This window comes from Mytilus edulis, chromosome 6 (genome assembly GCF_963676685.1).
Source record: "Mytilus edulis chromosome 6, xbMytEdul2.2, whole genome shotgun sequence".
In the NCBI taxonomy this organism is placed as follows: domain Eukaryota; kingdom Metazoa; phylum Mollusca; class Bivalvia; order Mytilida; family Mytilidae; genus Mytilus; species Mytilus edulis.
Window position 1 is genome coordinate 78277807 of NC_092349.1, and position 126367 is coordinate 78404173.

At 31.9% G+C, this 126367-nt stretch overlaps 4 protein-coding genes across 5 annotated transcripts; 2 read left to right on the forward strand and 2 right to left on the reverse strand.

Annotated features, from left to right (window-relative positions):
• Nucleotides 1-26197: 26197 nt before the first annotated feature.
• On the reverse strand, nt 26198-45746 carry LOC139528510 (ribosomal protein S6 kinase-related protein-like). Of its 2 annotated transcripts, XM_071324529.1 has the most exons (16): nt 45585-45739; nt 39972-40172; nt 39399-39482; nt 38569-38637; nt 36444-36516; nt 35676-35783; nt 34737-34777; nt 34207-34234; nt 33557-33646; nt 32866-32954; nt 32396-32506; nt 31908-32009; nt 30874-30996; nt 29977-30285; nt 28888-29930; nt 26198-28621 (listed from the first exon to the last, which is right to left on the reverse strand). In XM_071324529.1, exons 1-14 carry the CDS (start codon nt 45642-45644, stop codon nt 30232-30234), a joined length of 1233 nt encoding a protein of 410 aa, XP_071180630.1. In that variant the 5' UTR covers nt 45645-45739; the 3' UTR covers nt 26198-28621; nt 28888-29930; nt 29977-30231. The 2 variants fall into 2 exon arrangements, with proteins under 2 accessions (XP_071180630.1, XP_071180629.1); XM_071324528.1 differs by having other exon boundaries at nt 26603-28621; nt 28888-30285; nt 45585-45746.
• Nucleotides 45747-54034: 8288 nt separating this feature from the next.
• On the forward strand, nt 54035-59391 carry LOC139528511 (cytochrome c oxidase subunit 6A2, mitochondrial-like). Its single transcript, XM_071324530.1, has 3 exons — nt 54035-54261; nt 57986-58131; nt 59172-59391. The coding sequence occupies exons 1-3, from the start codon at nt 54063-54065 to the stop codon at nt 59274-59276; spliced, it is 450 nt and encodes a 149-aa protein (XP_071180631.1). The 5' UTR covers nt 54035-54062; the 3' UTR covers nt 59277-59391.
• A 12386-nt stretch (nt 59392-71777) lies between these two features.
• Nucleotides 71778-81300, reverse strand: LOC139528512 (uncharacterized). The gene is made up of 2 exons (XM_071324532.1): nt 81174-81300; nt 71778-73946 (listed from the first exon to the last, which is right to left on the reverse strand). The coding sequence occupies exons 1-2, from the start codon at nt 81178-81180 to the stop codon at nt 72094-72096; spliced, it is 1860 nt and encodes a 619-aa protein (XP_071180633.1). The 5' UTR covers nt 81181-81300; the 3' UTR covers nt 71778-72093.
• Nucleotides 81301-111105: 29805 nt separating this feature from the next.
• Nucleotides 111106-120625, forward strand: LOC139528514 (uncharacterized). The gene is made up of 5 exons (XM_071324534.1): nt 111106-111235; nt 112876-112993; nt 115042-115121; nt 118519-118663; nt 119466-120625. Exons 1-5 carry the CDS (start codon nt 111212-111214, stop codon nt 119864-119866), a joined length of 768 nt encoding a protein of 255 aa, XP_071180635.1. The 5' UTR covers nt 111106-111211; the 3' UTR covers nt 119867-120625.
• The last annotated feature ends 5742 nt before the right edge of the window (nt 120626-126367 follow it).

A 126367-nucleotide genomic window follows, 5' to 3' on the forward strand; every position in this document is an offset into this window, starting at 1 on the left:
CTTTGACTTAAAAATAAACTCACTAGCTTTGACTTAAAAATAAACTCACTAGCTTTGACTTAAAAATAAACTCACTGCATATCCCTATGATTAATGTGAGTGATATATGTATATCAGTTTATTGTTTCGTTTACAATTGTAAGCAAGCGCTATAATATAACTATAACCAGCTCTGGTATCATTTTTCAAATATTTACCATACGTAGGTGCATTTGTATCTTTTAATGTGCTCAGTTTTTTATGTTAAGAAGTTTTATTTTTTCCATTGAGTAATAGATTATATGATTTATAGTTCATTTATAACATTATTTCCAAATGAAACATAATTTTTATGTACCACACAATGTATAAAGTGTGACATATAGTTGTTAATTTCTGTGTCAGTTGGTCTCTTGTTGAGAGTTATCTCAATGGCAATCTTACACCATATTTGTACATCTATATATGAAAGGTTAATAGATGATAGAACTCCAACCACCACTAAATTCCTTTCAATGATATATGCTTGTACTAAAATATCGACTCCATGCATATCCCTATTATTAATGTGAGTCATATGTATCATTTTATTGTTTCGTTTACAATTGTAAGCAATCGACAGTAGTAGAAGTCAAATAGAATATAACAAGCTCTGTCGTCAGCTTTCAAATATTTGCCATGCGTAGGTTCTTTTGTATATTTTAATGTGCTCAGGTTTTTTTTTACGTTAACAAATATTCTTTCCATTATTTTTCTCTATTGAACAATGATCTACAGTTCTTTTATTTCATCATTACCAAATGAAACATTATTTCTATATACCACACACATTTTTTGGATAACTGTACTAAAATTATGATTAAAACTAAGCTCTTCAGTTTGGTCGGGAAAATGTTTTTAATTTCTATAATATTGAAATATACGAGTGAAGTTGTTTGAATAGAATGCTTTTTTTATAAGTATATTTTTTTTGTAATCTAAATAACATTTTTGTTGTATTGCTGTTTGCTACTCCTGGAGTTTTTATTGACTCTTGTAGTTAACTATCAGTTTTTATATTATCAACTACTTAGGCAATTCCAATTTTCTTTTGTAAAACACAAATATATATTTCAGTCATATCCACCTAATTCTAATTTTTAATTACATAAATTATACTTATAACGAAGAATATCCATTCTTTTTTTCTTTTTTCATCATTCATTCTCAGATAATTTAACATTATTTTAGCTCTTCAACTGATTCGGTTCTGATACATCGTTTGCTATCAAATATTTGACGTTTCTGATGACGGTAAATGCAGAAAGGCACTTAAGATGTTTGAAATTTATAACATTTTGTTTTCATGTTTTTTTATTAACCACATCGTAAATATGAACCAACCTTAACCCATTTTGTGCTTGTTGGTTTTAAAAAGGATGATTTACGGTGCGGCGATTGGCCACTATAGCTTCAGATATTGTATATCTAAACAACTCAATTATAAGTTATTATCGAGTTGTTCAGATATTGTAAGCATTTGATATTAGTTGTATACCTAAAATGTAGTTGTAAAATTTGGGCGTAGATCTGTATGACAGGAAGAAGGCATTGTCTTCTTTTAAGTCTTCTTTGTAATTTTTAAATTAAATAGGGCAGTAAGTACAAGCAGGTCTTATTTAAGTTATGGAATATTACATAATGACTTATGTACGAGTTCGTTTTATATAACATGCGTATTTAAAGTTCTGGCCTAAAATTTGTTTACCTTGTTTCTCATCATTGTATTCAATCAAATGAACAATCATTTGTCTGATAGAAAATATTGACTATGAAATGTATCATGGTATCAAATGTCACCTCTGTTTAAGTAAGACCATTCTCCTAAGAATCGCAAGTGACCTCTTTAGAAAAAAATTTAATTTATTTATGTTTGCAACGGTTTGTTAATAAATGTAACATTTTGACAGTAATGTTACGTATTTGCTATCCCTTGGAAGTAAAAGTTCAATTCCTGATATATATAACGACTGTGCAAGTTCTCTTATCGTTTCTGAATTGGATTTTAAACCAAGATTTACTGCTGCATTAGATGGTAGGTAGTTTTATAGACCAAACAGCCTATTGTGTATGCTCATAAGATAATGCAACTTGATTGTGACATGAAAGCTCTATGATGTGTCAAGCTCGGCAAAATGCGGTCGATTCGAAAGTTTCACGGATCCAATATGATGTGCGAGTCAACATACGTTTAGATAATACAACAACCATAAATATTTAGAAGAAATCAAACAAAAATTAATGCATAAGACCAACGCTTAGCATTTCGAATTGTCTTGATATGCACAGTTGAGCTAAAAGTAGCTCTAGTAGATTCGATTAACGGGCAGCAGTTTTGACTATTAAACTAGCTGATTCCCGTAAAACATTGTTCGATCACAGATCTATGCATACTGCCAGATTGTCAAAATCTTTAAAAGCAATAAAAGACGCATTGAATTTTGCCATTGCTTAGATAAGGGACAAAATTATAAAGAAAACCTTAAAATTCTTATGTATAAGTTTTGGCGAGAATGTAATAAATCATACTTTTTAAAATCAAAGCACAAAGAATCTTTAACTCTACAATCTTCAATTGATAAATACAAATGTACTGTTTAATGAGAAAAAAAAGAGTTATGCTTGTAGGTTCGTTTTTATTGGATTATTTGAAATTATAAATAACAACCAAATAATGTTCATATTGCGGAAATGCACGAAACTGGGGTTGCTATAGTGACGACACGAAGTCGGTGACCACCAATTTTTTTCAAAATATTCTATTACTAAAATGCTGAAATACCTTCAATCAAAATTTTAAGAAACAATCAATAGTAGAAATTATTAGGCTTTTATTCTTTTTACTGTATACAAAGGATACTATATATCCGAACAAAAAACAAAACAAATTAATATGTTTGAAATTTTCAAAAAAGAATTTCTTCAATATCACGAAATATTGATAAATAAAGAAGGCAAATATGAAAAATTCCATAATCTGGTTGCAGCAAAGATTAAATTAATTTCATAAATTAGAATTTATAATACATCATGTTATCATATTTCTATTCCGTTACATACATGTCATTATTACTATATATATATATTTTCTGCACTAACAAGTACTAACTTATTAATGAAATGCTATATACTAACGTGAACGAGACCGGGATAAGGTACCGGTACTTCATGTATCTCTAACAAATACCCCTTACAAATATAGATTTATTTCGTCTTCAAGCCATTGTTCAACTACTAAATTGTCTATTCTTCTTACCAGCACACTTGGTACAATTAAAAACCTGATAATAAATTGTTCAAATAAGGCCTTCGAAAATAGTGGAATAAATTACTTTTGGAGTGTCAAGAACTCGTTGGAAGTACTTGATAAATTGCATGCTTATATTGGTGATTTTGAATCTGTTCAAAGTTTTGATTTTTCTACCCTGTATACCACATTGCCTCACATTCTCATTAAGAAAAAATTCACACACCTAATTAAATGGGCATTCAAAAAATCAGAATGTGAATATATATGTTAAAACTCTTTTAGATCATCTTTTAGTAGCAATAAACAAAAAAACTATGTTAATTGGACATGCTTTGATACTATATATGCCCTTGAATTTTTACTAGATAACATTTTTGTACGCTTTGGGGATTCCGCATATCGTCAGATTATCGGAATTCCAATGGGGACTAACTGTGCACCACTTATTGCGGACCTGTTTTTGTATTGTTATGAGTTACAATTTATGACAAAAATAAGCAAAGACCCATCGAAACAACATCTGATAAACCAATTTAATAATACTTTTAGATATTTGGATGATATTTTGGCTCTCAATAATGACTACTTCAGTATGTATATTAATGAAATTTATCCTGTTGAACTTACTTTAAATAAAGCTAATACTAACAATGACCACTGCCCTTTTCTCGATCTTGATATCTATATCACTAATGGAAAGCTGAATACTAAAATTTATGATAAAAGGGATGATTTTTCATTTCCTATCGTTAATTATCCGTTTTTAGATGGTGACGTTCCCTTGTCACTATCTTACGGTGTTTATATATCTCAACTTGTACGATTCGCTCGTGTATGTAACAATGTTTTAGATTTTAACGAGAGAAATTTATGTACTACTGAAAAATTATTACACCAGGGTTTTCGATATCACAAACTAGTCAAAACATTTACTAAATTTTATCATCGGTATAAAGACATCATTCGTAAATATAGCTCAACATGCAGACTTCTAATACGTTCAGGTATTTCACATCCAATTTTTTATGGTAATATTCTTTATAAAGCACAAAGGTGTCAGTATTCACCTCAGAAACTTACAAAACCTTTGAATAGACTTATTAAGAAGGGATATAATTACGATACTGTTGTCAAGTCATTAAAGATTGCATATTTTGGCGTTAATATTGAGTCACTGATAAGGTCTTTGCATCGGAACTAAACACATTTATTCTAAAAACAGCTGTTGACATGACACGGGTTATGTTCTTCTCATATATGTTATGATGGTATGATACTAAACCCCTAACGGGAAGGATTGTGCCTGATGTTCATATGATGAAATCATAATCTTTCAGTCAGTTTAGTTGAAGTCTGGAGCTGGCATGTCAGTTAACTGCTAGTAGTCTGTTGTTATTTATGTATTATTGTCATTTTGTTTATTTTCTTTGGTTACATCTTCTGACATCAGACTCGGATTTCTCTTGAACTGAATTTTAATGTGCGTATTGTTATGCGTTTACTTTACTACATTGGTTAGAGGTATAGGGGGAGGGTTGAGATCTCACAAACATGTTTAACCCCGCCGCATTTTTGAGCCTGTCCCAAGTCAGGAGCCTCTGGCCTTTGTTAGTCTTGTATTATTTTAATTGTAGTTTCTTGTGTACAATTTGGAAATTAGTATGGCGTTCATTATCACTGGACTAGTATATAATTGTTTAGGGGCCAGCTGAAGGACGCCTCCGGGTGCGGGAATTTCTCGCTACATTGAAGACCTGTTGGTGACCCTCTGCTGTTGTTTTTTATTTGGACGGGTTGTTGTCTCTTTGACACATTCCCCATTTCCATTCTCAATTTTAAATGTAAAATTCAAATAAAACATTATAATTTAAAAAAAAAAAAAAAAAATTATTAGGCTGTTTGGTCTTTAGAAGGCGTTTACGTATATAAAGTGCCGTTTAATCTGCTCGATCATCATGACTTGGAAATAAAAACATTTGTGGTCATATTTCACGACAGATGACCGATTTATACTCATGCATTTGACTTTTGATGAATTAATAAAAAAAAATGAATCAATATGCATCTTCTTGTACTTCTACTAGTGGAGATATTAGATAAGTAGAATTATGGTTGTGTTTCTAATAATAAACCTTTAAAAGAAAATCGTTATAAGAGTAGCCTTATCTAAATACTGTAACCATATCAGATTTTATTCAAGATTTAGGCGCACTTGATGTTAAACTCCTTTGTTTACTTTTAACCAGTAAAATGTATATGCGTCTATCAATGACATAGTAGGAGTTCTACAAGAGTACAAATGTCTGATATTGTCAATAAAGCATTCGATTTTTAAAACAAACAAAGGTTGGAAAGGAATGTGCTTATCAATACTCTGTAAGGTGTGTTTCATTCGCAAAAATTTACAGCTCTGCAAACAGCAAACAAGAAATTGCTGATAAGGAGTAAATATAATAATGATGATTCCAAATTTAAAAATATAAGCTAAAGATGCATGTATGAAGGTATACATTTTGTACCGCTTTCGTCTTATTTTTTCAACAGTTCCTGCGTTTTTCAATACTTGAATTAATTTTAAAAACTTATTATAAAGTTTCATATTATCCAGAAATTCCTTAACATATATAAAAAGATGCGGTATTAGTGTCAATGAGACAACTCTCCATTCAAGTCACAATTTGTAAAAGTTTACCATTAAAGGTCAAGGTATGGTCTTCAACAACGCAAAGTATAGTATCAAGAAAATTCCATAACATGCTAATCACCTCTAATAATTGTATATTCTGCATCCTATCAAACTGTCACCAAAAATAGAGGATTTTAGCAAATTAAATTTTCCTAAAAATAAGTATGTATTTGGAAAGACTATTACCATGTCGACCTAGTCTCATCTACAAGTGACATGTGGGTGTTGGATTAGAGCTTTAAAGACAACTTAAACTTGTTTCTAAACATAATGACAATATTGAAATGCCAAATGTACAACGGGAGTATAGTTCTATCCTATTCACGTCGATTTGCAAACGATCAATTCGATTTTAATTGACACACTAGCTATATCACGTCCTATCATATTGGAAATACATTATCTTAAAATAATATTTAATTGACATATTAAGATTTCCTCATTAATTGTGGGGGTTTGAAAGGAAATTAATATATATGTAATTGATCTGTAAAGTTGAATAAAGGACGACTATAGAGTGAAATATATCAATATTGGTCAGAAGTTTCAATTTAAGCATTGTTAGAATATGAATGAAGATGAAATAGAAATGATAATACTTAAGATATATAGTTTTTAATATGTTCTTACATAACATGGCTTGATTTTATTTCCAATATCAATCAGAGACAATATGATGTAAAGTTACCCAACTATAGATTACTACACGATCCCTAACAATGATCAAAACCCGTCCATAAAGGAAGCTATAAAAGACCCAGCAAAAAATATTCAACAATTAAAAAAAAAAAACAATAATAAATAAGTACAAAATAAAAAGCGAATATCAAATATGATATATAAGATAAGTTTTTTTTTCTGATAAACAGCGACCAGCGAAAGTCACGGAATTAAATGCTTTTTTGGCTTTTGGACATGCATAAATATAATGATGCGGGGTCTAAACATGAAGCATTATAATCACTGCCATGTTTAAAATAATATAGGCCTCATTTCCAAATACAAATATACATATAGCTGGATATACTTAACTTTCCAGAGTTTAGAGAAATAAATTAGTTTATGTTTTTTCATCAAACTACTTAATTGTTTAATGTGTTTTTAACCTTACATGTTATTGCCAAGTCTTCAGGGACATAGTTCTAATATGCCCTTACACTCGTTTTTATTTTGTCTAAGTTACAATTGCACTGTGTCTTCAATGTATATAGATAAATATATACCACATCCAAAAGCTTTTGTTTCCTCGAGAAAAAACCTTAATATTGTTAAGGTTACGTTATCTTTTCGAAAGATATTCAGACGCCAGTATAATTTGATTGACCGTCGGAAATGATAACAGAAATGTTTTATTTGTTGCTGTCATAATCCTCGATCATCACCTAACTATATTTAAATTGCAATTAGAAGTACGACAGTTCTATGTGATCTGTCCAGATTTCTGAAGTTCCCCACACATTTATCAGGAGAAACGTGTAAGTTTGGTCTAGGTTTTACAAGTTGGGAATTTTTCAAAGCCTTCACTTTCAAACGGCACAGGTCTTGTCAATCCATTTATATAAAAAACTGTTTTATTACAAACTTTCCCATGTATTTTTCTATGTCTCAGAGTTCGACAAATACATCCATCAATTCGATTTTAAATGATGCTCTATTAACGATTGCACTTGTAAAGTGCCAACAGATTAAAATAGTAGTTACACGATATGTACCACTAGACAGGAATTTATTATCTTCCGGAGATCCACAGAGTCAACCACCTTTTGTTTCTGTTGTTTAATTTACAGTTTTCTATATTGGATTAAGTAAAATCACTTATTAGCAAGATGGATGATTACATAAATATTTACCGTGCTGTCACCAAGTATTGATACATACAGATCTTTATTATGGTTCGAGGATGATAAAATTCGTTTTTTCAGATTTAAATATCGATTGCTTGCAAATAACATATCGCCTTGATAAATGCAGATAATTGTTGAAAATCTGTTCTCTGTGTGTCATGTGTCATAAAAATCAACAATAAAAAGGACACATTTATTGACTCCTTAATTACACTAGGCGATTTATAAAATGTAAACGGATATAAGTATTATAGAAGTATTTTTGTCATTTTTTTTATATATAAAACACTAATGGATTTTCTTATGGAATAAGTTTTTTCAAAAACATGCTATCAATAAGAATGTAGTCTTTATATCGTAAAATTTTGTTGCTGTTGCATAAACTCGTAAGAGGTGTGGGTAAAAGTCAATGGAACAATCTATGTATTCTTTTGTCAAAATGCTCATGTTTCAAATACGTAACTCCTTATAAATATATAATAGTTAGTATTCCAGTATTTTTAGATCACCTCCGTGAATTCTAGATATCATTTTTGGTCAGAAATCAATGCTACTATCGAAATGTTATATTTGACTATGTTTTTTCTACGTTTTCTATGTAATAGAGAGGATAATGCTTATGATAGTTCAAAATGTCTACAAACAGACCCTTCAAACCCTTGGGTAATAAAACTAAACTGCATGAATACATAATTATTATATAATATGTTATCAATATGACATTTAATTCTCCCGTTGAAGTTTACATGCCATTCGACTGCCTTCTGGAAAATTGCATCTGTTATAGTCAATGATCAAAGCCAATATTTCTGTGGTAAATGAGCTAATAATGCTTAGACAATATTGTATCAATTTACTGTATAGATAATTCCAACATTTATTAGGTAAGATTTGTTATCTGCAGACTTTAGGGACTGTAGAACAAAAGTTTATAGAGATAGCAAGTATTTATTTGTCCCCTTAGGATGACTTCCTCATTTTTCATTCCATATTTGGTATCATTCTTAAATTTCAATCCAGTTAAAAGGTCAAATCACAATAATGTGGAATTTGGTATCTATTCATAAATCGCATGTCTCGCATGTACCCGCATTTATCACTTGACCTATTTTAAATTCAAACGAGGCGAAAAGGCGTACGCCCAGTGCAATAGGAAAAAATACAATCTGTGGACAATATTTGCCTTGTTACGAAGTATCTATTTTCAACATGGTGGACAACTATGTTCCCCTTTTCTCGAAACAGGAATCATCCCCTGAATTTTGTATGTACCAATTAAATTTTATAATGCTTGCATTCCTGTGCGTTGTTTTACCATTTGTATGGCTATGATTCTATTGGTTTTGAATTCGGAACACGTCATGGAAAAGTGTAAAAATTATATATGGATAGACTTACGGTAAGGGTATTCGAAATCACATCCATGAATGTTTGCTATAGAACCACATATTTTGTATACATTTATAATTACGCATTTTCAATGCTTTACTATTATCATATCCTCAGCTATTACATATAGTATGCGAATATGATTACTATTTTCACTAAGATGTTTACTAGATGTTTGACCAATATGTAATTATAAGATATTAATTGTCAAAAGTAATTTATTAAATTATCAACAATATATCATTTGTGGTACAAGTCAAAAACAGGCAATCACAACAACCATCATACAAGTATTTAACGACAACTTGTAACTTCACTAATATATAAAGATAATACATAGGTTTGACTCCTTTATCTTGCATTAAATCATAAAATTATATAGCTAATCATTGGTATATCTACATTTTATCAATATGCCCAGCTTTTTTTTCCACGTAACGAGGACTTATTTCATCGAACGTCAAGGCAAACACTTTACTTTTTATACTATTAACGTGATAACGTAGACGATATTAAAAACACCAACCCGCATATATAGCATTCAACACCGAAACTACATACAAGCATTCTAGGAAATGTGTAAAAATTGTTTACCAAATTAATCAAAAACTCTGTGATGGTTTAACATCTTCTTAAAGTATACAAACAATGATACTGTACATAGTTTTTAAAATTAAAAAAGGCAACTTCATCTTATCGATACGAAAATAACACTTGGAAAGGAAAATGCAATTGGAAAAGTTAGGCGTTGTTCTAGTGTTGATAAAAAATAAATTACATAATGAGTTACCTACCTAGGTGTTATTCGTGTAGGTATTTAGAATCCACTAAAACACGACAGTACATGGCCATTAAGAAAGGCATTACAATTAACAACTGCTTACAAAGAGAGCTATTTGATTAATGATGCAGAAAGTAGTTATATAATATGGCAACATAGTTGGGTATTAATAAGTGCAAGTCGTCCTGCATTTCAATCTTACAAAGCCATACAGCTTAATATATTTTAACTTCAAAAAAGGAACCCAAACGTGACAATTTTTAACATTCTTATTTTACATCATTATCGAGTGAATTAGTTTAAACATATTTTATTGTTCAAAACAAATGGATTAGACACAAGTTTTTCAACTTAGTTCCGTCTTCTCCATAATATACATGAATATACATTATATTTATATAGCAAATTACATAAATTTGTATTTTTCTAATAATCGAGTGAATTGAATAGTGTATACTAGTATGCACTTTTACGATTTCCATTGAGTTATTTATTTCCATATCACAGTGTAACCCACATTAATTGACAATGAAGGTCGGTTGAAAACAAACTGTTACGACAAAAGAGATGATTTAAGATTCCTAATTGTGAACTTTCCATTTCTATGTGGCAACATTCCAGTAGCGCCTGCATATGAGGTATATATCTCTCAATTGATTCGATATTCCCGGGCTTGTATTTCCTATCATGATTTCCTTGATAGTGGGTTGCTGCTTAAAAGGAAGCTATTAAACCAAGAGTTCCAAAGTCTAAATCATACCTTCGTAAATTTTACGGACGCCATCACCAGTTGGTTGACCGTTATGTAATAACCGTTTCTCATATGATATCGAATATGTTCCTTACGTCGAAATTCCCTTCCCTTTTCATATATTTGACCTACCGAATTATACTATTTACCGGGTTTGTAATCACATGAGCAACACGACGGGTGCCACATGTGGAGCAGGATCTTCTTACTCTTAAGGAGCACCTGAGATCACCCCAACTTTTGGTGGGGTTTGTTTTGATAAGTCTTTAGTTTGCTATGTTGTGTCATGTGTACTAATATTTGTCTGTTCGTCTTTTTTATGTTTAACCGTGGCGTTATCAGTTTATGTTCGATCTATGAGTTTGACTGTCCCTCTGGTATCTTTCGCCACACTTCTAATACAATAACGATTTGAGTTTGATAATTAACATTGTTTCATTGTATTATTTCTCATTCGTCGTTATATGTGTGATCTTAGTCATCAAAACATTCAAAGAACAGATTTGAATTTTATATATAAATGTTAATAAACTCGATTTTTAATCTGACAATTTTTTATTGCACATTTGCTTGAACAATTTACTATGGGTTTATTTTTCAAATTGTAAAAGAGATTAACCCTCATAATTGTATACGAATACACATACAAATCGTTTTAGATTTTTATTTTTTTCAGAATTAACTCGGTATTAAAAATAATTTTTAAAAGGTAAAAGGTGCGTATATAGAAGTGACAACCGTTTGATTTAGATCATACAAGGGAAAGTTCTTGGTGTGAGGCTTGAGTCAAATAAAACCTAATTTATGTTTAACTTTTAATATTCATCAGTTTTGTAATTTTGTCATGACGTTTGCTCATCCACAAAGTCCGTACAGTTACATATAGCTGTAGTCAGCTACGTTTGAAACCTTTCATTTGATAGTTGTCTCATTGACGATCATGCTACAAGCGTCAAATGAACTTTCCTCGTCACTTGACGTCAAGCATCGGTCGCTGTCGACGTCTGTTATTTTGCACAACAATCTTCTTATCTGTAACTACTAGAACGATTTAACAAACTTGTATGCAATCATCATTCGAGTATCTAGTTTGAATGATATATCCGATGACTCCACAATGGATAAAAATACAACATAGAAGTAAAATGCAAGTTTTGTCTTTTTTTATTGAAAAATGCTTTATATAGAGATAATGTTACTCCTTTTTTTGGATTATTGCCCTGACATGACGACTTTTAGCAATTATTTCCTATTATCTTCAAAACAATGTAGTTTACAGAAACTTTTGAGGCAATATTTGTTAAGCAAAACAAGATCTACAAATATGTCAAAACGCCAGAAAATCGTCTGTTGACCGTAGATCACTTTGGCTATATTCTAGGTCCATTTGTTTAGTTATATAGCCTTTCAACTGTTTAGGTTATACATTCTTCGCTTTCAGATATACAGTTTTGTGGTTCGATCCAAACATGAACTTCGGACGCATGAAATTTATATTGTGTTGTTTAAATATTTTATAAATAGAAACTTTAAAAAAATTATCAGCAATACAAGATTAACGAAAAAGATAGTTTTGCCATGAATAACATTCTGATCCACAATGTTTGAAAGTGTCCATTGTTGAACTTGCACATGGTCCTAGGTGAAGGACATTGGATTTTCAGATCCTCTAGTTATCTCGTACGTGTTACATGTTTTAGTCACCCACTGATATTTTTTACATCTTCTGTAGATTGCAGGTAATTGACACACTACACATTGGTGAAATTCGTTACTATTAAAAATTTGCCACTGGTTATAAATTGTAGATGTCGTTGTGTTAATAAACAATGGACCTTAACAAATCTGCTATTATATGATGCAAAGTCATCTGATAAGACTCATAAGAGTCATCTTACAAGATTAATACCGCTGTTGTTTTACTAAAGGTATGATAAACCCGTAATCATCATCGGTTTTGTAGTGGGGTTCGTCTTGACAAATGCTTTCTTTTCTGTGTATTGTTTTTACGTCGTTTTGTTTGGTCAAGGTGTTATGGGTTTTGCTTTCGATATTTGGTTTTGTTTTTGCCCTTAGGTATCGTATCCCTCTATTTGTCAAGTTTGGACAGATTGTGTAATAGTTGTATCTATAGTTGTCTTCAAATGATATAAGTAATTGATTCAAATATGAAGTAATACAAAAACTAGTTTACCGACTGTCTTTTCCATTCATTTTATGTGTTTGAGTTTTAGATTTTGCATTTAATTATGAAATTTCCGTTATGAATTTTCCTCGGTCCGTTCAGTATTTTTGTGATTTTACTTTTCATTTATATTCGTTTGATACTTATTTTTGTGAGTACAGGTAAACGAAAAACAAATGTTTTTAAGGAAAGTATGCAAGCTTTGTGAAAGAACAAAAATAAATATCCATGAATATATTCTTTAATCCACGAAAGTTAGTACCCACAAAAATAAATACATCCACAGTGTTCTTAAATCTCAAAAATCCAAACAAATACTGAAGGAATCGTAAAAACTCCAAAAGAGCGAGACCAGCGTCGTCTCCTGTTATACATGCATAATCAGCCATGCGATACCACAAATAAGAATTTAAAAAAAATTACAGATATGACGTATAGAGATAATGGACTGCGAAAACAAAGTCACAAGTGATTTGGTTCACATACCTATATCGGATCATTTAACTCATTTTTGTAACCGTTCAAATCTGTACTGTTGATGTCTTTCGTTATTCCTCATATTCAAGTCGATTCAGTTAATATATAAAGTAAAAAAACCTGCGAATTAGTTGTGACGATCAAGTATTTTTAATTCGGCCATTGTTGCTATATCTACACATATCATAGAATGAGCATAAAACTCAAACGTCATCAGAAATATTTCGCACTATTTGACAAAGAAATCAGTTAACTACCTGGGTGTTTCTAGTGCAGGTACTTATATTCTTCTAATTATACGTCAGTAAAGGGGCCATTAAGGAAAGCATTAGGAATTGTAACCTCTTACAAAGAAAATAACTGATTAATTATGCAGAGAAGAGTTATATAATAACGTTACAACATAGACGGTATCAATTAGTGCAAGTTGTACTGTAAAAACAGACGAATAGTTTTCAAAGAACAAATTCCGTTTTAAATCATTTGTTTTGTACAATGTATCTTGAATTTTATTGTGTAAATATTGCTCAATCTAATGTTGTCTTTGACTCGTATTTTGTGTAATTGGTTTTTTTTTATGTTTTCACTGAGAAACTTTATCGACACAAAAGTATGCTTATAATACATTGTAATACTCCTTGACAAAAATACAAGTAACCTACCCCAGTGTTTCTTGAGTAAATAATCTATTCTGTTTAGTTCCCGACGTTTACGGTACAATTGAGCAAAACATAAGAAGTATTAACCACTAACAATGAAAGCTATCTAATTAATGATATAACAAGTAGTTATATAATAACGCTGCAAAATAGACATTATCAATTACTGCAAAGTGTATACAGTATAAACAAATGCATTTTTACTTTTAAAAGAGGGACGAAAGATACCAAAGGAACAGTCAAACTCATAAATCTAAAACAAACTGACAACGCCTTGGCTAAAAATGAAAAAAAAACCAGAAAAACTATAGTACACATGACACAACATAGAAACTAAAGAATAAACAACACGAACCCCACCAAAAACTAGGGGTGATCTCAGGTGCTCCGGAAGGGTAAGCAGATTCTGCTCCACAAGGGTAAGCAGATCCTGCTCCACATGTGCCACCCGTCGTGTTGCTTATGTGATTACAAATCCGGTAAATAGTCTAATTCGGTAGGTCACATTCATGAAAGGGAAGGGGATTGTAGTTACGACATAAGGAACATATCCGATATCATTTGTGAAACAGATATTCCATAACGGTCAACCAACTCGTGATGGCGTCCGTAAAATTTACGAAGGGATGATTTCAACTTCACCATTTGGAACTCTTGGTTTAATAGCTTCCTTTTGAGCAGTACTTAACCCTCTATCAAGAAAATCATGATAGGAAATGCAAGCACGGGAATATCGTATGAATTGGGAGATATATACCCCGTATGCAGGTGCTGCTGGAATGTTGCTACTTAGAAATGGAAAGTTCACAATTAGAAAGCTGAAATCATCTTTAAATGATTTAATTCATACTTATAATTTTATTATGAATAAGTTTTTCAGTCTCTTGATTTCTATGAAAGTTGTGTGTTATTGGTTTTATTTTCATTTTTCATTTGGCAAAGTATTGTTGTCCTTGTCTATTGTAGAAAACACATATATAAGACAACCTAATATTTGTTGTTTTAAATGTTATTTGGATGCTGTTTCATTGACACATATCAAAAATGTCCTTATTCATTCAACTCATAACCACTTTAGCCAGACAACAATTATTGTATTTTCGGTTTTGTACATGTTTCAAATAACAGTCAATCAAACTAAAACCAGACACATCATCTGTCCATAACAAATTATAACAACTCATTTTATTTCACCTACATTATAAGTTCAGCATACAGATGACAATATGCCCATCACATCATTATAGCCATTGGAATTCGAGACTATATGAAGTAATAAATGTAATTTTAGATTTCTTTCTTTAAGTCAATATAACATGATCTGTATTGCTGTTTTGCACTTTACTTTGATACTTGTTTAACACAATTCAAAGAATGAAGATATATCTCACTTTTCCTGACATTTCTGTCAAAACTTTGTCCTGTTGAAGAACAAACCAATTAAAGTCTCAGTAATCAAACCTTTACTTTGGCTGATTTACGACTTTATTCCTAAGTCGGTTGTACTATTAGAATATTGGTGCATCCTGTTAACTTTTTACTTTATGTCTGACCGGTATATATGTATCTTATCCGTTAGAATTTTTCTGACAACCTTACACCTACGTACCAGAATATAATGGCTTGTGACCCTCCAGGGCTTTCGGAATTGCCATGGCTTAGTTAAGTTAATGTTAATGTGTAATAAATTTTGCCTTTTCGGTTGAATGTCTTATTCATTATATTTAATCATTCACTATAAACAAATATATTACGCTATTGAAATATAACAGATGTAAATATAGGGTGATATACTACGCAACCAGGAACTATAAATATGTTAGAAGAGTGTTGAGAATCCCATTTCTGCAATAAATAAACATATTGAGTTAATCATTATTACACTTTTTTCAATATGCAAGTCTGTTTTCTTGAAATGTCTCATTCATCTTTTTAACAGAAATAGTAAAATCTATCAAGTCAGGAATATGACAATTGTATGTGTTTGATCTTTTGAGTTTGCCATTTGATTAGCGAGTTTTCGTTAAAAAGTACTCCAAATAACATCTATATTTTCGTTGCCAGTTATCAGTTATATTCACTTTTTTCATTTGCCAATTTCAACAACAAATGATAAGTTGTGAAAAGACAAATTAAAGTATATAAGATATTTTAAAGAGAAAACGCATTAAACTTGATACTTTTCATTCACTACAGAGTAAAAGAACACTTTATTGGCGATATTAACGTGTCATGTTCAAACATCTTCTAGGAATTTTGGGTCCTCAATGCTCTTCAACGTTTTACTTGTTTGGCTTTATAACTAATTTTATCTTAGCGTCACTGGTGAGTCTTATGTAGACGAAACGCGCGTCTGGCGTATTAGATTATAATTCTGGTACTTTTGATAACTAATTCTACAAGTCTCATGAATTATTGCGACAATCTGTGGTCTTACACAATTAGTTTTACAGCAAACTGTAATTGAAAGTAAAATAAATTCTAACCAGTCAGACCTATGCCTGAAAATTGTCTCAGTGAAGAAGTTATTAAAATTCGTGTCTTTAATTTGATTGATTGAGTATTCTAAGTTTTTCCCTATTACACGTAAGTCTTTTTGAATACTGATATTTGAGAATCGATTAAATAGATTCTCTTAATGCTGCCTGTAATATTGAATAAAAGCACCATCATTACCACCATAAGTTTAGCTTTAATTATGTAAAGTGTCGAAATTTCATGAATAAAATTTCATTATTAATCGCTGTTATATAATTTATCCCGTAACTTGAAGCTCTTTACGTGATTCTGTACATACACATCCTTGGCTTTTGATTATTTTGGTTTGTGTTCTCTTGGTGTTAGTAAATTCAGCAAAACGCTTGTGGTGCATTAAATGTATAGATTGTTGTTGTAAGGTGTTGTTCTTGTTGTTGTAATGACTTGGTAGTGCTAAAGGTTTTACAAATACGTAAATGTAATGCATTGCAATCGTATACTATAAAATCATTTTAGAAATTACTTGTTTTTATTCTAGATGGTTATAATTGCCCTTCATCAGTGTTTATAGAATGAGAATCCAGCTAGTTCATTTTCACTATCATATGCGAGTATGTCTATTGTAGAATAAAGGATCATGGGAAAACTGTATTTGAATTTTATATATGAACATGATGAATGTCAATAAACTCGATTTTTAATCTGACAATTTTGTATTGCACATTTACTTGAACAATTTACTATGGGTTTATTTGCCAAATTGTTAAGAGATGAACCCTCATAATTGTATACGAATACACAAACAAATCGTTTTAGATTTTTATTTTTTTCAGAATTAACTCAGTATTAAAAATAATATTTAAAAGGTGCGCATATAAAGTGACAACCATTTGATTTAGATCAGATAAGGGAATGTTCTTGGTGTGAGGCTTCAGTCAAATTAAACCTAATTTATGTTTAACTTTTAATATTCATCAGTTTTGTAATTTTGTCATGACGTTTGCTTATCCACCAAGTCCGTACAGTGACATATAGCTGTAGTCAGCTACGTTTGAAACCTTTCATTTAATAGTTGTCTAATTGACGATCATGTCACAATCGTCAAATGAGCTTTCCTCGTCACTTGACGTCAAGCATCCGTCGCTGTCGACGTCTGTTATTTTGCACAACAATCTTCTTATCTGAAACTACTAGAACGATTTAACAAACTTGATTGCAATCATCATTCGAGTATCTAGTTTGAATGATGTATCCGATGACTCCACAATGGACAAAAATATAACATCGAGGCAAAATGCAAGTTTTGTCTTTTATTATTGAAAAATGATTTATATAGAGACAATGTTACTCCTTCTTTGGATTATTGCCCTGACATGACGCCTTTTAGCAATTTTTTAGGCAATATTTGATAAGCAAAGCAAGATCTACAAATATGTCAAAAAGCCAGAAAATCGTCTGATGACCGTAGATCACTTTGGCAAATTTTCTAGGTCCATTTTGTTTAGCCTTTCAACTGTTTAGGTTATTATACATTCTTCGCTTTCAAATATACAGTTTTGTGGTTAGATCCAAACATGAACCTTGGACGCATGAAATTTTTATTGAGTTCTTTAAATATTTTATAAATTGAAACTTTCAAAAAATTATCAGCAATACAAGATTAACAAAAAAGATAGTTTTGCCATGAATAACATTCTGATCCACAATGTTTGAAAGTGTCCATTGTTGAACTTGCACATGGTCCTAGATGAAGGACATTGGATGTTTAGATCCTTTAGTTATCTCGTACGTGTTACATGTTTTAGTCACCCACTGATATTTTTTACATCTTCTGTAGATTAGAGGTAATTGACACACTACACATTGGTGAAATTCTTCACTTTTAAAATTTTGCCACTGGTTATAAATTGTAGATTTCTTTGTGTTAATAAACTATGGACCTTGAGAAATCTGCTATTATATGATGCAAAGTCATCTGATAAGAGTCATCTTACAAGATTAATACGGCTGTTGTTTTACTAAAGGTATGATAAACCTGTAATCATCATCGGTTTTATAATGGGGTTCGTCTTGCCAGATGCTTTCTTTTCTGTGTATTGGTTTTACGTCGGTTTGTTTGGTCAAGGTGTTATGGGTTTTGGTTTCGATATTTGGTTTTGTTTTTGCCCTTAGGTATCGTATCCCTCTATTTGTCAAGTTTGGACAGATTATGTTATAGTTGTAGCTATAGTTGTCTTCAAATGATAGAATTGATTCAAATATGAAGTAATGCAAAAACTAGTTTACCGACTGTCTTATCCATTCATTTTATGTGTTTGAGCTTTAGATTTTGCATTTAATTATGGGATTTCCGTTATGAATTTTCCTCGGTCCGTTCAGTATTTTTGTGATTTTACTTTTCATTTATATTCGTTTGATACTTATTTTTGTGAGTACAGGTAAACGCAAAACAAAGGTTTTTAAGGAAGGTATGCAGGCTTTGTGAAAGAACAAAAATAAATATCCATGAATATAAAGGTTTTCTTCATCCACAAAAGTTAGTACCCACAAAAATTAATATATCCACAGTATTCTTATATCTCAAAAATCAAAACAAATACTGAAGGAATCGCAAAAACTCCAAAAGAGCAAGACCGGCGTCGTCTCCTGTAATGCATGCATAATTATAATCTGCCATGCGATACCACAAATAAGAATTAGAAAAAAATACAGATATGACGTAATAGAGATAATGGACTGCGAAAACAAAGTCACAAGTGATTTGGTTCACATACCTATATCGGATCATTTAACTCATTTTTGTAACCGTTAAAATCTGTACTGTTGATGTCTTTCGTTATTCCTCATATTCAAGTCAGTGCAGTTTATATAAAAAGTAAAACACCTGCAAATTAGTGACGATCAAGTATTTTTAATTCGGCCATTGTTGCTATATCTACACGTATCGTAGAATGAGCATAAAACTCAAACGTCATCAGAAATATTTCGCACTATTTTACAAAGAAATCAGTTAACTACCTGGGTGTTTCTAGTGCAGGTACTTATATTCTTCTAATTATACGTCAGTAAAGGGGCCATTAAGGAAAGCATTAGGAATTGTAACCTCTTACAAAGAAAATAACTGATTAATTATGCAGAGAAGAGTTATATAATAACGTTACAACATAGACGGTATCAATTAGTGCAAGTTGTACTGTAAAAACAGACGAATAGTTTTCAAAGAACAAATTCCGTTTTAAATCATTTGTTTTGTACAATGTATCTTGAATTTTATTGTGTAAATATTGCTCAATCTAATGTTGTCTTTGACTCGTATTTTGTGTAATTGTTTTTTTTATGTTTTCACTGAGAAACTTTCTCGACACAAAAGTATGCTTATAATACATTGTAATACTCCTTGACAAAAATACAAGTAACCTACCCTAGTGTTTCTTGTGTAAATAATCTATTCTGTTTAGTTCCCGACGTTTACGGTACAAGTGAGCAAAGCATAAGAAGTATTAACCACTAACAATGAAAGCTATCTAATTAATGATATAACAAGTAGTTATATAATAACGCTATCAATTACTGCAAAGTGTATACAGTATAAACAAATTAATTTTTACTTTTAAATGATTTAATTCATACTTATAAGTTTTTCAGTCTCTTGATGTCTATGAAAGTTGTGTGTTATTGGTTTTATTTTCATTTTTCATTTGGCAAAGTATTGTTTGTCCTTGTCTATTGTAGAAAACACATATATAAGACAACCTAATATTTGCTTTTTAAAATGTTATTTGGATGCTGTTTCATTGACACATACCGAAAATGTCCTTATTCATTCAACTCATAACCACTTTAGCCAGACAACAATTATTGTATTTTCGGTTTTGTACATGTTTCAAATAACAGTCAATCAAACTAAAACCAGACACATCATCTGTCCATAACAAATTATAAAAACTTATTTTATTTCACCTACATTATAAGTTCAGCATACAGATGACAATATGCCCATCACATCATTATAGCCATTGGAATTCGAGACTATATGAAGTAATAAATGTAATTTTAGCTTTCTTTCTTTAAGTCAATATAACATGATCTGTATTGCTGTTTTGCACTTTACTTTGATACTTGTTTAACACAATTCAAAGAATGAAGATATATCTCACTTTTCCTGACATTTCTGTCAAAACTTTGTCCTGTTGAAGAACAAACCAATTAAAGTCTCAGTAATCAAACCTTTACTTTTGCTGATTTACGACTTTATTCCTAAGTCGGTTGTACTATTAGAATATTGGTGCATCCTGTTAACTTTTTACTTTATGTCTGACCGGTATATATGTATCTTATCCGTTAGAATTTTTCTGACAACCTTACACCTACGTACCAGAATATAATGGCTTGTGACCCTCCAGGGCTTTCGGAATTGCCATGGCTTAGTTAAGTTAATATTAATGTGTAATAAATTTTGCCTTTTCGGTTGAATGTCTTATTCATTATATTTAATCATTCACTATAAACAAATATATTACGCTATTGAAATATAACAGATGTAAATATAAGGTAATATATTACGCAACCAGGAACTATAAATATGTTAGAAGAGTGTTGAGAATCCCATTTCTGCAATAAATAAACATATTGAGTTAATCATTATTACACTTTTTTCAATATGCAAGTCTGTTTTCTTGAAATGTCTCATTCATCTTTTTAACAGAAATAGTAAAATCTACCAAGTCAGGAATATGACAATTGTATGTGTTTGATCTTTTGAGTTTGCCATTTGATTAGCGACTTTTCGTTAAAAAGTACTCCAAATAACATCTATATTTTCCTTTCCAGTTATCAGTTATATTCACTTTTTTCATTTGCAAATTTCAACAACAAATGATAAGTTGTGAAAAGACAAATTAAAGTATATAAGATATTTTAAAGAGAAAACGCATTAAACTTGATACTTTTCATTCACTACAGAGTAAAAGAACACTTTATTGGCGATATCAATGTGTCATGTTCAAACATCTTCTAGGAATTTTGGGTCCTCAATGCTCTTCAACGTTTTACTTGTTTTGCTTTATAACTAATTTTATCTGAGCGTCACTGATGAGTCTTATGTAGACGAAACGCACGTCTGGCGTATTAAATTATAATTCTGGTACTTTTGATAACTAATTCTACCAGTCTCATGAATTATTGCGACAATCTGTGGTCTTACACAATTTGTTTTACAGCAAACTGTAATTGAAAGTAAAATAAATACTAACCAGTCAGACTTATGCCTGAAAATTGTCTCAGTGAAGAATTTATTACAATTCGTGTCTTTAATTTGATTGATTGAGTATTTTAAGTTTTTCCCCATTACACGTAAGTCTGTTTGAATACTGATATTTGAGAATCGATTAAATAGATTCTTTAATTAGTTAATGCTGCCTGTAATATTGAATAAAAGCACCATCATTACCACCATTAGTTTAGCTTTAATTATGTAAAGTGTCGAAATTTCATGAATAATCGCTGCTATATAATTTATCCAGTAACTTGAAGCTCTTTACGTGATTCTGTACCTACACATCCTTGGCTTTTGATTATTTTGGTTTGTGTTTTCCTTGTGTTAGTAAATTCAGCAAAGCGCTTTGTAAGGTGTTGTTCTTGCTGTTGTAATGACTTGGTTTTAAACGTTTTACAAATACGTAAAATGTAATGCATTGCAATCGTATTCTATATAATCATTTTAGAAATTACTTGTTTTTATTCTAGATGGTGATAATTGACCTTCATACTATTAAAGATCTTTATATCTCACATAATAAACAAGAAATGATAGATATGCTATGATTTGTCAACATATTTTTCTTAATATTTAAACTAGACGACCTACAGAATCTGTATGGGCAACCAGAATGTTACCATGAATTTTTCAGTGCATTTCAAAATCGATGAGAAAGAACCGCTTATGTGGATGGGAGTGTTCTGTTTGTATTGGTTATTATCTTTAAAATTATATTAAACTTTTCTTATTTAAACAAACAATAACATTAAATATTTAAGGTCCCTATTCAATTTGTTTACTTAAAAAACAATGGTTTTAGCTATTGGTTGATTAAAACTTGAATGCTATGGGTCTTTTTAGTACTTGTCGATCTGATTGGTATGCACTATCCAACTGATTTTTACATTTTGAATTCATGTAGTGATGTATCACAATTATATCTAAAAGAATTGAGTGGCGCTCGTAAATATTAGGTTTTTTTTCAATCATCTATCTTATAAAATTGATCGTATTTGAATTTCGTTTTTTCAAAATGATAAGCATTTAATTTATCTTTAAAAATTAATCGCGTTAAAGATTTCTTTTTTTGTAAAACGATAAGATTGTCATTTAACTTCTAAAATTTATCGTATTAAATATATCTTTCTTTAAATAAAAATACCATATGCCTGCTAGAGAAAATGAATTTGCTTGAATCTCAATTACTTAATTTTTTTGTTTTATTATTAAGTCAATATAAAAGCCCAGATATATAATGTACGATAGCCGCATGTTTCTTCAAATTGAGAATTAACAACACCAAGTAGTTACTACAAAAAGAAAACGTGTATGGCAATGGTAGGTTCCTTCGAAACAGAAAAATGAACAAGGGCTTGTTTCTAAACGTTGGAAAGTATGCGCCAAGGGCTTGTTTTCTAAAATGGAAAATACTCGTCAATAGTTGCATAATTACAAATTGAAAAAATAAACAAAGCTGCATTAAACAATTTTAAATCGTAGACAACACATATAGATTGTCGGAGTTCTCCTGTTATACGCTAATTTAAGTTGCTTTAGGGATGACCTGAAATAAACCATGCTTAAATATATAGTTTATCTTACCCGAGGTACTACTGCATGAATTTGACAAAGATAATTTAACCAGGAGTCTAACGTCGATCATGAAAATAAAAAAAAAAACACCTGTTGTAAAAATTGGCAACCTGGTACTTCTGATTCTTTGGATTGAAAAAGGTAATTATGTTCCCCTCTAGTTTGAAAACCTGTCTGACACATTGTGTTCCCCTAAAACAATCTTGGATAATTCAGTCTGAGCAATGAACAGTGTGTCCTTCTAGCAGGTAAAGTAAAATATCTTTCTTATGGGAATGTTCCAAATAAAAATGTATGAAAATTGACTTGCCGTTTAAATACAATATTTCCGTCTGGAATTGGCTGGTAAATAACTTCCTTTTCAATAAAAGAAAAGCAAAAGCCCACTTCCAGGTAGTGTACCTTGTCACATATCTGAAATTGGGTAATAAAAGACGATTCTAAGGCATTGACTTGACCAAATAGTCCTTGCTCTCATTCAAATAAGGTACTTATTGATAAAAAAAAAGTAGTATTGCTGGGCTACGTGAATATGAAAAGTTGGAATGACACCTAGATCTATGAAATGCAATGTTCCTCATACAAAAAGGACTGTACAACCACCACCACACTAATAATTCTAGTAACTTTAAAATTGACAAAACTTTATTAGGGCTGACGAAAATCTATCATTTTCATTAACCTATAAAGGACTGTAATTATCAGAGCCTGCAGGTAGTATACGAGCCATAAGTCTCCTGGTTAAATGGCCTCGGTGGCCGAGTGGTCCAAGTAGTAACTACTGTAATCACTAGCCAGTCAACACTGAGGTTGGGAGTTCGAACCCTGCTCATGCAGGTGCACTCGACTCCAATCTTAGTAAACTATGATTGACAGTTTTCCTAAAGAAGGTCAAAGATTTCTCCTGGCACTTCGGCTTCCTCCACCAATAAAAAATAACCGCCACGAAAAATTGTAGTACTAGTATCATGTTCATAAAAGAAACAAACGAAGGAATATGATTTGAGTTTCGTTATTTGGAAAGATACAAGTCTGATAAAATTTAGATATGACAGGTCAAAGCTAGAGATATACAAGCTTTCTATCACAGTATTTCGTAAGATTTTAGCCATGTATATTATATGTAAAATGTGTTTTCCCTGCAGCTGTTTTCTTCAATTTTCAAACTTATCCACTAATATCATTGCTAAGGACCGTCCTAAACTGAGATGTGATATTTAGCTCATAATAAAAGTGTTCCTTGTTTTTTTTCTTTTATCAAGGGTGTGTTATCAATAAATACACCATTATTATTCATCTTCCTTTGAACAAACAGGTTTTTTTTCTCAAGAAAACAGATTTAGCAAAATTGTTAACTAGCCATGTTAGCTGGTAAGTCACCAATAGGATAAATGTATTGGTTGACATAGAGACATTAGAAGTATGTTGAAATATACACCAGTTTCTTTTACTAACAATATCTATAACAAACTTTACGCTTCATATGTTTCATTTGAAATCAAGAAAAACAACATTATCTGTCTGGTTGGTTTTTGATATTTTTACTATTGCATATTTTATTTTCAACATTTCACAAATAACAACATTCATTATTAAAAGAAAACAACCCACTAGTTAAACACCCTTCCCATACTGGGAAATGGTGAAACATTTGTATGCCTATGGTATAGATACACTAAATGGCTCATATTTCTTCATCAGAACTATGTATTTATAAATAACAACAACAAAATGGAAAGTGAGCATTTCTTCCATTTGAGGTATAACAATGTAACTTGTAAAATGTTCTACTAAATATGAACCTGTTTTACATCTATACAGTCTTAAAGTTCCTGACATGCTTATAAAAAATCAATAAAGGCAACAGTAGTATACCGCTGTTTGAATATTATTTCAAGATAAGCAATTTTTATCATTAAATGGAAAACTAATGGTATAAGCATTATCTATTAGATCATGTACTCCTGTTTTTCTTTTAAAAACACAAGTTAAAACTACTTTTTTACATAAAACTTAGAAAATACATTTCATAATTGATTTAAAAAAAGAGTTATTATACCCGTCGAATTAACATGAACACTTCAACGGTTTCTATATATCCTTTATATAATGGATACCACATTTTCAGAAAGTTTTATGTTATACAAAATGTTATGCATAACAAGTGAGCCAAAACTGCCTTATATTATCTGTGTCTGAAGGAGTTGAAAACACTAGTTTGAATCATCTAAGCACTAAAGCACTTGTACCTATGCAGATGGTTTATATACCTTTAAGATTCAAATTAAGACAACCAAGTTGGTAAGTGAATAAAATAAACATTAAAAAAAAGAAGAAGCCTCTTCTAAGGTCTACATTACCTAATTAGTTTACAACCTATGAAATCATATATGAACTGGTAGCTAGCAGTTAAAATGTATAAGTCAAATAATGCCAGTATGAAAAGTGATACTAACCCAGTAGAAATATTTGCATTAATAAAAGACCTTAACGTATGGTTACAACATAAATTAACCCTTTCCTCCATGGAAAATTTTTTTTTACATACTTGATTCCCATAGGATTTTTTCAATATTTTTTTTATCAGATTTAAAGTATAAATGCATTACGAAAAACAAATATTTCATCAATGAAATTCCAGTCATATATTCTCATGAATATCCTTTGCATATTAAATACATATTTGATCAAGTCTGATGTCAAAAGGCGTCATTATGGAGGAAAGGGTTAATTAAAAAAAAAGCAATTTCAAAACTATGCTTTATACTGTTCATGGATGCATCCTCTTTGAATAGTGTATATTTATTAGAGTTTAACTCCTTAAACTAATTTTTTTTTTTTTTATCTATCAATAACGAGTAAAATGATGAATGTAAAATGAAAAACAAAATCTAATTATCAACAGATCACTTATTCAAAACACATACATAGAGAATTTCAATTTTAAACAGAACATGTCATGACTATATTCTTGTCTTATTAAGTACCAACAAAATTACACATGTCTGTACTCCTTATGGCAACTCTTTTCTAAAGCAAATTATATATTTATAAATCTTGTTTATAAATGAAGTAACATCTTTTATCTGGAATTCATAATTCATAACATCTAATTGATACTCAATACTTTAATCATGATAATTACAGTTCTTTTTCTTTAAAAAACTTAACATTTAAAAACATCCATGGCCTGCATTTGCTTTGAAACTATCTAAAGAGCTACACAAAGCAATATTTTTATGGCAAAAGATGTATTTATACTTAAAACCATTCGATAATTAAAACCATCTCAGATCTGAATATACTGATAAAAATGTAAACATTACTATTTTCTCTGTACACATACACATATTTTTTAAAAGCTATGCAAATTCTATTCATCACATCATTGCAGTAAAACTTATTTATAATTTTGTACTTCCATTTAAAATCTGTATCAACCTTAAAGTTGGACAAAACTTAAAAACCTGAGGGATGAAGTTAGTGACCGGAGAATTGATAAATTTAAACAGAATTGTAATTAAAGAAGCACTATGTGTTAACCAAAAACGATCTATGTCATATCTTGTTAAGGTATAATCAAATAAAGTATGGTAATATCAGATATGTGGCTCAAAACATAATTTCTGGAAACAAAATATTTTGCTCAAATTTTATACTAATCAACGGCTGTTGTGCTCTTTGACATCTTTACTACAAATCTTCTCCATTCAATAGAGAATTTTATACAAACGACGTTTGGTAAAAATTGGACATGATTTTAACCAGAAACTTGTGACCTAGACCTTTAACCTCAAAATCTATTGGGATCTTCACATTCCCATGGGGGCATTATTAGACCAAGTTTCAGTTTTTCCATCTTCAAAAAGTTTTGGAAAAGCAAGGAAAATTCATTTTAATTTACATTTCAATTGTGTAAGTTGGCAATCCGGGTGAAAATTACAAAGTTATCTAAAATCAAAAATTTCAAATCTTTTGATATAAAAACAGTCAATTTAAACAGATACATTTACATTGTTATAAAATAGTAAAAAAGGATTATAAGATAGTATTGTAGATAAAGTTTAGAAAAATATCACATCTTTGAAGATAAATGCGTAGGTATAAATAAATAATATCTTACTGTATGCCACACAAAGTAAAGCGTAAAATGGAATCTATAAGCATTGGAATGTCGGTTTATTTCAGTTTTTCACCATTTAATTTCTTTTAAGTAAATTTCAGATAAGAATTGTTTCTTCTGTTCTGATATTTTTTTGAGATTTATAACAAACCTTTCCAAAATTGACAGACAAGAGTATACATTGTCTGTAGCATCATTCAATAGCTAAGACATTAAATATATGTCATTTCACAAATCAGTCTTTAGAAATTTTTTTGTATTAAAATTAACAACATTTCCAATTTTTTAAATCTAACTTTGCACATGCATTTAAAAATAGTTCAATATTAAGACTTGTATCTGTTTTTTCAATGATGAACCATTACAATGTTACTGTTGGAGCATTAAAGAACTGACAAGAGACAATTTTCAAATTTTCAGTCATGGTAAAAGCATCTAAAAAATACACTTAAGTTCGAATAATTGTTAAGTATAAAACAGATACCTGCTGTTAGTAACCAGCTTACAAAAATCAATAATGAATCAAAGCTTAAAAAGCACATTTATAACTCATACATTCTCAATCATGCTTAATAAATTAAAACCAATTACTACCTTCTTAAACTATCAATACTCAATGTAAGTTATCTGTGTCATTATAATTACTCATGAACATTGGAATCAGATTCATTCATGGTATGACAGAAAAAATTCAAAAAATTAGAATGTAATGCAATATTAAATTCAAAGATATAATATTGAAATTTATTGATCAGGATAAAGTTGTTTTTTTAAATAACATTTTGTGAAACTAGTCCAGAAAAAAGTATCTTGTCTCAAAATTTGTGTAATTAGTCTACTGAAAAACTTTTATAAATGAAGCATTATATGGAATGCATTGAACATGTTGAATGAATCCAAGAAGTGAATTCAAAGTCAGTCTACTTGAATGTATTTCTTGGTTTAATAATCATCTTGGAAATATATTTCTTTTTCATCTCATAAATCATTTTTCCCAAAATACAACACAAGCATCATTTGCTTTGAATACACGAGAAAATGAAAATAAAATAATATCATACAAAACTAATTATTTCAGATGATTTAAAATCATATCACACTTCTTCCCTTGTCCAAAGTCTAACTTTATCCTTATGCTGAGTTCACACATAAATTAGTTTAATTCGCATTCGAAAGTTTTACGTCCTAACGTCAATTCTAATTCGAATTACAATGCGTGTCAATTTCGCTTTACTGTCCAAACAACGCTAACTTTTAATTCGTATTCACATTTAGTGTATTTCTAATGCAAACTAGATAATTTAAATCAATTCCAATTAAAAAGGGAGAGTGTGTGAACGCTATAAGCGAATTTGATTCGCATTCGATTCGAATTAAATGTCCGTGTGAACAAGGCATAAAAACAGAAAACTAGCTCTAAAATAACTCTAAACCCAGCCATTTAGTTAGAATTCATTAAAACAACTTATTTTCACAAAAAGAGCTTTCTTTTTTTTAAGAATATCTTTAAAATAATAATGTTAGATATTCAAATTATGTTTCTACCTGTGACAGTGAATTGTGAAAATTAGTTGGTTTAAAGTATATGATTAATTCTTCATATCTATTGAAAAAAGTTAATTTCAATTTAAAATAAAGTAAGTTTCAATTGTATGAAAATGAAAATGTATATATTTACATTTACATGTGTTTTGTGTATCTGTACAAGTTTCCCTTTTCAAAATAAAATTATATTTCAAAATTGTTATTATATTTTGCCTTAGTTTAAAGCTAATGAATTACTTAAATATTTTGCATACAGGAAAATGATACATAGATAAAATTAATGAATTAGTTACTCCTTCTAACTACTGACTTAAGGAAATAACAAATTATTTCCACTGACCAGAGAGAACTCTCAATAATAAACACTTGTAATATTGCTTAGACTAACTTCATCAAGATCTTTGTTTTCTTTCCGTATGTATCTACTTGAACTAAAATCTTATAGAAATTTTAATTTGAATGTATTTTCAAAATATTTATTTTTCTTATGCATTATATTCAAAGAATTTTGTTTATTCTGTAAAACCACTGTGAAATAGCTGTCTTAATCCAAGAAAATATTGAATAGGTTTTTTAAAATTTCAGCCCTTCACAGAAGGGTTACATAATTGTACAAAATAGAGTAAAATATCGCAGCTCTCTGCACTAAAAGAAATTCATTACAAGATTTTTCAACGGCCTTCAATATCATAATTTTACAGAAATATTCTGAACTATACAATCTTTTTCTATATCTGGATTTCTGGTTTTATATAAGCTTAATGAATCACTGTTACTCTGTAGTCAGCTTACTCTACATAGTTTTAGCACCATCATAATAATAATTTCCACAGCAAAACAAATCAACATGCCCATCATAGAAAACATAAACAGATTTCCTATCAAACAGTAAACCTACCTGTAAAAACATGGTGCAGATTTAATTATGCAAATGATATACATCATGCATATTAAATTATGCAAATGATATACATCATGCATATTAAATTATGCAAATGATATACAAGCGATTGTCAAAAACTACTTCTCATTGTCTTAATACATGAAGCAATAGCACAATATGAGACTAGTATTAATCCTGCATACATAAATCTTTCTCGTGTACATAAATCTTTGATTATGATTAGTCTGTTTTCTGATTACTAAAGTGTAGATCAGCTGACTTGTGAAGAGATGGTCACATGACTGTCATGTGTCATACATATACAGCTTCTTCTGCATCTGGAGGTAGATTCCATACAGTATCAAACTAAAAAAATATAAATATGTTCATATTTCTTTGTAATGTCAATATGATATGAAAAAACTCATGCATAATCTGTTGCCCATGTGAAAAATGAATAAAAACTTTGATTTCAGGTACTTCTATTATTTTTTTTTAATGTAGAAGCTACTATGATCAAGACAGTATAGTTAAAATTTAAAAGGGATAGGAGGGCTTCACCCTTCCAGCCTACCTCAACTCTCTCCATATTCTCCAACAATAAAATGCAAGCAAGATATAGACAAAAGTGTTGAAAGTGGCTTACTGTTGTTTTTTCTATAGTCGGGTTGTTGTCTCTTTGACACATTCCCCATTTCCATTCTCAATTTTATTAAATATCAACAATGAATCAATGAATAAGATACTTGATATTTAGTTTTTTTCTGAATCTTTTGTTTTTGTGTTTTATATGTAGATTAAGATAAGCATTACCCAAATATTTTTCTTTCAATTTGAATTGTATATTTTACATGCAGAATTTTTTTTTTTAAATACGGAAAAAAAAAGTCTTATTAAAACACAACCTCACAAAGATCAGTCAGTCAGTATAATGAAAGATAAAAAAATCCTTACCCCTGCAAACGGATCTTTACCATTCACTAGATAAGCAGAGCTAGGATCAGGATTTGGAGCATAGCTAAAGCTAACACCTGACATAGGGAAAAAGTCAACCGGGACTGAATGCTTTGGTGAGATCTGGAAATAAAAATAACAATATTATATGTTTTAAATACCTTAACACACCACATGCAGATAGCCTTAGAGTCTATATCAAACAAACACATCAAATCAAATTTTAACATTTTATGGTTAAATCATAATAATGATCTCATTAAATATTGTCAAGTCTGGTAGTTTTGTTTGCGGGGTTTGACAGTGCATTCCTCTGATGTAACTATAGATGAATATTTTCTTAATTTGCTATATACTGCTAACATCAAACTAAAGGAAAAGTTTATCTTTACCACCAGTTTTTCAAGTTTACAGTGAAAACAGCTCTTCACGAAAAGTCTAATCATGTATGAAATCTTTATCACTGATTATTAAACAACAAAATACCAATCCCTCTTACATGATAAACTTCTCTTATAAAATCTTTAGTCAGTGTATCAAAATTTGTCATTTTTGAAGAAAGGGATATCATGTGAACACTTTTTTCTATGGTTTTATGGGGATTTAAGAAAATAAATACTAAACTAATCTGTTGAGCAACTATCAATGAACCTGCCTGGTGACCAAATTTAATATCTAGAGTCTTTCTCAGTAACGCAACTCCATCAAACTATTTAACTATAGTTTAATAACAAATTGAAAAAAAGAAAAGTAAATATGTCGTTGATTTTCTCTGCACTTTTCAAATCATGCAGAAATAATTATATATAAAACCATTTTTCTGACCCTGAAAATCATGTCATATCTGCCATTGGATAATAGAAAATCACACAACAATTTTATCCAAAAAAGAAATGTGTATTGTTTTTATGACAAAAATAAGGTTGATGGTGACCTATAATTGTTAATTTATGTGTCATTTTGATCTCTTGTGGAGAGTTGTCTCATTGGCAATCATACCACATTCATACCACATCTTTTTTATATAGTCATACCTTTTTCTCAATGACAGCAGTAAAATTAATGTCTCTATAAAATACAAGGTTTTGTAAAGTAGATATATCTGTCATCCTCTTTTCTGGACTTTTTATTAACAACTGAAAAGATAAAAAAATATATGAGATTACTACTCACATCTATGGTGCATTACATTCTTTGTGAAAATTACTAATTTACTAGAAGCTGATAGAAAGTAAAGATGGTTGGTTCATCTATCTTTCCATTTCAATTCATATCCTAATCTTTTATTAATCAAAACACCCTATTCTTCATTTCAGGCAAATGAAAATTAAAGTTGTAACAAGATATCATTATTAATTCAGATACATTATGTTTGTCATATATTTCAAAGATATTTTGAATTTTTAAAACAAAATGTAAAATGACCAAGTAAATAAGAGAGGACTCTAGAAAATTGTGACAAATGAGAGACAACTAGAAAAATACAACTGAAATACATGGAATTATTTATACATAAGCTTACTTTGCTGACAACTTCCTGAGCTGCATCACTGCAGTGGTTAGGGAGTAAATAATCACATTCCCAAACTAACTTAGTCATCTCCATGTGGTCGAGAGCCCCCTCTGCTGGATACTGGAATAGATAAAGAGAAGTGTTAAACCAGATATTTGAATGCTTAATTATGAATTAATAAAACTACCTACAGTGATGGGAAAATAAATTAAATTAATACAGGATGTAACAAAAGCATATTGTTCATACTGAGAACATATAAAAACATAATAAATCGTATATAGTGATCTCAGAAAAGTGTTATTGTGTCAAAATCTTATGGAAATAGAATACATTTGTGTACATCTGGTGTACATGTTATTTTTTATGAACAAACTGTCTTTAACTGAAATAAACTAAAATTCCCATTTTCAAACACATTTTTTATTACATACACCGAATTTAAATTGATTTCTTCATTATTTTCAATAAATCCTTACCTTGCCAGCTAACATGACAAACATAAGTATACCAAGTGACCACCAGTCAGCTGTGTGACCGTATGGGTGGGAGACTAGTACTTCAGGAGCTGAAATAAATACAATCTCAATTATAGATATGTACCCATGTAGAGCTAAGATATATAAAATAAGTTCATACAATTTAGAAAACATTTGTTAAAACATTCATGTTAAATTCAAAAAATATTAGGAAATAAACAGCTGAAAGGTTAACTTGCTTCATAACAGTTAAAGGGGGCATAATCTTTATAAAATGGTCTATAAAATAAGAAAATGGTGCTAATTCTAAACAGTGATGCCTTTAAAACATGTATAAATACACAATTAAAAGGAGTGATAGGAACATGTTTGTTTTTGATTAAAATCTGTGTTAAAAGTTGTCCTTCTACATCATGCACATGTTGGTTAATTTTTTATTAGATTTATGATGTGTACTCCACACATGCTTTCATTTGAATCCCTAATAATGTGTGTTGTAACAGTCTTTTAAGTCATTCTCTGTCCAAACATTCTATTGATTAAATCTTTTGATATTTTTAAAATTAATTTTTGTAGACTAATCCATTAGTAAACTTTTTAACAATGTGTTCTGAGCAAATATTTATAAAAAAACACTTTCTGAAATAAAGTAAGCTTTGCAAGATTTAAGATATATATTATATACACTTACCCATATATTGAAGAGTACCACATATTGTTCGTGTTTTCTCTCCTTTTGTTAACCATTTAGATAATCCAAAATCTGTCAGCTGTATATGGCCTGAACAAATGAAATAGAACAATCTTGTTAAATTGAAAGACTTAATTCTATACTATTCTCCTAGCTTCTAATATCATAAATTTGAAAAGGTTGTGGATTCTGCTATTATATTAATATATGGGTAGAATCAGAAACATCTAACCTTACAGTAAATCACATTTTAGGAGAAAGTGCTTAATATATGATTTCATATGAATATATTGACCCTCTGATATTCTTTGAAGCTTGGGTTTATACCCTATGCATTTCAGTACATAAAGACACAGTCAACAAATTTGATACAGAAATAACCTGTTTGACTCGTGAAAATATCTTGGAGTATTTTATCATATCTTTTTATCAGGTCGTAAAACAGAAATGCCCTCAAGGTGGTACCAAACATCTTGATTAAAATTAATTTGGCTCTTTTAATTTTCATAAAATTTTGACAAAATATCTACTTTGAGTTATCTCCCTGTAGTGATAGGTACCACCTTAAATAAGTACATGTAATTGTTTACAGAATGAAATTCTCTATCATGAACGACCTTAACTAAAATAATGAAAACAGCAACACCTACCTTCTTGATCAAACAGAATATTCTCCATCTAAAAATCACAAAAAGAACACGATAAAGTAGAATGGATATAATAAAAATATATTGTCTTTTTTGTGTTTTTCTTGTTTTATTCTACAATATTGTTTTGTTTACAATATTTATTCAAATGATTAGTTTGAACACATTTAATTATAGTGGATTGGGAAACAAGTTATTGCAACTTATATTAATTCCTTTTCACTTTGCTGGTGCGAGTGCTGGCTTGTAGCCACATTAGCTTGCTCTTTTTCTAAATCTACAAGGGTGTTTTTTACGTGCAAGAGATATTGTGTAAACACAAAATATAATTGACCTACTGCCTATATAATCTGAGAAATGAACCTAATCACAAAATATGAAGCTTTGACATATAGATTTTATACAAATAATTTATGCTGTAGCCAATGGATGAGCATGGATTTGCAAAATAATCTGCTTCCTACATTGCAGGGGAGACAACTATAAATAAGACAATAAATATATCATTACAAGGCAAAAATAAAGTTATTTACCTTCAGATCTCTATAAATTACCCCTGCATTATGTAAATAATCTGAAAAAGAAAATGACTTTTAAACAAGTTATCAAATTTATTCGTTCACTTCTGTTAATATGTCTTTTGATTGAGTTAAGCCATTTCAATTGATATGTTATAGTGTGTCTTTTTATGTTGTGATGTTACACTTTGAGCCATATAACATGTATAAGGGTGAAGATTTGGTACCATTAAAACATTTAAACCTGCTGCAAATGTTTCCACCTGTCCTTAGTCAGGAATCTGATGTTCAGTAGTTGTCGTTTGTTGAAGTGGTTCATAAGTGTTTCTTGTTTTTTAAATAGATAAGACAATTTGTTTTCCAGTTTGAATGGTTTTACACTAGTAATTATTGGGGCCCATTATAACTTGCTGTTTGGTGTAATCCAAGTCTCCATGTTGAAGACCGTACTTTGACCTATAATGATTTACTTTCATAAATTGTGACTTGAATGGAGAGTTGTCTCATTGGCATTCATACCACATCTTCTTACAATTATACACATTAAAGTTTCACTATATCCTCTGTTACTGTTTCATGATATATAGTTATCAAAGTATCTGTTCACTCATTTTAATATTTTTATTTCTTTATCCAAATGATTTGTGGTTTCCAATTTAGCAAAAAATAGATGTGGTTTCCAATAGCAAAAAATAGATTTCTCTATATATCTACAAAAGTTGCAATCTGTTTCACTAAATAATTCTAAATCACTGTCAGTATTTTGATGACATTTTCATATATACTAACAACTGTTTTGGTCCTTTTTGGTTGTAATTTTTTATTTGTTGATTTCAAAAACATTTAGTCTTGAAGTAAACATGAAAAGTTATTGCAGAAATGTGTGTTGCGTGAAATGAAATCAAAATCTATTAAACAAGGTTTTCATTAAGATAAAAGAAATGATTTACATACCCATTACTAAAGCTAGTTGACAAACATAAATCTTGACTAAAGGTTGAGGGAAATATCCATGGAATGTCCACAATGTAAACATATCTCCAAATGGCACATAATCTAATACTGAAACATAATATATCATCTTATTATTTATAAACAAAAGTCATTATTATGCATTGCAATACAGGAGCACAGGTATCCTCATTTTGAATACTGTAGATTCAGAAACTATTGTGATGTGTTTTATTATTGCAAATAATGTGACAGGGTTATAATCACAATAATTTAAACTCGCATTTTGAAATTTTTTATATGAATGAAAAAGGATTTTCTCAATATCGCAAAAAAATCAGATAAAATTTTTAATCCAAAATGACAAAATCGAAATAAAAAATACATGCAATTGTTTCTGAATTTACAGTAGTCAGGTAGTATTATAGATGTTAAAATCTTAATTTATGATTATTTCGAGTTTAATCAAGAGGGATTGTAAATTATTATTAAAAGAAGAGTAAGTGCTGCCGTCAGAAAAGCTTGCACATGTAATTGAAAGCAGAATGAGTTGCGTCCATAACTCCATATGATGAATTCCTATTGTATCATAGAAAAGCATATTAAAGATTTCAAAACACATGAAATGCAAATAGATTAAATCACTGCTCTTTGAGAATTATTCATCATGAATTATATATATTAACATATTAAACTTTCTGAAAATATCAAATACAAAACTTAACCAGCAATTTAACAACAGATTAACTACAATGTAAACCAAATTCTTACCTATATATAAAAATTTACGAGACTGCCAGTATTCATGAAGCTTTACAATGAATGGATGATCGCCAAGCATTGCCTGAAAATCAAATATATAACAATTTCAATAACAAGAATTTTACTGCAAAAACATTATACTAACTGAGAAGAAAAACAATTCCAAAAAAAAGTGAAAAAGGAACCAGTATGAAACTGTTCAAAATGGGAATGACCTTCTGTGCGTTAAAAACAATTACTTGTGTCAAGACTTCAGTTGAAATTTTGAATACAGTATTTTACTAGCAGCATGATATATTTGTCATGTGTGTGTATGGTAATTGTATACAAAATTATTAGACTTTCTACAACTTCTAAAAATATACAATTGTTTTTTTGACAAGGGTACAGTATATATTAGACTCCAACATCTTTGGTATGATCTGTCTATCAACATTTATCAGATATGCTTTTGGACAAAAGTGTGTTCTTCTACTGTTCATGATATAGTTGTATGCCATGGTATCTACATAGACATGATATAGTTGTATGCCATGGTATCTACATAGACATGATATAGTTGTATGCCATGGTATCTACATAGACATGATATAGTTGTATGCCATGGTATCTACATAGACATGATATAGTTGTATGCCATGGTATCTACATAGACATGATAGAGGCATAGCAGCAGATATCAGTGTGTGGCAAATGCCGTGATATGTGTGGACAGGGGCGTAGCTAGAAAAGAAACGATGTGGAAGCAAGTACCGCTGAGCAGAGCGAGGCGAAAAAATTTTGGGACCCTATTATGCAGATTTATTTTTTTTTTCTGTTTTCGGTCATAGGACGGTCAAAAGATGAGCTATATGTAGATAAAAATTTATGAATGTAAAACTATTAATAAATCTTCTGAATATAGTACATTTGTGTAATACATAAACATATTTGTGATACAAAATTTACTCAAAATTGTCCAAAATCTGCTCTTCGGGTCTGGGCAGAAACAAACTTCTCTATTGTCAACATTCGCACTGAAATCCCGATGAATATGCAGTAATGCTATGTAAATGTCGTTGTTCATTGTTGATCGTACATTTGTTTTCAATTGCATACGTAGTACTGCGACTGATAGATCTCAGGGCCATCATGGCATGGTAGCACTCGCGAGATGTTATAAACCAGCGTACTTGTTCGGCATCGAGCGAACTCCAAATTGAATTCGTCAAAATTACATGCCAGAGGTCAGTTTCGTATGTCTCAGACAATATTGAGATTTGTTCGTTTGTGATATTTCCTACAACACGATGAAGCAGATACAGCGCAAAGAAGCGATTTTCTGATAACTTGACGCGACTCCACTCTCCAGTTCCCTTATCATATGGTCTATGAACGCAAAAAATAATTAGACTTTCCAATACTATTTTGGCGTGGTTGCAGCACGGTTGCAGGGTGATTGGCTCCGGTAGTCTGTCAACCACATCGCCTCGGCATATTTTCAACGATATCGAAGGGATCTGATAATTCTAATGTCGATTGGTACATCTCATTCCAAACTGCAAACTGATGAACTGTACACTGTAAAATGTGCCCCAAAACTACATATCTTAGACTGAGTATTACAAATTCAAATCTTGTAAAAGATACAAGTTACCTTCCGATATTGTCATAATCTCAAAAAAAAAAAATTTTGAAAGCAAATGTCGTTATTTAATGATATTTCATCAATTAAAAAAATGACAAGATAGGTGTTTCCTTTAGCATTCAATATTATAAAAAAAAAATATTTTGCCATTTCTTTTTTGCATGCCGAATCAATGTGCACGCAACTGCGGAGCTACGATTTTTTTCTGCATGAACAGCTTCATCAACACTTGTATCTAGGTTGTCAAACTAATATCCAGGATAGACGGAAAAGACACCAACACTAACAGTCTCCAAACGTTAAACAAATATCATAATCATGCATCACGCTGTCTGATTCAGATTGACCAAATCTCTCTCTTCTGTTTTTTTTTTTTGTTGTTGTTGTGAAAACGACGTGGATGCACGTGCTGTCGTGCCTCCGGGTAGCTACGCCCCTGGTGGATAGAGTTAATAACATTACTGGGGACGTAGAAAAAAGTTATTGTCAACTTTGGCATGTATTTACCTGGATTGCTGCCTCATCTTTACACTGCTGTATGGCATTCTCTACAATAATCTGAGTTTTTCCCATAACCTACAATACATATATTACTATCCTTAAGTAAAATAACTCAAACTTAAACAGTTATTTATATGCTATGTGGTACAAAGTATTCAACACTTTTTTTTTTAAATTGACAAAAATTTCTTTTCTTAGTGGTTTTAATGTAACCTTTGCGATGCTACTAATATATCTTAATCATGTTAACGTATTTTGTTATTTTTGATGACAAAGGCAAATCCTAGATAGCTTCTCGATCACCTTAATTTTAATATTTACATATTTTTTTTGATTTTTTTTTTGCACAATTCATAATGATTTATGTCAATGTATGTATAGTTCCAAACAATATAATATTATTGAATTGTAACAGTTATTATCTATCAATAAGAGCTTGACATTTCGTATGGACACCTATCTATTGGAAGATCATTTATAGCTTGATGTATTGTAGTGATCTGTCTATTGTTGACGACTATATATTGACTGTTTTTTGACTGTATGATGACTTCAAGATGTCTTTTAGTCATTTGATTCATATAGTTGATGTCTCATTGACGTATAAACTGGACATCTTATTTCAATAATCAGGGAAAAAAATCAGTCTTCAAACAGGAAGTAAGAAGTGGGTGATCGACAGTTTTAAAAATTGTTTTCACAAATGAAACATTGAAACTATCTAGAATTTTGTTTTTATTGCTAAAAAATAATGATGAAAATGAGACTAGAACACCTGATAAAGTTTTTGCATCCCTGCAGTCTGCAAATAACAACAAATGGTCTAAACCACTTACTTTAACTGCATAGTTCTGTTTTTCATCTTCCCTTCGAACCAAATACACATTACCATAGGCTCCCTTAGCTATAACATCAATAACCTGAAGTACAAAACAAGTATTCACAAAGAGACATATTTAAAAGTTTACTAATACAAAACCTGATCACATACACACAAGGTGACACATATAACAATCCTCTGTGCTGGTAGTTTGCACTGAAAATGCTGGAGTCGTGGGTGATGCACTCATAAATACTGCACCATTTATTTGGTAATTATAAGACAGGTTTTTAAGTGATGAACTGGTATGTATATGTCTTCATAACTGAGATTTTTTATGTGTATGCTTTTTTTTATTTAGAACATTTTACAATGTTTTATTCCAGCAGTTTTATGTGAGAGAAGAAATGTGGGAAGGGAATTACAAGAGAATAGATATCCATATCGTACTAATCAAATCACAAATGTTAAATGAACATGTATACCTTACTCCAATTTTAGAAATTAGAACCATTACTCATGTTTTTGGTGCAATGCTGCATTGGCAATGGTTGACTAAAGGTAACTAATTTTTAAACTTTAAGTGTACCTCAAACTCTTGCTGTTTAAAATCTCCTCGTACTGGAAAATCTGGCAAGAACAAGGCTTCCACCAATGGAACATTATTCCACTTGGGTTTGTCTGGAGTGGAGGAATCATTCTCTAATTGTTCATGTGACTTTCCACGACTCAATCGAGCAGATGCTCTTGTTTTACTTCTTACAAAATCAGGATTTGTTTCTTGTAAAAACTGCAAAAATAAAATTTTATATCACATATTTTAGCATATTTAAAATACAGTTTGATTCATTCCCTTTCAAAACAACATGAACAAGAATAAGGTACATTCGCCAAAAAACATGCTCGCCCCTTCACACCCAAAGTCTGTTCTCACCCTACACTTTGCAAACTTTTTACTGGTTTTGTGTTTAGTAATTTTGTAATAGAGTTTAAGTAAGTGTATAGCTATAAAAAATCAGAGCAGATTGCTCTGAGGGATACGATTGGCATTGTTTTCATTGACACATGTATACATGTAGCTGGATAATATAATTTTCAAAACCAATTCACATGTAAAATGTAAAATATAGGTTATCTGAATAGTTACAAAATAGCCAATCCCGGATAAAAGTATATGAACAATATACTTAGGCCTATTGTGTTTTAGTTTTGTACTATCAATTTTAAGTTCACTTTCCTCAGCAGTCACTGCGACTCAGAGTGAGAGAAGGTATTTCACTTCGTATCTTACATGAATCACCTATTTTCCTACGTTAATTCTAGGAGGAACCCCATTCCTAACTCTTTAAATATTTAATTTCCTTTAATATGAGTCAGTGATCATGACTTCTTTCCGTACACATTCCTAGGTTTAAATTGCGATCGTTTTTAATATAATACAATGTTTATCGATGGAACGAGTTAATTTTTGTCAACGTGTTGTTTTGATTCAGAATTCACGGAAGTTACTTCACGAAGGGAGACAACTCGAAATGATAATAATATGGAAGACTCCATTTTGCCTGAAGGGGTGATGTGGACTTCATTTTGATTTAAATTATGCATATGATTTAAAATTATGTAACAACAATAACTCTCAATAGCAGACATACATAGAAAGGATCCCATGAGTTATGAATTAATCAATTGAGTGGGGAATTCAGAGCAACCATTCAATCCAATACCCCTTGAAGTCAAGAAAACTATACGCATGCGTATAATTACCTAAACATACCCTGGAGCAAGAATGTACATTAATTAAACGACCTAGATTGTTCTCTATTTCTTTATGGAAGTACATTATCAAATATCAGTTTCATCATGTTCATAACAGTGACATATATGAAAAACTCCACTTCACTTCTTATATGAAAGAAAAAGATTTATCAGAATTCAGAGAACTCCCGCTTTTTTATCACAACTGGGAAATTCCCTCTGACGTGTTTCAAAATTTATAAAATCACTAAATATAAATACTGCTCAATTCTGATTTTCCGTGTTGTTAAAAACACGCATATATATAAGTCAAGGGAAATATCAAACATGAAGATTATGAAAAGAACATTATATGAAAGTTGTTTAAGTTCAATCCATTTGTTTGTTTTTACCTTTTAAATCAAGACAATCATAAGAATCTGAGATGTTCCTTAATATTTAGAATAAAACGGTTGACGTGAGGGCATGGCCCCTAAGCCAATCGTATAAATCTACAGATTGCTTGAAAGCAATCATATCCAAAAATTATTGGGTGCAAATGGACCTAATACCCAGCCACCTTTTTAGCAATAGGAAATCAGGATTTTCATACATGTTGAAATATAGCGGGATTGACAAAAAACTGTACCTTGGACATATAAAAATGCCATTTTCATTATACTTCAATCAGAATCAGACTATCATGATTTTTTTAATTTTTAAAACATACTTTCTACATGTAAAAAATAAGATAAAGTAAGCTTAACTTTTTACTTTTCTAAATTTTCCCAAGGTCGGTCGATCAGCTTCTTGTTGGTGATCAGTTGTGTAGTTACATACATGTACAGCCCTAAGCATACTAATTTATCCTAACTAGTGTCTTAAAATCTGCTATTTATTCAAATTATATAATGTAATACCACAGTCCCACTAGGCCACGATCGCACTACGATTTTTGCAAAAAAAGCACAGTAAGGTCGTATCAAGGTCCTGATGAGGTCTTCAATATCATGAAGAGGGTGGTCAACTCTGAACATGTTCAAAACAATCGTGGTGCGGTCGTGGCGAAATCAGGTCATATAAGAATCGTAGTGAGAGCGTGATTCTATTCGACAGACTGTGCTACGATCTCACAGCGACGTTTCCATTACGACTATACCACACTGTTCACGACCATAGTACGATTCTAGCACGCCCTTGCCGTCCTCGTCACGAACTTCTTACGACTTGACTACTTGCTACCATTGTCTCTAGATTTTGTTTGTCTGTATGTAGTTATCCATCTGCTCTAACGGCTTAACCATGCTTCTTGTTTTTAGATAGATAAGACCGTTGGTTTTCCCGTTTAAATGGTTTTACACTAGTAATTTTTTAGGCCCTTTATAGCTTGCTGTTCGGTGTGAGCCAAGGCTCCATGTTAGAGGCCATGTCGTAGCCTAGTATAATGTTTACTTTTATAAATTATTTCTTGGATTGACAGTTGTCTCATTGGCACTCATACCACATCTTTCTATATCTGTTGACACATCTGTGTCATCTCTGCTATCGTTCCCTTAAATATCGTCATTTGAGCTTTATACCAGCAATAGGTTGTAACTTAGGTTGGATTGGTCGGTCCGACATCTCTGCTTGATCAGGATTCGTTACTTTGCCCCCTCTGCCTCTACATCAACCCTTCCACCACGCCCACGTTTTCTAATAGATTTTGGTGGCATGACTGTATTGTTTCCGAGAAATCTACCACCGTGTATCATCATACAGCGGATATAGGTACTAACCAAGCCGGTGTAAGCGATTTTGATCTTACACGGTAACGAAAATCTTTGTTTTGTTCACATAATATCAATGTGTACTTCAATCTAAACATAATTGCTGTTTTAAGAAATGATTTGGTCGTAGGTTGATGGTTAGAGATGTCTCATTATTTTCCCAAAACAAGAGGGATTACTAAAACATTGTAAAAGCATGTACAAATACTTGTTAAAGAAGTTGGCCCTCGTCTCATCCAATATAATTCTATATTCATTGCAACTCTTTTTTCTGATAGAAGGTCAATGTGTGTGTAATAAGTATAGCTGTTTGAAAAATTGGCATTGAAATCTTTCATAAATATGTTATTTTTCGATATTTTATCCCTAAAAAAGTGTTGTGTACGGTTTTTAGCTGACCACATAAATCCTTATGTACGGTGCATAGTTATGTTGTTGTACAACGTACATAAAAACATTATTTTTATACTATTTTTATACTCGTTTATTACCCAAAATGTTTCAAGGAATGAGTAATCACAGGTAGGTTTATGATTGGTGACTTTTACTTTTGCCCTGTATTAGGTTTCTTTCAGCAGTCAGGGGACTTACTTAAATAAGTGATTTTCTAAATCACTGATTCAAGTAACATTATTTCCATAAAGATTGGAAGTTAGAGTTGTCTTTCTTTAATAATCACCTATTTAAGTAGTACAAATTAATCACTAGAAGAAGTGATTTAATTTTATTGTAGCTTTAAATATAGAATACTAATGATCCAGGGACTAATTATGTTTCTAAACTTATCAGAACCAACATCTGTGTTGTCTAGGATGACCAGGTCATTTCAGGTGATGACCTTGTCCTGAATCTAGGATAATGACATAAAAATCACTTGTTTAAGTATCAGACCTCAATTTCCTTCCCAAAAATCACTTCTTTAAGTATCATTCTTTTAATAACCCCCACTAATTTAAACACCCCCAAACAGTGAAATTTTTATTGCGAACAGTAGAATTTTATTACATAATCTGAAAGATGAAACCTTGAACTTCACAGGAAAAATACTCCCACTGCTGGGAAAAATCTTTTAAGAAAGTATCAGTTCATTATGTAAAGCCATTATTATAGCATTTTTTCAACTAGAATAGAATTTTCAGCTAAATGATAGCATCAAAGGCATAAACCTTGCTACTTAAAAGAAGCAAAAAGTTCATTTTTTTTAAATTTTACTAATTAAAAGATATTATTTAAACCTATGTGTTTCAAATTTTGAAAAAACTACATAATCCCAATTTGTGACAAAACCTCGAATTTGCTACTCAAATAAGTGATTTAAAAATCACTTATTTCAGTAAGTCCCCTGACTGTTCAGATAAAACATGTAAATGTCTCAACAACTGTATCGAAATTGAAAGTTGGTGTTGACATTCACAACTATTTGCGCTTTTACAAGTTAATTGTTGTTATAAGAAAATCAAATTTGTTTTATGAATAGGAAAAAATCGATGCGAAAATTATTTGGGGGCAGGAATTTCAAATGTTGAGAAATGTACATTGAATATTGATCAAGCAAAACAAAGATTTTCATTACTGTGTAAGGTCAAAATCGATAATGCACGCTTGCTTAGTACCTATATCCGGTGTACTGATGATACACAGTGTCTACTTATTAATCAGAAATATAAGGAATGGAACTGTATTGATATGGAATATGATGCTAATGTTATTGCTGAGAGCGAAGTAAGATCGCAGTATGAACGTAGTATAATTGTGGTAAGAACGTGATATAATCGCAGTAGAAGCGTGGTAAGATTGAGCATAACTTGTGGTATGGTTGTAGTTAGAACGTGAAGGGCGTAGAAAGATCTTGATAAGCGTAGTGAGGGCGCAGAATAAGTGCAGTGAGTACATGGTTTAATCGTAACAGGGTCGTTGTAAAAGCATAATGAGGACGTAGTAGTATCGTGAAAGCAATGTAAATTTACGTTTTCATGCCGCTCATACTGCGACCTCACCACAATCTGAATTTGTTTTAGATCCCGGTGACTCACGGCATGGTGCGATCTTGGTCTAGTGGGACTGGGGCTTAAAGCAGCGTTTCGACTACTCAAGTTATAAATCTCCAAAGTTACATTTGCAGTTCTGTTGGTGTCTGGTCCAGTGGTTTTTCAAATGGGGACTCAATAGATTCAAATTTCTCTCCGTTGCAAAACGATCCCAGTGCTTGTCATATAGATTCTTGTATTGACTTGAACTAGAGTTTGTCCAATTTTCTGACTGGCTACTGAAGATTTAAGAGAATAAAATGCTTATATGCAGGTTGACGTCACGGTAAAATTGATAATACATATATTCAGATTTGTTACGCTGAAATACTTTGAATATACATACCTGAGACGTTTAAATCGTAAGCATTGAAACTTTTTAAACTTTAAAATTGGAGAACAAATTTATCAGGATCGGGATTTTTGGCAAAATATGTCCTGAATTTCAGGATTTTCTGATATTCAAACCAGGAAATTGGGATGAGACCCCCTCTCACCCACCCCCTAGTTTGTGTACACATTTAAAATCGAGGTTCCATTTCTATGTTTTTGCCTTAATCTTATGCTAAATCAAATATACTTTTGTTTATTAATTTAATGTATACTTATAAAATATTCATGTTTCTTTGTCATGTTTGTTTAGCTTTCAATATTTCTAAAAGCGACATTCACCTGGGATTCTGGAACCGATTGGGCCTTTCTTAAGGGATTCTTCTGATTGCTGTTCCCCATAGCTTAACAAGTGCATTTTGATTACATGTTTTAAAAGTTCCAAAATAAAAAAAAAGTCATTCAATCATACAATCTTCAACCGGAAGCATAACTTCAGCCGGCAAAAAATAAGTCTCAAAGACAGGAAACTTGCATTCGAAAAGATAGATTTGTAAAGAAAAGAAAATCAATTATGACTAATGAATATGTTAGTATTCACTTTTATTCATTATAGTTTTTTAGAACAAATTATAATTATATAGTAATTGTAGGGGATAACTGATTATAATTATTATCTTTTAGTTGCCACTTGACTTGAATTTTATTACAATAAAGTAACGATTTCTCTGTATCTACAGAGTAACTTATGGTACTAGAATTTCGCCATGTTCATAAAAGTCTGATTCAGTCAAAATTAATTCAGGATCGACCAATTTGTAATTTCCAATGTTGGATTCCGGTATTTTTTGTTGTTTTTCATTTTATGTAGAATGTAATATTACATGCCATTAACAACAGTTAAGGTTTATAAAAAGCTGAAAAAAATATAGCAATTTAAATTGAACAGGTAAAAATAAAATAATCTTCCAGATGGAAAACCTGCTATAAGTGCTTCTTCTACTTCTTTCTTCTTCTTTTTTCTTTTCTTTCTTACATCGTGAAGTTCAAAGTTTATTTGACTTTTTGCCTCAGGAAGATTTAACTGAAGTCTTCTGAAATTAGTATTTTATAAAAAGCTGAAAAAAATATAGCAATTTAAATTGAACAGGTAAAAATAAAATAATCTTCCAGATGGAAAACCTGCTATAAGTGCTTCTTCTACTTCTTTCTTCTTCTTTTTTCTTTTCTTTCTATATAAGAAAAGCAAAAAAAAAGCCGTATAAGAAAAGCAAAATGAGAATGTTAAATTTGATGTATGCCTTTTTGTGCTACTTTGTTACATTTGTTGTTTATGTAGTGATATTAAGATGATAACACAATATTGACTGTTGTACCCCTATTTTTGACATTTTTACTCTTTGAGTATGTTTGTTTTGTTCATGCATCGTTTACAATGTAATGGAATTTGATGCGACTGTCATACAAGTGAGAGGTTTAGCTAGCTATAAAACCAGGTTCAATCCACCATTTTCTACATTAGAAAATGCCTGTACCAAGTCAGGAATATGACAGTTGTTATCCATTCGTTTGATGTGTTTGGACTTTTGATTTTGCCTTTTGATTTTTGATTTTCCTTTTTGAATTTTCCTCGGAGTTCAGTATTTTTGTGTTTTTATTTTTATCTTACATCGTGAAGTTCAAAGTTTATTTGACTTTTTGCCTCAGGAAGATTTAACTGAAGTCTTCTGAAATTAGTATATTTGTAAACATGGTAAAGATGCGAAAAATCACCTACTAAATTATTCTGGGAATATTAAAATCACCTACTAATATTCTGGGAATATTAAAATCACCTACTAATATTCTGGGAATATTAAAATCACCTACTAATATTCTGGGAATATTAAAATCACGTACTAATATCACAGGTAGTAAGGTCGTCATATCGAGGAACGTTTAGTACAGTGATTTTGTCATAGTTTGGATAACTTTGACATCATGATGGTTAATTTATGTTACTTTTCTAAACTCAGTTCTATTCACACGAATAAAATGTTTGAATCTGTATACGAGGTCAAACGATCTAACTTGGAATTGCTGTTTCACGAAATTAATGCAGAATAAGCAAGATATCGGAATCAGTGCTATGGTTTGGTTAAGAGATTGACATGGTTCGGTTACTAGAGTCTAGAAATTCGTCATGGTTTTCATGGTTTTGTTCAAGTTAATTTGTCATGGTTTAGATCGAAATAAATATATATGTGTTTCACTTTAATACTGAAAATTTGTTTGATAGCGCTTCTTATTGAACGAAGTTACACTATATATTAACTGCCTAAGAAGAAAAAAAGTCTGTTAACCAAATTGAGTGGGCGTAATTGTCAAAGCGTAAATTAAACATGTCATGTTACTTTTCGTAAGTGTTCTACAATATAATTTTTAAATTCACTGCTCTTTTAAACTAGCTTTCGATATAATTATACAAATCAGTACAAAGCGTTGCTTCTGTTTCACATAGAATCTTTTCTCCGTATGTCCATGCTTGGCTCTGCCAAGGATATCTCGAGCGGCATCACTAGTCAAATAGCTAAAGATTTGTTTTCCTTAAACATGTTAAACGAGGGACGAAAGATACTAAAGGGACAGTCAAACTCATAAATCTAAAACAAACTGACAACGCCATGGCTAAAAATGATAAAGACAAACAGACAAACAATAGTACACATGACACAAAATAAAAAATCAAAGAATAAACAACACAAACCCCACCAAAAACTAGGGATGATCTCAGGTGCTCCGGAAAGGTAAGCAGATCCTGCTCCACATGTGGCACCCGTCGTGTTGCTTATGTGATATCAAATCCGGTAAATAGTCTAATTCGGTAGGTCACATTCATGAAAGGGAAGGGGATTGTAGTTACGACATAAGGAAAATATCCGATATCATTTGTGAAACGGTTATTCCATAAAAAGTTGCAAAAAAGTAGCAGCTAGTCAAAAAGTAATTCTTGTTTTTACATTTTCCCCTAGAATACTATACATTTGTTTGTTTTTTCTTTATTTTAAATTTTGAACCAGTTTATGATGAATAAAAGGAGACGTGGGGTCGATGATACAGTAATCCAGCTACAAAACTAACCAAAAGATATTAAGAGGTAATCATAAGTCTTCAACCATTTATGAAACCGACTCGTTACGCGTTACGCGTGACATGGACAACAGTGTTAAAACTTAATCTTGTGATTATACATTAGAAAGTTTGCCCCGTCATCCTTTATTCTACAATAGACATACTCTAGTGTATAAAACAGTGAAAATGAACAAAATGGATTCGTATACTTTACATACAATGGCAGTATTAAATATTGTATAAATGCATCATGTATAGTATCACTTAATTCTTTTATAGTCAAATATTTTACTTTTTATGTAGTGATTTAGTATGGTGTGTCCTAGAATTGAAAATATGTCTAAATTGTACAGCACACAATATTGTCAGCAAAATTCCATCAATAAGGAAGCTATCTTGGAATCATGATTTTTTTATAATTTGTTTTTGGTTTGAAACTAGGTCCCGCTAAATCAACTTGATTTTATTGTTTAAAGCCGATCTGGAAAATCTTACATGTCTGCCATGGTTAAGGCAAAAAAGAGGTTGGGGAACTCGAAAACATGTTTAACTCCGCAATATTTTGAATAGTATACTGTCTCAAGTTAAGTTTCTGTATTCCTTGAATATCGTTTGTAACTGTATATATTGTATTTTGCTATTTATTTTGAACAGAAATTAGGCTGGTGGTTTTCTTATTGGAATTCCTATACATTGAATTTTGTCGCAGCCTTTAATAACTTTCTAAAAGTATGATTTTGCTCATTGTTGAATGTTGAAGGCCTCTCACTGACATAAAGTTGCTAACATCTACGTCATTTGATCTTAGGTTGTCTCATTGGCAATCATATTGCATCTACTTATAACATATTATTACATTGTATGTGCGTTCTTATGCCCTTTTGTGTTTCAAATGAAACAATTGTTGTTTATTTTGATAGTAACTCTTCATTATAAACGACTAGAATTACATAACTGAACCATGTCCAACATGAACTAAACCATTCACACGAATGAACCAAACCATGACACAGATATTTCAGAAATTTTGAATTGAGTGCAAAAGTAGGTATTTTTCAGAATAATTGACGGCAGTTTTATATCACGAAGAAGTATGTGATGTAACAGATATAAAGATAATAACCTTTTTTATGCACGTTAAACCAATAAGCAACTTTTAAATGTTGACATACGCAAGCTTTGTTCTGTGTTAAATCATTAACTATATCGGATACAACCTGTGATGTGCTAACATATTTACTTTTTACAAAGGTACTTACCAGCTTGAATTATTGATCAGAAGTTCCTTTTACAAAATATCCGAATGTTCACATTTTTGCATTTATTGTCATCAAAAACACTTAACACCGTCATGTCAAACTTATCCAAACTATGACAAAATCACTGTACTAAACGCTACTCGATATGACCACCTTACTACCCTTGAATATTCAATGTTCTGGGAATATTGTTCTAATAGTATAATAGTCCCAAATATTTTTAAAGAAAAGTCGATTTATTTTACCGTGAACAGCAATCATATGAAATTTTGTATTTAGACATGACGGTATTTCAAAATGTCTAAATGAAGTCATTTCAATAGTCCATAAGCTTGAGGACTGTCTGTTACCATATCTTTGCACTTTTATAGATTGAAGGCATATTCCTCTAAAAAAAAACTTATCTTTCCCGTCACGATTTTCCGTCATGCATTTTGTTTTAGTTTTAAGAAACCCTGTGAGGACAAAGCATAGCAGCTAAATTATTATATTTCCCATCTAAATTCGCACAAAATCAATATAAAGTTGAATTTCTTCTTCAAAATACAAATTTTTGCATGAACCTTTTATTTCTTTGTATGGATTGCAGAATGTCATTAAGCTTCTTGAAAATATTAGAATGACAAATTATCACGTTTAAAACGCTGGTATCATCAGTGTAGTAGTCAGAACTGCAGTACTGGCATAAAAAAAACCCAACACAGATATTGCTTGATAGCAATTTGCTGTTATATACATTTTGCTTGTAGATTGGATGTCCCCGACGGCATAGTAACCAGTAATTCGGTACTGGCATGAAAACACAGATATAGTTTGATAGCAATTTTCTGTTATATATTTTGCTTGTAGAGGACTACTAGTCCCCGATGGTATCAGTATACAATGTAGTAGCCAGAACTTCGGTATAAAGGTATGAAATACAGCTATTGTTTGAAAGCGATTTTCTATTATACAATTTGTTCAATGATTTTAATTATATATCCTGCATGCAAAGTATTTAAACCTTGTTTAGATTGAGCTTTGCCGTATGTCCTTGTGGGGTTTAGCTTTTCAACGTTAAATGTAATAGGTTTTTTTTAACGATTTTCAAATACCATGGCTTTGGGCATTAATTCACTGCATGCCATTGAAAATGATTATCGAAATGAGCATCTGGTGGTATACATGATACAGTTGCAGTTAAATTGATAACGCTTATGGAATTATATATGAAGCATTATAACTTAAAACTCTATCACAACAGCCAACATACGGATTTCATTTTTGATGTGTAAAATGTTCATACCTGGTAGAAAACAAGATTGAAAATGTTTGGCAAAATTGAAATCTTACTTACAATGTTTTTAGTAAGTTATACTTTGTAAACATGTCAGGACAGTGGCCCATTCTGTTTCAATTCTACAATTATAACTGTGGTTCGTCCATTACTCCTTGGAGTAAATGGTAGTTGTTGTTTAAGGGCATGTCTTGATACACTTCAAAATCGTCTGACTATTTCAGTTAAGTCTTCTGTGCAGGTAAATGATATGTAATCCTGCATCATACCATGGCACTTCGTATTTGACTCTCTCTCTCTCTCTCTCTCTCTCTCTCTCTCTCTCTCTCTCTCTCTCTCTCTCTCTCTCTCTCTCTCTGTCTCTGTCTGTCTGTCTGTCTCTCTCTCTCTCTCTCTCTCTCTCTCTCTCTCTCTCTCTCTCTCTCTCTCTCTCTCTCTCTCTCTCTCTCTCTCTCTCTCTGGTATTTCCCAACCTCTTCGTATTTTGCAATTGCCTTCTTTCTCTCTCTCTTGTATTTCACAACTTATATGTATTTTACCTTCTCTCTGCAATGAATAAAGTGAAAATTATAGTAAAACCTCTGTTTTACATGAGTTATGAATTTGGACCGAATGTTATTTATAGTAACACCTCAGTATTACATGAGTAATGAAATGAGAGAATTTTACTGACAAGTAAGAATTCTTGTAAACCCTCACTTAAGTAATGAATTGAGAGAATTTTACTAACAAGTAAGTGATAAATAGTAAAACCTCAGTGTTACATGAGTAATGAATTGAGAGAATGTTACTCACAAGTACGAAATATAGTAAAACGTAAGTGCTAGTACATGAGTAATGAAATGAGCCATCGGATAATACGTGATACAGTTAAACTGTTGTGCATGGTCGCTATCGATTTGTCCTTACATTATGTCACTTCAACAATAAGATCAATACTTTCGAATTGAATTGTTAAATTAGTTAAAGGATGCATGTTAAACAAGTATTTGCGACAGTAAAACTACCGATGGACGTCCGTAAAGCTTCAAATACAATACAGTTATCTCTTAAGTTGATTGCTTAACTCACACGAATTTTGGTCATTTAACCCTCTTTCTTTTTCCTTTTTGTTGGATTTCTATCGGGTTTTAATATAAGATTTTAAAACAAGCCTGTCAAGGAGATGTGGTATGGATTGCCAACGAGACATGCACTATTCATCCAAATTCAAATATTAATGAAGTGGAATTGAAAAGATGAAATAAAAGAAACTATAAGTTGACAGCTAAAGGTCTCTTACAAGCAAAATAACATAACAGGATACACTACAACATGTACAAAGTTTAACACGGTGAGATACCAGTCTACAGCATCCTGACACAGCACGAGCAACAAACCCAGATGTCAATATTGAAATTAGGAGATGTGATATGATTGTCAATGAGACAACTTACTATCCACCCTAATTCAAAAGGAGAGGCCTTGAATTTAAAGCAATACAAAATGTTATTATAAAACTATGAGCAGAAAGCCACTGTCTCTAACGAAACAATTTTTTTTTTATTTATTAATTATGTTAAAGTAAAATTTCGAAAATATTGGTTATGTTCAATGTGCATGTCTTATCCAATCATACAAAACAGTAATATCGTATACAATAAGTAACATGAACAGTCCAATAAAACATGTTAAATGAAAACAAGAAGAAATATTTAACATTGATTGAATGATTTATAAATACCAATGAATTATACCAATTTGAACATGCATTAAACTATGAATACTGACTGTGAACGTTACAGGACCGTCACTTTTGGCTTAGTTATAAGTGAGAAAACCAACGGCTTTATTAATATATAAAAAGAATGAAACGGAAAAATCGTTATTCTGTAAGTCTGGTAATTCTACAATCATTCATAATGTGTTAAACCTTACATCATTCATATTTAGGCAGTGAATTTTTTTGCCGGCACTGATTAATATGGCAGTGGCTATTTGACCGGCACCGGCAATATAGCAAATTTGCTATCTAACCGGCATCGGCAAAATAGAAAAAAAAATGCTATTTTGCCGGCTCTGATTAAATTAAATCTCACTGGAATTATAACATGTATAATGTAAGAATAAAAAATAATATCAAAATTAAAAAAAATATATTGAATAGCGTTTGTTACTGTTACTCATATACAGTGGCGGATCCAGAATTTTTCATAAGTGGGGCCCACTGGCTGCCTAAGAGGGGGTCCGATTTCGTCACGCCTCAGTGATTCCCTATATAAGCAACCACATTTTTTTTTCTCAAAAGGGGGTACGGGCCCCCTGCCCCTCTAAATCCGCCTCTGATATAAACACTTACACTTTTAACTATCAAATTGCAGTGGCGGATCCAGGGGGGAGGGGGTTCCGGGGGTGCGCACCCCCCTTTATTTTTGCCGATCAATGCATTTGTATCGGGACATATGTTTTGCACCCCTTGCACCCCCCCCCCCTTTTGCCCTGGGTTAGCACCCCCCCTTTCGAAAATTCCTGCATCCGCCCCTGAATTGAATATAAAAGTCTAAAAATTGATATACAACTCTCCTTTTGAGAAAAAAAACCGGCATCATGTGACCTTGGAACAGTATATCTAATATATATGTTCCTGATGTGACTAAGAACAATTCGGTAGAAACTCCCCCAGTTTCTTAGTTTCATACAAAAAAGTTCATATTTTCCTGACATTGACCATGTTGACCTAATATTGTATACATATTTATGAACATCTTCAATATCTTATTTTTGATTGTACTGTATTTTTATTGCTTGATATTGTGATAAAATGATAGGAAACTATTATTTCGCTTTTTTATTCTCTTCTAAGCACATCAATCAATAGTTTTTTTCAGTGCCGGCTAAATAGCCTTAAAATATTTTAATTAAAACCGGCAAAATAGCATATTTCTATAGAACAATTGTAGTACCCATGCAACCCCTTAGTTATTCTATTCTTTAAATTTCTACCATTTTCTGTAATTTTAATGTAATTTATCCTTTTTAATCTTTCCAAGGGCTTTCATTTTCCCCCCAATTTATTCTAAATAATGTTAATCCTATCCATACAGAGAGAAAAAAAATCAAAAACAAGGAAGTTTACGATTTAAATGTTGATTTGTGGTACATAAAAATCAACACTTTACCATTCAGACAACAATCATGGCCTCTGTGTTGGCGAGAAAGGGTTTAGGCCTATCAACTTTGGCTCGACGTTTAGCAGTTTTACCACGGATTGCTTCTCAAAGATGTCAGTCTGGTGCACCCGTAGCTACGCCAGAAAATGTGACGGCTATAAACACATCAAGCGATTTCAAGAAAGTAAAATTTACAATTGAAGAACCGAGTGTAGCAGAACTTGGTAATGACATCCTTCAAGGTCGTCGCCTTTTTAAAAGGCTGCCATTACAGAAACCTGTACTTCTGCTTCGTTTCTTAAAGGAATATTTAAAAAACGCTCAGTTGTTTTCTTACTTTCAGTCGCAGAGCTATTTTTCATGTGTAATTGTCCATTAACAAGTTGGGCACTAGTTACCACAGGTATTTGGGGCATGGAACCCCCTTTTTTGGGTATAGGGTCTGTTTGCGCTCAATACACTTTAGCACCCTACACGTTCATACTTCCCATGTTCGAACCCAAGGGGCATTCGCGCCAAATTTTAAATCAAATTCCAGTTTAACAGTTTAATAATTGGAAAATCATGATTGTTGTTTTAAAATGCTTTGATCTGTTGGTGTAAATGGGACTGAATGTATTTAGCTTGGTATGAGTAAAACCGTCATTGATTTTAAATGAAAAACGGGAAAGATAATTGTTTTCAACAGCTTGGCCCCTTTGATCTGAAACAATGAAACAATAAAATATAGCAGTACACTATTATAACCAAAACATGATAAAATTATTTAACACACACGAAAAAACCGTAGTCAGAATCTCACTTTATTTTGAAACAAGTCAATGAAACAAAGTTATAGCAATACACTATAACCAAAACATGATTAAGAGTTATTCAACACAAAATAAAACTTGACAGAATCCATATTTTTTTTAACAATACACTATCCAAAACATGATTAAGATTTATTCAACACAAAAATAAATGCTGTCTCACATTATTTTGAGACAATGACAACAAATATACTTATAAAAATATATATATTTGGCAAAACCTGATAACAAAGTAACTTATTAAACACAAAACCAATTAAAATTGGGCCAACGGACTGTGGGTGCAAACATGTAGGGTGCGAAAGTGAAAGGGCCGAACATGAGTGTGTGCGAACGGGAATGGGCGCTACAGACCCGGATTCTCTTTTTTGGACCTCAGTTTAAAAAAAAAAATGGTTGCTGTTTTTTATTTATTTACAATTTTCTACAATGTACAGACATATATCAAGTTTCAACAATCCATTACTAGTTGATTACAATACCTTTTTTTACTATCCATACGAGCCTCAAGTGAAAAAAGTATTATACCATCACATCCATAACACAATTTACATACATGTGAACTCTCAATGGGGGTAAAATAATCCTGTTTTCAGGGGGTCTCCTCCCGTCCTGCCGGAAGAGAAAAAAATCCTGTGTATGAAATACACCTAATCGCTATTTATTCCATTCTGGATATGTTCTTAAATGACGCAACTTTTTCATCCAGTTGAAACTAACTGGGGCCCTGTTTAAACAATGCACCATGCAGAATACTTTTTAATGAGATATATGTTTAAAACATCGTAAATACTTCAAACAAAATATTTTTTGACTATAATTTGAGTTTTGTTAAAGTGGATCATAATCTATCAAAGTTTTGTATTGATTGATTTCAAAATTTTTTCCTCCCTCAGCTCGTTACTGATGACCTTTGTTGTTTTCATTTATTGTACCTGTTCAAGGCCGGTTGACCTTAACAAAAAGTTGTGGATTGGACTAAATAGCGATAAGGTGTATAATTCATGAATAAAAACTTGCAGCCCCATATCCCGTATAACTGACATTACCTGAAGTAAATTTGACCTGTAAATCAAAGAACATGCATAATTATATGGCTTCGCATGCCAGCTTGGGTGTTGAACATACTGGTAATCAACAATTTTTACCTCAGGCTAACTTGCTGTTGTGTAATAAAAACTTTGTGCATCTAAAAATAACTTAGGATTAATACTTCCCCTGTTTTCTGCTGTTTAAATTATTTCAAATTTTAAATTCAAATTTTTGAAAGAATAAAAATGAAATATATATTGAAAAAATAACCCTAAAAGGATGATAATTAAATGATTTTAAATGTCTTAGAGCAAATAAAAAAATAATAATTTGGAAATTATTTGAGGTTTGTATACTTCTTTTCAAGGCTTATATTAAAATTTATAAACAAATTTGACTTCAATGTGGGATTTGCCGACGGTGCAGGGGCTGTATATCCAGTCAAGGTCGTTAAAAACTTCAATTTGTTGTTGTTGGATTTATTTATGTTAATTTTTAAATAAAAAAAAATGGTAAGAATATATATATGTGCTGGACAATTGAATAAAGATTACAAAAGAAGTATGGATAGATGAGGGGGGATAGGACCTTTATCGGGACTCCGGGATCGGGTGTTTTTAAGCTCGGGATTTTGGGATTGACCCTTTGGGGATCCGGGAATCCTTTTTTTCGGATTTCGGGACGTCGGGATTTACTTTATTTAAATTCGGAACCTCGGGATTTTGTTTTTTTAAGTCCGGGATTTCGGGATCAGGACCCCTCCTATCCCCCCTCATAGATAACCAATGATAACAGTCATAATTTTAATAAATTTTAAAACTAAAGAGAAATTAAAAGTAAGTAAATGAAAATAAAAGAATTAAGATTGAAGAAAGACACAGAAAACATATTACATAGGAAAGTTGAAGGAAAAAAAACATGTTAAAAGACAATTTTGAAACATCACATGGTTATATTTACAGTTACATTTACAACAAAATTATGTCGATAAAAAACCTCCTGATCTGAGTCCTAATCTCCTGACCAAAATTTCACAATCTCCTGATCTGAGTTTCACAGTCCATCACATGTATGAATCTATAACTTAAGAATATCAATTCAGATACATGTACATGTAACAAAACATTACAGATGTTAAAAGGTCCTGCAGGAGAACACTTGTCTCAGAGGGGAAATAAACCCACCAGAGATTAGGCATTGGGCCTCACCCCACTGGTAATGTTTGTAATCTTTCTATACAACTACTAGTAATTCGACGATAACAGGTGTCTTTTTTATCAAGTTCTGACTTAACCAGGTATTGATTTGACTAGAATTCAATACTGACACTAGTGCCCAACCTGTTAATGAACATTTAAACATGAAAAAATAGCCCTGTGACTGAATGTAAGAAGAATAACTGTGTGTCTAGGATTTTCCTTAAGAAACAAGGCAGAGATACAGGTTTCTGTTAAATAGTTTGGACCCACTGCATTTGTTTTCCACATTGAGTGTAGGGATTACCCTTTATGAAACTTTTTGGTGGTTCACTACTAACATAACAAAGGGTTATCAACTTATCCATATACCCAAAGTGGCAAACAAATGCAGAAGGTCCAAACTTAATCTTTTTAACAGGTGCCAACTTTCACGCTTATCTGAACAAGTAGTATAACTTTTCAACATAGAAAGGCACACTATCATGACTATAGAATATCAATTGATCAAAAAGAAATATTAGCAAAACAATTAAACATGCATTGAATGAGTAAATTCGATCTATTACACAATTAAAATACAATATTAATAACAGAAATTTGTTTGACCATTTTTCCCCCCACAAACTCCCAATTTGAGACAAAATCAAATTAAATAAAATAACATTTACAGGTTACTTTAAATATAATAATTTTGATGTTTGGAGTATGAAAATATTTTTACAAAATGAATTTGCTTTTCATACATGAATCATGTCAAATTAAAATATATTGTAATACTCAACACTTAAAAAAAAAAATAATGAGACGAATTATAACACACAAAAAAAGAAACATTGAATAACCAAATGCATCACAAATTTTGTCAACAAGTCAAATTAACATGTTTTATTTCTTTCTATTTTTAGCTGATCTTAGCATGTGGTATAAGATATGCTATATTTTCACGATACCAACAATTCTAACTCTTGGATATTATGCTTTGGTGGTTAATCCAGAGGAGGAATCAAGACCTGAGTTTATACCCTATGACCATCTTAGAATAAGAACAAGGGTAAGTAGTATTTGTCTCTTTTGTTCATGTTGTTGCAGTACACATGCAGTATGTGAGCCCGAACCTCATTTCATGACCTCATTTCATGAATCAGTATACGTTGAAGGTTAAAGTTACTTGATAAGGTCCATTTCTCAAATACTATGAGCACTTTATTTGGTGTATTTTTTTATGAACAATACTTGAGCATGTTGATTTGTATTTAAAGGTAAAGTTTAATTTTAGATTTAAAAGATCTTTGTGACGTTTGTGTATATTGGACCTGTTGGATTTTTTAACTCAGAAGTGTGTTTGTACAACCAGAATTCAAAATTTATTGATATGCTGTGTGAATATACATTTACTAGATCAAAGTGCCTAAACTTTTTTTTAAAGTATGTTCCATGTCTTCATGTCAGATTTTATTTTTTGTAGTAAACAGAAAGTAGTAGTTATACATGTTATATTTAATTACACTCCATTAATTTCCAACAACATATGTTTTTTGGACTTATCGTGTTTACATTGACAGAAACTTGGAAATATGCTTTATAGTTCCTTGTCGGGATTTGTCTACTGCATGTACATTGTACTGTGGAATCATTTATTTTCGTGGATTATTCCGATAAAGGAAATTCGTATGTTTGTGGATATTTAATTTTGTGGTATTGCAATGTCTGCCATGTCTGCAAGACTGCATACAAGTCAATAGAAAATTTGTCATTCATGAACATTTTATTTCAACAATGAGTAAGACCCATACTTTATGATAAAAAAGCCTACTCATCACAAAATGTAGAAGAGAAAGCTAAGCAACAAATGAAAAACAAATATGATATACAGCATGTACAGCAACAAAGTACAAACACTGAATTACAGACTCCTGATCACTTCATGGACTTGTTACAGGCAGATTTAAAACGTTGCAGGGTGTGTCACACATGTACTTTTAAACTATTTTTGCCGCAGCATCACTATATAGACATTGTTAATTTCACATATATGGTATAGTTATATTGGTTCTGTTTACATGATTTAATGTTAATATTTGTGTTTTTCAGATTTTCCCATATCATGATGGAAAGAGGAACATGATGTATAACCCTGAAGTTAATGCTTTACAAGATGGTTATGAGTCTCCATCAACTCATGGAAGTCCATATTAAAGATAAACATTGTGTTTGTGATACACAAAAAGAACTTTTCAACAGAAATTTGGACTTTAGTTTTGTATATGTTTCTGTATTGAGGTTGATAGACCATTAAAAGAAATACTTTATACAGTTGTTCACTGTCATTGCTAGAACTAAGATAGCTAAAGTATTGTAGTTTAATCTAGTAATTCTACTATAAACAGTTCATTTCATGACTGGTACAACGACAAATCTTTGACTTGTTGTTTTGCTCTTGTTGTGTTTGTGAAGATTTTAACGCCCCCCACTGAGCGGAGGGGGTATAAAGTTTTACCTGTCTCCAAAAATTTGCTTCCGTTTCTTTACTTTAGATTGCCTCAACCAAATGGTATTAAACGTACACACAATGCTTATTACCACAAAACACTATGTGAGTTAACCATGATTAGTTACAGATCAAGTTTAAGTTTCGTTCTGCTCCACTAATTTTTTCCAAAATTACAGGCTTTGGACTTTGATAAATTGTTGAAAATCACAGTGATAGACTTTTTTCTAACCGTCTTCAGATATTGGGCTGATTTTTATACGACCGCAAATTTTGAAAAAATTTTCGTCGTATATTGCTATCACGTTGGCGTCGGCGTCGTCGTCGTCGTCGTCGTCGTCGTCGTCGTCGTCCGGCGTCCGAATACTTTTAGTTTTCGCACTCTAACTTTAGTAAATGTGAATGGAAATCTATGAAATTTTAACACAAGGTTTATGACCACAAAAGGAAGGTTGGTATTGATTTTGGGAGTTTTGGTCCCAACATTTTAGGAATTAGGGGCCAAAAAGGGCCCAAATAAGCATTTTCTTGGTTTTCGCACTATAACTTTAGTTTAAGTTAATAGAAATCTATGAAATTTTGACACAAGGTTTATGACCACAAAAGAACGGTTGGGATTGATTTTGGGAGTTTTGGTCTCAACAGTTTAGGAATTAGGGGCCAAAAAAGGGCCCAAATAAGCATTATTCTTGGTTTTCGCACAATAACATTAGTTTAAGTAAATAGAAATCAATGAAATTTAAACACAATGTTAATGACTACAAAAGGAAGGTTGGTATTGATTTTGGGAGTTTAGGTCCCAACAGTTTAGGAATTAGGGGCCAAAAAGGGACCCAAATAAGCATTTTTCTTGGTTTTCGCACCATAACTTTAGTATAAGTAAATAGAAATCTATGAAATTTAAACACAAGGTTTATGACCATAAAAGAAAGGTTGGGTTTGATTTTGGGAGTTTTGGTCCCAACATAATAAGGGGCCCAAAGGGTCCAAAATTAAACTTTTGTTTGATTTCATCAAAATTGAATAATTGGGGTTCTTTGATATGCTGAATCTAACTGTCATGACTGTGCATGTAGATTCTTAACTTTTGGTCCCGTTTTCAAATTGGTCTACATTAAGGTCCAAAGGGTCCAAAATTAAACTTAGTTTGATTTTGACAAAAAATGAATCAGTTAGGTTCTTTGATATGCTGAATCTAAAAATGTACTTAGATTCTTGATTATTGGCCCAGTTTTCAAGTTGGTCCAAATCGGGGTCCAAAATTAAACTTTGTTTGATTTCATCAAAAATTGAATAAATGGGGTACTTTGATATACCAAATCTAACTGTGTATGTAGATTCTTCATTTTTGGTCCTGTTTTCAAATTGGTCTACACTAAAGTCCAAAGGGTCCAAAATTAAACTTAGTCTGATTTTAACAAAAATTGAAATCTTGAAGTTCTTTGATATGCTGAATTCAAAAATGTACTTAGATTTTTTATTATGGGCCCAGTTTTCAAGTTGGTCCAAATCAGGATCTAAAATTATTATATTAAGTATTGTGCAATAGCAAGTCTTTTCAATTGCACAGTATTGCGCAATGGCAAGAAATATCTAATTGCACAATATTGTGAAATATCAAAAAAAAAATTAATTAGAGTTATCTTTCTTTGTCCAGAATAGTAAGCAAGAAATATCTAATTGCAAAATATTGTGCAATAGCAAGATTTTTTTTTAATTGGAGTTATCTTTCTTTGTCCAGAATCAACTTAAATCTTTGTTATATACAATATACAATGTATATTCACTTTTTACTACCAACTGATAAATTAAAATTATCTTTACCATTCAGTGATAACAAGCAGTTTTTTTACATCTTAATATTTTATGATGTATTTAAATGAGTAGTTATTGTTGCAAACTCCATTAGAAATTTTAATTGAGATTAGTTTTGGAATAAGGGAAAGGGGGATGTGATTAAAAAAATTGGGTTCAATTTTTCTCATTTGAAATTTCATAAATAAAAAAGAAAATTTCTTCAAACATTTTTTTGACAGGATTAATATTCAACAGCATAGTGAATTGCTCTAAGAGAAACAAAAATTTTAAGTTCATTAGAACACATTCATTCTGTGTCAGAAACCTATGCTGTGTCAACTATTTAATCACAATCCAAATTTAGAGCTGAATCCAGCTTGAATGTTGTGTCCATACTTGCCCTAACCGTTCAGGGTTCAACCTCTGCGGTCGTATAAAGCTACGCCCTGCGGAGCATCTGGTTGGCATGTGAGTTAACCATGATGAGTTACAGATCAAGTTAAAAGTTTCTTCTGCTCTGCTAATTTTTGCTGAAATTACGGGCTTTGGACTTTGACTAATTATTGAAAATCACAGTTATACAAATTTTTTCTTAACGCCTCCAGGTTTTGAGCTGATTTTTGACATGTGAGACTACCATCATGTTTGTGCCCACATGTGTTGTTGAAATTGCAGATTTTTTTACTTTTTGGGACGGGGCCATTTGTGTCGCTTTGACACATCTAGTTGTTTCTGTTCTATAACTTAAGTTTGCATCAATTAAACTTTTTGAAATGTATACACAATTCTAATTACAACAAAACTCAAATCCTGTACAAATTTAGGTAGTCACTACTAAGGTAACATATACAGTAAATGAGCTATATAACATTATATGTAAGCGGGGGCATCATCTGTGTCCTATGGACACATTCCCAATTTATTTTAAAATATAACTTTACTGATTATCTCCCTTTAAGTTTCCAAGAATAAATTCATTTTAATATTTTAAGACATTTGAACAAACACAAATAGTGTGCAAGAAACATAAAGGTAATGGACTCTTAAAAAGGGGGGGTTCTGAAGACATTACACAAATCTATGAAATCAATAGCAAAAAGATAGTTGTGACGGGAATGAGTGCAGAATGGGGCAGCCCACTTAATTTTAAAATGAAAAATGTCTAAAACCAAGAAAATATGTATTCCAGCAGAAAAATCATATAACTTGAACATAAGTGTTGAGTAATGTTGATCCTATCCAAACTCACTGATATTAGGTGCTCTGGAACTTACAGACCAGAAGGGTTATGTTTTTCAAGCCAAGAAAGGTAAGAAAATGGGCATCAAAAACAGTTTAAAACTATTTCAGACAACAATGCTGCATCTAAATAATGAGCAACCCAAGACTACAAAAACAGACTGAATTTGTTCACATAACTTGATTCAGTGGTCAAACAAGTAATTGTTTTACATTGTCATATCAGGGCCTTTTATAGCTGACTATACAGTATGAACTTTGCTCGTTGTTGAAGGCCGTACAGTGACCTATAGTTGTTAATGTAAGTGTCATTTTGGTCTCTTGTGAACAGTTGTCTTATTGGCAATCATACCATATCTTCTTTTTTATATGTAAGACATCTAAACATGAAGGGTGAAAATTAATAAAACTAGACAAAGTGATGCACTCTGAAGTAAATGTATTCAAACAAAGTCAATGAAAGACTTTCTACAATATATTATTGTGTCTTGGAGAGACAAACGATTCCAATGCAGATGCAAATTTTACAATGGGATCACATAGGTCTATTGAGTTATCCAGAAACTAATGCACCTCTCATAATCCAAAAAGTTCAATCATTTACCAAAAGAGCAAACATCAATAAAAATTAAAACCCTGACCACATCTCTAATATATGTAATAACAGTCAACAAAGTGAAAACTTCCTAGCATACAAACTAGGAGTAGTTATCTGGAATAACTGGACGCCCATAATGGGACGGACAGGGATAAAACATCATGCCCCAAACTTTCAGTTGCAGGGGATTAAATATGACATATATGTACCTGAAATAAGGAGATGTGGTATTGTTATCGATGACTGTCCAAAACGATGTTGATTTATTTGTGACATAGTCCCCTGATAACAACCAATAAAATGGGGAATGTGTCAGAGACAACAACCCGACCATAGGGCAGACAACTGTCGAAGGCCACCAATGGGTCTTCAATGCAAAAACTCCCGCCCCGAAGGAGTCCTTCAGCTGGCCCCTAAACAAATATATCATTAGTTCAGTGATAATGGACGTCATACTATATAAACTCCAAATTATACACCAGAAACTAATATAAAAAATCATTCAAGACTTACAAAGGCCAGAGGCTCCTGACCTGTGACAGCTAAAAATTCGGAGGGGCTAAACATGCATAAGCGGATCCAGGGGGCCCTTTCGTGGAAAAAAGGAGTAGGTCCAGTAAGGGCCGATTTTGTCCTCAAATTTCAGTTTCATCAAACGAAAGATTTTGAACACTTTTCAAACACTGAAGTGTCTATTTTAGTTGATTCAATTCGTTTATGTGAAAGATTTTAACTAACTTACTCATTAAAAACTCCACGATTCAAGCTTAAATATGAGAAATCTGTCAAATTTGCCCAAAAATGTCACTTTTCAGATGTTTTTTGTCAAATATGAAATTGGCCGCATCCGACGGTCATCCTCAACCTTTATAATATATGTTATGTATTATCATCAAATACAACTTACATTTCAATATTAAGAATGAACACGAATGCGGCCACTTTCATTTATTAAAAGACGGAAACCGTCTAAAATTTAACTAAAATGCTAAAATTGTGAAGATTTCAGTAATTAAGCATGACTTAATGATGCTAAAACCCGATATATGTACATTGTATTGTCAAAAACTGCCCATATTTATGTAGCAGAAGCATTCTACTTTCCAATAAATAACTAAAAGTTTACATTTTAACAATTTTTTAAATCTGTTATATTTTGGGACCAAAAAGGGGTCTTACTGGACCTTCTCCTTTGGTTGCTTATATTGGCAATCACTGAAGCGTGACTGGACCGCCCCTCCCCCTCTAGGTCAGTCAGCGGGTACCCCCTTACAAAAAGTTCTGGATCCGCCACTGGAACACTAACTAAATATTCATATAACATGCATAAAATAACATACATAGTGTACAAGAAACGGTGAAATCTTTATCAAATTAAAGAAAACATAAATTTTGCGAATTCACACTTCGGTTTCTTAGATTTTATCGTGCTGAATTTGATAATATTATGAAACCTCCAAAACAGTTACGTACCAACAGAATCTGACATGTAGCAAATTTGAAAACCTCTATTCAAAGTTCATTACATGCAGTCGTTGGGTCACACGTAGTCTTCATGGTCTTACTTTATAATTTTTTGCACCCCATTTTCATAATTCGATTTGGTCTCGTAGTAAAAAAAAAATCAAACAACCCAATTTTAGATACATCTTTTAGTAGTTCCTATGAATTCACATATTTCACACTTATTTCCTTTACAAAAGTCTTTTTACTAGAGATTGGAATCGTTTGTTTGGGAATCATTCAACAGACAAATTATCATATTGTAGGAATGCTTGTCGTGCGGATTCATCGTGACCTAATAACTGTAAAGCACTTCCCAACAAAATGTAAGATTCTGCTTTTAGCGCAGTTATTAGATAATTTTCTTCTATAACAAGTTTTAAACCTTGAAGGGAATCTTGACATTGTCTATCATAATTGAGATGATAATGGCAAAGAAATTCAAGGAAATATGCATACGCTGTAGATGGAAACGTCGATGTAATATCCGTAATTGAATCTAACATTTGAAGTTCATCTGGTGCTAACAAAGAATTACTATTTAAACATATATCATCTGCAAGTATGATTTTTGCCAGATTAACAAAGCTTTTCTTGGGGAACGAATTTAGATATAACCATTTGCAATCCGACAAAGTCATATGGCGGCACATTTTTTCGGGAGTACATTTCGATATAGAATACCTGATGATGTAAAGTGCTTTACTGTATTGTTGTGTCTTATAGAAAAGTGATGCTACCATCAGCCATCCAGATACAGCATCATGATACACATTCTGTAGCAGGGTACTAAGACAGCATTTGTACTGTTTGTATAGGTTCTTATTATTACTGATTCTACTGTCCAGCGGTATACACTGTGCAAGTGCACTGCAACACATTGACATAAAGTATTTATATACGGCTTTTATTGAAGGTTGCTGACAGCACAAGGTCTGACATATTCCTTTCTTGAACGTCTTTTGTACAGATTGAGTTCTAAAGCATGTATATTCATAATTCGTCAACTTTGAGTTTAGTATTTTGTTAACTTCATCTACGTATAATATATGAGGTTCGAGTTGGAAATTTCACATTGATACATGAAAGTTAGATATCTGATCGGAAAATAAGACGCAACGCCATCCATAGCTATACAACGTTGATAGTTTTTCTAAAAGTATTTCACGACTGCGACCCTCTATTTTGTTCTCAAACAGGTTATTCTCTGGAATGAAGTAATGCAAACAAACTGAGTGTTCAACACAATAAATAAGACGTTTGTAACATCTCATAAAACAAGGTATAAGTTTACAAGGTTTCCATATGGATTGTGGCAGTTCTTCAGATATCCAAAACATAATAGTTTTAAGGAAATAAGAACAGAGTAAATCTTCACATTCGGAATGAATAGCTATTACATCTTTCAAAATAATTTTTAAGAGAGCATAGCACAGTAATTGAGTGTGTGTAAATGTATTAATTAGAAATTTTTCCCCGACTGAAAAAGATACTCGCCATTCTAGATTTTCTTTTTGTGATCCCTTAGCTCCAATTGGTACTAAAAGTACTCCGTGATCTATAATACTTTGTTTGACTTCATGACTCGGCCATGAGTTACTTGATCTTGATACCCACTGAATTGCAGGTGATATCCACGTTTTACAATGTAAACAAGCTGCAATGTCAATATCTCCTTCTTTGTCTGAAAAACAAGGACCATGGATTTCAAGTTCATCATTAACTAACCTTTGTTTAAACAATGCACTTGACAAATATTGTTTACCATTATGTTCATCACAGTCTCTCATAACTTCCGAACTTCTACTATATACTAGTCTCAGCAGAGTATAACAAGGTTTCACATCGTCTCTTTCTATTAACAAATGTGTTATTTTTGGATGATAACTGGATTTTAATTCTTCACAAACGTCACACCACTTTTGTACTATCATTTCATCTAAGTCACTGCCTCGCATCTCAAGCCCTTCTCCAAAGCTACCACTTGTTATAATTGTTAAATCCTTACCACTTTGTCCCTGACAGCGTTCATATATCGGATGTGTTTAACATTATCTTCTGTTCCTACTATATTTTGACACAGATAATATAATGATACAGTGCTATTGATGTGCTTGGATTTTAACTGTCTGAAAATGGAATGTAAAAAGGTAAATATGAAAAACAAAAATATAATAATAATCATATGAATGCATTTATATGATTATATGACATGAGTTTGAAAGATTTCACATTGAGTGTTGACTGCTGAACCCCTTTTTGACATTCATACAAATTAGGTCCCTTTGTTTTGATCACACATCGTTGTCAATATAACGATGATAGGCGGAGAATTCAGGTGATTTTAGTCATGTGTAATTAAGTAAATATTTTTTTTATCAAATAAACATTTTTATTAAATTTGGAAAAACATAAAAAAATTACATGTTTAACTCAATCGAAAACAAAAATTATATTGCATTTGATAACTATCCATGCTTCAATTCAGGTCAATTTTTTTAACCAGAACCTAATCAATAAAAGAAAGCTTGATACCAGAGGGACATTTAAATTCATAGATCAAAAATAAACTGACAACGCTTTGTCTAAATGAAAAAAAAGACAAATAATAGTTAATAAAACTCAACATAGACAACTGAAATATAAGCAACACAAACCCAACCTAAAACATGTGATGAATTCCTGTGCTCTGGAAGGGTAAGCAGATTATTTTTCACATGTGGCTATCGTCGTGTTACTCATATTACTAAAACACGGTAATCAGTCTAATTCAGTGGGTCACATTCGAGAAAAGGAAAGGGAGTACAGTTACGACATAAGAAACATATCCAGCAACATCTGTGAAACGGATATTCCATAACCATGATAACGGTTAACTTACTCGTGATGGCGCCCTTAAAAAAATAAGAAGGGATGATTTCAACTTCATCATTTAGAACGTTTTTTAATAGCTTTCCTGTGAGCAGCAACAATCTTTCAAGGAAATCATGAGAGGACATGCAAGCCCGGGAATATCGTATCAATTGGAAGATATATACTCCGTATGCAGGAGTAAAGTATACAGCGGTGCGTGATAAAAGCCGTCGGCTTTTGAAAAAGAACAAATATCAATTATTTGGTGTAATTAAAAGAGACAATCATTCAAATGAACAGTCAAACTTTCAACATTCAAAATAAGTCGAAATATATTCACACTGTAAATGCAAAAGACGACGAAAACCTAATAAAATGCAAATAACAAATTACAAAACACAACATAGAAAGCTAGGCTAGATACTAGATACATGCAAAAGGGGGGGCAACCGTTTTGTCGGATTTTTTTACGTAATTTTGATGGATGTTCAACTTTCTGTCCCCTCGCGTTACGGATTATCTTGCAACGTAAAGGAAAGAGAGAAAAAATATTCATGAAAATAATTGCACCTATCGAAATCGACAATAAGCCTAAGCAATAACCATGATCACGGATTTGAAAAAGGAAATTATCTTGGTTACTGAAAACGAACCGCGCATCTGGCGTATTAAGTAATAAGCCTTGTACGTTTGATAACAATTAACTGCCTTGCAATGAAACAACAAAACAAAGAGAGGACGATTGATTGTTACACGCTCGGTATATTCCTTTATTAACGACTTGATCCTCTCTACCCATGTGATTTTTCATTGACATGACAGTTTAAATAGTATTCTAGTGTCTGTACATATGTACCTTTATTTACCTACATAAATGTTTGTAATGTGTTGTACTTTTTGTTTTATTATTCAAAGAAGATGCCACTTAACCATGTCTACAGATAATGACAAATTACTTAGTACTTAAGCAATCTTTTCAAGTTCATGTGCAGTGTACTCATATTTCCGTGCGGCTTACTCATTTGATTGTTTTTATGTCGCGGTTTGAAGACAGTCTGTCTTCTTATATTGATTATCTTTCTTTTTCTTCCATGGTATTAACATTTCGTTTCATATTTTGCATGTTTTGTTAGCATATCTCTATCGTATAAGTGATAATGCTATCATAAATTAAAACCTTTGTCAAGCTACTTGTAAGGATGTAAAAGATATAAATCTTCAGAATTATTTATTTACCTGCCATGTTATTAGTCAGTTGAAGGATATATTAGGTGTTATGTGTTTTCCGAAAACAAATCTTCTTTCGTTTTCCTTTAAAACCACAATAACATACACGCAATGTCAGGTAGTAATTTTAGATTTAAAAGTCTGATCAATCCTATTAATAGTTCGTCACGTTGCACGCTATATTTTTTCTTACAGAACGAGATGATCCCGTCCTTGAAAAATTATATAAACTTTTTTTTTATTATTATAAACAAACAAATAACGAAAATTTAGTTATGTTACCATTAGACCTCAGTATTCACACAACATGTTCCTAAAATACAAATCAAAAGTCAAGAATCCTCCTATGGTTATCCATGACATCGGTTAATTACCACATAAAATATCTCCGTCATTAAGATATGCGTATAAGGGTATATATAGTCCAGCTGTTGTCAGTTCGTTTCTTTGTCTGTCAACACTTTGTACAATTACTTGGATTTGCTTTTATCAATGCTTATGCATTTTAAGATTGAATGCAGAAAACTCCTTTTCAATATGGAAAATAATTGATGTTGTCATCATACATTTCCGAGATTTTTACTTTGAGATGTTAACACAAAACGTAAGAATAACTAGATTGGTTTGCTCCTAGCTATAAAAAAAAGAAGATGTGGCATCATTGCCAATTAGTTACCTCTTCACAAGAGACCAAATGACACAGACATTTAAAACTATAGGTCATCGTTAGGCATTCAACAATGAGCAAAACCCATACCGCATAGTCAGATAGTTGTCTATTGGCAATCATAAATCTCCTTATTTTATAGCTTGACTTAATACATTATCATCAACTTATTAAATGGTTTGTGTTTGTGCATTAAAAGTACTTTGTTGAACATTCTAATATGACGTGGTTATTTCGCTTTGTAAACAAAACCGTGATAAAATTCTCGATATATCTATACTTAGCGCAGACTCCAAGATGTACACAAATGGCTGTTTAAATATGCCTCCCATGTAAATCCACATGTATCGTAACCTATGTGTAAACGGTTGTGGATTTCGCTGTGTGAAGAATTACAATTGAATAAAACCCTACAGAACATTTATTCTGATTCTGACGCATAACAAAAAGAATTTACACATTAGAGAACGGAAAAATGGACAAAAACAAAGTAAATTAAAATTCCGCGAAATTCCAGTAATGATTTTGGCGCATTAACGTCATTTCAAAACATGACGTCATACGAATGAAAACGTCAAAGCTGAAGGTTTTTCTATTACGTTTACCTTCTAAACTCGGATATAATTGCATTATAATAAAGTATTGAGGTAGGTGTTGCTTGTTTTCTGTTCTATTATTCACACATTTACTGATTTTAGCAAGTCAACATGGCGGCTCCTTGGTTACAACATGTCAACAGTGAATTTGACGGTAGCTTACGATAAAAAATGTAAATTTAAAATTGCAAATGTTGGGTTTACTGAGAAGTAAAAAAAGTAATCACATTTTTTTTTCTTGCGGTTAGTTAAGAAATCATTCATGCAGGTTTATTAGATTTGTTTTACATTTATCGAACAGTGGGTAAAATAGAACAGCCACACACACGGTGTACCCATCATCGCTTCAGTTTTTTAATGATCGTATTTGTCCGATTAGAATCGAAATAATTCATGAAAGCCATAGATTTGTTGTAAATTTACACATGGCCTGGGCCGTGATATTCGTTAATTTTATCCCTCGCTAACGCTCAGGATAAAATTCGAATATCACGGCCCAGCCCATGTGTAAATTTCCAACAAATCTATGGCTTCCATGAATTATTTCTTAATTTGCAATTGGATAACATTTATATATTAGTTAGACCTTAGAAAAAAACATATTTGATCGTAGGCAATTGTATCTTAAACACAAAACTGGTCTGCATTCACACAAAAAAGACCAGGATCCATGCAAGATATGATGCCATTATGAGTTTGCAACGACAATAAAAACTCCGACTGCAATCTAAGTATGATATTATTCTTTTATTGAACAAATTCAACTATTTAGCAAATTCATGTATATATATCGGCAAACTTATAAATGATATACCTAATATCATGTAATTACCATATTTCTTTATTTTGTAGCTGTAATAAACCTTTCATGTATACCTTTTTCCAGTTTACGACATATATTGATACACAGAAAAAGAATATTTATGTATGATTACCAGTGGCATCTTTCAAGCAGTGACCACATGAGGTAGAAGTTAGAAGGTAATGGTTGGACTTTTTAAGAAAAAAACCCATACCGCATAGAAAGCTTTAAAGTACCCGAAATTAGAAATGTAAAACAATTCAAAACAGATGATTAACGGTCAAGTCTATGTAAAAACAACACATCAGATCCACACAAAACACAGAACAAACAACTAACAAATAACTTAAGACTTACAGTATACATATGAGAATACTCGTTATTACTGACAATTAGCTTAATGCTGCATATACGTTAATAGTTTGTTTTATTGTTGAAGACTGTATAGATGTCTGTACTTGCTTTAAACCCCTGTAATTGAATTAATTATTATCTCATTGGCAATCGTACCACACTTCCTTATTTTTATTTGCACAACAAACACATAATACAAATATATATCTAAGACTAAAATGTCAATCACTACAGATTCTATTGATTAATCAAAAGAATTCATAAACGGGCAGAGACAAATACAGGTATCGATAAAATGTTAGATCATAAATGCAAAGCAATAACATTAGAGGAGTAGGGAGGTTGAGAACTCACAAAACATGTTTAACACAACCGCATTTTGTATTCAAATTTTGGTTCATTTATATGTTTCGGAGTTTAGGCTTACGTCCGTTTTTGCTTATCTAGCGAACATAAGTGTGTAGGAGCCAGTTTAAGTCCGCTTATGGATGCGGAATTTACTATCTGTTATGAACACCCATTGAAGACCTTGGCTGTTTACTCTTTGGTCGGGTCTCTTTGACACTTTCCCAGTTTCCATTCTCATTTATATCTATATATTACGTCAGAAAAAGACAGAACATTGACAATACATACAGTGAATTAAACTAATGCCAGTAACACACACAAAACAGATTTGATATGGCCTTCCTATTCAATTAAAACGTGTGCAGTGTCGTCATACAAAATATGCAGATTTGCTTTACAATAAATATTGAATTCATTTCAAAATTATGAAACATCAGTAATCGGCAATTCATCTAAGTGCAAAATTTACTCTTTAACAAAAATATGTTTACTGTAGATTATCATGATAATTGTGATTATCAACTGGTTGTAAGAATGTTTATTATGCGGATTCATTATGACCTAATAACTGTAAAGCAATTTCCAACAAAATGTAGGATTCCTTCGCTTTAAACCTAGTTGTTAAATAATTTTCTTCTATAACTAGTTTTAAAAATTGAACGGCATCCTGGCATTGTCTGGCATTATTAAGATGATACTGACAAAGAAATTCAAGGAAATAAGCATATGCGGTGGCTGGAAACAAATCTAAAAATTTTAAATTTGATTGAAGTTCATGTGGTGCTAACAAAGAATCACTTTTGAAATGTATATCATCTACAAACATTAATTTTTCCAGATTAACAAAACTCGTCTTCTGGAATGAATTAAGATATATCCTTTGGTAATCCGATACAGCTGAGTAGTGGCACAATTTTTCCGGAGTACATTTCGATATAGAGTACTTGATAATGTATAAAGCTTTACTGTATTGTTTCGTCTTATAGAAAAGCGATGCCAACATCAACCATCCAGATACAGCGTCATGATTCACACTCTGTAGTAAGGTACTAAGACAGGATTTGTACTGTTTGTTTAGGTTTTTATTGTTATTGAGTGTACTGTCCAGTGATATACGTTGTGCAAGACCACTAGAACACATTGAAATAAAGTATTTATATACATCTTTTATTGAAGGTTGCTGACAGCGCAAGGTCTGACATATTCCTTTCTCGAACATCTTTTGTACATATTGACTTTTAAAGAGTGTATTTCGCCATTTCTTAAACTTTGAGTTTAGTATTTTGTTAACGTCATCTACGTATAATATATGAGGTTCGATGGGGAAATTCCAAATTGATACATGAAAGTTAGATATTTGATCCGAAAATAAGATGCATCGCCATCCATAACTATATAACGTATAGAGTTTTTCTAAAAGTATTCCACGACTGCGACCCTCTATTTTGTTCTCAAACATGTTGTTCTCAGGAATGAAGTAATGCAAACAAACCGAATGTTCAACACAATAAATCAGCCTACTGAAACATCTCATAAAACAAGGTATAAGATTACCAGGTTTCCATGTGGATTGGGGAAGTTCTTCAGATATCCAAAAAATAATGGTTTTCAGGAAATAAGAACAGAGTAAATCTTTACATTCGGAATGAATAGCTATTACATCTTTCAAAATAATTTTTAAGAGAGCATAGCACAGTAATTGAGTGTGTGTAAATGTATTAATTAGAAATTTTTCCCCGACTGAAAAAGATACTCGCCATTCTAGATTTTCTCTTTGTGATCCCTTAGCTCCAATTGGTACAAAAAGTACTCCGTGATCTGTAATACTTTGTTTGACTTCATGACTGGGCCATGAGTTACTTGATCTTGATACCCACTGAATTGCAGGTGAAATCCACGTTTTACAATGTAAACAAGCTGCAAAGTCAATTTCTCCATTTTTGTCTGAAAAACACGGACCATGAATTATTTTGATTTCATCATTAACAAAACTTTGTTTATACAATGCACTTGAAAGATATTGTTTACCATTATGTTCATCACAGCTTCTTATAATTTCCGAACTTCTACTATTTACTAGTCTCAACAGAGTATAACAAGGTTTCACATCGTCTCTTTCCATTAACAAATGTATTTTGTTGGGGTGATAACGGGATTTTAATTCTTCACAAACGTCAAACCACTTTTCTACCATCATTACATCTAAGTCACTGCCTCGCATCTCAAGTCCTTCCCCAAAGCTACCACTTGTTATAAATGTTACATCCTTGCTACTTTGTAAATTGTCCATGACAGCGTTCACAGATCGGATGCGTTTAACATGATCTTCTGTTCCTACTATACTTTGACAAAGATAACGATACAGTCGTATTGATGTGTTTGGATTTTTACTGTCTGAAATATAGAAAATGGAATGTAAAAGGTAAATATGAAAACCGAAAAGAAAAGAAATACTCATATAAATACATTTGTTAGATTATAGGGCATGAGTTTTGAAAGATTGAACATTGATTTTTTTGAACTTTTTAAGGTTTATGACCCCTTCTTGTGCCATTTTTATACGAACTTTTCAAACTTCAATAGTATCAAAACTACAGATATAATAAATAATAGAGATAGGCCATTTTGTACATATACCAAGGGGTAACTTGATGCAAAGCATTATAATTTATGGTTTCATTGCATTTAAAAGAAAAAAGTGGACTTTGTGTCAAATAAATCAAGATTTTTATAGAAAATCCACAGCCTTTAATATGGAGATTTTTGTTATAAAATTTGAAACATAGATTACTCAACTGCTTTTCTATGATGTGCTAGCGTTTATTTTTTTACAAAAAGTTCTAAGAAACCTGTAAATTCAAAACACTTCGTGATGAGTCACTAAAGTCGATACACCCTAAAAGGTGTACTTGATTTGGTCCATATTTATATTTGTTTTAACCAATAACTACATTAATAAACTTTGTTAAAAGGAAATCAATGCTAGCAGGGCATCCAATAATCCTATATCTTTCACTAAATAATTCAAAATTTGGTGACTATGTGGAACGCATCTATCCCATTGAACTAGAGATAAAGGATACTACAGATACAGTTAAGTCGGCTTCATATCTTGACTTACATCTAGAAATTGACAATGAGGGTCGGTTGAAAACAAAACTTTACGACATAAGAGATGATTTCAGCTTTCCAATTGTGAACTTTCCATTTCTAAGTAGCAACATTCCAGCAGCACCTGCATACGGGGTATATATCTCCCAATTAATACGATATTCCCGTGCTTGCATTTCCTATCATGATTTTCTTGATAGAGTGTTGCTGCTCACAAGGAAGCTATTAAACCAAGAGTTTTAAATGGTGAATTTGAAATCATCCCTTCGTAAATTTTACGGACGCCATCACGAGTTGGTTGACCGTTATGGAATAACCGTTTCACAAATGATATCGGATATGTTCCTTACGTCGTTAATACAACCCCCTTCCCTTTCATGAATGTGACCTACCGAATTAGACTAACTACAGGATTTGATATCACTTAAGCAACAAGACGGGTGCCACATGTGGAGCAGGATCTGCCTACCCTTCCAGAGCACATGAGATCACCCCTAGTTTTTGGTGGGGTTCATGTTGTTTATTCTTTGGTTTTTCATGTTGTGTCATGTGTACTATTGTTTGTCTGTTTGTCTTTTTCATTTTTAGCCATGGCGTTGTCAGTTTGTTTTAGATTTATGAGTTTGATTGTCCCTTTGGTATCATTCGTCCCTCTTTTAGTGACTCATCACGAGGTATTTTGGAATTCACAGGTTAGTTAGAACTTTTTGTAAAAAATAAACACTAGCACATCATAGACAGGCAAGTGAGTAATCCATGTTTCAAATTTGATAACAAAAATTGCTGTATTAAATGCTGTGGATTTTCTATAAAAATCTTGATTTATTTGACACAAAGTACTCTTTTTCTATTAAATGCAACGAAACAATAAATGATAATGCTTTGTATCAAGTTTCCCCTTAGTATATGAACACAATGGCCTATCTCTATTATTCATTATATTTGTAGTTTTGATACAACTGAAGTTTGAAAATTTCGTACAAAAATGGCTACAGAAGGGGTGATAAACCATTAAACGTCATCAGAGTCTGAACAGAAAGGAAATGAATCAGGGTTATGTCAATGAACGTCTCGTCCTTTCTCAAAATAATTTCATCGGAAGATAAAAATACCTTGTTTATAATTTTTGAAAATATGGTCTGGAAGTTTATTGTCTGGGGACTGACGTTGTTTATCATCTTAATTAAAATGATCGTTAATGTGTCTTTAAAGTATTATTTTACTGTTAAGGCAACTTTTGATACTATTCGTTGGACGTGGAAACGACATCCCGTCTTTGTATTATTGTGCTATGGTAAATGTTTTGTATTTTGTCTTTTATTGTTACATATATGCTTTGTCTATATGCCTTTACGTTTTCCTTTATTGACATATTTCTTTGATCTTTTTATTGTGATTAAGAGTACAACACAATGTTGACTGCTGTACCCCTTTTGACATTCATTTGAATAGATCAAAGGCAGTATCAAGTTCATTTTTTACAAAAAAAGACAATAAATATTTTTATTTACTTTGAAAAACATAAAAACAAATACATGATTTAATCAATCAAAAACAAAAATTATATTGCATTTGATTATTATCCTTTCTTCAATTCAGGCCAATTGTTTTAAACCATAACTTCAATCAATAAAGGAAAACACGATACCAGAGGAACTCATAGATCGAAAATAAACTGACAACGCTTTGTCTAAAAAAAAAAAAACCAGATAAATAATAGTTAACCAAACTAAACATCAAACAACTAAAATCTAATCAACACGAACTCCACCAAAAACATGAATTCAGTAGCTCCGTAAGGTTAAACAGATTCTGCTCCATATGTGGCATCCGTCTTGTTACTCATATTATTACAAACACGATAATCAGTCTAATTCAGTAGGTCATATGCCAGAGAGGAAAATGAATTGTATTTACGATATGAGAAACATATCAAACATTATATGTGAAACGGATATTCTTTAACGGTTAACTTACTAGTAATCGCGTCCGTAAAACCATTACGAAGGGATGATATCAACTTCACCATGATTACACATATTTAGAACATGCAACGTTTTCTTACTGAATTCACGTATTCCCGACATTCTGGTGCCGTGCCCAATGGATTTGAATAACCTGACATCGATTAGAAACCGATCAGATGTGTAGTTACAAGACATTTACGGAAAATCCACGATTTGAAAAACGAATCAGAGTTAGCCAGGGTAGATCTTTTAGCAACATTCGAAAGTGTGGACTAAAAAAAGAAACTTTTGGAAGATTTATATAAAAAAAAATTATAAGTGCAATCGATGCGGGGGATATTGAAGAAGATATTCTTAATACAGATGAGTATATATTAGACTTAGAAACACAATAGGTCTAAATGATAATAGTGTTAATGATACAGAGGGGAAAATAGAAGACGACACAAAAGTTCTCCTCACATCGCATATGACACATTCTAGCGTATAATTGAAAACCACAGTTGCACCCTTTGGTCCTGTAGTATTGACGCAAATATCCTTTTGATGAAGGTGCACAACGCTCATTCATTGCAGAAGCTCTAGCAACAAAACTAGATCTTTAAATGGACAACACAGAATCCACACAATTGTCATGCTTCGGAAACACAGTTCATGATACACGACACCTATGTACATTACTAATCGAGACGGAGACGAGACAGAACATACCAATTGATGTACTGGTTGTACCAAAGAGAGCAGTTCCGTAAGAGAATTATATCCGAAAATTTGAAAAACAAGTACATGTATCTACACGGATTAAATCTTGCTCATCTGATCACCGATGAAAGTATATTCGAAATTGACGTTTTGATTGGAGTAGATTACTATTGGCAGTTTGTTGGAGACGATATCATCCGCGGAGATGGACTTACAACAGTAAAATCAAAATCCTATACATATACATTTGTACAGTTATTTTTTGCTATACATAGAGACTTTAATTTTCAAGCGTTGATATTTTTAATTTGAAATTTCTTATTCACATTTGAATATGTATTATATATAGAATTTTATCTTTTTTGCGGCCCCCAGAATGCGAACAAAACGTCACTTATGTCTTATATTGTAATGTAAAGACTTTGCAAAGTGTCACTTGTATACTAGGACATCTATCGATTGATTACATATAGAATAACCATACTTTGTCTTGAAATATCAATGTTATTTGTACAAGGCTTAGAAACAGGTAGAAAGCGAGGCTGTGCCGAGCATTTCTACCTGTGTCGAGCCGAGTACAGTAACATATTTATATTTTGAGACAAGGTATGGTTATTTTTTATATACTGCAACTCTTATAACTGTTCAAAATGAAGTATTTAGGGTAAAAACCAGACTTGGGGTCAATTACATTGGAATGTAATTAATTAAATTACACATTACATTGCAAAAATGGTCAATTACACTAATTACACATTACACAGTTTTTGAAATGTAATTAATTAAATTACAATTACTTTACTAAAGTAATTAATTAAATTACACATTACATTTCATCATAATATTTGTTAACCAATATTATACATGTATGTATAATGTATGTGTAAAATACTCATGTAAACATAGTTTAAGCGTTGCATTTCATAATCATGAGAAATTTTAATGTTTTGTCATTTAGTCTTCATCTTATCTCTGGTCTGTACACAATAGTACACTTTGACAGTCATTCTCAAAAGTATTTCTGTAGGAGCTAATGTGGCATATATCGCTTGATTAGAAAATGGAGGTATTATACTTCCGTAACCAGTAGATGTGTTGATAGAAGAGGAAATTAGTTCCTATTAACTTGCCAATACATTAAGGGGTGTTTTGACATCTCAGAAATGAAGTTATTTAAATAAAACATAGCATGAATAAAGAAATTATAAATAAATTAAAAAAATCACTTAATAATTATTAAAAGGTATCCTTGTCACAACATTGAAAATAATTTTTAGTACAAACAATGTGTATAATGTCTATATCTTAGCAATATTTTACTAATTAGACAAAATACATGTAATAGTGGCATTGCCCCTGGACATTTCATTCTGATTAATTGCTGTTTGTTTTTACAGCTGTTAATTTTTATCTCTATAATCCTTTTGTGTATACTAATTTGACAAAATGATTGTGTGCAGTAAATTTGAATTCTAAATGAACTCTCATAAAGATTTTTCACACTTTTTTTTGTTTTTGTTTAACATGGTGATTTATTACTTTTCAATCTATTTAGTTAAAGATCTTTCTTAAAAACATGTTTTTTTTTTCAAATCATAAGACTATTCAGAAAAAATTCTGTTGGTCAAATAAGTAATATAAAAACTTTAGAATAAATTACAGAAAGTATGTGATATCAATATTTGAAAAATAAATATAACTTTACAATTTATATTATTAAACATAAATCCTTATCATAAACAGCATAAAAGTACATGTAATTGAAATGTAATTCAAAAGTAATTGAGCATTACATGCTTTTTTCATTGTAATTAATTAAATTACCATTACAAGTAATTAAAAAAAATGCTCAATTACACATTACATTCAATTACATGGAAAATTGTAATGCATTACACTTAATTACCATTACATTTTCAATTACCCCATCCCTGGTAAAAACCGTAATTCTTTAATTGTGAGCGGACAACGTAAAATTGCCGCGAACCTGTATGTTTTATTGACTTCATAAATAAAACTGTACGAAAAAGCATTGTCAACGTCATAAACAAGGCGATATACGGTCGGTGACTGTATATCACATATAAATATACAGTCAATGCAATTTGACTGACCAAATAGCACATCTGCAGTATATACATATTTAGAACATGCAACGTTTTCTTACTTAATTCATGTATTCCCGACAATATACTCCGTATGCAGGAGTAAGTATACAGCGGTGCGTGATAGTAGTCATCGGCTTTTGAAAAAGAACAAAGATCAATTGTTTGGTGTAATTAAAAGAGACAATCATTCAAATGAACATTCAAACTTTCAACATTCAAACTGTCAACATTCAAACTTTCAACATTCAAAATTTCAACATTCAAACTTTTAACATTCAAACTTTCAACATTCAAAATTTCAACATTCAAACTTTCAACATTCAAACTTTCAACACTTTCAACATTCAAACTTTCAACACTTTCAACATTCAAACTTTCAACATTCAAACTTTCAACATTCAAACTTTCAACATTCAAACTTTCTACATACAAACCTTCAACATTCAAACGTTCAACATTCAAACTTTCAACATTTAAATTTTCAACATTCAAACTTTCAACATTCAAACGTTCAACATTCAAAATTTCAACATTCAAACTTTCCACATTCAAACTTTCATCATTCAAACTTTCAACATTCCTTTCAACATTCAAACTTTCAACATTCAAACTTCCAACATTCAAACGTTCAACATTCAAACTTTCAACATTCAAAATAAGTCGAAAAAAAAAAATCACACTGTAATTGCAAAAGACGTAGAAAACCAAATAAAATTGCAAATTACAAAACACAAAACACAAAACACAAAGTAGAAAGCTAGGCTAGATACTAGATACATGCAAAGAGGGAAACCCGTTTTGGTAGATCTTTTTACGTGATGTCGATGGATGTTCAACTTTCTGTCACCTCGCATTACGGATTATATTGCCACGTAAAGGAAAGAGAGAAAAATTATTGATGAAAATAATTGAACCCATCGAAATGGAAAATAACCTTAGCAATATTAATCATGGATTTAAAAAAAAGGAAATTATCTTGGTTACTGAAAACGAACCGCGCATCTGGCGTATTAAATTATAAGCCTGGTTAATTTGATAACTTATAACTGCCTTGAAATGAAACAAAAATTGAGCATGATGAGAGAAAGATTGATTGTTACACGCTCAGTATATTCCTTAATTGACTATGTGATCCTCTATGCCCTTCGCCATGTGCTTTTTCATTAACATGACAATTTAAATCGTATTCCACTGTCTGTACATATGTAACTTTATTTCTGTACATTCTGTATTGTGTTGTACTTTTTGTTTTATTATGCAAAGTAGAGGCCACTTTACCATGTATACAGATAATGATACAGATAAGTATAAATTAAGCAAGCTTTTTATCGGGGCCTTTTATAGCTGACTATACGGTATGGGCTTTGCTCATTGTTGAAGGCCGTACGGTGACCTATAGTTGTTAATGTCTGTGTCATTTTGGTCTTTTGTGGATAGTTGTCTCATTGGCAATCATACCACATCTTCTTTTTTATATTTTTAAGTTCATGTGCAGTTAACTAATATTTCCATTTCTGTGCGACTCACTCATTTGTTTTTTTAATTCTATGTTGCGGTTTGTAGAGAGTCTGTTTGTTTGTAACCTTTCTTTTTCTTCCATTGTATTCTCATTTTGTTTCATGTTTTGTTTGCATATCTCTATCGTATATGTGATAATGCTATCATAAATTAAAACCTTTCTCAAGCTACTTGTAAGAATGTAAAATATATATGCCTTCATGGTTATTATTTACCTGCCATGTTATTAGTCTGTTGAAGGATATATTATGTGTTATGTGTTTTCCGAAAACAAATCTTCTTTCGTTTTCCTTTAAAACCACAATAACATACACGCAATATCAGGTAGTTAATTTTAGGTTCAAAAGTCGGATCAATCCTATTTATAGTTTGTCACGCTGTATTGTGTTACTGAACGAGGTGATCCCTTCCTTGAAAAATACTATTATCATTTTTTGTATTATAAACAAACAAATAATGATAATTTAGTTATGTTACCATCAGACCTCAGTATCGACACAAATTGTTCCTCAAATGCAAATCAACAGGTAAGAAGCCTTCTATGGTTATCCATGACCTCGGTTATTTACCACATAAAATGTCTTCGTCATTTATATATACGTATAAGAGTATATGTAGTCCGACTGTTTTCAGTACGTTTCTTCGTCTGTCAACACTTTGTACGATAACTTGAATTTTCTTTAACAAATTCGTATGCATTTTACTTTTGAATGAAGAAAACTCCTTTTCAATATTGTAAATATTTGATGTTGTCATCAAAGAGTTACGAGACTTTTACTCTCAGATGTAAGCACAAAACGTAAGTATAACTAGATTGGTTAGCCGCAAACTATGCATTGTTGTTCAGATTAATAAAAAGGAAGTTCCTTTTGATTTCCTTTTTTTTTATTTGTAATGAATATGGCTATTCGTCTGTTTTATCGATACAACACGGGTGTGGACTTCTTGGATAGTGCCAACATCTTAACATGGGTGTTAAATCGATCCAAAATGCAAACAGACGTAAACCTTTGTGGGTTAAATTCAGTAAAATTGCATGATGTGAACAATCTTAATTGGCGGGCAGACATGTTTAATCATTCCAAATAAACGTATGCTGGTCTCTATGTAATTCGAAAGATGTGACAAACAATAAATATACAAAAAAACTACTCGAGTATTTTTTAATGACGTTGCAGACTATATGGTATGGTTTTTTTTTTGTCATTGCTGACTACCTCAAGGTTGCAGTTAACTGCCTTCATTCAACATGTTCAAATAATTAGAACTTTGGTAAATAATTGTTTTATTGGCAATCTTAAATCTCAATATCTGATAGTGTTACACAATACAGCATCATCAAACTTGATTAATGCTTTGGCTTATGCATTGAAAAGTACTTTATAATTTCGTATAGTCACTTAGTAAAACCCTTGACTGCACTTTAAATAAAACGGACCGCTCTCAGAAACACCATGGACTTACGCAAATGAATTTATTCTACAAATGTTATTCTCAATGCAATATCAATTCGTTTTTTGTAATTTTCTGTATATGTAAGGATCTGTAGATTTCAAATATGCATTCCGTTGATATATAAGTTGGTATGTTTTTTTTCAAAATTGCTTTATTTTCATTTATTTAAGAATAAAAGCAATTTTTCAGCAAAATCAAACTTTTTAAGCATAAACTTGTATATGGTACTGGTCGTACCAAAATGAGCAGTTTCGTTAAAGAATTATATCAGATAATTTGAAAAATAAGTACATGTATCTATAAGGATTAAATCTTGCTCATCCGATCACAGATGAAAGTATATTCGAAATTGACGTTTTGACAGGAGCAGATTACTATTGGCAGTTTGCTGGAGACAATATCATCCGCGGAGATGGACTTACAGCAGTAAATCAAAACCCTATACATATACAGTAATTATTTGCTATTCATAGAAACTTTAATTTTCAAGCATAGATATTTTTAATTTGAAATTTCTTATTCACATTTGAAACTGTATTATGTATAGAATTATATCTTTTTGTGGCCCCCACAATGCGAACACAACGCGGGAACGTCACTTATGTCTTATATTGTAACGTAAAGACTTTGCGAAGTGTCACTTGTGTACTAGGACATATAGATTGATGTGAAATGTGTTTTCCGAAAACAAATCTTCTTTCGTTTTCCTTTAAAACCACAATAACATACACGCAATGTCAGGTAGTAATTTTAGATTTAAAAGTCTGATCAATCGTATTTATAGTTCGTCACGTTGCACGCTGTATTTTGTTACTGAACGAGATGATCCCGTCCTTATATAAACTTTTTTTTATTATTATAAACAAACAAATAACGAAAATTTAGTTATGTTACCATTAGACCTCAGTATCCACACAACATATTCCTAAAATACAAATCAAAAGCCAAGAATCCTCCTATGGTTATCCATGACATCGGTTAATTACCACATAAAATATCTCCGTCATAAAGATATGCGTATAAGGGTATATATAGTCCAGCTGTTGTCAGTTCGTTTCTGTGTCTATCAACACTTTTGATTACTTGAATTTGCTTTTATCAATGCTTATGCATTTTAAGATTGAATGCAGAAAACTCCTTTTCAATATTGAAAATAATTGATGTTGTCATCATACATTTCCGAGATTTTTACTTTGAGATGTTAACACAAAACGTAAGTATAACTAGATTGGTTTGCTCCTAGCTATAAAAAAGAAGATGTGGTATCATTGCCAATTAGTTACCTCTTCACAAGAGACCAAATGACACGGACATTAAAAACTATAGGTCATCGTTAGGCATTCAACAATGAGCAAAGCCCATACCGCATAGTCAGATAGTTGTCTATTGGCATGCATACATCTCTTTATTTTTATAGCTTGACTTAATACATTATCATCAACTTATTAAATGGCTTGTGTTTGTGCATTAAAAGTACATTGGTTGAACATTTGCAATTGGATAACATTTATATATTAGTTAGACCTTAGAAAAAACATATTTGATAGTAAGCAAATTTTTCTTATACACAAAACTGGTCTGCGTTCACACACAAAGACCAGGATCCATGCAAGATATGATACCATTGTGAGTTTGCAAAGACAATAAAAACTCCGACTGCAATCTAAGTATGACATTATTCTTTTATTGAATAAAATTCAACTATTTAGCAAATTCATGTGTATATATCGGCAAACATATAAATGATATACCTAATATCATGTAATTACCATATTTCTTTATTTTGTAGCTGTTATCAACCCTTTCATTTATACCTTTTTCCAGTTTACGACATATATTGATACACAGAAAAAGGATATTTATGTATGATTGCCAGTGACATCTTTTAACCAGAGATCACATGATGTAGAGGTTAGAAGGTCATGGTCGGACTTTTTAAGAAAAAAAACCCATACCGCATAGAAAGCTTTAAAGTCCCCGAAATTTGAAATGTTAAACAGATCAAAACAGATGATTAACGCTCAAATTTATGTCAAAACAACAAAGATGATAAACAAAAAAAAGGACAACCACTGGATAACAACGTATCAGACTTGTGACAGTCACATACAGGTATGATTAAAGATTTGTGTGGGCACCCAACCCTTGCATTTCCTTGGACAGTAGTGTATCAGCAAAAACATAAGAACAAACGACGAATAAGGCTTAACTCATCAAATCCACACAAAACACAGAACAAACAACTAACAAATAAATTAAGAATACAGTATACATATGAGAATACTCGTTTTTACTGACAATTAGCTTAATGCTGCCTATACGGTAATATTTTTTTTGTTGTTGAAAGCTGTATATATGTCTATAATATGCAGAATGGAAATGGGAATGTGTCAAAGAGACAACAACCCGAGCATAGAACAGTCAACAACAGAAGGTCACCAATAGGTATACTTGTTTACAACCCTTGTAATTGAATTTTTTATGGTCTCATTGGCAATCGTACCACACCTTCTTATTTGTATTTGCACAACAAACACATAATACAAATATATATCTAAGACTAAAATGTCAATCACTACAGATCCTATTGATAAATGAAAAGAAGTCATAAACGGGCAGAGACAAATACAGGTATCGATAAAATGTTGGATAATAAATGTAAAGCAATAACATTAGAGGAGCAGGGAGTTTGAGAGCTCACAAATGTTTAACACAACCGCATTTTGTGTTCAAATTTTGGTTCATTTATATGTTTCGGAGTTTAGGCTTACGTCCGTTTTTGCTTGAATAGCGTACATAAGTGTGTAGGGGCCAGTTAAGGGCATCCTATACAGTTTCAAGGGAGTTAACTCTTGGCGCGACGTTAAGAGTTTGAATTCCCGCAAAACGTCACTTTTTGCGGGACGTAATGCGTGTAAATTTCCGTAATAAGAAACGTAATGTGGAATTTCGATGCTCCAATTTCTGTTTCTCCCGCATGCTAACTTCTACGCCATTAATATTAGTGGATTTGAATCTAACAGGATAACAGTCTAATAACATCATAAGAAATAAAACAAATTACTGTTTCTTTGAGATCTTCAACAAATATCGTATAGTGAGCAATCTCAAGACGACTGAACCTTTTGGTGCATGTCAATTATCATTTTTATTATCATTCATTATCCATGACATTTTATTACAGCACAGGAAACCAATGAGGTTTTAAAAGTAATACCGAAAATGTAGGTACACGCCGCTAAAATAAACAATGATACAACTTTTATAAAAGAAAAAAGTTCTGATTTCTTCCACGTTGCACGTATTTTATCACAGGCACTTGTTTCTGTCAATATGGGGTTTACTATCCATACCAGTACAAAAAAAAATTATTGTTTTTTTGTACTGGTATGGACATATAGTAAATCCCACATTGACAGAAACAAGTGCCTGTGTATTTTATCTTACAAAAGGCAACAGCCAACATTATGTTTAACACCCGTAAAAAATTTTACGGGACGTATTATGGTACAAAAATGGCCGCGTCCGTCTGTCCGTCGTAAACATGGTACAGCATATTATCCAAATTTCATTAAACTGAACATGGTTCTTTTTTTCAGTCATGATGGTCATACGATCTGTTTAATTTTTGGTGAACTTTTTGAGTTACAGGACTTTTTCACAGTTCGCGCTGTATCACAAATACGATTTATGACTAGTGCTTAAAAATTTACACACTTCTTAGTTATATTAATCTGAAGATCTGTATATACGTTTTGAGGATGATTCAAAATTTGATTATAGAGTTATTGAGTTAAATAAAGGACAAAAAGAGGGGTTTTTCATATGTCGCGCCGTTTCTCAGAAACTATTTATAATTATCGCATAAAACTTCACATACTTTTTAGTTAAATTATTCGTATATCTGTATACTTTTGTGTGATGATTCTTTAATTCATTTTTGAGTTCTTGAATTTTTATTGAGCTTCAATTTGGGGATCATATAAAACATGTTGTGTTATACAAACTTCCTATTGAACAATAATAATAAATTAGTCAAGATATACTTAGCATGACTTCCTGTACAACCCCCGTGTTATTTTAAAAACATGTATTTTTTTTTCATAAGACGACGGGCGTATCATGCGCTCGTAGCGCAGCTGTTTATTTTATTCTTTACATTTTTTTATAAATATATTAGAGAAATGACGGAATGACAGCAAATACAATGCAATTTCCAATATCATCAATATTTCCAAATGGCATAACTCTTTTGAAGAACAGTTGATATGCACTGATTTTCGAACGTGTCCATACGATATCAGTTTTATAGAAAGTTAGCAAGAATTGTACACTTGAAAAATGTAATTAATCAGAAAGACCGGAAGGACAGACAGAGGAATGGACGTGCGATATTTTAGGTACGCGCTATATGGTGAAAAAAATATATAGTTTGACGGCCAATAAAATTACGCCATGAGAAAAGGATTTTAATCGCAACTTATCCAATCGTTTTTGCCAAAAAAAAATCAAAGTTATAGTTTCATTGTTTGGACAAAAGCATTCTTTAGCAAATTGAAGATTCTCCTTTATAAGATTTTTGACCACATAAAACAGAAGATGTGGTATAATTGCCAATGAGACAACTCTCAACAAGAGACAAACATAACACAGAAATTAATAACCATTGTTCACCGCTATAAAAGGTCACGAAATAACAATGTAAAACAATTCAAACGGCCTAACTTATGTGCTGCAATGTATGTACAAAAAAAGAAGTTCCATTTGCAGGATAATGCTGAGTTCACACGTAATTCGAATTCGATTCGCATTTACTAATTCGAATTAGTTGAATTCGCATTCGAAATGTTTTACGTCCTAACGTAAATTTTAATTCGAATTGCAATGCGCGTTAATTTTGATTTACTGTCCAAACGACGTTAACTTTTAATTTGTATCCACCAACAAACCGGATTTCTCAGTGATTAAAACGTGAATAAAAGGATTTTTAGGAATATTTGTAATGAAACAGCAGCCCACCAAACAAAACAAAATAAATCTAGAGGTCAGCATACGGTATGAAATAATATACGACTGTGTACAGTAAATGTACCTGTATGTCAAGTTCTAAATTGCCGAGTCTTTAATTTTAAAAGCCGTAAAAATTATCAACAGTCCGGAATAAATTTTCTTGAGATGATTCTCGCTTAGACTACACACAGAGAGATGTACAGTATTTGTTATTCACATGATTGTATTTCCAGAAACAATATTACCAATTTATAGGTAGTACTTTACAAGCAATATATATACATCTGAAAATGTCGCCGGTAATTTGCAGAGATAACAAAGGGGGGACGAAATTTTAAGGATAAATCGCGTTTATCATGGAATCAAGCACGGTGACCTATATTTTTTATTTGAGATTTTGAGAAAGCATGACTAAATGCAGTTTATGCAGAAAAATGATAAAAATTACATTTTCAGAAACAGTTTATTTCCATTTTTTTAGGTTTAAAAAAATACCACTTTGAGCATCTGGTCCGCAATGTCGAGCAAGGCTTGAATAATTGTATAGTTATTTGTGTAGTGATTTATTTTTTTCCTTTTTGTCACTTATCACAGCTTCAGATTGAACCCGATCTTAATAATTTACGACGAAAAATATCTGCTCCAAAAAAATTATGACATTGCCTAATTTTTTTACAAACTTTCACAAATCCCCAATTTTCAGCCTCAATTTTCTCGAAAACAAGCACGGTGACCTATGTTTTATTTTGTGTTTTATTTTATAACTCGCCAAGGCCTACAACATATTACAAAATTCTAAAAATGACATTTAATCGAGAAACTGTATCGGATGCCCTTAAAGTCTGTCTATGTATGTGGTATTTACTATCTGTTATGAGTACCCATTGAAGACCTTTGCTGTTGTTTACTCTTTGGTCAGGTCTCTTTGACACATTCCCGGTTTCCATTCTTATTTATATCTATATATTACGTCAGGAAAAGACAGAACATTGACAATACATAGAGTGAATTAACCTAATGCCAGTAGCACACACACACACACACAAAATATTTGATATGGCTTTCCTATTCAATTGAAACTTATGCAGTCCATGTCGTCATACAAAATATGCAGATTAGTTTTACAATAAATATTGAATCCATTTCTAAAATTTGAACTTGTCTCGTAGGAATCAAAATGATGAAACATCAGTAATCGACAGTCCATCTGAGTGCACAATTGACTCTTTAACGAAAATATATTCACTGTAGATTATTATAGTTAGTGTGCTTGTAAGAATGTTTGTTGTGCAGATTCATTGTTACCAAATAAATGTAAAGCAATTTCCAACAAAATGTAGGATTTCTTCGCTTTAAACCTAGTTATTAAATAATTTTCTTCTATAACTAGTTTTAAACATTGAACGGCATCCCGGCATTGTCTAGCATTATTAAGATGATACTGACAAAGAAATTCAAGGAAATAAGCATATGCAGTAGCTGGAAACAAATCTTCTTTTTTTTTTAAATTTGATTGAAGTTCATCTGGTGCTAACAAAGAATCACTTTTGAAAGATATATCATCTACAAGCATTATTTTTTCCAGATTAACAAAACTCGTCTTCTGGCAGGAATTAGGATTTAACAACATGAACAATTGGTTATCTGATATAGTCGAATAGTGGCAAAATTTGTCAGGAGTACATTTCGATATAGAATACCTGATAATGTATAAAGCTTTACTATATTGTTTTGTTTTATAGAAAAACGATGCTAGTAGTAACCATCCAGATACAGCGTCATGATACACATTTTGTAGCAAGGTACTAAGACAGCGTTTGTACTGTTTGTTTAGGTTTTTATTGTTACTGAGTGTACTGTCCAGTGATACACGTTGTGCATGTCCACTAGAACACATTGAAATAAAGTATTTATATACGTCTTTTATTGAAGGTTGATGACTGCACAAGGTCCTACATATTCCATTCTCGAACGTCTTTTGAACACATCGAGTTTTAAAAGATGAATTTCGACATATCGTAAACTTTGACATTAGTATTTTGTTAACGTCATCTACGTATAATATATGAGGTTCGATTGGGAAATTCCGCATTGATACATTAAAGTGAGATATTTGATCTGAAAATAAGGCGCATTGCCATCCATAGCTATATAACGTATATAGTTTTTCTAAAAGTATTTCACGACTGCGACCCTCTATTTTGTTCACAAACAAGTTATTCTCTGGAATGAAGTAATGCAAACAAACTGAGTGTTCAACACAATAAATGAGCCGTTTATAACATCTCATAAAACAAGGTATAAGATTAGTAGGTTTCCATATGGATTGTGGCAGTTCTTCAGATATCCAAAAAATGATTGTTTTCAGGAAATAAGAACAGAGTAAATCTTTACATTCGGAATATGTGGCTATTACATCTTTCAAAATAATTTTAAATAGAGCATAGCACAGTAATTGAGTGTGTGTAAAGGTATTGATAAGAAGTTTTTCTCCAACCGAAAAAGATACTCGCCATTCTATGTCTTCCTTTGGTGATCCTTTAACTCCGATTGGTACAAACAGAACTCCGTGTTTTATAATGCTTTGTTTGACATTATGACTCGGCCACGAGTTACTCGGTCTTGTTATCCACTGTACTGCAGGTGGTAACCACGTTTTACAATGTAAAGTAAGAGCACAGTCCAAATCTCCGTTTTTGTCTGATATACACGGACCATGAATTATTTTAGTATTATCAGATACTAGGCCTTGTTTATGCAATACATTTGAAAAATATTGTTTACCATTATGTTCTTCACAGTAGTTCAGAATGTCAGGATATATGTAGTAGTCTAGTCTCAACAGAACATAACAAGGTTTGACATCGTCTATTTCAATTACAACATGTTCTATTTCTGGGTTTAAACAGGTTTTTATATTTTCACTAACCTCACACAATGTATGTGAGACCATCATTATATCTAAGTCACTACCTCGCATCTCAAGTCCTTCCCCAAAGCTACCACTTGTTATAATTGTTAGATCCTTGTTACTTTGTAAATTGTCCCTGACAGCGTTCACAGATCGCATGTGTTTAACATGATCTTCTGTTCTTACTATATTTTGACACAGATAATGATACAGTGCTATTGATGTGCTTGGATTTTTTCTGTCTGAAATATAGAATTGGAATGTAAAAAGTTAATAAGCATATGAAAACATTTATATGATTATAGGACATGAGTTTGAAAGATTGCACATTGAGTGTTTACTGCTGAACCCCTTTTTGACTTTCATACCAATTAGGTCTGTTTGTATTGATCATACATCGTTGTCAATAAAACGATGATAGACGGAGAATTCAGGTGAGTTTAGTACTGTGTAATAAAGTGCATATTAAATGAATAGATAAAAGGCAGTATCTAGTTCTTTTTTCTTTTTGCAAAATAAGACAATAAATATTTGTATTAAATTTTGAAAAACATAAAAAAATTACATGTTCGAGAATAAAAATTATATTGCATTTGATAACTATCCATTCTTCAATTCAGGCCAATTCTTTTAACTAGAACTCAATCAATAATAGAAAGCTTGATACCAGAGGAACATCCAAACTCATAGATCGAAAATAAACTGACAACGCCATGTCTAAAAAAAAAAAACCAGACAAATAATGGTTAACAAAACTCATAATAGAAAACTAAAATCTAAGCAACACAAACCCTACCTAAAACATGGGGTGAATTCCGGTGCTTCGGAAAGGTAAGCAGATTCTGCTTCACATGTGGCTACCTTCGTGTTACTCATATTACTTAAAACACGGTAATCAGTCTAACTCAGTAGGTCACATTCGAGAAAAGGACACGGATTATATTTACGACATAAGAAACACATCCAACAACATCTGTGAAACGGATATTCCATAACGGTTAACTAACTCGTGATGGCGTCCATAAAAAAATAAGAAGGGATGATTTCAACTTCATCATTTAGAACGTTTGGTTTAATAGCTTTCTGGTGAGCAGCAACTCTCTACCAAGGAAATCATGATTGGAAGTGCAAGCCCGGGAATATCGTTTCAATTGGAAGATATATACTCCGTATGCAGGAGTAAGTATATACATCGGCTTTTGAAAAAGAACAAAGATCATTTTTTTGGTGTAATTAAAAGAGACAATCATTCAAATGAACATTCAAACTTTCAACATCCAAAATAAGTCGAACAAAATTCACACTGTTATTTAAAAAGACGAAGAAAACGAAATAAAATTGCAAATAACAAATTACAAAACACAAAGTAGAAAGCTAGGCTAGATACTAGATACATGCAAAGGGGGAACCCGTTTTCGTGGATTTTTTACATGATGTCAATGGATGTTCAACTTTCTGTCCCCTCGCAGTACGGATTATATTGCCACGTAAAGGAAAGAAAGAAAAAATATTCATGAAAATAATTGAACCCTATCGAAATAGAAAATAATCCTTAGCAATATCAATCATGGATTTAAAAGAGGAAATTATCTTGGTTACTTAAAACGAACCGCGCATCTGGCGTATTAAATTATAAGCCTGGTACATTTGATAACTATTAACTGCCTTGAAATGAGATAAAAATGAAAGAAAGATTGAGTGTTACACGCTCAGTATATTCCTTAATTGACTACTTGATCCTCTATGCCATCCGCCATGTGATTTTTCATTAACATGGCAATTTAAATCGTATTCCACTGTCTGTACATATGTAACTTTATTTCTGTACATTCTGAATTCTGTTGTACTTTTTGTTTTATTATGGAAAGTAGAGGAAAAATCTCTGCAATTCAATATTTTACTTTAAAACATTCTGGATAGTTGTGTCTCGTCCATGATTGGGCTGAATACATAGCTTTGCTGTAATATTTTGTACTTAATATTACTTGTTTCTGTTGATGTTTTATTGTTTCGTTGAACTATTTGGGTGTCCGTAATTCTTTTTTAATGTTGTGTTAATATGATTGTATTATAAATGAGGCAAAAGAAGTGTTTCAGTTGTTTATTTAAGAAATAGGGATCCAACAAAATCCCCAAAAGATAACAAAACTAGAATGTCCGTTGAAACTTGGCTTTAACATTTTCAAAGAAGCTAACATTCAATTCAGTCCAATAAATAGTGTTATTTCCTTAAATGCGGAAGTGGAATACTGATTTTTTAATTTACCACTTACAGTAAATCGAGTTATTTTGACACAGTGTATTGGTGCAATGATGAAATTTACCCGACATTGCGCGGATGATTGTGACTTTAGTTCATTCATAGATGGACATCTATGGTTCGTTCTATTCGATTGAAAATTGTTTATAATAAAAGTGGATACGAATGATAGATGAGTCTACATAACATAATGGTATTTACAGTTCGCACTGCAATTTGAAAAGCAGAGCCTTTTCAAAGACCTAAAGAAACCCATTTTGCTTAAATTAGTTCTTTAATTTCAAATTCAGATATATTAAAGTTTTCATGTCTCTCTTTTACCCACACATCAGTCCGTCAATAATTGTATTTCCCATTTAGCTTGTTATAAAGGATACTACAAAAACCAGAATGTTTGCTTCATATCTTGACCTTTTCTTTGATACTGAGACAGATTGACGACTACAAACAAAAATCTATGAACAACTTTGGAGTGCGATTTTAACTTTCCAATTGTCAATTCCCCATGTCACAATGTACTACACTCCGCTGCGCCACTGTATAATGTGCATATATCTGCAATGATACCTTCCACTCGTGCATGTTGAGTCAATACAGACTTTATGAGCAGTGGTGTACCCTGGCTTATTTAAAAAGACCGCATATTTCAAAGGGATATTCAAACATATTAGTCGACAATAATATCAAAACCGTATGGCAAATGTCGAAGAACGACGTAAATGACCAACAAAATTCTACAAAACTCGACATAGACCACCAAAGATCAACACGAAACATACTGAAAACCAGGGGTTATCTCGTGTGTCCCCGGAAGGTGCAGCAGATTTTGTTTCAATTGTGACACCTGAGTGTTGAATGATGAAATTTGAATTTGGTGAAATGAACTTAATTATGAAGATTTACTGGTGACTGAAATAGACACAATATTTTTTTTATATCACCGTATCACTAATAATGTTACCTTTAAGCTTTGTCGTGACCCAACTCAAGATTTTTAGATACTAAGTATCAGATCAGATCTGAAAATTTGTAATTAATTTGTGTTCCATTCCTGTTTGAAACATATTGATACTTTTGATTCGCATGACACGGGTCACATGTTGACACAACCGAACTGAACCCTTTTTGAAATTTTTGGAATTTTCATTGCTTTTGTTTAAAAACATAAACAGCGCTAAACTACTGTTACCTCTAATGTTTCTTTCAGACTGACAGATAAAATAGCAACCGGCTCAAGTCAGGAAATAGAAGTCACGACAAAGTCCTCATTGTCAATTTCCAGATGTGTGTCCTAATCAAATGGCAAATTCAAAAGCTGAAACACATCAAACGAATGGATAACAACTGTCATATTCCGGACTTTCTACAGACACTTTCTTATATGAAAGAGAGACGAAAGATACCAGAGGGACAGTCAAACTCATAAATCGAAAATAAACAGACAACACCATGGCAAAAAGACAAACAGACAAACAATAGTACACATGACACAACATAGAAAACTAAACAATGAGCAACACGAACACCCACCAAAAACTAGGGGTGATCTCAGGTGCTCTGGAAGGGGAAGCAGATCCTGCTCCACATGTGGCACCCGTCGTGTGGCTCATGTTATAACAAATCCGGTAAATAGTCTAATTCGGTAGGTCACATTCATGAAACGGAAGGAGATTGTAGTTACGACGAAAGGAACATATCCGATATCTTTTGTGAAACTTTGTACTTGTTTGCCTTTATAAATATTTTGATATGAGCGTCACTGATGAGTCTTTTGTAGACGAAACGCGCGTCTGGCGAACTAAATTATAATCCTGGTACCTTTGATAACTAATTATTCCATAACGGTCAACTAACTCGTGATGGCGTCCGTAAAATTCACGTAGGGATGATTTCAACTTCACCATTTTGGACTATAGGTTTAATAGCTTCTTTGTGAGCAGCAACCCTTTATCAAGAAAATCATGATAGGAAATGCAAGCACGGGAATATCATATTAATTGGGAGATATATACCCCGTATGCAGGTGCTGCTGGAATGTTGCTACTTAGAAATGGAAAGTTGACAATTGGAAATCATCTCTTATGTCGAAATTTTTTGTTTTTAATCGACCCTCATTGTCAATTTCTAGATAAACATCAAGATATGAGGCCGGCTGTATCTGTTGTATCCTTTATCTCTAGTTCGATGGGATAGATGCGTCCAACATAGTAACCAAATTTTGAATTATGTAATGAAAAACATCATCTATATAGCGGAAAGAATAGTTATCTTTCCTTCTAAGAAGTTCCTGTATGAAGTCAGCCTCATAATAATAAAGAAATAAGTCGGAAAGAAGAGGGGCACACTTGGTTCCCATTGAAATGCCGACAGTCTGTTGAAAAAAACGTCCTCCGAACGTAACAAAGTATCCACATCTGATTCACGCCACCTCTAGAATAGACAGTTTCACAATAACTTTGAAGCCCGTCTTTGATTGCTGATAATAGATTTACAAAGATGTTTCGTGGAGCACTTGGAAGACCAAACAATATACCGTTGTTTGTAATGACACTTATGTAGTTTGGGTATCCATGACAGTGATGGAAGATCAAGTTCGTCATCTTTGGATGAAATTCCAACGGAACATAGAACAGACCTATGATTATCCAGGATTTCCTCTTTGGTAAGTGTCGTGAGGGTATATGTGTAGTTTCCAAGTGAATTGTCATTACCTAATTCGTTTATCAAGCAGTTGATGTAATGAGTTTTTCACACACAAACGATGTTGTTTGGCTTTATCTGCGGGGACAACAACATTTTTGTCATGGAGGTAGGATAGTAAGTGTTTTGCCACATTTGGGTCTTTAAAGATTGACGTAGCATGGGCATTGATAGACCCATTTAGATTCTTAATTCTGATTTGTATCAACGACCTCACTGCCTTTATCCATTCGGAAAGAGTATCTATGTCGTCCTTCTCGCGCTTATCCCATTGCCTGGCATAATCCTCGACTGAATTCATCAAAATTTTAAAGTTGTATTTCCAATTGATTGATTCAGGCTCAGGATATTTCGGACCTTTCGATAACATATTTCGCAGGGAAGTTTTATTGACAATGTTGAAGTCACCGGTAATAACGTGACCAACCGGATTATATGTGAATCGGAAACTAGCACAAGTGCAATCGGGAGATTTAGACGTGAAGTCATCAATATTGAGATCCTGCAAATCGTGTTTGTAATTGAACATTTTAGTTGCAATAGGTTTGGTACAGGTATAAGAAATGATTGGTACAGACTGATCTTTGAAATAAGGAGGTATTTTCGATTGAACTAATTTATGATGAAGGATGTTGCCTAAGTTGACACCATCGAGACCTTTGTTGGCAACGGAAAGATAAAGAAAAAAACTTTTTCTCTTTTTCATCTTTTCCAATGCGGACGGGTTTGAAAAGTCTGTGACTTGCAATATCCGAAAATATAGCTGTAAGTTTGTATTGGTTTGAATTAGGGTTTGCAACAGTGGTTTCCAAACATAAATTGAACAGAGAATGTAGTTTTAAAGGTTAATGAATAAAGTTTCGTGCGAATGTGATGAATAACTAACGGCTTTTGTATAAATGCCAGTAAAAGGGTGGATTGAACCTGGTTGTATAGCTAGCTAAACCTCTCACATGTATGACAGTCGCCTCATATTCTATTAAAGACCAATAATGGATCGTCCATGAATTCGATAGTATTTCCGTCAGCATTTTAGATCAAGCGGCAACATGCGGTGAATTATAGCGATTTTGGACATGTATATTAAAAAGCTTATAAATTGAATATGACTGCAGCAGGTAGAATTTAACTTGCTATATACAAAATAAGACAATTATGCTTATATTAATTGAAAACCAAACGACAAACAACAGTATACAAATACCACATAGTTAATTCAAGACTGAGCAACATAAACCCCATCCCGTCAAAACTGGAGGTTAACTCATTTGCTCCGAAAGGGTAAGCAGATTCTGCTCTACGACTGCATGTTGAACCTATCGTGTTGCTTATGTAAAAGCAGTTTTGCAATACCTTTTAATGTCATTACCATATTATTATTATTTATTCAAATAAGTTGGTTCTTTACAGGGATTGTCGAAATAGAAATAACTAAGCTATGTGCTTTCGTTTTCAGTGTTTTAGTATATTCATGTTGCTCACTCAATCTTTAGTTTTCTATTATGTGGTTTAAAGGTCGTCTATTTTTGGTTATTTTTTGTTTACCATAGTAATGTCAATTAGTTTTCATTTTGTGATTCTGAATATCTCTTGTCCGCTTCTCTTTTATCTACATTCATTAATAATGTTGCGATGTATTGAATTTAATTATTTAATATCGATGTGACGGCAAAATAATGCTAATAATGAAATATAAAACTGTCTCATGCCACGTGTAATGCTGTTTAATGATATATATATAAGTTAAAATTTATTCAATAGTCTTGCTTACCTGCCATCTTGTTAGCCAGATAAGGAGTATATAAGTGCGTAATGTGTTTTCCGAAGAAAACACTGCTTTTGTTTCTCTTTAAAAACTTTAGTAACATGAACCCAATACAAGGTAGTATTCATATTCGTATCTTTATATGTTTTCAATTGTCATAAAGTACACAATTTCCTGATGTCATTTCCCTTTGTCGTCATTGTAAAGGAATATGTTACTAGGGAATCCCAATCGCATATGACTATTTTAACAATGAAAATAATCGTATGTTGCTCATCATTGCTTTATCGGCCCGGTTGAGATTGTGTTTTTTTTTTTTATTCTAAAGAAATAATCAACTTTTTATATGCCGTCAACGACGTCCCGTCTTAGGGTCTACCAAAGTCCGGCTTTCGTCAAAGTCCGGCTTTCCGTCCACCCGACCGTCAAATCTTCGTACAATAACTCAAATGTGCTTTACTAATTCTCATGAATTGTAACGTAACATAATGATTGACAGAAGAAAGTTCCTTTTCGATATTGATAGTATTTTTGTCTTCCAAGCTAGAGTTATGGGACATTTACCGAAGATGTTTGCTTAGGGATGTGCTGATATGTTTCACTTCACTACACACAGTTAACTTTACAATTACGCTGACGACAACACACTACCTAATGCAAATAGAGATATAAACACAGTTTTTTCAACACTTGAAAAACTGTTTGGCTCTGATAGACTGGTTTTCATCCAATCAAATGAAGGCAACCTTGAAAAAATTCAAGCTTTGGCAATTGGCAAAAACATTGATCTGGCAGGTAACAAAATAAAATGTGAAAAAGACGTCAAACATTTAGGCATCATCATTGACTTTGAACTAAATTTCAACAAACATATATCAAACATCCGCTGAAAAAAAGCATCCAGACAACTAAATGTCTTAAAAAGACTTGGAAAATATTTCAACAAACTTGGAAAACTAGCAATATATCACTCCTTCATTATGTCAAACTTTAAGTTCTGCTCATTGTCCTGACATTTTTGAAGCGAGGCCGACACAACAAAAATTGAAAGAGTTCAAGAAAGAGCACTTCGCTACAATTACCAGGATCACAATAGCACATATGAGGACTTACTTTTAAAATAAAAAATGCCATCACTTAAAGTAAGACGCCTAACAACCATGGCAATAGAGGTTTTTACAACAGTCAATCATGAAAATCCAGTATACCTCCATGATCTTATAAATATTAAAGAAAACACATATTATTTTAGATACCAAAATTTTAGCTGAAATACCTGCTGTAAGAACTATAAGGTATGGCTTGAAATCTTTCAGATATCCGCTGCCAAACTATGGAATGAGTTTCCAAACCACTTTAGAACCGAAACATCTTTTACCCATTTCACGAAACTAATAATCTCATGGAATGGCAACTCATGCCATTGCAATGCATGTGCTTAGTATTTATTTTATGTTTTATGCTACAGCTTTGAAACATAATAGCGTTGCTTTTTTGTGTTTGTTTGCTTAGCTTTTTATAATTTGTGATTGCTGTACTTTAGTTTTTATGTTGCTTTTGCTTAGTGCTCATGCATGTATATAATATATAGTATTTAAATGAGTTGAGCCAAATTGTGCATGGAATGTATGTTCTATGTCTTTTATGTTTTGATATTTGTATTGTGTATGATTATTATGTAAATGTATGTATTTGTCGGTTATATAAGATCAGAGAGCTTATGTTTTTTTGTTATGTAACATGCCGACTATAAATAAAGCTTCGAATTGAATTGAATTGAATTTGCAACTCCCTTTAGATTTTCTGAGCTGTCATTCCAGAGTTACGTGACTTTAGATTTCAGTTAATATCATACATTTTGCTTTGAGTTTACATGGATTGTTTTAATGGAAACTACCCTACTCATTGCAATTCATACATAATACACTGTACCAATTCAGGAATATGACAGTTGTTGTCCATTCGTTTGATGTGTTTTGTCATTTGATTTTGCCATTTGATTGGGGACTTTCCGTTTTGAAATTTCCTCGCAGTTCAGTATTTTTGTGATTTTACTTTTTTCTATTAATTCACAAAATAAAATCATTCCAGAGTAATGGTCAGGTTGATAATAGCCATTTTAAAATGTCATACACTGACTTAAGTTTGCATGAATCACAATACTTAAAAAAATGAAATCGTTTTACAAGTCATAGGTCCACATGATGTGTTTTTTATGCAGTTTCTCTATTACGAACAAAAAACTGCCAAACTTTTGTACAAGAGGGACGAAAGATACCAGAGGGACAGTCAAACTCATCAATCGAAAATAAACAGACAACACCATGGCCTTAGTTTTCTATTATGTGGTTTGTAGGTCGTTTATTTTTGGTTATTTTTTGTTTACCATAGTAATGACAATTAGTTTTCATTTTGTGATTCTGAATATCTCTTGTCCGCTTCTCTATAATCTATATTCATTGATAATGTTGCGATTGATTGAATTTAATTATTTAATATCGATGTGACTGCAAAATAATGCTAATAATAAAATATAAAATTGTCTCATGCCACGTGTAATGCTGTTTAATGATATATATATAAGTTAAAATTTATTTAATAGTCTTGCTTACCTGCCATCTTGTTAGCCAGATAAGGAGTATATAAGTGCGTAATGTGTTTTCCGAAGAAAACACTGCTTTTGTTTCCCTTTAAAAACTTTAGTAACATGGACCCAATACAAGGTAGTATTCATATTCGCATCTTTATATGTTTTCAATTGTCATAAAGTACACAATTTCCTGATGTCATTTCTCTTTGTCGTCATTGTAAAGGAATATGTTACTAGGGAATCCCAATCGCATATGACTATTTTAACAATGAAAATAATCGTATGTTGCTCATCATTGCTTTACCGGTCCGGTTGAGATTGTGTTTTTTTTTTATTCTAGAGAAATAATCAGGTTTTTATATGCCGTCAAAGACGTCCCCATTAGGGTATACCAAAGTCCGGCTTTCGTCAAAGTCCGGCTTTCCGTCCACCCGACCGTCAAATCTTCGTACAATAACTCAAAGGCCGTACTTTAACCTATAATGGTTTACTTTTTAAATTGTTATTTGTATGGAGAGTTGTCTCATTGGCACTCACACCACATCTTCCTATATCTATTAACTAATTCTCATGAATTGTAACGTAACATAATGATTGACAGAGGAAAGTTCCTTTTCGATATTGAACGTATTTTTGTCTTCCAAGCTAGAGTTATTGGACCTTTACCGAAGATATTTGCTTAGGGATGTGCTGATACATTTACATCACTGTCTTAAATACCGCACTGATATGTTTCACTTCACTACACACAGTTAACTTTACAATTACGCTGACGACAATACACTACCTAATGCAAAAAGATATATAAACACAGTTTTTTCAAGACTTGAAAAAAACAGTTTGGCTCTGATAGACTGGTTTTCATTCAATCATATGAAGGCAACCTTGAAAAAATTCAAGCTTTGGCAATTGGCCAAAAAAATACACTTGATCTGGCAGGTAACAAAATAAAATGTGAAAAATAGGTCAAACATTTAGGCATCATCATTGACTTTGAACTAAATTTCAACACACATATATCAAACATCTGCTAAAAAAAGGCTACCAGACAACTAAATGTCTTAAAAAGACTTGGAAAATATTTGAACAAACTTGGAAAACTAGCAATATATCACTCCTTCATTATGTCAAACTTTAAGTTCTGCTCATTGTCCTGACATTTTTGAAGCGAGGCCGACACAACAAAAGTTCAAAGAGTACAAGAAAGAGCACTTCGCTACAATTACCAGGATCGCAAGAGCGCGTATAAGGACTTACTTTTAAAATCGAAAATGCCATCACTTAAAGTAAGACGCCTAACAACCATGGCAATAGAGGTTTTTACAACAGTCAATCATGAAAATCCAGTATACCTCCATGATCTTATAAATATTAAGGAAAACACATATTCTTTTAGATACCAAAATTTTAGCTCAAATACCTGCTGTAAGAACTATAATGTTTGGCTTGAAATCTTTCAGATATTCTGCTGCTAAACTATGGAATGAGTTTCCAAACCACTTTAGAACCGAAACATCTTTTACCCATTTCACGAAACTAATAATCTCGTGGAATGGCAACTCATGCCATTGCAATGCATGTGCTTAGTATTTATTTTATGTTTTATGCTACAGCTTTGAAACATAATAGCGTTGCTTTTTTGTGTTTGTTTGCTTAGCTTTTTATAATTTGTGATTGCTGTACTCTAGTTTTTATGTTGTTTTTAGCTTAGTGCTAATGCATAGTGGCTTTGAACTAGCTGTCAGATAACTGCGAGTACTCTCAGATCTGTTCATTGTGTATTTTTGTGTCGGGATGTATAAGTACCCGGCCTCGTCCACTTGTATTTTTTGTCCATCTGATGAGTTAAGCCTTTTTCAATTGATTTTTATAAATCGTTCTTATGTTGTACTGTTATACCACTGTCCCAGGTTAGGGGAGGGTTGGGATCCCACTAACATGTTTAACCCCGCCACATTATTTATGTATGTGCCTGTCCCAAGTCAGGAGCCTGTAATTCAGTGGTTGTCGTTTGTTTATGTGTTACATATTTGTTTTTCTTTCATTTTTTTACATAAATAAGGCCGTTAGTTTTCTCGTTTGAATTGTTTTACATTGTCTTATCGGGGCCTTTTATAGCTGACTATGCGGTATGGGCTTTGCTCATTGTTGAAGGCCGTACCGTTACCTATAGTTGTTAATGTTTGTGTCATTTTGGTCTTTTGTGGATAGTTGTCTCATTGGCAATAATACCACATCTTCTTTTTTATATGTATATAATATATAGTATTTAAATGAGTTCAGCCTAAATGTGCACGGAATGTATGTTCTATGTCTTTTATGTTTTAATATTTGTATTATATATGATTATTATGTAAATGTATGTATTTGTCGGTTATATAAGATCAGAGAGCTTATGTTTTTTGTTATGTAACATGCCGACTATAAAAAAAGCTTCGAATTGAATTGAATTGAATTTGCAACTCCCTTAAAATTTTCTGAGCTGTCAGTCCAGAGTTACGTTCTTAGATTTCAGTTAATATCATACATTTTGCTTTGAGTTGACTTGGATTGTTTTAATGGAAACTACCCTACTCATTGCAATTCATACATAATACACTGTACCAATTCAGGAATATGACAGTTGTTGTCCATTCGTTTGATGTGTTTTGTCATTTGATTTTGCCGTTTGATTGGGGACTTTCCGTTTTGAAATTTCCTCGCAGTTCAGTATTTTTGTGATTTTACTTTTTCTATTAATTCACAAAATAAATTCATTCCAGAGTAATGGTCAGGTTGATAATAGGCATTTTAAAATGTCATACACTGACTTAAGTTTGCATGAATCACAATACTAAAAAAATGAAATCGTTTTACAATTCATTAGGCCACATGATGTGTTTTTTATGCAGTTTCTCTATTACGAACAAATAATTGCCAAACTTGTGTACAAGAGGGACGAAAGATACCAGAGGGACAGTCAAACTCATCAATCGATTATAAACAGACAACACCATGGCTTTAGTTTTCTATTATGTGGTTTATAAGTCGTCTATTTTTGGTAATTTTTTGTTTTGTTTACCATAGTAATGTCAATTAGTTTTCATTTTGTGATTCTGAATATATCTTGTCCGCTTCCCTTTTATCTACATTCATTGATAATGTTGCGATCGATTGAATTTAATTATTTAATATTGATGTGACGGCAAGATAATGCTAATAATGAAATATAACATTGTCTCATGCCACGTGTAATGCTGTTTAATTATATATATATAAGTTAAAATTTATTTAATAGTCTTGCTTACCTGCCATCTTGTTAGCCAGATAAGGAGTATATAAGTGCGTAATGTGTTTTCCGAAGAAAACACTGCTTTTTTTTCCCTTTAAAAACTTTAGTAACATGAACAAGGTAGTATTCATATTCGTATCTTTATATGTTTTCAATTGTCATTAAGTACACAATTTCCTGATGTCATTTCTCTTTGTCGTCATTGTAAAGGAATATGTTACTAGGGAATCCCAATCGCATATGACTATTTTAACAATGAAAATAATCGTATGTTGCTCATCATTGCTTTACCGGATTCATTTAACAGAGTGACATTAGATTTTCATTCCTAATATATCAAAATAGATGACAATGACCAAGGTCACATCCCATGTTATAGTCCGGTTGAGATTGTGTTTTTTTTTTATTCTAGTGAAATAATCAGGTTTTTATATGCCGTCAAAGACGTCCCATATTAGTGTATACCAAAGTCCGGCTTTCCGTCCACCCGACCGTCAAATCTTCGTACGATAACTCAAATGTGCTTTACTAATTCTCATAAATTGTAACGTTACATAATGATTGACAGAAGAAAGTTCCTTTTCGATATTGAACGTATTTTTGTCATCCAAGCTATAGTTATGGGACGTTTACCGAAGATGTTTGCTTAGGTAGATGTGCTGATACATGTGCATCACTGTCTTAAATGATATGTCTCACTTCAGAAAATCATTCCAGAGTAATGGTCACGTTGATAATATGCATTTTAAAATTTTCACAATACTAAAAAAATTGAAATCGTTTTATAATTCATTTGTCCACATGATGTGTTTTTTATTCAGTTTCTCCATTACGAACAAAATAGTCAACATTTTATACAAGAGGGACGAAAGATACCAGAGGGATAGTCAAACTCATCAATCGAAAATAAACAGACAACACCATGGCTAAAAATGAAAAGAGACAAACAAACAACCAAAAGTAGTACACATGACACAACATAGAAAACTATAGAATAAGCAACACGAACCCCACCAAAAACTAGTAGTGGTGATCTCAGGTGTTCCGGAAGGGGAAGCAGATCCTGCTCCACATGTGGCACCCGTCGTGTTGCTCATGTTATATCAAATCCGGTAAATAGTCTAATTCGGAAGGTCACATTCATGAAAGGGAAGAGGATTATAGTTATGACGTAATGAACATATCCGATATCATTTGTGAAACGGTTATTCCATAACGGCCAACCAACTCGTGATGGCGTCCGTAAAATTTATAAAGTTTATAATTTATTTGTAAGATTTACCTGACAATTCTATACCTTAATAAATATTGCTTCACATAGTTGATAACAAAACAAAACGCATAGCTTTATCATAGTTCAGGTGTCAAACCACCAATTAAAAATCCCTATCTGTTCAACCAAATTTTGCAATTTTCACAGCTTTCTAAATATTTTACCTTGAGTTTAGCTTCATAGAAACCGGGTATATCCTGAATTGTACATGTATCAGCTGTCTACATGCCAATTTTAACCATACCTTTAAAGCCTTCTAACAATATAACTGACCTTCGAACAGGGGTACTCCAAAAATAATCCCTGGTTTTCTGGAAATCTTAAATTAGTATTCTATGGAGCGCATTAATCCTCAATTTTTAATGCAAACTCATAGACAAGTAAATTTTGGCTCAAAATTGTTTAGATATATTTCTCTTTCACCAAAAGTTTCATTTCTGCAAATTTTTTGGTTAGTTTAAGTAAACAAGGACATCAAAAGCACTATTTTGTGTCAGAGTAGGGCTACATTTACATACGTTCTAAATTGGAGGGAGTAATTGGTGGTCTGACACCTTCAAAGATTTTAGTTTCATATTTCTCCGGGAAAACTTTCGAAATGTACAAAAATACACTTCCTATGATACAAATACTATATTTAAAGCAAGATGATGGGGATTAGACAAAAACTTTAACTAATTTGCTCAAGTGAAATGAAAAGTTTCGAAATTTCACTTAATACTTTTCAGCAAATCACTGGTGGTTCTAACCTAAAATATTGATTAATTACAGATTATATGTACTGATAAGTATAATATAGCCTACACATGAATATATTTATTTCTCTAATTCTATGGAAATTTATCCCTTTCCGAACCCATTGTATAAAAATATTTAATCAACGTGTTGTTGCTGGTGAACTCATTGGATGAATCAAAATATGCTATGACAGGTGTTAATGACATTGACAACTTCATGCAATGTGAAAGGCACTCGAATGGGATTTTCGGTTAACAAATTCTTTCATAGTTACTCGTGGATTACCGGATTTATCCAATCTCGATAGTTAAATTATAAATTTTACTATTTCGATTGGAAAAATCCGATAAATCTCGATAGTTAAATTATGAATTTTTCTATCTCGATTGGATAAATCCGATAATCCACTATCAATGTAAAAATCTATATTTATACAGATTTTAATTGTTTGTCTTATATTTTCTTTTGAAAATAATAGAGGTCAAAACCTTCCTGTTTACTTCTAACTGAGTCAAGTTTGATACTCGTAACCACGTTGTGTCTTGTTGTCGTATCTCGTATTATGGTGGTGTATGTTGATAGTGAGGAATGTACAAGGAAAGTTACACAGTTACAATCAAGTGAGAGAAAATTGAGAAACCAATTGGTCCAGCTACAAAATGTGTTTCTAGAAAGGCTTACCAGAACTGATAACGAAAGTAAGTACAAAGGGGTACATATTTATTTCAAAGAATATTTGGAACACGGAAAATAACAAAGACAAAAACAGAAATGAAGACGAATGATTCATTAAAACAGATTACTGAAAACAAACTGAAGACTGAATAGAAAGGAGTACAATTTAATATTGAATATATATGAGATTTTGAAACACGTAACTTAACATGTCCCTAAAGATGAGGATATATAGTTACGTGTAAGGATCGCCATTGATCCTCCATTCTTATAAGTTGATTAAATCATAGTTAAGGGGACCCCAGTTAAGAAAGCAGATAGAAAGACTTATTGTAGTTATATGTAAGGCCAAAAAAAGGCTCTTATATATCGCACCCTATCACTGCAGAAATATATAAACTGCTGATAAAAAATGCATCCTGGTAGTATTAACAACATAATAATATTTATTCATCAAATCTTGCTTGTTACAAATTTCACCAATAGTCCAAACTTCTCTTGATTTACCCTGTTACACTCCACTGATTATCCAGGGAAATAAACAGCTGATCAAACTTATTAAATCATAAAAAAAAATATAGAGGATGTATAATTGACTATTTAATGCTAAGAATTCTTTTTAATTGACAATAACATTGGACATCTTGATTTATATGTATCTTTAGCGAGCTATTGCTCCTGCTTCGAGCCAAGTACACATACAGCTGATATTTAAAGACTCTAAACAGTTATTATCTTGTCATGATCCTGCAATTAATTCTGTATATTTTTTGTGCTCTGAAAGACTGAAAAAACTCACATTTTTGCATAAATTATTTTAGATTTAAAATCCCTTGAGGTCTGCGTGGTAATATTAAAATCACACATTCAGCTGAAGACGGGTTCACAAAAAAAAATCTCGAATAGTCAACTTTATTTCGCTCAAAGTGAAAAAAATATTTATTCTAACATGACAAAAAAAATCAGCAGTAAAAACAAATAACAAAATATTGTCCGGTTTCAAGTGAAAAAAATATTTATTCTAACATAACAACAAAAAATCAGCAGTAAAAACAAATAACAAAATATTGTCCGATTTGAAACCAGAAGTGTACGAGTTGTCCTACGCTTCAGAAGTTTGAACTAAACTTGACATCAACTTAACATGCATGCTGAAACTGACATGATGTACATATTCTAGTTTTGAAATCGATGATTGGCGTCGTGGAAAACCCTGCTGTTCATGCTTGTCTGTTATCAGAAAATGGGTTTAATTCTTATTACTCTATAGAAATGCAATACACATTCTGAGGTCATACAGATTCATACAACACTCGTCAACAGTAATACACAAACGTAGTCCGGCAGTGTGCGGAGCTTTAAAGCGATATCTGTAAAATCCTAGTACATGTATACAGATATAGCATAGCGATATCTGTTGGGCTGTATATGTATGGTCAGACACCTGATTGCAGGATAAGATATTTTTTGGTGGTATGTAATTTACTGTCTGTCATATTTGTTTTCCGTTAATTAATGTTTTGTCATAAAACAGGTTTTCTCGTTTGAATTGTATGAATACATTTTGTATTATCATACTTAAATTTATGTTATAATGCCAAATTTGGATTGGCTAATACGAGGTTGTTAATTTACTTTATCACATGACTGAGAGTTTGGCAATTTTTAGGTAAAGATTGAATGAAATGCAATCAAAACCTGATGGGACTGACTTGATGTCTAAATGTTCCAAAACATCTTGCTTCACTTCTGTTGATTGTTCTAATACCTGTAACGTTGTATGTACCTGACGTCCCATCAAAATACTTTTAAATAAAATTTATCTGTAAAAGACAATAATGATAGGACATTAGTATAATACATAGCTGAGAGAGGGTGATAGAATAGTTAGGTAGCCCTCGACTTCGGACTTCGCCGCGGTTTAGTGTTTTCTCGGGGTACCAATCTACTCTATCACCCTCTCAACTATGTGTTATTTATATAATATCATGTCTTTGATTGCTTTCTTTTCGGTTTAAGTTTTGCTGATTATTGAAGGCCGATACGTTGACCTACATCAACATCATTTGCTCCTTGTTTGATACTTGTCGCATTGGCAACATGCATACCACATCTATCAGTTTCCCAATATAAAATAAACTCTAAATATTGGAGAAAATGTTGATACCCTGTGATAAATTCAAGGTGATTCTTTGATATTCCACGAAAGTATAACGGAACAGTCTGTTAAGGAAAAGGTACGATAAGGCCCGTTTTTTGCCCCCCCCCCCCTATTTTCTCAGTTTTCATTTTTTTGGCGTGTGCACCTACGTGACCCGGAGAAAAGTATGGCGATTTAGACAGCAAAAACAGTTCTCATGCAATTGGAATAAAAAAAATCCTTGCGCAGGCACATAAAAACTAAAAATTAGTTGTGGTACTAAACACCTTCAAATTTAATAATAACAGAAATTATACATGTACCCCCTCACCTCACCCAGATGCAAAATTAAGTGGTTTTGAAGTATATCCAAACAAACTTCATATACCAGGGAATGTTTTAACATAAAAAGTAGCTTTCCAAAACAGACTTTAACTAGAGGCTCTAAAGAGCCTGTGTCGCTCACCTTGGCATATGTGAATTAAACAAAGGAAGCAGACAGTTCATGACAAAATTGTGTTTAGGTGATTGTGATGTGTTTGTACATCTTCCTTTACTGAACATTCTTGCTGCTTACAATTATCTCTATCTATAATGAACTTGTCTGTGTAGTTTCAGTGGAAAATGTTAGTAAAAATTTACAAATTTTATGAAAATTGTTAAAAATTGATTATAAAGGACAATAACTTCTTAGTGGGTCAATTGACCATTTTGGTCATTTTGACTTATTTTTGAGTCTTAAATTGCTGTACATTATTGCTGTTTACAGTTTATCTCTATCTATAATAATATTCAAGATAATAACCCAAAACAGCAAAATTTCCTTAAAATTACCAATTTAGGGGTAGCAACCTAACAACGAGTTATCCGATTCATCTAAAAATTTCAGGGCAGATAGATCTTGACCAGATTAACAATTTTACTCCTCGTCAGATTTGCTCTCAATGCTTTGGTTTTTGAGTAATAACCAAAAACTGCATTTAACCTTCATGTTCTATTTTTAGCCGTGGCGGGCATCTTGGTTGGTTGGCCGGGTCAAAAAACACAATTTTTAAACTAGATACATCAATGATGATTGTGGCCAAGTTTGGATTAATTTGGCCCAGTAGTTTCAGAGGAGAAGATTTTTGTAAAAGATCATGGATATTTACGAAAAATGGTTAAAAATTGACTATAAAGGGCAATAACTCCTAAAGGGGTCAACTGACCATTTTGGTCATGTTGACTTATTTGTAAATCTTACTTTGCTGAACATTATTGCTGTTTACAGTTTATCTCCATCTATAATAATATTCAAGATAATAACCAAAAACAGTAAAATTTCCTTAAAATTACCAATTTAGGGGCAGCAACCCAACAATGGGTTGTCTGATTCATCTGAAAATTTCAGGGCAGATAGATCTTGACCTGATAAACAATTTTACTCATGTCAGATTTGCTCTAAATGCTTTGGTTTTTGAGTTATAAGCCAAAAACTGCATTTTACCCCTATGTTCTATTTTTAGCCGTAGCGGCCATCTTGGTTGGTTTGCCCGGTCACAAAACACAATTTTAAAACTAGATAGCCTAATAATGATTCTGGCTATGTTTGGTAAAATTTGGCCAAGTAGTTTCAGGAGCAAATTTTTGTAAAAGTTAACTAAGATTTACGAAAAATGGATAAAAATTGACTATAAAGGGCAATACCTCCTAAAGGGATCAACTGACCATTTTGGTTATGTTGACTTATTTGTAAATCTTACTTTGCTGAATATTTTTGCTGTTTACAATTTATCTCTATCCATAATAATATTCAAGATAATATCCAAAAACAGCAAAATTTCCTTAAAATTACCAATTCAGGGGCAGCAACCCAACAACGGGTTGTCCCATTCAACTTAAAATTTCAGGGCAGATAGATCTTGACTTAATAAACAATTTTATCCCGACAGATTTGCTCTAAATGCTTTGGTTTTTGAGTAATAACCAAAAACTGCATTTAACCTCCATGTTCTATTTTTAGCCGTGGCGGCCATCTTGGTTGGTTGGCCGGGTAAAAAAACACAAATTTTAAACTAAATACATCAATGATGATTGTGGCCAAGTTTGGATTAATTTGGCCCGGTAGTTTCAGAGAAGAAGATTTTTGTAAAAGATCATGAGATTTACGAAAAATGGTTAAAAATTGACTATAAAGGGCAATAACTCCTAAAGGGGTCAACTGACCATTTGGGTCATGTTGACTTATTTGTAAATCTTACTTTGCTGAACATTATTGCTGCTTACAGTTTATCTCCATCTATAATAATATTCAAGATAATAACCAAAAACAGTAAAATTTCCTTAAAATTACCAACTTAGGGGCAGCAATCCAACAATGGGTTGTCTGATTCATCTGAAAATTTCAGGGCAGATAGACCTTGACCTGATGACCAATTTCACTTTGTCAGATTTGCTCTTAAAGCTTTGGTTTTTGAGTTATAAGCCAAAAACTGCATTTTACCCCTATGTTCTATTTTTAGCCATGGCGGCCATCTTGGTTGGTTGGCCGGGTAAAAAAACACAAATTTTAAACTAGATACATCAATGATGATTGTGGCCAAGTTTGGTTAAATTTGGCTCAGTAGTTTCAGAGGAGAAGATTTTTGTAAAAGTTAACGACGAACGACAGACGACGGACGACGGACGCCAAATGATGAGAAAAGCTCACTTGGCCCTTCGGGCCCGGTGAGCTAAAAAAGCAGAAAATAGGGGAGGGGGGGGGGCAAACACAAGCCTTATCCTTTGTATTTGACTGTAGTAGATTCTATGAAGAAAATTGTTTATCATATATTAACTGTTTTTCATCGTCGTTGAGTCTTGTGTGATTCTACTAATTGCTTTTGTATTCATCAACATCAATAAAAGAAAATTATTCAACTTGGTATTATAGATGGTATCAAAAAGCAATTGATTTACTTCAATCTGACATATTTTTATTTGTTTTATTTGTTTTAATCAAAATCTGATGATTACAATCATAAAGCGGTGTACCGGGCTATTGGGAAATCATTATTTTCTACTTTTTCATACGTACATTGATCATTTTGTTATATGTTTAAATGTTTTTCAATCATACGCATTTATGACTGATTGTTTTTGTATGTCTAGAAACTGTTTATAAATAATATGTAGTTAGTGTTGTTTTTTTTTTTTGGTTTTTTTGGCGTAATTTGTGTTGAGTAAAAAAGTTGTATGGGGTTGTCCGAGTGTAAGAGCTTAGTACGTACATATGGCATATGTATACACAATAAGCCCTAAAAATGCTTTTCATGTACTTTTACCTGGTTTTATCTATTCGATCGATAATTTAAAAGGGTCAAATTTACATTAAACATATTAAAAATTGAAATGAGATAGGTAGACGGAGACATCACATGATAACAAAATGGCAGCTGTTGAAAGGAATACATGTAGTTTAAATATGTCAACATAAAATATGTCAACATGGGCTGCTGTTTCTCTTCTGAGGTAAGATTCTAGATATTCTGATGCACAGAATAACGTTAAAAAAGAATATTAGGGGAACATAGAAAATATTGCCGAGTTCAGAAACTATATACATGTACACAACTTAATTCTTTTAATAATCGAGTACATATTTATAATCAGTTCAAATGCCGATAAGAATGTTTACTTGCAATATTTAAAGATCTTTAAAGAAATTTAACAATTTTTGTAGTATTGTGTTAAAATTTTACAATAATCGTAATGTAGTTTATTATCGTTAACATCTGTGACTATTATACTATGATAGTAAATTGTTGAGTCCCAGTTAAAATGATGAATCTATGATCATTAGTAAACAAGTACATTTACTGCTACAGTAAATATGTTAATGATGCTGCAAAATTCTCTGCTTTGATTCTATTATACATGTATCAAATGTTTCAGGAAAACATATATAAAGTACATGTTGAAAAATGCAATTTGCATACTCTAAAGTGCATTGATTGAATAATATAAAGTGCCCAATAATTATCAACATAAAGCTATGGTGAAATTAAGTCATGTTGTCTGAAACCTACAACGGTCATGCATTCGTTAATAACTGAAAGGTAAAGTAACAAAAATACCGAACTCCGAGGAAAATTCAAAACGGAAAGTCCATAACCAAATGGCAAAATTTATTACGATGAGACACATTTCCTTTGACACCGTTTCGATTCTCATTTTTTTTCATTAAAAGTAGTTTTTTTTTCCTTCAATTTTCTGTCGTTTTAATGGATGGTAAAGATGATCCGCAGGAAACAAGTTACTTTTTTCGAGCTTAAAATATATGATTATAAGGTTTGGAAATTGAAAAGAATTAAATCATAATTAAAGGTTGCTGATTAATTCAAAAGTTTCTGAAAGTAATCAGGTATTATCACAATGCCATTTTAACACCCACAGACACTTGTCTCGGAGTTCTTTTTCCTATATACATTAATATGTATAGAGAAAAATTTTCTAGTGCCTGTGATAAAGCCAGTCCGAAATACATAATATATTTGTCAAATCTACTGCCTATGGTTAACTTTTTTGTACATTCCATCTTAAAATGTGAAATATCTAGTTTAATTTCACTTTCATAACACGTATAAATTATGAACACTTAAGATGAGGAAACTTTACAAAGTTACACAGTAGAATATAAAACTAACTTCCGCTCTTCCGTTTGTTTAAATCAGTAGTTATTGACTATTTGACATTGATTGTGAAATGCGGAAGTTAATAAGATTTTTTCTTTCAAATAAATATTATAAACGTATATCAATATCTAAGCGGTATAAGTCAAAGTTCTTATGAAAAGAATTACATTCAAAATTAAATACCATTATTCTGGAAGTGTTAGTATTTTTGCTCGTTGAAGCACAACTTTCTACGAGAACGCAACTGCTCGCTTTTTCATAGTAACATTGTTCAATAAATTTACTCTATATAACCACATATAATTCACAATGTTTACTCTTGACAGTAAATGTTTGATACATCACGCCGATTCTTATCATTTGGGCAGAAACGAAAAAAATAATTTATCTTGGCTTGCCCTATCCGTCACGTAATACACCCATCAGCTCGAATCAGTTAAATCTGTATATCAGTTAAATCTATTTATATAATTCCAGAATGGTTTGGAACCATCCTCTACATCAAGTTTATTGAGTAGTCCACAACGTAAATATGTTGACAATACAGGGCCTCCTTCTTCAGCTAGACAATATAGGCCTCCTGACAGAAAAGACAGTAAGTAGTGTTTACTACAGGCAGTACATTTATATATTTGTTACGGGTAAATTTCAGTGGCGGATCCAGAAATGTTCATAAGTGGGGGTCCACTGACTGCCTAAAGAGGGGACCCGCTCTGTTCATGCTTCAGTAATTCCCCTCTTAATCCGCCTATGAACTTTATATATATGTTCAAAGTAAAGCAGTTAGTTTATTGTTAAATCGAATGCAATCCTTTTGAAGCAATTCTTCTTCTTTAAGTTTTCCAGTTTTCCATCTAAATAAAGATGATTAATAACTGGTGCATACGTGGCCTATTTATTAAAATTAAGTTAATATTTTAGTTATTTACAAACGGTGCAAAGAACATATGTAGTGATTAAAACTATGTACATGAGATGAAGTTTTTTTTAAATAATAGTGGAGAGAACAGCATATGTAAGCTGATCTCTGACAGAGTCGACTGTCTGTGTATTTACTACTGAGGTTGGTAAAAGATTCCATTGAGTTATTGTGTATGGGGAAAATAAAAATCTGTACGAGTCTTTTGATGTATAAATGTGTCTGAAGGTGTGAGAATGATGTTTTCTGGTTCTTGAGTCTGATGGAATGAGAATTGTGCTAGATGGTATCGCAACAAGATGATGTGTGATCTTGTACATCATAACCAGTCGTGCACGCAGTCTGCGTTGTGTTAAAATAGGCCAGTTTAGTGTGTTCAGCATGTTTGATACACTACTAGTATTATGATACCTGTTGCAGTCATACCGAGCAGCTCGCCTTTGGACCATCTCTATCTTTGAGATAGATTCTGAAGTGTGGGGGTCCCAAACTGAGCAAGAGTATTCGAGTTTGGGACGGACAAGTGCTTGGTATGCCTTGGCTCTTGATGTTTTGATTTGATGTTTTCAGGTTTCTTCGAAGGAAGCGGAGAGTTTTGTTGGCTTTCGAGATATTGTCATCTATGTGTTTGTCCCATTTAAGGTTTGATTGTAATGTGATGCCTAAGTACTTAGCAGATGTAACAATTTCTAGAATATGATTGTGGAGAGTGTAAGTATGTTGTAAAGGTTGACGTTTAGTTGTTACAGAGAGAACATTATACTTGTCTGGGTGGAAGGCCATCAGCCAGTCCTCTTTCCATTTTGCAGCTGCGTTAAGGTCAGCTTGCAGTTTTAGGCAGTCACTCTGCCTTGGCAGGATTTGAATAAAAAATATTTGCATTATTCATGTTGTATTCGGTGGTAACTTAAATATATACGGTATAAGTCCTTTTTGATTTAAATCATAAGATTAGTTTCTGAAGAAATGCATCGATCTCAACACACAAACATTCGGTTGTTCTTATTCTGATTCCGAGGTTCTGATGCTCGGTGTGAATTCATTGTCTATAAAATGAGAACTTGACTTCTGTGTTGTTTAACAGAGCATCTTGTCATTAGCAACAATATATGGCAAGCCGTTTTACTATTTATTCGAATTTCAAGATATCTCCTATAATATATAAGATATCTTATATAATATATAAGATATCTTATATAATATATAAGATATCTCCTTTAATATATAAGATATCTTATATAATTTCATTTTTATAAGATATCTCATATATAAGATGTCTTTAATGTTATATAAGATATCTCATAAAGTTTATATAATATCTTATATACTTTATAAGATGTATTCTAAAGTTTATAAGATATCTTATAAAGTATATGAGATATCTTATAAACAATTTTTACATAATATATCTTATATAATTTATAAGATATCTTATATAGTTTATAAGATATCTTATATAGTTTATAAGATATCTCATATAGTTTATAAGATATTTTATATAGTTTATGAGATATCTTATAAAGACAATTATATAATATATCTTAGAAAGTTTATGAGATATCTTGAAGATATCAATCAGTCAGCCAATACATCAGCTAACAGGGGCAGACAATCAATTAAATGTTTACAGTTTGGACGACTGATATGTAAACATGTACTGCCATAAATAAAAGTGACACATAATTTTCTCTCAATTATTTTCTGATTTTGTTTATTTACGACAGCAATTCCGGGAGATGATGATGGCCTGGTCGTATCAAAAATGAAACCAATCGTCATCCAATCGATGAACAAGACATTCCAAGTAAGTCAGATGTTTATAATTTTATAATGATGTTAAAGAAAGGATATGAAATAATGACATATAATCACTACAAGCACATAAAACAAAGGAACTAACCAATTGTTGTGCCTCACCCTCTCAACTTCTTTTGAGAATCTCTTGTCTATAACTTCAGATCTGTATTGTGTGAGTCTATGGTAACTTTCGAAATAACAAATATCTTTTTAAGTCTCCGGTTACTTCGAAATTAGATATGTCTTTTAGAGTCTCTGGAAACTTCGCATTTAGACCTGTCTTTGAGAGTCTATGGTTACTTGCAATTTGGAGCTGTCTTGAGGAGTCTCTTGTAACTTATAATTTCGACCTTATGGTAACTTCAAATTTAGACCTGTCTCTGAGGGTTTATGGTTACTTCGAATTCATCTTGTCTTTGAGTGTCTCTGGAAACTTCGAATTAAAACCTGTCTTTGTGAGTCTCTGGTAACTTCGTATATAGACCTGTCTTTAAGAGTCTATGGTTAATTGCAATTTGGAGCTGTCTCTTGTAAGTTAGAATTTAGACCTTATGGTAACTTCGAATTTAGACCTGTCTTTGAGGGTTTATGGTTACTTCGAATTCAATCTTGTCTTTGAAAGTTTATGGTTACTTCGAATTGAGATAGGTGTTTGTGAGTTTCTAGTAACTTCGAATTTAGACCTTATGTTTACTTCAAATCTTGACCTGTACTTGAGAGTCTCTGGTAACTTGGACTTTAAACCTGTCTTTGTGAGTCTTTGGTAACTTCGAATGTAGACCTGTATTTGAGAGTCTTGGTAACTTCGAGTTTAGACCTGTCTTTGAGGGTTTCTGGTTACTTCGAATTCAAACGTGTCTTAATGAGTCTATGGTTACTTAGACATTAGACCTCATGGTAACTTGGAATTAAGACCTGTACTTGAGGGTATCTGGTTACTTGGACTTCAGGCCTGTCTTTGTTAGTCTATGGTTTCTTAGAATTCAAACTGGTCTTTGTGCGTCTATGTTTACTCAGAATTAAGAGCTGTCTTTGAGAGTCTGTAGTTACGTAAAATTTAGACCTGTCTTTATGAGTCTCTGGTAACTTCGTATTTGGACCTGACTTTTTGGATCTAGGGTTACTTGGAATTTATAGCTGTCTTTAATTAAGAGTCTATGGTTACATGGAATTTAGAGAAAAAGAGGGACGGAAGATACCAGAGGAGTAGCCAAACTCATAAATTGTAAATAAACTGACAACGCAACGGCTAAAAATAAAAAGACAGACAAATAATAGTACAGAAGATACAACATAGAAAGCTACAGACTAATCAACACGAACCCCACAAAGACTGGGGGTGATCTCAGATGCACCGGAAGGGTAAGCAGTGCCTGCTCCACATGTGGCACCCGTCGTTTTGCTTATGTTATTAGAAATCCGGTAAATAGTCCAATTCGGTAGGTCAAATTCGTGAAACGGGAAGGGTATTGTAGTAACGACATAAATTATATATCTGATATCATCTGTGAAACGGTTATTCCATAACGGCCAACCAACTCATTATGACGTCCGTAAAATTTACGAAGGGGTGATTTCAACTTCACTATTGGAACTCGTTAGTTTTATAGCTTCCTTGCGAGCAGCAATCCTCTATCAAGATAATCATGATAGGAAAAACAAGCCCGGGAATATCGTATCAATTAGGAGATATATACTCCGTATGCAGGCGCTGCTGGAATGTTGCTACATAGAAATGGAAAGTTCACAATAAGGAAATCATCTCTTTTGTCGTAAACTTTTGTTTTCAAACGACCCCACGTTGTCAATTTTTATATGTAAGTCAAGATATGAGGCAAACTTAACTGTATCTGTAATATCATTAAGAGCTGTCTTTGAGAGTCTCTGGTAACCTCGAATTTAGACCTGTCTTTGAGAGTCTCTGGTAACTACGAATTTAGATCTGTCTATGAGAGTCTATGGTTACTTCGAATTTAGATCTGTCTATGAGAGTCTATGGTTACTTCGAATTCAAACTTGTCTTTGAGAGTCTATGGTTACTTCGGATTCAAACTTGTTTTTCTGAGTCTATGGTTACTTGCAATTAAGAACTGTCTTTGAGAGTTTATGGTTACTTCGAATTTAGACCTGTCTTTGAGAGTTTATGGTTACTTCGGATTCAAACTTTTTTTTTGAGAGTCTGTGGTTACTTGCAATTTAGAGCTATCTTTTAGAGTCTATGGTTATTTCGAATTTAGACTCGTCTTTGAGAGTCTATGGTTACTTCGAATTCAAGCTTGTCTTTGAGAGTCTCAGGTATGTTCTAATTGAGAGCGGTCTTTGAGATTCTATGGTCACTTCGAATTTTAATATGTGAAAGTCTATGGTCACTTAGAACTAAGACATGTCTTTGATAGTCTCTGGTAACTCCGCATTCAAACTTGACTTTGAGAGTCTATGGTTAGTTAGAATTTTAGATCGGTCTTTAAGAGTCTCTAGTAAATTCGAATTCAGAGCTGCAATTGAGAGTCTATTAACTTCGAATTATAACACCTGTCTTTGAGGGTTTACGGTAACTTCGAATTTAGATTGGTCTTTGTGAGTCTTTGGTTACTTCAAATTTAGATCCGTCTTTGAGAATCTTTGTTAACTGCGAATTATAAGATCTGTCTTTAAGAGTCTCTGGTTACTTCGATCGCAGGCCTGTCTGTGAGGGTTCATGGTTACTTCAAATTTAGATCTATCTTTGTGAGTCTCTGGTTATCTTTTGGGGTCTTTGGATACTTCGAATTTAAACCAGTCTTTGAGTCTCTGGTAACTTGGAATTCAGAATTGTCTAGGAAAATCGTTGGTAACTTCTAATTTAGACCTGTCTTCTCTTTTATAAACTTAATTTTCCATTTCATGCAACTAAATTTATTGACATTGTTTATTTACAAAAGTCAAAATTTTGCAACAAAATACAAAATACGAATGAGCAAGTCAGATGGCTTGGTCCTAATACATTTCAAAGTTGTATTGGTTAAGATATAATAACCACATGCTATTTAGGTATAAATGTCAACTGTGTATTGTTTCATTACTAAAGTTTCGTTTGTTTACCATCATTGTTTTTTAAATCACAAAGCAAAAACAAAATGATAGTTGTTGCATGAAATGATTTACCGTCATTATCACTCAAATATTTGATGATTTTTTGTATGTATAATACATAATGTAGAATAGGCATAGCAATCCGTAGTGACATTTTTATGATTAACAAAATGAATTGTATATTTTATTTAATTGATCCATTACATTTCTGATTTTGTAATGTTTGATATATATATATATATATATATATATATATATATATATATATATATATATATATATATATATATATATATATATATATATATACTGAATGTAATTTTCTTTGATAGGACCATGAGAAGTTATATAATGATATATCAAAAAGTTACCAGGACATGTTGAATGAACTGCACTGTTTTAAATCAGCATTTGACAAAGAAACTTCAGGAATTCCAGAGATGACGAAGTGTGTTCGAATACTAGTCCATAGATGTGGTAAGTATTTTTTATACAGCACTCTATAGCCTATACCTACGATTTTAGGATCTACATGTACAAAGGTCTAGGTGGGCTCTACTGTATAAAAATATGCAATAAAAAAAAAAGAATAGAAAATATTGTACAAAGAATTAGAAAACAGATTGGCCAAAATAAATGACAACTTGATAACGATTCCCATTAATAAAAATGCAAAATACTGATGTGATTTTAAAATCTATAGCTAAGACTAAGTTTACTGCAAATAAAATTTTGAATGGTATCAATAAGTGCTAAAAAAGTTGATGTATATTTCTTTCCTTCATACAATTTTCCATTATAGACGGACACCATTCTTGTGAGTGTTTATTAGTTCAAGCATCTTAAACTATGCACAAAGACTATTTAGTTTGAATTCGCTAAAAGACCCACAAGAAATTAATACATTTTGTACCCACATATGTCAGGCAAGGAACTTTGTTAACTGATGTCATGACAGCCCAATCATTTGTACAGTAATAATTGCTATACAAATTCTTCAACAACCTGATCGTTTCATTTTCTTATTTGGAAAATTAATCTTTTATATATTCACGAATTTTATATTCAGGCATATTTAAATCTTGTCATAAGATATTAACAATGTTAGACTGAATACTGTCCTGTAGATGTCTGTTGGTAGGTTGTGTCATTAGGTTGCCGTCTAATTAAATATAATCTACATATCTGTCTGACTACTTATACCTTTAGTCCAAATAAACAACTATTTCGCTTTAGTTTCATATTTTATTATCTAACATTGGTAATTTTCTCTGTTTAGGTAAAACATCCCTAGAAGTAGAAAGACGAAAAAACTGTGTACAGGTTATATTTTCTGAACAGACATTAATGAAAAATTCACTTAAAGATCCACAAGAAATCATATCCTCTCTCCAGCATTTCAACTCAATGAACAAACATTTAGAAAAAGTCCTAGAACGTTCTCATAGTATCCAGAACTCTATCAACATTTTATTAAAAGATGAAGAATCTATTCAGCGGCAAGTAACAAAGGAATGTCTACCAGCTGAACAAGGGCCCGGTGCTATGTATAATGTGAAAGAAAACATGAGAACGTTAGAACAAATGCTTAAGAATATTGATGTCATCAAAGAAAAATCAGACGCGAAATTAAAAGACGTTATAGAATCATCCAAAGGATTTTTTGAAAATGCTGAATGATGTAAAATGTACAATTGATATGTATTACTGTAATCTGTGATGTAAAATTTACAATTGACATGTATTACTGTCATCTGTGATGTAAAATGTACAGTTGACATGTATTACTGTAATCTGTGATGTAAAATGTACAATTGACATGTATTACTGTAATCTGTGATGTACACTGTACAATTGACATGTATAACTGTAATCTGTGATGTAAAATGTACAGTTGACATGTATTACTGTAATCTGTGATGTAAAATGTACAGTTGACATGTATTACTGTAATCTGTGATGTAAAATGTACAATTGACATGTATTACTGTAATCTGTGATGTACACTGTACAATTGACATGTATAACTGTAATCTGTGATATCAAATTGTTTATTCGTTGAATTGCTATGACTTTGGATGAATATTTTATTATTTTTTTAATTTAACAATTTAAAAGAAATATTTAATCTATTTCTGTTTACACAAATGCAAAAAATATTTTAAGTAAATACTGTGTTTTTTTAATTTCTACTCACAATATTTAGATGTCTACTATGACTCTGGTTTTCTTTTGTTAAAAAAATAATTGATTCTAATTAAACATTGTTAATTATTCAACAAAATTCTTCATCCACATAGTTTATTTTTCAACATGTTCTAAGTATTATTATCTAATATTTTTTCCCTTCTCACATGCTGTAAATTAATTGTGCTTCCCTTATTGGAGAATATATCAATAATCATATATTTCTATCTTGTAATAAACTTTACTTTTACACATCTTTTCATTATGGTATGATCTATGGGTCGTTCCAAATTGGTTTTACTTAAATTGTCATTATTACTGTATACTTTAGTAAATTAACTAAAAGAAAATGTGCTAAATTGTTAGGAAGAATATCATGTCATATTTCTCAGTAGAAATAATTAATTTACACCTTCGATGTTCACCAAAATAAAAATAAACCCAGAATATCCAACATTTGCAGATGCATAAATGTCTGCAAAAATGTGCCATAGTGGCTTATATAAACAACAACATTCCAGAAGCAAAATTTAAGATATTTTTAAATTTTTGGTTTACTGGAATTATATTAATTACATTGAGATCTAAATGGAGCAGATCCATTAGCTTTACTATGACACATAGTTACAAGATATTAAAATATTTATATGGTAATTCTATTACAATAAAATTGACCAGTTATAGATAAACAATCTTCTATTGCTACAGGGTGTTTTCACAACACAAACTGCTGTTTATTTACCTTTAAAAATTACTTGTTTGGCTTTAAATATTTAGTTATTGTGAGCAAAATATATTCAAATAACTTTATTTTTTATTTTTTAACAAACACCAAAAAATAGAAAAATAAAACAAAACAAAACAAAAATAAAAATTTGAATTAAAATTTAGACTTCTATGTACATGATGTACTCTTAATTGAAATCTAATTTTTCTATAGGCACAAATGACTCGAAAAATGTGTACTAAAAATGAGACAGTGTACAAAATCTGAAGTAATCAACCACTTGTTTATGTAGGTCAATTTACTATTTATAACAGGTTTTGCAAATATAAAATACAAATCAATACAAAGACAAAATACCAAACTTAGCCCCATCTGTCACTCCAATAGTCTCCATAATAATAGCCATATCTTTGGTTGTTATAATTGTAAGGTTTTTTAGAACTCTTCGTCGATTGTTGAAAGTTTAGTATTTCTTCATATGACCGCTTAATGTTAGATGCGAGACGGGCAACACCTTGACCTGTTAAACTAAGGCCGTTAAATCTTATAATACGTTATCAAAGGTACCAGGATTATAATTTAGTACGCTAGACGCGCGTTTCGTCTACATTAATACTCATCAGTGACGCTTCGATAAAAATAGTTATAAAGCCAAATAAGTACAAAGTTGATGAGAATTGAGGACCCAAAATTCCAAAAAGTGTACCCGTCAATATGTTTTCCTCTTGAGTTGTCGTTGTCGCATAGAGAGACGAAATTGTATTTTATAAAATGTTCCCTCACAAGGAAATTGACTAAGTATACCTGGTTGTTATAAGTGTCTTCGTGTTTTCTAACAGTGGCAAGCGAGATCATAACTTTCCAAGAATGCAACTTTTTATTGGTAATTTGAACAATACAGTATCATCTAATTTCGTGACGAAATTATCTGCTTAGTTATCCTTTGAATTTGTGTCAATGAATGATAACAATAATATTAGGTGCTGGAGATGATTTCAGTTCCTGTGTAGTCTTTGCTGTATCTTTTAAGCGGAAAGTTGTGTATTTTGTTGTTCAGAAATTCTTGGATAAGAAATATGTGTTTAAACGACTTGTATTCGAGATTCCAACAATAATCGCTCTAGGTTTTTGATTAATATCTGTTTTTGGTTTAGATTTATTCACCGTATCAAGGTTCTTGTTTTTTTGGAATTGTCTTCACCTTTTTTGGGGATTTAATACATCCTTAGCTTTTAATGTAGTATCTACCTTTTGCAAATTATCATTCGAATCATAGGTTTTTGTGGTAACGGTTGTATAATTTTGTTCTTTTTTTGTCAATGTTTTCTCTAAGTGCCTTCGCTGCCCTTTCGAGCCGTTCTATTTCTTCATTTTTACCTTTCATGAAATTAAGAAGGTGGTCAATTTCAGCTTGACAGTCGTTCTGAGTTCCACTGAGTTTGACTCGAAGATTTTGATTATCTTGTCTGCTATTTCAAATTTTAACATTTCTATCTTTAATTCATAGTCTGATCTTAAATTTTAAATGCTGTTGTTCAAGGTTTCTATCTTTAATTATGAAGCATAAATCCTACTCATTAATTTAATATTTTCTGTTCTAAATTTGTTTGTCCCTTTTTGTTTAATGTTACATTAACCTGTTTATATCAGTCAAATACTGCTTTAGCATGATTGTTTGATCTTCTAATACTGTTGTGTGCATACGTTTTTATAACTACAGCGAGTTTTTCATTAACATTTTTTTATAAATACTGTTTCAATTTTGTCAATAGCTTTGACATAATTGTCTGATAGGATAGAAATTAAGTTGGTTGACTGTACTCAAGTGTTTAATGTAGAGTCATTCACTTGTGTTGACTGTTTTAATGTTTTGAGTAATTGAGATTCCTTCCCATTTGGTGTTTCTGAAGATTTTTTTTGTCAGGGTTTTTAACAATTTTGTTTTGTATTATTTTCAGTTCAGTTTCCTCTTGGTCAACATTAACATTGTTTTTTGGGTCATTTGTGTCCTTATTTGAGAATTGTTGATCGATAATCATTTTGTTGACCCATTTGAGCAATTAAAGAAAATCATAAGCTACAGATGACTGGTAAGCACTTCCTTGAACTTTTATAAAACCTGTAGCTAGGATATATGGTGATCATAAACTGGGTTTGATTTTTGCTTGCTGACTGTCCGCTTTGTCCTCATTTTTTTAGTTGTAATTTACTGGTTGGCCGCCAGGAACTCTGTTGACCATTTTACATCATAGGAATTTTGAATGCCTAATCATTCATAATAAAATAACCATATTGCCCGAAACCAAGGGTGTACACATTGTACGGAGGTTTAATCCACCATTTTCTACATTTGGTACCAAGTCAGGAATATGACAGTTCTTGTCCATTCGTTTTGGATGCGTTTTGTTATTGGATTTTGCCATGTGCTTATGGACTTTCCGAATTGATTTTCCTCTAAGTTCAGTATTTTTGTGATTTTACTTTTGAAAGAAACTATTCGATCAACACTTTCATATATAGATGAGTCTAGTTGTTCAAACATACATGTTTTTTTCCTTTCATCCTGAACAGGAATTTAGAACTGATGGAACACATGTTTTGGGATAGTTTCCATATGTTTCTTCTTCATTGTTTATCCTTTTAACATTGTTTTGACTTATAAATTCTTCGAATGATGCCATACTTAATAGTGTTTTTGATTATTAGCCGTACTGTATCAAATTAATGTTGTTATATGTATAATGGTCGGATTATCTTTTTGAAATATGAACTGATTGTCGGCTCAGACTTCAATAAATATTTGATACGAATTGATATGGAAGGGGGATGTCTTAGGCCCTATGTTGATCTTAACAATCATTGACGGGATTTCCACATGCCGCCATGTTCAACCAGAAGTTACTCACTCGATTAGTTGTACTTAACTCTACAATATATTTTACAAATATGTCCTTATAGAGGGATCAATTAAATATAGATAGTCTAATATAAAAAAGAAGATGTGGTAAGGCATTTTAAAGTTAACATTTCTGCCAAATATGTAATCTTTAATCTTGACCTTATTTTCATGGTTCAAATTCAATGATTATCAAGCTGACCTATCAATTATTGTGTTTGTGTCAAAATTTTAGAAATTTGAAAAATGGTAAATGTAAGGTGTTGTAGCTTGTTAGAAATCATTTATGCTAGATTTTCACTGAGACTTTTATATTCAGATTTTCAATATTTTCTTAACATATCAAATACATTACATAGTGTAAGGTGTACCTGTCCGACGAGGGTTAAGCATAAAGATTCTTAGTTTATTAATCGGCATTAAGTTATTACAACTCTTCCTTATTATAAGGGATATCGTGGTTGTTATTTCACTTCCATGTCTTATCGGGGCCTTTTATAGCTGACTATACGGTATGGGCTTTGCTCATTGTTGAAGACCGTACGGTGACCTATAGTTGTTAATGTTTGTGTCATGTTGGTCTTTTGTGGATAGTTGTCTCATTGGCAATCATACCTAATCTTCTTTTTTATATTTATTGATAATTGCTTTTTTTTCGTCATTAAATCAGATGTGCAGTGTCATATGTGATAGGTCCCCTATGTTTAGTATATTCAATCTTTATAATTTATACATGTTCATCGTTCTGTCCCCAGTTTTAGAATTATTATGTTGACATGAAGTATTTGTTATATGGTCAGTTTCTCTGTTACAAATTAGATAATTGTCTTACTTTTATTAAGTTTATAATCTGTTTGTAAGGTTTGTCTGATACTACTTTTACACAATGAGTATTGCTTCACACAGTCCGTGCATAACAAAACAATTATTTTTATCATATTTCCAAGTCGTTTATTTCATATTTTTCCGGGAAAAACATTCGAAATGTACAAAAATAAACATCCTGTTTTCACAATGAGTATAGCTTCCCACAGTCCGTAAATAATAAAACAATAAACATTTATCATATTTCCAAGATTTAAATTTCATATTTTTCCGGGAAAAACATTCGAAATGTACAAAAATACACATAATGTGCCAAATATACAAATACTAATAATATAGTATATTAATAGCAAGATAATTGGGGAATAAACAAGCACTTAAATTGATTGTCTCAGGTTAATGGTTTCGGACTTGACTTATTATTTTAAGCAGAACACGATAACTTTTAACCTATATTATTGATTATTTACATATAATATGAACTAAATCGTCAAGTAAAATATAGCCAACACATGAATATCTTTCGTTTGGGAATGTGGTCCGTGATATATTAAACAAATATATCATTTTATGGAGGGGTATTTGCGAAAAATACCAGTCAAGGGACCGTGAAATTTTCCGAACCGCAAGGCGTGGGATATTCGGCCCCAAGACTGGTATTTTAGTTAGAAATTCGAAAAATACTCTGGCTATCAACCAATCAAAATCTTGTATTCCTATATAAGGCGTAATAATGGAAAATAACTCTTAATGTTTGTACTACAAATATATACCTCTTTAGGTATTGTACTTAAACATAATTGGCAATATAGATGAAACGCAAAAAAAAACCAACAGGCTTATTTTTTTAAAAGTAGTTCAATATAGATTCTTTCTGCTAAAATGCAAATTTATAAATATTCTAAATAAGTTTAAAACCAAATACCTAAAGCAAGCTTTCATTTGAAAAAAGAATCATATTTTATGTAAACAACAGTAATGATATTATTCATTATTTTCCATAACGTGTGAATTTTACTTTATTTTGTAGCAACATAATATTTCCCACAGAAAATAAAGAAAAGTAAGTGTGCAGTGTAAGATCAATTTTCTCATCATAGATATCAGGATTAAAATTTTGTAGGCCAGACACGTTTTTCATCTACAAAACAAATCATCAGTGACACTCGAATAAAAAAAGTTTTAAAGGCCAAATAATGTACGAAGTTGAAGAGCATTGAAAACTTACAATTCCGAAAGGGTTTTCGAAAAACATGTTTAACCATGCCACATTTTTATGCCCCTGTTTCAAGACAGAAGCCTACTGGTATTTTTGTTTCATGTGTAGCTGTCTGTCATATATGTTTTCCGTTAATTGTTTTGTCATCATACAGGTTTTCTCGTTTGAATTGTATGGCATTTTGTAATATCGGACCTTTCATAGCTGACTTTTCGGTTTAAGTTTTGCTTATTGTTGGGCTCTGTGTGATATTTGTCGCATTGGCAACCATATACCACATCAATAATTTTCCCAGTATAAAATAAACTCTAACCATTTTAAAAACAT

What these genes read in the sequence shown, in the direction of transcription:
- LOC139528514 (XM_071324534.1), top strand. Translation starts at nt 111,212, where the DNA reads ATGGGCTGCTGTTTCTCTTCTGAG. An exon ending in CGATGAACAAGACATTCCAA is followed by an intron (nt 115,122 to 118,518) that starts GTAAGTCAGATG and finishes TTTCTTTGATAG; the next exon opens with GACCATGAGAAGTTATATAA. An exon ending in AATACTAGTCCATAGATGTG is followed by an intron (nt 118,664 to 119,465) that starts GTAAGTATTTTT and finishes TTCTCTGTTTAG; the next exon opens with GTAAAACATCCCTAGAAGTA.
- LOC139528510 (XM_071324529.1), bottom strand. Translation starts at nt 45,644, where the DNA reads ATGGGGAACAGCAATCAGAAGAATCCCTTAAGAAAGGCCCAATCGGTT. An exon ending in TTGTCATGTTAGCTGGCAAG is followed by an intron (nt 32,507 to 32,865) that starts GTAAGGATTTAT and finishes TATCTATTCCAG; the next exon opens with TATCCAGCAGAGGGGGCTCT. An exon ending in CTGCTGTCATTGAGAAAAAG is followed by an intron (nt 30,997 to 31,907) that starts GTATGACTATAT and finishes TTTTATTTCCAG; the next exon opens with ATCTCACCAAAGCATTCAGT.
- LOC139528511 (XM_071324530.1), top strand. Translation starts at nt 54,063, where the DNA reads ATGGCCTCTGTGTTGGCGAGAAAGGGTTTAGGCCTATCAACTTTGGCT. An exon ending in ACCGAGTGTAGCAGAACTTG is followed by an intron (nt 54,262 to 57,985) that starts GTAATGACATCC and finishes TTCTATTTTTAG; the next exon opens with CTGATCTTAGCATGTGGTAT. An exon ending in ATCTTAGAATAAGAACAAGG is followed by an intron (nt 58,132 to 59,171) that starts GTAAGTAGTATT and finishes TGTGTTTTTCAG; the next exon opens with ATTTTCCCATATCATGATGG.